Source organism: Oncorhynchus kisutch, linkage group LG6 (genome assembly GCF_002021735.2).
Source record: "Oncorhynchus kisutch isolate 150728-3 linkage group LG6, Okis_V2, whole genome shotgun sequence".
Classification (NCBI taxonomy): Eukaryota; Metazoa; Chordata; class Actinopteri; order Salmoniformes; family Salmonidae; genus Oncorhynchus; species Oncorhynchus kisutch.
In genome coordinates this window covers 44,558,622-44,702,800 of record NC_034179.2, presented here as the reverse complement: position 1 = coordinate 44,702,800, position 144,179 = coordinate 44,558,622, and the positions used below count along the sequence as shown (strand labels likewise).

Genomic DNA, 144,179 nt, shown 5'->3' with positions numbered 1-144,179 from the left:
CCAACCCCCTTGCCGGCTTCCCCATGCCCATTCCCCAACATCCCAAGACAATAATCACTCATCAGCACTCTTAAAGGTTGAGTAAGTAAGAATTATGTCCACAAATGTACTGAAATGTCTATTATATGTAAATAGTTTATGATTAGTGAATGACATAATGTTGTTATTTTGTTAGATACTTCTTATTAGCTGAAGTCGTATTTTTTCAAAGCCATTTTAGCTGTCGCTCTAGCTGTTAATTCAGAACAGATTCACAAATCATGGGAATTTGTCACGCAATGCAGAAGTTGATTCCCTCTGAGCCACGTGTTGCTAGGCAACCCCCCTGCACTTGCCAGGACAACCTTGCTCCCTCTGTGGCTAAACCCAGTGAGTGAAACTGTCACGCCCTGATCTGTTTCACCTGTCCTTGTGCTTGTCTCCACCCCCTTCCAGGTGTCGTCCATCTTCCCCATTATCCCCTGTGTATTTATACCTGTGTTCTCTGTTTGTCTTTTGCCAGCTCGTTTTGTTTCGTCAAGACTACCAGCATTTTTCCCTCTGCTCCTGTCTCTTGTTTGTTCCTTCTAGTTTTCCTGGTTTTGACGATAGACAGCTGTCCCTGATTGAGAACCATACCCAGCCAAAACATAGAAGCACAAACACCTAGAAAACAAAACATAGAATGCCCACCCAAATCACACCCTGACCAAACCAAAATAGAGACATAAAATGGCTCTCTCAGGTCAGGGCGTGACAAATAAATATTGTTAATTCGACACAGTCGGCATTTACCTGATACGTGATAGAAACATGCAAACGTCTGTACAATGAAGCTAACTAAATTCTGCACTCTGATCCACAAAACGTATTTGCTAGATTAAAGGTAGTGTTAGACAAAGCAAGGAAAGTGAAATTCAATACGTGATTGTAGTAGTAGTAGTAGTAGTTTTATTGGAATTTGCAGCTGTTGATGGTAAGTAAAGTATCTGCTACCTTCTGACATGACATACTGCATCTTTAAATGTCGCTCTGATTAAATCTGACCATCCAGATTTTTGCAATTTCTAAATGAAAGATTGTGTTGTTGTTGCATTATGAAATTGTAATGAGTCTACTGGGCTGGCATGGGCAGACAACACTGTTAACTTACAACTTGATAGTAATAACCTCAGCAGTGCAGTAATAGGCCTGTGTGTTTTGAGTGTGTTTCTTCCCCATAATCATTAGTCGAGCTGTAGGTCGAGGCAAGTAGCAGTGTCTGAGAATGTCTCCTGGTCTCCTGGTATTGCAGCTGCAAACATTTCACACACTACAGCCGCCCAGATCTGAGCTGGAACAGCTATGCAATGGAGGGCCATTATACTGTACGATGCATGTGAACCGACAGACCTTCACACTACAGAAGCTACGAAAGCACTGTGACTACACAGGATATGGAAACCCCTCAGCTCAGGCTGCAAATATTCTCACATCATAGTCCGACCACCTCAATACATAGACTGCAGATACTTTGGTAAGACTTAAGTTGACACCCAGTGTCATAACATATTATGGCATGGTCATAACCATGTCATAATATGTCATAACAGCTGACATAACTTGTTAGAAACTGTCATAATATGGTCATAAAGGGTTTTCACATTTTTATTTGGAGTGCCAGAGTGCGTTCAGAGCATACACTGGACACCCTGGCCGAGGAGTAGGGTTGATCCGAGGGTTCTGACCACAAAACGGCATTCAAGCAACCGAGCTAACTGGCTAACATTGGCTAACATTCCCTCAAATGTTTTCATCATTGAGCAAATTTCAGGTCTGCTGAGTGTAAACTTGAACAGTTGTGAAATTTCTGTCCAACTTCCAGCTCGCATTTACAGTGAACACTAAAGCTGCATCCACTTTAAGATAGTTTTAACAGTGGTCAAGTAGGCTACTGCTATTTGATTATAATGTAGGCCTAACAGAGTGGCCTACCATCAAAAACAATAGAAAAAATGCATCTCATAATATTTTAACATGGAAATTGCTGCTATATCATTCAGCCTATGTAACAGTATAACTTTAGTCTGTCCCCTCGCCCCTACCCGGGCTCGAACCAGGGACCCTCTGCACACATCAACAACAGTCACCCACGAAGCATCATTACCCATCGCTCCACAAAAGCCGTGGCCCTTGCAGAGGGGAACCACTACTTCAAGGTCTCAGAGCGAGTGACATCACCAACTGAAACGCTATTAGCGTGCACCACCGCTAACTAGCTAGCCATTTCACATCGGTTACACTCACCCCCCTTTTGACCTCCTCCTTTTCCGCAGCAACCAGTGATCCGGGTCAACAGCATCAATGTAACACTATAACTTTAGTCCGTCCCCTCACCCCTACCCGGGCTCGAACCAGGGACCCTCTGCACACATCAACAACAGTCACCCACGAAGCATCGTTACCCATCTGCAAGGAGAACCACTACTTCAAGGTCTCAGAGCGAGTGATGTCACCGATTGAAACGCTATTAGCGCGCACCACCGCTAACTAGCTAGCCATTTCACATCGGTTACACCTACAGTAGCAGCCAATGTGTGGTGTTCTATGTATGCTTACATTCCATGAGACTTGAAAAAAACATGCAGGGATTGACATAAACGTGTTTATCCACTCATCCTTCAGACTGAAAATGTTGTTCAAATCAAATCCAATTTTATTGGTCACACACATGGTTAGCAGATGTTATTGCGAGTGTAGCGAAAATGCTTGTGCTTCTAGTTCCGACAGTGCAGCAATATCTAACGTATAATCTAAACATTCCACAACAACTACCCAATAACATAACTTATACTCACAGATATGATTCGAACAGTTTTAGAAACTTCAGAGTGTTTTCTATCAAAATCTACTAATAATATGCACATCTTAGCTTCTGGGCCTGAGTAGCAGGCAGTTTACTTTGGACACGCTTTTCATCCGGACGTGAAAATACTGCCACCTATCCCAGAGAAGTTTTAACAAACTATAGTTTTGGCAAGTCGGTTAGGACATCTACTTTGTGTGACACAAGTACATTTTACAACAATTGTTTACTGACAGATTATTTCACTTATAATTCACTGTTTCACAATTCCAGTGGATCAGAAGTTTACATACACTAAGCTAGCTGCCTGTGCCTTTAAACAGCTTGGGAAACGCCAGAAAATTATGTCATGGCTTTAAAAGCTTATTCGTATACGTTTTGTCAATTGGAGGTGTACCTGTGGATGTATTTCAAGGCCTACCTTCAAACTCCGTGACTCTTTGCCTGACATCATGGGAAAATCAAAAGAAATCAGCCAAGACCTCAGAAAAAAACATTGTAGACCTCCACAAGTCTGGTTCATCCTTGGGAGCAATTTCCAAATGCCTGAAGGTTCAACGTTCATCTGTACAAACCATTGTACGCAAGTATAAACACCATAGGACCACGCAGCCGTCATACCGCTCAGGAAGGAGACGCATTCTGTCTCCTAGAGATGAACGTACTTTGGTGCGGAAAGTGCAAATCAATCCCAGAACAACAGCAAAGGACCATAAGAAAACATATTTTGGAATGCACTCGGAGAACTACCAAGTGGTAAAGAAGATATTTTTCCATCTGATCGACACTGCTGCCCTCAATGGCCACATAGTTTACGGCCATGTGACAGGTGAGATGATTACTGAAAAAGGTATTTTTTGTAATTGGATGTACAGCTCACATACAAGTCACATAAGGTTCCAGTATGTAATTATAGTGACAACATCTCACCCACCTACCCACTGCCTCATCATCCTCTCCCTTCCCTCTTCCTCCCCACTCCCTCATAGGTAAAGTAATTACCTACCAAAAGTAGAGAGAGAACCTCATGAGAGAGCTGCAGGAGAAGCACCTCACCCCTCTGCGCCCATCCACTGGGATTGTCCTGCTGCAGACAATCCCCTACGCCTCACTGCACGGCATTTTCCCGGCAAAGTCCCTCAAACTGCTGCTCAAGGTAGTCGCTGGAGGCACTGCAAAGTCTGCCTAAATGGCACCAGGAGAAGGAAGCAGAGTAGGTTGACAAAGTACATGTGTTTAGCTTATGACACACCTCTATGTGTTTCACCATGCTTTGGGGAGTATCATATGCTCCAGCGCTATTGAACTTATCTGTAGCAATTACTGACTAACTGACCTGACAGGTGACTTGACAGGTGATCTGCCATGATACTATGCCTTTAGAGGTGGGGGGTGGAAATGCAGTTGTTGTTCAATCACTGCATGAATATGAAATATGGGTTTTGCATATTACATTTTTTCCCTCTAGTAAAACAAGTTTTGTTGTTGTTGTTCAACCATCACCAATACTTCAATAAATAGATGACTATTACCTATCGGCCTATGTTTTTTATTGCTGTGTTTTCATCCAGTACAACAGTTAAGGAGTGTACGCTGCCAAACAAAAGCTGGTGTCATGACTTCCACCGAAGTCGGTCCCTTGTTCGGGCAGGGTTTGGTGGTCGACTTCACCGGCCTTCTAGCCATCGCTGATCCACTTTTCATTCTCCATTTGTTTTGTCTTTGTCTTGCACACCTTGTTTCAATTCCCCAATTAGGTCCTGTGTGCAGGTCCTGTTTTGACAGGAGATGTGCAAATTTCTGCAGACTTGATTTGCAGAAACAATTGGGAAGTGCTTGGGGAAGGAGGGCAGCGTGGATGAACTGTCCTGTTGCGTAAAAATCCCATTTTGGAACAGTGAGCGCACTCTGATATCACGTGCATAAAACATTCATGTAGGGGGACCATTAGAGATATTTGGAACACACGCATGAAAAGATTAAAACACAATAAAAGGACAGCTGGTAGCTGCTCTTTAATTCAGAATCATGCTATTGTATCGCAGATATATGTATCTAACACTATCCTAGAATAATTGATTTTAGCTGCAATTTTCTTTCTTTTTATAAAATGGGAGTAGACTAGTCGAGTCAAAAGTCTAGGAGATGAGGGAATCGACTCTTTTGCGATAGTCTTTCCATGGGACATCATGATGGTGGGAGGGTTTATTTGAATGGGGTGGACTGGGAGTAGTAAGTAACAACAACAAAAAACTGAGCAACGCTTTTGCCAGCCATGCCATGAATAGCAGGGGTCCTTCCTTGTCAGGAGTAGCCTAAGGGTTTAAAAAAGCTGGTATTCTTTTCCCTTTTCACATGGCGTCCTATACATTTACATTTTAGTCATTTAGCACACACTCTTATCTAGAGCTACTTAGAGTTAGTACATTTATCTTAAGATAGCCAGGTGGGACAACCCCATATCTCAGTCATGGTAAGTACATTTGTCTTCAATAAAGTAGCTATCAGCAAAGCCAATGCAGGCAGAAATGCAAGGGTGTTAGTTACCCCATGAACACTACTGTTTTTCCTTTTGTAGGTTTCTCTTCTAACATGTTTAGCTTATTACATGTGAATTAGTAATGCATGTTATTTACATGTCAAGTGAATGATATGAATTTGGTTCTCTTTATTACCACCTTATATCAATGCAGGCCTCTCGTGTGCGTGTGCGTGCGGCTAGTCTTTCCTATTCGCATGCAGACACTTTGAACAGCATATCTAGTTTGCTCATCGTTAGGTTTTCATCGACACAGAGTATTTGCATAAAGAACATTTTGGCAGCGTTGGAAGCAAATCATGGGGGCGGGGACATGTGTCTGTTGAGGGACGGAGGCAGGCCCATCGCTGATGATCCTAAATGCTAAATTCATCATGTTGGAAATAGACCTGCGTTCAATTAGTATTTGTTTTCTTTCCAGCAAAGAGTGTTTGATTGCGCCTATCTGGAGTGCCAGATGGGCAGGTTTTTCACTTTTGGGGCTATTCATGGGTTGCACCTCTGTCACTCGTTGTAAGGGATTTCCTCCTCTTCTTCCGAAGAGGAGAGGCGAAACGGATCAGAGGACCAATATGCGGCGTGGTAAATGTCCATGGTTCTTTTAATATGTAAATTTACTCATGAACAACTGATACAACAAAAACAAGAAACGTGTGAAACCCTCAACAGCCCTATCTGGTGCAAAACACAAAGACAGGAACAATCACCCACAAACACACAGTGACACCCAGGCTACCTAAGTATGATTCTCAATCAGAGACAACTAATGACACCTGCCTCTGATTGAGAACCATACTAGGCCGAAACATAGAAAACCCCAAATCATAGAAAATCAAACATAGACTACCCACCCAACTCACGCCCTGACCATACTAACTAAATACAAAACACAGGAAATAAAGGTCAGAACGTGACACTCGTTCACTTCATGCCATTATCATGAATGTTCTAAAGATGCCTCAGCCATAGTTTTGGCAGGAGAATTAGTGGTGCCCAGTCATTCTAAATGGTGGCTGATAACTGTTTAATCTAAATTAAACTATAGTGGTGTGGAAAAACGTTTACATTGCTACATAACTGCTATCATTATGATATTGTAAAATGTACTCTAGAGAGATGTTCATGTTGCCATTAGCTTGCAAAGTTTGTCAAAAATAGCTAGAAATGCTAACATTAGCTAGCTAAAATATGGTGCTGTCCCCTCAATCTTAGCTACTGTAGCTAGAAAAAACGTATAGTGCGTCTAAAGTCAATCACAATGATGACAAAGGTTTTCCTGCTAATGATTTGCTTTCCAAGCCACTATGATGAACTTTGGACGAAATCTTTATCAGCACCAACTGAAAATTATTTAAGTAAAATGCTGTCGGGGAGCAGTGCTCAAGAGAATCGTCATAACAATATTGTGATGCAACGTAAAACCCATGAATTCCATTGGTTCAATTGTGCCAGGAAAGCTAATTTAAGTGCAGTTTTAGTGAGTGAGGGGCACACTCACAGCCCTTTCACGCCAACGGCAGCAAGTGGGCTGATAATTGTGATAGTGAAAATATTACAAATATTTCTGACACACCCATTAACCTATAGCGAAACCGCCAGCGCATAGATTTACCATTGCGTTAGGTTTGTTAAAATAGACCCCTAGATACTATATGTATAGGGGTAAGGCATCAGAGTATATGATAATCAGAGTAGCAGCAGTGTATGTGAGTATACTCAGTATGAATGTGTTATGTGGGTGTGAGCAAATGAAGTGTGTGAGTGTGTGATGGAGTGGGAGTGTGTGAGTGTTTGTAGAGTCAGTCCAAAAATAAAATTGAAACGTCAATGCATATAGTCTGGGTAGCCATTTTGTTAGCTATTTAGCAGTGGGTCAGCGGGTCAGCGGAGGCCCTCATGCACAGCTCGGTGTTGTTTTGTTGAAGTGTGCTTAAATGATTGCGTTCGCATGTTTTCTACCCCTCCCTCCACTACCACCGTGAGCGGATATGGAGGGTGTGGGCTGGTCACGATGTTCTTGCCCTCAATCAAAACCCTTTCTCTTGTTACACAGCCGTCTCCTGCATGTTCACCATCAACAGCGGATGACCAAATTGGGCTCTTTCCCAGTTCCCGCCACCCACCCCTTGCTGGCCTCCCCATGCCCATTCCCACACATTCCTAAACAGTCGTCACTCATCAGCACTCTTAAAGACTGAGTAAGTAAGAATTTTGTCCACAAATTGTAAATTACATGTACCGAAATGTCTATTATATGTAAATAGTTTATGATTAGTGAATGTCATAATGTTGTTATTTTGTTAGATACTTCTCCTTATTAGCTGAAATCATATTTTTCCAAGCCATTTTAGCTGTCGCTCTAGCTGTTAATTCCGAACAGATTCACCAATCATGGGATTTTGTCGTGCAATGCAGAAGTTGACTCCCTCTGAGGCACGGGTTGCTACACAACCCCCTGAACTTGCCAGGGCAACCTTGCTCCCTCTGTGGCTAAACCCAGTGAGCAAAACATGCAAACGTTCGGTCTATGAAACTAAATAAATACTGCACTCTGACCCACAAAACTTATTTGCTAGGCTCATAGTAGTGTTGTCAGACAAAGCAAGGAAAGTGAAATTCAAAACGTGATGTAGGTTCATTGGAATTTGCAGCTGTTGATGCTAAGTAAAGAATCTGCTACCTTCTGACATGACTTACTGCATCTTTAAATGTCGCTCTGATTAAAGCTGACCATCCAGATTTTTGCAATGGATATACTTTCTAAATTAAAGATGTTGTTGCATTATGAAATTGGAATGAGTCTACTGGGCTGGCATGGGCAGACAACACTTAACTTACAACTTGATAGAGATAACCTCAGCAGTGCAGTAATGGGCCTGTGTTTTTTGAGTGTGTTTCTTCCCCATAATCATTAGTCGAGCTGTAGGTCGAGGCAAGTAGCAGTGTCTGATAATGTCTCTCGGTCTCCTGATATTGCAGCTGCAAACATTTCACACACTACAGCTGCCCAGATCTGATCTGGAACAGCTATGCAATGGAGGGCCGTTATATACTGTACGATGCATGTGAACCGACAGAACTTTACACTCCAGAAGCTACGAAAGCACTATGACTACACAGGATATGGAAACCTTCTCTCCTCATAGTCCGACCACCTCAACACATAGACTGCAGATACTTTGGCAACACTTTAGTCATAACCTGTCATAACCTGTCATAATATGGTCATAAAGGGTGTGTTCCTAAATTCAATCTGGAGTGCGCTCAGAGTGCGTTCTGGGCATTCATAATTTTACAGAGCGTTGTCAGATTGTCTGTTTGTAAATTTTTGAGCGTTTCGCTGTCGGGAAATGTTCAGAGCGCACATTGGAAACTTTCACCAAGGATCCGAGTGTTCTGACCACACAACGGCAGTCAATCACCCAAACTAACTGGCTAACGTTGGCTAACGGTCCCTCTCATTTGAGCACAAACTTGAATGTTGTCAAAATTCTGTTCAACTCCCGGCCCAAATCTTCTAATAATATGCATATCTTATCTTCTGGGGATGAGTAGCAGGCAGTTGAAATTGGGTATGCTTTTCATCCAAAATTCCAAATCCTATCCTATAGAAGCTAGTGCAAGGCAAACTGACCAAGGGATTTGAATAGCCAAATTTGGTTAGAAATGTTATTTTATGTAATGTTGTAGATACAGTATCAATCAATCAATCAAATGTATTTACATCAGCTGATATCACAACGTGCTGTTCAGAAACCCAGCCTAAAACCCCAAATAGCGAGCAATGCAGGTGTAGAAGCACAGTGGCTAGGAAAAACTCCCTAGAAAGGCCGGAACCTAGGAAGAAACCTAGAGAGGAACCAGGCTATGAGGGGTGGCCAGTCCTCTTCTGACTGGGCCGGGTGGAGATTATAACAGAACATGGCCAAGATGTTCAAATGTTCATAGATGACCAGCAGGGTCAGATAATAATAATCACAGTGGTTGTAGACGGTGCAACAGGTCAACACCTCAGGAGTAGATGTCAGTTGGCTTTTCACAGCCGATCATTCAGAGTATCTCTTCCACTCCTGCTGTCTCTAGAGAGTTTAAAACAGCAGGTCTGGAACAAGGTAGCACGTCCGGTGAACAGGTCAGGGTTCCATAGCCGCAGGCAGAACAGTTGAAACTGGAGCAGCAGCACGACCAGGTGGACTGGGGGCAGCAAGTAGTCATCAGGCCAGGTAGTCCTGAGCCATGGTCCTAGGGCTCAGGCCCTCAGAGAGAAAAAGAGGGAGAGAAAAAGAGAGGGAGAGAATTAGAGAAAGCATACTTAAATTCACCCCAGCCCACACCCTTCTGATTTTTGCAATGTTACATAGATGGAAAAAAGCTGTCCTTGAAACAGTCTTGATATGTTCGTCAAAAAAGAGATCAGGTTCCAGAGTAACGCCAAGGTCCTTCACAGTTTTATTTGAGATGACTGTACATGTCACGCCCTGACCTTAGAGATCCTTTTTATGTCTATTTTGGTTTGGTCAGGGCGTGAGTTGGGGTGGGCATTCTATGTTTTGTGTTTCTATTTCTATGTTTTGGCCGGGTATGGTTCTCAATCAGGGACAGCTGTCTATCGTTGTCGCTGATTGGGAACCATACTTCGGTACCCTTCTTCCCACCTGTGTTTGTGGGAAGTTGACTTTGTTTAGGGCACATAGCCTTTGAGCTTCACTGTTTGGTTTTGTAGTGTTTATTGTCTTGTCTGGCGTCATTTTGAGTTAATAATCAAAATGTGCGCTCACCACGCTTCACCTTGGTCCTCATCCTTCAACAGCTGTAACATAACCTCCCACCACAAAAGGACCAAACAGTGTGGTAAAGAGGACTCATGGACATGGGAGGAGATCCTGGATGGTAAGGGACCCTGGAGGCAGGCTGGGGAATATCGCCGTCCACGGGAGGAACTGGAGGCAGCTAAGGCGGAGCGGCAACATTATGAGGGAACACGGCTGGCAAGGAAGCCCGAGAGGCAACCCCCAGAATTTTTATTTTGGGGGAGGGCACAAGGGGAGTGTGGCGGAGTCAGGTTGGAGACCTGAGCCAACTCCCCATGCTTACCGTGGCGAACATGTGACTGGTCAGGCCACGTGCTATGGGGTGATGCTCACTGTGCCGAGGATGAGCATTCACGGGCCGGTGTGCTCAGTGCCAGCGTCCCGCATTTTCCGGGTGGAAGCGGGCATCCATCCAGAACGGGTGGTGCCAGCTCTGCGCACGAGACCGCCAGTGAGCCTCCATGGCCCAGTGTATCAGGTGCCTCGGCCAAGGAAGAGGCCTCCTGTATGTCTCCCCAGCCTGGTGAGTCCTGTGCCTGCTCCCAGAGCCAGGTCTCCTGTGTGTCTCCCCAGCCTGGTGAGTCCTGTGCCTGCGCCCAGCCCGGAGCCTCCAGAGACGGCTTCCAGCCCGGTCCCTCCAGAGTCGCCCTCCAGTCCGGAGGCGCCCTTCAGTCCGGAGCTTCCAGCGACGCTCTCCAGTCCGGAGCCTCCAGAGACGACGGTCTCCAGTCCTGGGCCCGCTATGAGGGTGCCCAGTCCGGGGCCCGCTACGAGGGTCCCCAGTCCGGGGTCGGCGGTGAGGGTCCCCGCACCAGAGGTGCCACCAAAGTGGGGTGAGCCAGCTGTGGACCGCGGATAGATGCCCACCCAGGCCCTCAGCTTCAGGTTTTGCGGCCGGAGTCCGCACCTTTTTGGGGGGGTACTGTCACGCCCTGAGATCCTTTTTATGTCCCTAGCCTTTGAGCTTCACGGTTTGGTTTTGTAGTGTTTATTGTTTTGTTTGGCATCATTTTGAGGTAACTTTATATGGCTGCAGGGGCAGTATTGAGTAGCTTGGATGAAAAGGTGCCCTTTGTAAAGGGCCAGCTCCTCAGTCTCAGTTGCTAATATATGCATATTATTATTAGTATTGGATAGAAAACACTCTAAAGTTTCCAAAACTGTCAAAATATTGTCTGTGAGTATAACAGAACTGATATTGCAGGTGAAACCCTGAGGAAAATCAAAACAGGAAGTAGCTTCTATTTTGAAAACTCCATGTTCCATAGCCTCCCTTTGCTGGATTTAAAGGGATATGAACCAGATTCCTTTCCCTATCGCTTCCTCAAGGTGTCAACAGTCTTCAGACATAGTTTCAGGCTTTTATTTTGAAAAATGATCCAGAACGATAACATCGCGTCAAGTGTTCAAATGAGTTTTGCTCGTGCAACAGAATTTGGACAGCCATTGATTTCCCCTCTCCTACTGTGAAAGACATTTGCGGTTGATATATTATTATCGATTATATATTTTAAAAACAACCTGAGGATTGATTATAAAAAACGTTTGACATGTTTCTGTGAACATTATGGAAACTATTTGGAATTTTCGTCTGCGTTGTCATGACTGCTCTTTCCTGTGGATTTCTGAACATAACGCGGCCAACAAATTGAGGTATTTTGGATATAAAAATCATCTTTATGGAACAAATGGAGCATTTGTTGTGTACCTGGGAGTCTCGTGAGTGAAAACATCCGAAGATCAAAAGTAAACGATTAATTTGATTGCTTTTCTGATTTTCGTGACAGGGCTTCCTGATGCTAAGTGTACTTAATGTTTTGTAGTGCGATCGATAAACTTACACAAACGCTTGGATTGCTTTCGCTGAAAAGCATAATTTCAAAATCTGACATGACAGGTGGATTAACAAAAGGCTAAGCTGTGTTTCTTATATTGCACTTGTGATTTCATGAATAGAAATATTTGTCGTAATATTTATTGAATGTAGCGCTATGCTGTTCAGCGGTTGTTGATGACACTTATCCCGATATCGTGATTGCATCCATAACAACTTTATAAAGAAAATGTACGCTCACAATGCTGCACCTTGGTCCTCATCCTTCAACAGCCGTGACAGTACAACCATCAAGATTAATTGTCAGATTCAACAGACGATATCTTTGTTTCTTTGGACCTAGAACAAGCATCTCTGTTTTGTCTGACTTTAAAAGTAGAACATTTTCCACCATCCACTTCCTTATGTCTGAAACACAGGCTTACAAGGAAGACAATTTTGGGGCTTCACCATGTTTCATCGAAATGTACAGCTGTGTGTCGTCCACATAGCAGTGAAAGTTAACATTATGTTTCAGATGACATCACCAAGAGGTAAAATATATAGTGAAAACAATAGTGGTCCTAAAACGGAGCCTTGAGGAACACCAACATTTACAGTTGATTTGTCAGAGGACAAACCATCTACAGAGACAAACTGATATTTTTCTGACAGATAAGATCTAAACCAGGCCAGAACTTGTCCGTGTAGACCAATTTTGGTTTCCAATCTCTCAAAGAGTGTGGTGATCAATGGTATCAAAAGCAGCACTCAGGTCTAGGAGCACGAGGACAGATGCAGAGCCATCCCTACAGTGAAGCACGGTGGTGGCAGCACCATGTGTTGGGATGTTTTTCTGGGAGACTAGTCAGGATCAAGGGAAAGATGAATGGATCAAAGTACAGAGAGATCCTTGATGAAAACCTGTTCTAGAACGATCAGGACCTCACACTGGGGCAAAGGTTCAGCTTCCAGCAAGACATCAACCCTAAGCACACAGCCAAGACAACACAGGAGTGGCTTCGGGACAGGGCTCTGAATGTCCTTGAGTGACCCAGCCACAGGCTTGAACCCGATCAAACATCTCTGGGCATCCCTGAAAATAGCTGAGGAACGACGCTCCCCAAACAACCTGACAGAGCTTGAGAGGATCTTCAGAGAAGAATGGGAGAAACTCCACAAATACAGGTGTACCAAGCTGGTAGCATATACCCAAGAAGACTCGAGGCTGTAATCGCTGCTGAAGGTGCTTCAACAAAGTACTGAGTAAAGGGTCTGAATACTTATGTAAATATGATATTTCAGTATTTTATTATTTATAAATTTGCAAACACGTCAAAAACCTGTTTTTGCTTTGTCATTATTGGGTATAGTGTGTAGATTGTTGAGGATAAAAAATAAAATAAAAATTAGAATAAGGCTGTATTGTAACAATATGTGAAAAAAGTCAAGGGGTCTGAATACTTTCCGAATGCACTGTATATCAGGAACAGTAGTGGCCCAAGTATGGACATGAGTTCCATTAATGTCACAGACAATAATAATCCCTGTTAGGAAATACCTGAACCATGTTACTGTCATCTATGTACATGTTACGTACAGTATATGCCGGGAGTAGGAAAGCAAGTGCAGGTGGTGAGTTTAATAAAAATAAAACGGAATGCAGAACAATATAACAAACATGAGTAGCGCATAGACATGAAACACATAGTCAATACTGCCTGGGGCATAGAACTAAGGGAGTGACCGATGTAGGGGAGGTAATCAGTGAAGTGATGGAGTCCAGGTGTACCTAATGATGATTAATGAATGCCAGGACCGATGGTTAGTAAACAGGCAATGTCGACTGCCGGAGGGGAGGAACGGGAGTTAATGTGACCTTTACGTCACCTCGTTGGCCCTCCGGAGAAACTTGAACAGCCCCACAAACCAGGGGCTCAGCTTCTTACAGGGCAGGCAGAGTGAGAGGTGACAGCTCCCACTCCGATGAATGCCAGGACCGTTTTTTAGTAAACCAGCGACGTCAAACGCCAAAGGAGAGGAACAGGAGTAGATGTGACAGTACACTTTAAACAATGTTTTAAAATTGTACCTTTATTTAACTAGGCAAGTCATTTAAGAACAAATTCTTATTTTCAATGACAGCCTAGGAACAGTGGGTTAACTGCCTTGTTCAGGAGCAGAACGACAGATTTTTACCTTGTCAGCTCGGGGATTCGATCTTGCAACCTTTCGGTTACTAGTCCAACGCTCTAACCATTAGGATACCTGCCGCCTTAAATGTACTATATGATTAAATCCACATTGTTATGTTTGATCAAACGTTGTGACTCAGATGTCTACTAAAGGGTGAAAAATAAAACATATCACAGAAGCTCTGACGAAGGCCGAGAGGCTTGGAATCCGTACAACTTGACCCTTTGGAGGAGGTAGCCATGTCAACTTTACAACCCATGTCAGAACAGCATGGCGCCAAGCTGCAGCTGCCAAAAATACTTCTAGCCTTTTGAAACCTGATTCTGAACACTACATAGGCATACAGTCGTGTCCAAAAGTTTTGAGAATGACACAAATATAAATTTTCAAAGTCTGCTGCCTCAGTTTGTATGATGGCAATTTGCATATACTCCAGAACGTTATGAAGAGTGATCAGATGAATTGAAATGAATTGCAAATCACTCTTTGCCATGCAAATGAACTGAATCCCCAAAAAACATTCCCACTGCATTTCAGCCCTGCCACAAAAGGACCAGCTGACATCATGTCAGTGATTCTCTCGTTAACACAGGTGTGAGTGTTGACAAGGACAAGGCTGGAGCTCACTCTGTCATGCTGATTGAGTTCGAATAACAGACTGGAAGCTTCAAAAGGATGGTGGTGCTTGGAATCATTATTCTTCCTCTGTCAACCATGGTTACCTGCAAGGAAACATGTGCCGTCATCATTGCTTTGCACAAAAAGGAAAAGCACAGGCAAGGACATTGCTGCCAGTAAGATTGCACCTAAATCAACTATTTATTGGATCATCAAGAACTTCAAGGAGAGCAGTTCAATTGTTGTGAAGAAGGCTTCAGGGAGCCCAAGAAAGTCCAGCAAGTGCCAGGACCATCTCTTAAAGTTAGTTCAGCTGCGAGATCGGGGCACCACCAGTACAGAGCTTGCTCAGGAATGGCAGCAGGCAGGTGTGAGTCCATCTGCACGCACAGTGAGGAGGATGGCCTGGTGTCAAGAAGGGCAGCAAAGAAGCCACTTATCTCCAGGAAAAACATCAGGGACAGACTGATATTCTGCAAAAGGTATAGGGATTGGACTGCTGAGGACTGGGGTAAAGTCATTTTCTCTGATGAATCCCCTTTCCGATTGTTTGGGGCATCCGGAAAAAAGCTTTCCTGGAGAAGACAAGGTGAGCCCTACCATCAGTCCTGTGTCATGCCAACAGTAAAGCATCCTGAGACCATTCATGTATGGTGTTGCTTCTCAGCCAAGGGAATGGGCTCACTCACAATTTTGCGAACACAGCCATGAATAAAGAATGGTACCAGCACATCCTCCGAGAGCATTTTCTCCCAACCATCCAGGAACAGTTTGGTGACAAACAATTCCTTTTCCAACATGATGGAGCACCTTGCCATATGGCAAAAGTGATAACTAAGTGGCTCAGGGAACATAACATTGATATTTTGGGTCCATAGCCAGGAAACTCCCCAGACCTTAATCCCATTGAGAACTTGTGGTCAATCCTCAAGAGGCAGGTGGACAAACAAATGCCAACAAATTTTAACAAACTCCAAGCATTGCTTATGCAAGAATGGGCTGCCATCATTCAGGATGTGGCCCAGAAGTTAATTGACAGCATGCCAGGGCGGATTGCAGAGGTTTTGAAAAAGAAGGGTCAACACTACAAATATTGACTCTTGGCATCAACTTCATGTAATTGTCAATAAAAGCCTTTGACACTTATGAAATGCTTGTAACTATACTTCAGTATTCCATAGTAACATCTGACAAAAATATCTAAAGACACTGAGGCAGCAGACTTTGTGAAAATTATTATTTGTGTCATTCTCAAAACTTTTGGCCACAACTGAACATAACATAAGGTGTTTCAACTTCTGGCTCAGTGCTTAAGGTGGGAGACAAAGGAGCAGGGTTGTGGGGGGGGGGGTTACTTATCCAACAAAGAGGGCTCCATTAGGATTCCCCATAACATTTCCAAGACCATAATCCTACCCTGATCCTTCCCCTTGTGGAATTACTTACATTTCTGAAGCAATAATTTAACGTGGACTTTCGGGGAACGGTCTGTGGGAAGGGGAAAACTGAAAAATAGCTGTTATTGGCAGAGAGTTTTTGAAATCACTTATTATTGATCTTTTAGCAAATGTACCACCTGGCATCACCGCCTGTTATGGCAACTACTCGGCATCTGACCATAAATCACTACAAAGGGTAGTGCGTACAGCCCAGTACATCACTGGGGCAAAGCTTCCTGCCATCCAGGACCTATATACAGTTGAAGTCGGAAGTTTACATACACTTAGGTTGGAGTCATTAAAACTAGTTTTTCAACCACTCCACAAATTTCTTGTTAACAAACTATAGTTTTGGCAAGTCAGATAGGACATCTACTTTGTGCATGACACAAGTAATTTTCCCAAAAATTGTTTACAGACAGATTATTTCAGTTATAATTCAGTGTATCACAATTCCAGTGGGTCAGAAGTTTACATACACTAAGTTGACTGTGCCTTTAAACAGCTTGGGAAATTCCAGAAAATGATGTCATGGCTTTAGAAGCTTCTGAGAGGCTAATTGACAAAGACAAGACCTAAGAAAAAAAAAATCATAATTGGGAGCAATTTCTAAATGCCTGAAGGTACCACGTTCATCTGTACAAACAATAGTACGCAAGTATAAACAGCATGGGACCACGCAGCCGTCAAACCGCTCAGGAAGGAGACTCGTTCTATCTCCTAGAGATGAAAGTACTTTGGTGGAAAAAGTGAAAATCAATCCCAGAACAACAGCAAAGGACCTTGTGAAGATGCTGGAGGAAACGGGTACAAAAGTATCTATATCCACAGTAAAGCGAGTCTTATATTGACATAACCTGAAAGGCTGCTCAGCAAGGAAGAAGCCACTGCTCCAAAACCGCCATAAAAAAGCCAGAATACGGTGTGCAACTGCACATGGGGACAAAGATCATACTTTTTGGAGAAATGTCCTCTGGTCTGCTGAAACAAAAATAGAGCTGTTTGGCCAGTTGTGGCAAAATGGCTTAAGGACAACAAAGTCAAGGTAATGGAGTGGCCATCACAAAGCCCTGACCTCAATCCCATAGAAAACATGTGGGCAGAACTGAAAACGGGTGTGCGAGCAAGGAGGCCTACAAACCTGACTCAGTTACACTAGCTCTGTCAGGAGGAATGGGCCAAAATTCACAACAACTTATTGTCGAAGGCTACCCGAAACGTTTGACCGAAGTTAAACAATTTAAAGTCAATGCTACCAAATACTAATTGAGTGTATGTAAACTTCTGACCCACTGGGAATGTGATGAAATAAATAAAAGCTGAAATAAATCATTCTCTCTACATTCTTAAAATAAAGTGGTGATCCTAACTGACCTAAAACAGGGAATTTGTACTATGATTAAATGTCAGGAATTGTGAAAAACTGAGTTTAAATGTATTTGGCTAAGGTGTATGTAAACTTTCCACTTCAACTCTATGTATGTGTGTGTGTGTGTGTGTGTGTGTGTGTGTATATATACATATACATATATATATATATATATAACAGGAAAATCACACTTTTGACTGAGCCTTTTGACTGAGCCCTGAACATCATATCAAGTTGTTTCAGCTTTTTTCACCTCACCCTGAACATCATATCAAGTTGTTTCAGCTTTTTTTTAAACCGCAATAAATACAATCTTTATGATCACAATTTTATTCACCACCATGTTAACTGCTGTATGACATTTTGGGGAAATTATGTATAAAATCCCACAAAACTTGCCCACCTGTATTTTGAAAACAGACCAATAAACCAACTACTAAGACATCTAGTGAACGCAGTTTATGTTTATTGAACTTTCTATTTAAAGATCAGTGCTATTATATGGTTGACAGTGAGGAGGGAGAGGAGTGCTTGTTTGCATGGTGGTGGGTATCGTTGGTTGGTCAACCCCCATTGAAACCAGAGCCTGCCCAGTCACGTGTACTGTGTGGTCAGGTGGAGGCTATATTTATCACAGGGGTTGGGTGTCCACCATTAAACCCAAACACTTCCCCCCACCTACCTAAACTGTCTTGTTTGTTTTCTACCCCTAATATCTAGTCCAGGCTAACCAGTCCCAGAAAGCCTATGTTCAGCAAAAATGTTATTCAATTGACCACAGTATCACCACTGTATCATATATCATGTAGGTTCTACTCGGCATAAAAATACATGCTACAAAGCCACCAGCCCAGAATGTGTTGAACATGTATGTACAGCACAGAAGGCTGCTGAGGGGAGAAAGGCTCATAATAATGGCTAGAACAGTGCTTATGGAATGGCATCGAACACATGGAAATCATGTGTTTGATTTATTTGATACCATTCCACAATTACGCTCCAGCCATTACCACAAGCCTGTCCTCCCCAATTAAGGTGCCACCAACATCCTGTGATGTACAGGACGTACTCTTGGAGGGTCGGCTGTAGCCTTTTGGGTGCCCTAAGCGAGAGTTGGTTGACCATTGATGTGTGGACAGTATATGACCAGGGATGCGGGGACAGTATGTGACCAGGGATGTGTGGACAGTATATGACCATGGATGCGGGGACAGTATGTGACCAGGGATGTGTGGACAGTATATGACCATGGATGACACGTACTGTACTTTTGTATCTTATACCACTGGGTTGGCACATTTCCAGTTCCTGTGGCAGATTATTTTCCTATCCTGTCTGAGCACCAGAAAGCCTGCATCTGTAAGTAACCCGACAAAAAACCCTGGCACCAGGGATGCAGAGGTGTGATGAATTACCTCACCTGACACGTGCCTAGGTTTTTAGCTCAATGGGCTAAGACAGCCTTGTGGTGCTCAGAAGGCCCGGGTTTGAAACCTTGGTCGAAACCCTAGTTGATCACACTAACCTTCAGCTTAAATAAGTGATTAAACTCAGAGAAGATCCCCCTTCCATGCAGGCTGTAGAGCTAATGTCTAAGTCATCACTGTCCGCTGAATAAAACTGTTTACCCAAATGTCTCTCTACTTGAGTGAAATAACTCCTGATCCCTCATGGCTCTAATGGGAGTTGGGGGTCACCCCTAACACACGCCCTGCCTATACGGTACAACCACATTCCCAACACTAAGCACAGGCTAAGCCAGTCCATAGGCCTTCACCCAGAGCAGTGGAAAACACCCTGTGCACAGCACCACTCCTTTCTGTTGAGGCCTGCCTAACAAAACATGTTGCTAAATACTGTACACATACATGAACACACAAAATACACATACACACAATTGTTTGTGTCATTGCATTGTTAGTGCTCATCCCAATATGTGGAATGCACAAATGTAATCATTGAATTAATAAATTGAACTTGTATTTCATGATTTGAAACTGAATTGAATCAATATTGCATTACACTTTAATTTAATTGACTATTCAAATGTAATATTTTTATATATTCAGTTTCAATATGCTAGAGAGTATTTTTTCTCTGCTCTGCAGAGGAGTAATAAAGGCCTAGTTCACTATTTCTGTGGATTAATTTTTTTTTTAAATAATTTTGTCTTATAATTTATTTATCAAGTAGCACTCCTACTTCCCAAGGCTATGTAGATATTGCATTATTTGTCTGTGTATCATGTTTACAAACCATCATTTACCATCAAGTTTACCAAAGTTTAATTTATTCAACTTCTCAGATGCATTCAGATTCAGTTTTCAAATTCAGATTCAAAACCAGAGACAACATCCTGGTACTTTGCCAGCAAGGAATGGTAGAAGAGAGCAGTTTGAATCAAACACTCTCTTAAACAAGTTTCTGGTGCTTTCTGAAGCCAATGTGGCATGTTGAATTTATTAGAATTTGGCTCTAGCATTTGAACAGTTTAGGCTATAAGCTTCTATGACCCCATTCCTGAAAGCTAGGACTCTCTGTTTCCTTATATGATGGGCACAGGATATGTTAGAAGGGAGTGAGAGTGACAAACAAAATGCAATTTGGCCCCGTAAGAATATAGTTGAATAGCCCTGTGCAGGGCCGGACTACTCAGGGGTCACGTGCCCTGCTTGTCAGTTTCATAGAGGGTTGTGAAATACAGTCTTGGTTCTTGGTAGCGTACAATATATATACATATGTATGTGGACACCCCTTCAAATGACTGGATTCAGCTATTTTAGCCCTACTTGTTGCTGACAGGTGTATAAAAATCGAGCAAACAGCCATGCAATCTCCGTTGACAAACATTGGCAGTAGAATGGCCTTACTGAAGAGCTCAGTGACATTCAACGAGCCACAACATTTCCAACAAGTCAGTTCGTGAAATTTCTGCCCTACTAAAGCTGCTCCGGTCAAATGTAAGTGCTGTTATTGTGAACGGGAAACGTCTAGGAGCAACAACGGCTCAGCCACAAAGTGATAGGCCACACAAGCTCACAGAACAGGACCGCAGATTGCTGATGCGCGTAGTGCATAAAAATTGCCTGCCCTCGGCTGCAACACTCACTGCTGAGTTCCAAACTGCCTCAGGAAGCAACGTCGGCACATAAACTGTTTGTCGGGAGCTTCATGAAATGGTTTTCCATGGCCAAGCACCAACTCACAAGCCTAAGATCACCATGTGCAATGGTAAGAGTCAGCTAGAGTGGTGTAAAGCTCACCGCTATTGGACTCTGAAGCAGTGGAAACGAGTTCTCTAGAGTGATGAATCACCCTTTACTATCAGGCAGTCTGACCAACAAAAAGGGTTAGGTGGATGCTAGGTGAACGCTACCTGCCCGAATGCCAGTGGTGTAAAGTACTTAAGTAAAAATACTTTAAAGTACTACTTAAGTCGTTTTTTGGGGTATCTGTACTTTATTTGACTATTTATATTTTTGCCAGCTTTTAGTTTTACTTCACTACATTCCTAAAGAAAATTCTTTAGTTTTTACTCCATACATTTTCCCTGACACCCAAAAGTACTTCTTACACTTATCAAGAGAACATCCCTGGTCATCTCTACTGTCTCTGATCTGGCAGACTCACGAAACACAAATGCTTCATTTGTAAATTATGTCTGATAGCCCCTGGCTATCCGTCAATAAAAAAAGAAAAGAAAATAGTGTCGTCTGGCTTGCTTAATATAAGGAAATTGAAATGATTTATACTTTTACTTTTGATACTTAGGTATATGTAAAACCAAATACTTTTGGACTTTTACTCAAGTAGTATTTTACTGGGGGACTTTCACTTTTACTTGAGTCAATTTCTAATAAGGTATCTTTACTTTTACTCAAGTATGACAATTGAGTACTTTTTCCACCACTGCCGATTGCATAGTACCAACTGTAGGAGGAGGAATAGCGGTCTGGGGCTGTTTTCATGGTTCATCAGTGTCCAACCTCACTAATGCTCATGGCTGAATGGAAGGAAGTCCCTGCAGCAATGTTCCAACATCTAATGGAAAGCCTTCTGAGAAGAGTGGAGGCTGTTATAGCAGTAAAGGGGGGACCAACTCCATATTAACGCCCATGACATTGGAATGCAATGTTCGACGAGCAGGTGCCCACATACTTTTAGTCACGTAGTGTATTTAAAGTGTCTTGGCGTACTGAGAGAATCCGGGTACATTTCACTGCGTCATTACTCAGTCTGATTCCAGGCCATGTCCTGCCCCCTGTCTTGTTCCCCTCTCTCTGCCAGATTTTGCCAGCCCTTATAGGGTGTGGGTGTCTCTCTATGCCAATAGCAGCTGAACCATAAATTATATTTTATAAAACTTCAGCCCCAGTTGCACACACACACACTCTTGATCATGACCAACATCCATGTCATCGGCACCCAGGGAGCAGATTTTGTTGGGGGTTAACTGCCTTGCTCAAGGGCAGAACAGCAGATTTTTCCACCTTGCCATCTCAGGGATTCAAACCAGTGAACTTTCAGATTCAAACATGAGGCTACAAGACTGTTTAGCTAGTACAGGCTGGGATATTCATCCGATAGAATACTTAGCTAGAATCTATTTAATCAAAGCACATATATCCCAAAGAAATCACAGTAAGAGTTAATCAATTGTTTGACCTTGTGGATTTTAAAGTGACCAAAATCCTGAGTGGAGCTACAGCACAAATTTTTCCACTCCAAGGCCCATTGAAATAAGTAGCTTCAGACACCATTAAAACCCACTAGGTGGAGCCATTTCCACAGTAAGCACTGTCAACAAGCCCCTCAAAGTAACCAGCTGTCACGGCTGATTTCCTCCTCTTCTGAAGAGGAGGTGTAGCAGGGATCGGACCAATACGCAGCGTAGTTCGTGCTCAACATGTTTTAATGAAAGACGAAAACGTGAACACTACACAAATACGAAAACGTGAACACTACACAAATACGAAAACGTGAACACTACACAAATACGAAAACGTGAACACTACACAAATACAAAAACGTGAACACTACACAAATACAAAAACGTGAACACTACACAAATACAAAAACGTGGCAAATCCGAAACTGTCCTATCTTGTGCAGAGAACACAAAGACAGGAAACAATCACCCACAAAGTACCAACAGAATATGGCTGCCTAAATATGGTTCCCAATCAGAGACAACGATAGACAGCTGCCTCTAATTGAGAACCAATCTAGGCAACCATAGACATACAATAAACCTAGAAGGGTGACAGCCCCATAAACATACAAAAACCGCTAGACAAGTGACATACATCACCCATGTCACACCCTGACCTAACCAAAATAATAAAGAAAACAAAAATAACCAAGGCCAGGGCGGGACATCAGCCGACATTGTCAAGTATTGTAAGAGTGAATGCATGTCTTTTCCTCTGTTTCACATATTGGCAATGTCAACTAAATCAATAAACAATCAAATAAATAAAGGAAATCAAATCATGAATGCCTCATGACATTTTGTAGGAATAGAGAGAACTGTATTAAAGATAAGCTAATGCAATTCAAATGTACTGGCCATAAATATGACAATTTCTCACAATATCTTATTCATATCACTTCTAAACTGACAAATAAACATCAATAAAACTTTTACAAATTCATGAGCACCTTTAATACATTTGTTTCAAGCAATAGAGCATAAAATATGGTTTGAATGCTGGTCTGTTGGGAAAATCTGCAGTTTTGGGCAAATTCTCATATCCCTTTGCTCAATGTCACATACAAGGCTTTTGTTTTGCTGTTTAAATGTGCAGAACATTAATCAGCTATGCCTGCCCCATATGTAAGGCCCTCTGAGTGGTTGCTGGTGCCGCTTTACTTTCTTGACCATGTCATGGGACCTGTGCCTACCCTTGGCACACTCCGTTGAAGCAGCATCAGCACTCACAACACACCTCATATCCTTCTCTCGGATTGCTTCTAGTGTCACCAAAGTGCTGTCAAACCACAATTTGTCCATCAGATTTGATATAGCAGTGGCTCCCTCAATGCGGCTTTTGCCCATGAAGACAGTTTTGGGGCATTGCGACCATCTGGGTTCCTCCTTGCAACATTATTTTGAGAAGGTTATTTAACATCCTATGATATACATGCACCACTTTCTGTGCAACCACTATTAAAAATGTATGGCCTCCGTGGTTTTTGTGACTGGGTGGATCTTCACCATTTTCTAGAGCTCGCTGGTACCAGCACCAATGCACACATCTATCCCTTAGTGGGAAGTAAATCCTCTCGTGCCAAGTGCCATCAAAAGACACATTAATGTCTTTGTACCACGTTTTAGGGAAGACCCAGTTGCAGACAGTGTAAAAGTAACATTTTATTACTAGAACAGCGGGCAGGCAAAACGACAGGTTAAGGGCAGGCAGAGGTCCATAATCCAGATCAGAGTCCAAAAGGTACAGAACGAAAAGCAGTCTCAAGGTAGGGGCAAGGTACAGGATGGCAGGCAGGCTCAGGACAGACAGAACAGTCAAAACCAGAAAACATAACCTTTTTTCTTATTTTTTTTTTTTAAGACTGGTGCAAGAGGAAAACTGCTGGTAGGCTTGACGAACAAAACAAACTGGCAACAGACACAGAAAACACAGGTATAAATACATAGAGGACAATGAGGGGAGATGGGAGCCACCTGGTGGGGGGTGGAGACAAGCACAAAGACAGGTGAAACAGATCAGGGTGTGACACTATAATGGAATTGTAAGGGAAATGTTAATGATTGTGCTATTCTTATAATATATAATTTCTGTGTTCTGTTTATGTGCTGTTCTAAATAACCAATTTCTGTGTTCATGCAAGTGGCTGACCATACAAATCCTCACTATCAGTAGCTGCAATTTCAGTACACCCAGATCTTGTTTTGAGAAAGAACGAAAGATCTCAGTTTCAAGGTCTCAGCTTAGCGAAAGAAGCCTCGTGAGGTATTGGTCTGTCACATGTTATGAACCAGCATTGGTCTGTCACATGGATGAAACAAAACGGTAATGATTCAATAATTATGCTAAATCATGCAAATATAACTTGTCTGTGTATAGTCGTATATAATACAACCTGTCACATTCATCATAACAATGAGACCAAGGTGCAGCGTGAGATGAATACATTATTTTATTAAAACGAAGACCACTTACACAAACTAACAAAATGACCATGATGCTATAAACACTGGCGCTGTCATGCAACTACACATAGACATAACAACCCACAAACAATCCAAGGAATATGGCTACCTAAATATGGTCCCCAATCAAAGACAACGATAAACAGCTGCCTCTGATTGAGAACCAATCTAGGCAACCATAGACATAAAAACACCTAGACTAGAAAAAAACCTTAAACATACAAAAAAACGTAGACGATACAAAAACTACACAAACCACCCTTGTCACACCCTGACCTAACCAAAATAATAAATAAAACAAAGATAACTAAGGTCAGGGCATGACACAACCGCTGGACTGCCCAGGCAGAGCTTCTGCCAGACATTCACTATGGCACATTAAGTTTGTTGGAACCTTTCCAGTGCACTGACAAATAAACAATTATTAATTTAAGATTGACTTTGAGTAAGTGTGTAAGAATTTCCACGATGGCATCCTCATCCTCCTTCAGCAATTCTGCTATGTCTGGGTCTATATCTGCTTATGCTCTTCTAATTAGCTTTGCAGCACTCTCCATTGAATGTAGCCCTCTCTGAATCTATGCAAGTAAAATGGAGGGGAAAAGTACTTATTATGTCTGTCGACATTATAGTCAGAACTGCAGGACTAAATATCAGCATATTACCCTATGTAAATAGTAGCATATCAGCATGTATTTACTTTATTTAAAGCTAATTTCTAAATAATCACAGTAGGCTACACCCCTATGACACTATAGGCCTATGTGAAAGTCTCATTGTATAGTTATGTTTTCCTATCACTCTGTTGATTCACTTTGATTACATTTGCTGGAGCAAGGAAAAATATTTATACACGCAAGTCACCTGACAATAATGGGCTTCCCTCCCTCTTTGTTTACCTATCACTCTCCTGACATGTCTCTGATATGAGCAGAGATGCAAGGAAGGAATCCCTAGGACTTAGCTTATTTTCTTTTGCGTTGCATAACAAAGTCCAAGTTCGTGGGCGAGAAGAACCATCCTCACATTTATATAAAATGCCACATCTCCCCTGGAGCACTCCTGCAGCCTGGAGGAAGAGTAAACACTCCTCCTAAAGGCATCACAATAACCTTCACAGTGTGCACATTCTATCATAACAGAATTACAGAATCCCTGGTTGGTGGGGTCTATGGTGATTGTCAGTCCAGTGTTCAGACACTTAGGACAAATCAGATCATGTACAAGTTGGTTAATTTGTGATATGATAAATAAAAGCCACTGATGGCTGCTTTATTTTAAGCAAACTTAACATGTATATATTTGTCAATATTTTTATGAACTTAACAAGACTCAACAACTGAGACATAACCTGAATAAGTTCCACAGACATGTGACTAACAGAAATGGAATAATGTGTCCCTGAACAAAGGGGGGTCAAAATCAAAAGTAAGTGTCAGTATCTGGTGTGGCCACCAGCTGCATTAAGTACTGCAGTGCATCTCCTCCTCATGGACTGCACCAGACTTGCCAGTTTTTGCTGTGAGACGTTACCCCACTCTTCCACCAAGGCACCTGTAAATTCCCAGACATTTCTGGGGGGAATGGCCCTAGCCCTCACCCTCCAATCCAACAGGTCCCAAATGTGCTCAATGGGATTGAGATCTGGGCTCTTCACTGGCCAAGGCAGAACACTGACATTCCTGTCTTGCAGGAAATCACGCACAGAACGAGCAGTATGGCTGGTGGCATTCTCATGCTGGAGGGTCATGTCAGGATGAGCCTGCAGGAAGGGTACCACATGAGGGAGGAGGATGTCTGCCCAGTAACGCACAGCATTGAGATTGCATGCAATGACAACAAGCCCAGTCCGATGATGCTGACATACCGCCCCAGACCATGACAGACCCTCCACCTCCAAATCGATCCTTCTCCAGAGTACAGGCCTTGGTGTAACGCTCATTCCATCGACGATAAACACGAATCCGACCATCACCCCTGGTGAGACAATACCGCGATTTGTCCTTGAAGAGCACTTTTTGCCAGTCCTGTCTGGTCCAGTGACGGTGGGTTTGTTCCCATAGGTGACGTTGTTGCCGGTGATTTCTGGTGAGGACCTGCCTTACAACAGGCCTACAAGCCCTCAGTCCAGCCTCTCTCAGCCTATTGCGGACAGTATGAGCACTGATGGAGGGATTGTGTATTCCTGGTGTAACTCAGGCAGTTGTTGTTGCCATCCTGTACCTGTCCCGCAGGTGTGATGTTCGGATGTACCGATCCTGTGCAGGTGTTGTTACATGTGGTCTGCCACTGCGAGGACAATCAGCTGTCCATCCTGTCTCCCTGTAGCACTGTCTTAGGCGTCTCACAGTACGGACATTGCAATTTCTTGCCCTGGCCACATCTGCAGTCCTCATGCCTCCTTGCAGCATGCCTAAGGCACGTTCACGCAGATGAGCAGGGACCCTGGGCATCTTTCTTTTGGTGTTTGTCAGAGTCAGTGGAGTCAGTAGATAGGCCTCTTTAGTTTTCATAACTGTGACCTTAATTGCCTACCGCCTGTAGTGTCTTAACAACCATTCCACAGGTGCATGTTCATTAATTGTTTATGGTTCATTGAGCAAGCATGGGAAACAGTGTTTAAACCCTTTACAATGAAGATCTGTGAAGTTATTTGGATTTTTACAAATTATCTTTGAAAGACAGGGTCCTGATAAAGGGACGTTTCTTTTTTTGCTGAGTTTATTTTCTTTCTTTCACTGCTTTTCTCACATTGACTTACTGAGGTAGCCTATTCTTATTCACAAACTAAGTATATTCTTTGAGATGTTCTAATTTTGTCTCTCTTTACATTGATTCTTCATGGGGAGTTATTTTCAAACAAGGAAGTGCTGCGCGGCATGTGAGGTATTTTAACCAATCAGGTTGCTGGAAAGGGCCTTTAAATGCCAGTAACCAATCAGATGTCAGGAAATTACTCATCTTTCAGCATGAAGCACTACGTCTACAAAATATATAGCCATGTATGGACTAGCTAACGATATGCTCCGGAAAACAAGCTTTTGAATGATTCAACATGGAGATTTTTAAAAATAGCAGTTGAAGTTCTACATGAAACATGCTAACAATAACAAAATGTATGCTGGTGTAAATCAAATCACCTTGAAATGCTTACTTACAAGCCCTTAATCAACAATGCAGTTCAAGAAAGATATATATTTATAAATTACTTAATAAACTAAAGTAAAAATAGTACAATTAAAATAGAAAGTAACACAATAAAAATAGCAATAACAAGGTCAATGTGCGGGGTACAGTTTAGTCAAGTTATTTTGCACATGTAGGTAGGGGTAAAGTGACTATGCATAGATAATAAACAGCGAGTAGCAGCAATGTAAAAACAAAGGAAGGGGGAGCAAGTCAATTTAAATAGTCCGGGTGGCCATTTTATTAATTGTTCAGCAGTCTTATGGCTTGGGGGTAGAAGCTTTTAAGGAGCCTTTTGGTCCTAGACTTGGCGCTCCGCTACCGCTTGCCGTGTGGTAGCAGAGAGAACAGTCCATGACTTTGGTGACTGGAATCTTTGACAATTTTTGGGGCCTTCCTCAATAGGTCCTGGATGTTAAGAAGCTTGGCCCCAGTGATGCACTATCCTCCGTAGCACCTTACGGTCAGATGCACAGCAGTTGCCATACCAGGCGGTGATGTAGTTGACGGAGTTGGGATAAATTATACAAATCAATAATTTATATACATTATTACAGATATATTTGTACATTTTATGAAAGTATAGAAGTTATAGTTGCAAAAAATCCCCAAATCTGAAAATTGACAGATGGCAAAATCTGACATTTTTTGCTAGTGGTGCCTGGCCTTAAGAAAGGTCAAGTGCGGTGTGATGACGTGGGAGTGGATAAGTGGGTCTCTAGGGTATCCTGACTCCTGAGGTTTCTTTGAGAGAGCAGGTAGAGAAAGCCCAGGCCACTGATGATGGTGAACAGGCATGTGATGATTCCTCCCCTCCAGGTCTTCCAATGTCCATCCCCTACCTAACACACACAGAACATCATGTGTGAACGAATTGCAGATCGTTATTAGGACTCTCTATGGAGGAGGACATCAAGCAACCTATGTTGAAATTACATCTGAATAATATGTTTTGCATCAATGAATGTGAAAGATGTTTTCAATGATCACACACCTGATCACACATGGGAGGGAAATTATGGAAATTTGATTTCTACATTTTTTATGGGTCAATTTTGATGGGTAGTGCAAGTGTATTGCCTAATGTGAAAACAGGACTATAGAATATTTTGTAACATGTATCTTCCATTTTTGGATTAACTGTTTTTTAAATCAACTATACTGAACAAAAATATAAACGCAACATGCAACAATTTGAAAGATTTTACTGACTTACAGTTCACATAAAGAAATCAATCAATTGAAATAAATAAATTAGGCCATAATCTACGGATTTCACATGACTGGGAATACAGATATACATCTGTTGGTCACAGATACAGTACCTTTAAAAAAAGGTAGGGTTTGCTTCTCGGTTTGCAGCTTGATCAGGCTGTTGATTGTGGCCTGTGGAATGTTGTCCCACTCCTATTCAGTGGATGTGGGAAGTTGCTGGATATTGGCTGGAACTGGAACACGCTGTTGTACATGTCGATCCATAGCATCCCAAACATGCTCAATGGGTGACATGTCTGGTGAGTATGCAGGCCATAGAAGAATGGGACATTTTCAGTTTCCTGGAATTGTGTACAGATCCTTACGGCATGGGGCCGTGCATTATCACACTGAAACATGAGGTGATGGCGGCAGATGAATGGCACGACAATGGACCTCAGGATCTCATGACGGTATCTCTGTGCATTAAAATTGCCATTGATAAAAGGGAATTGTGTTCGTTGTCCGTAGCCAGTGGTGAAAAAATTACCCAATTGTCATACTTAAGTAAAAGTAAAGGTACTTTAATAGAAAATGACTCAAGTAAGTCACCCAGTAAAATTCTACTTTAGTAAATGTCTAAAAGTATCTGGTTTTAAATACACTTAAGCATCAAAAGAAAATGTAATTGCTAAAATATACTTAAGTATCAAAAGTAAAAGTATAAATCATTTCAAATTCCTAATATTACGCAAACCAGACTGTTTGTCTCCACCCCCCTCCAGGTGTCGCCCATCTTCCCCATTATCCCCAGTGTATTTATACCTGTGTTTTATGTTTGTCTGTTGCCAGTTTCATCAAGCCTACCAGCGTATTTTCCATGCTCCTGTCTTTCTCTAGTTCCTGCTTCCTCAACCTTGCGGGTGGTATCAGCATTCGCTATGAATACTGGATTTTGTGGTTCACTTACGAGCAGACAAATATACAGGGAGATGAAACTTCCTGGCTTTACCAGTGTTTTAGCTTGTGGTTTGGATAATTGTGATATTTATGATAACAACATTTAACATAGTAATGACTATATGCTGGGGCAGAGAAAGGGTGAAATTCCCCTTTAACAAAAGGCACATCTCAATAGGTGGACCAGGTATCCTCAAGACATGGCACAAGTGGGGAGGTGGGCCTTTCCTCTTTTGTTCTCTTTCTTCTTTATTGTTTCTGCAAGCAAGGGGGGGGGGGCGATGACATCACAAGGCACCATTAGACCAATTCCTTGAGTTTGCAGTTGTGTCTATTTTCTTGTTTTTCTATATTTTTATTTTTTATTACTATTTAGCTTCTGTTTTTACCCTTAAGTGAGTGTACATGACTGTATTTATACATGTGATATTGTTTTTCAACAGGAACATTCCAAAAATAGCTGGATTGCTTCTTTAAGTAGAATTTTGTATGGCTCAATTTGTGGAAATGCTGTGATCAGTCATCCTCTTTAATGTTGTGATTCACAGACACATGATGACCACGATTTGAATGCTGCAACTGAGACGGAATGAAGTCAAGTGACACACACTGAGACTCCGAGTATGACTGGACATGCGAGAGTCGGATATTTGTGACATCAACCAAAAAGGGGTGAAGAAGCACATCAGCACCCCATTTTATGTTTATTCTATGGCCAACCATCTCTCTAGCTACCCCTTATTCCACACTATGCCTTTTATGGTCCTTTCATGGTCCCTCAACTTCCGACACTTTGGAATTCTCCATCTTACTTTTATAAACCCACCCTACATTCACCCATTTTGATTCTTCCTTCACTTGTTCTTCTCCTGATTTGAAAAATGTCTAGACTCAGTTCCACGCTTAAGTGTTGTGGTGTACTGTATTTGCTACCATTTTTTCACCTGTGAAATGCTGTCCTATTTATTCTGAGATTCAGATTGAATGCAGTGGTTAAGGTGCTTCTCACAACTGACAGCAGCAACATGGATCTGTTAAATTGACAAGGGTGTTGATATACAGTGCCTTCAGAAAGTATTCACACTCCTTGAATTTTTCCACATTTAGGTGTGTTACATAATGTCAAAGTGGAATTACGTTTTTCGATATATATTTTTTTACTAATTAATTTTTTTAAATGAAAAGCTGAATTCTTGAGTCAATAAGTATTCAACCCCTTTGTTATGGCAAGCCTAAATAAGTTCAGGAGTAAAATGTTGCTTAATAAGTTGCATGGACTCTGTGTGCAATAATTGTGTTTAACATGATTTTTGAATGACTACCTCATCTCTGTACCCCACACACATGTACGGTCCCTCAGTCGAGCAGGGAATTTCAAACACAGATTCAACCAAAAAGACCAGGGAGGTTTTCCAATGCCTCAAACAAGGGCACCTATTGGCAGATGAGTAAAAAAACAGACATTGAATATCCCTATTAATTACACTTTGTATCAATAAACCCAGTCACTGCAAAGACACAGGCGTCCGTCCTAACTCAGTTGCCAGAGCAGAAGGAAACTGCTCAGGGATTTCACCATTATGACAATAGTGACTTTAAACCAGTTATCGAGTTTAATGGCTGTGATAGGAGAACGGAGGATGGATCAACAACATTGTAGTTACTCCACAAATACTAACTTAATTGACAGAGTGAAAATAAGAAATCAGAACACAAATATTCCAAAACATGCATCATAGGTTGCAAGATCGAATCCCTGAGCTGACAAGGTAAAAATCTGCCGTTCTGCCCCTGAACAAGGAGGTTAACCCCTTAAGCCCTCGTTGAAAATAAGAATTTGTTCTTAACTGGCTTACCTAGTTATATAACTTTTTTTTTAAATGCAACAAGGCATTAAAGTAATCTGCAAAAGATGTTGCAAAGTAATTCTCTTTTTGTCCTAAATGCAAAGTGTTATGTTTGGAGCAAATCTAATCCAACACATTACTAAGTACCACTCTCAATATTTTCAAGCATAGTTGTGGCTGCATCATGTTAAGGGTAGGCTTGTAATTGTTAAGAACTTTCAGGAAATGGAGTGGAGCTAAGCACAGGCAAAATCCTAGAGGAAAACCTGGTTCGGTCTGCTTTCCACCAGGCACTGGGTGGTGAATTCACCATTCAGCAGGACAATAACCTAAAACACAAGGCCAAATATACACTGGAGTTGCTTGCCAAAAAGACAGAATCTTTCTGAGTGGCTGAGTTAAAGTTTTGACTTAAATCTACTTGAAAATCGATGGCAAGACCTTGAAAATGGTTGTGTAGCAAGGATCAACAATTTGACAGAGCTTGAAGACTTTTGAAAAAAGTAATGGGCAAAGGCTGTACAATACAGGTGTGGAACTTTCTTAGAGACTTACCCAGAAACACTCAAATCAAATAACCTTTTTTTCACATGCGCCGAACAGTTTACTTACGGCCATTAACCAACAATGCAGAGTTTTCAAAAAGTAAGTATGAAAAAATGTCTAAATAAACTAAAGGAAAAATAGTAACACAATAAAATAACATTAACAAGGCTACATACAAGGGGTACCGGTACCGAGTCAATGTGCAGGGATACGGGTTATTCGAGGTAAATGAGGTCATATGTGATTACTGTGGGTAGGGGTAAAGTGACTATGCATAGATAATAAACAGTAGCAGCAGTGTATGTGAAGAGTGTGAAGGAATGTGAATGTGTGTGTTTGTGGCGTCCATATGCATGTGTGTGTGTGTGTGTGTTTTATGTGTGTATCCGTGTGGGAGTACAGTGCATTCTGAAACTATTCACACACCTTCACTTTTTCCACATTTTGTTATGTTACAGCCTTATTCTAAAATGGATTAAATTAAACATTTTCCTCATCAATCTACACACAAAAAAACAGAAATACCTTTTAATGTGAATGTGTGTGTGGCATCCCCATATGCATGTGTGTGTGTGTGTTTTATGTGTGTATCTGTGTGGGAGTACAGTGCATTCGGAAAGTATTCACACACCTTCACTTTTTCCACATTTTATTACGTTACAGCCTTATTCTAAAATGGATTAAATAAAACATTTTCCTCATTAATCTACACACAAAACAGTATTCAGACCCCTTGCTATGACACTCACAATTGTCTCAGGTGCATCCTCTTTCAATTGATCATCCTTGAGATGTTTCTGATGTGCCCAAAGTAAACTGCCTGTAGCTCAGGCCCTGAAACCAGGATATGCATATAATTGGTAACATTGGAAAGAAAACACTCTGAAGTTTGTAGACTATAACACAATAGATGTGGTAGGAGAAAATCCAAAGAAAAACCAACCGGAAATATATATTTTTTGAGTATAGGTAAAGAATTCAATCTAGCTCCCAGTATGCTATTCCTATGGCTTCCACTGGATGTCAGTGGTCTTTGTTCAAGGTTTCAGCCTTGTTTCTTCCCAAACAAGGAAGAATAAGAGTTTTGATACAGGGACACAGACTTAGAAATCAGTGTATGCGCACGCAATGAATAGGACACGCACCTGCTAATATCGTTTTCCTATTGAACATACTTCTTTCTGTATGAAATATTATAGTTTAATTACATTTTAGGGTATATGAGGATTAAATAGAAAGGTATTTTGACTTGTTTTAACAAATTTTAGTTGTAGCTTTTTGGATTCCTTTCTCTGCACGTTGAATGAGTGGATTACTCAAATCAATGGCGCCAACTAAACAGACTTTTGGGATATAAAGAAGGATTTTACCTAACAAAACAACACTACATGTTGTAGCTGGGACCGTTTGGATGAAAAATCAGAGGAAGATTTTCGAAAAGTAAGTGAATATTTGTGAATTTATGAAACATTGGACTATTTTGATGTGGGGCGCCGTCCTCAAACAATCTTATGGCATGCTTTTGATGTAAAGCCTACTGTAAATCAGACAGTGCAGTTAGATTAACAAGAATTTAATCTTTTAACCGATATAAGACACTTGTATGTACATAAATGTTTAATATCCATAATTTTAATGATTATTTATTTGAATTGCGCGCCCTCCAGCTTCACCAGGAGTTGTCCCACTAGCGGGACGCCTAGCCAACCCTGAGATCTCGTGTTGTAATCTGAGTTTATATATTTCAACAATGATGTTAGGCCTCCTGAGTGGCGCAGTGCTAGCTGTGTTACTACAGATCCTGGTTCGATCCCGGTCTGTATCGCAGCCGGCCAGGACCAGGAGACCCATGAGGCGATGCACAATTGGCCCAGCGTCGTCCAGGTTAGGGGAGGGTTTGGCCGGGCGGGATGTCCTTGTCCCATCATCCTCTAGTGACACCTGTGGCAGGCCTTGGGCATGCTGTCGCCAGGTGTTTCCAACGACACATTAGTGCGGCTAGCTTCCGGGTTAAGCTTGCGTTGTGTCAAGAAGCAGTGCGTCTTGGTGGGGTTGTGTTTCAGAAGACGCACGGCTCTCGACCTTTGCAGCGATGGGAAAAGACTGTAACTACCAATTGGGGAGAAAAATGGGGGGGAGAAAAAAATACAAATAAAAAAATGATGTTCAGTAAATTGGTAGTTTATTGAGTAAGGCTTTATTAACAAAGACAGAATAATGAAGTGACCTACTTGTTTTTATCGAGATCGAACCAACTTTATAATAAAGAATGCAGTTATCAGGACTCCTGCTAAGACCCAGACGCAGACACAAGAGGCAGATAGTATGAGTCTCAGAGTTTATTATAGTACCAGGGGGGCAGGCAAAAAGTAAGTCAAGGCCGGTAAAAAACGGATCAGGTGTGACAGTACCCCCCCCCCCCCCCTCACTAGGGACGCCACCTGGCGCCCTACCTGGGCACATAACTGGTTGACCAGGGTACTGGCGGCGGAACTCAGCGTTGAGTGCTGGGTCTAGGAAGTTCCTAGCGGGGACCCAGCACCTCTCCTCTGGGCCATAACCCTCCCAGTCAACCAGGTACTGGAATCCCCTGCCTCGAGGTCGAACATTCAGGAGGCGCCTCACGGTATATGCCAGGTGGCCGTCAATGAGACCGGGGAGAAGGGTGGGCCTGGAAACAGGAGATAAAGAGCTGTGAGACAAGGGTTTAATTCTAGATACATGAAAAGTGGGATGTATACGGAGGGTGGTGGGCAACAGAAGATAAACAGCAGAGGGGCTAAGGATTTTAGAGATGGGGAAAGGGTCAATGAAATGGCGGGAAGGTTTACAAGACTCCACCCGGAGGGGGAGGTTCCGAGTGGACAGCCATACCTTCTGCCTGAGTCGATAGATGGGGAGCAGGGGTCTGGTGGCAGTCCGCCTGTCGCCGATACCTGGAAGTGGTCTTGAGAAGAGCAGACCAGGCTCTCTTCCAGGTATGGCGACAAAGGCGGACAAACATCTGGACTGAGGGTATGCTGACCTTAGGGAAGGGTATGCTGCTCAGGGAAGAGCGGGGCTGATATCCCATGGAACACCCGAAAGGCGAGAGACCCGTGGCTGATCCTGGAAGGGTGTTGCGGGCGTATCCCACCCACACAAGTTGCTGGCTCCAGGTAGTGGGGTTGGTGGAGACGAGGCAATGAAGAGCTGTCTCCAGGTCCTGACTGGCCGTTAGACTGTGGGTGAAAACCGGAGGACAAGCTGGCCGCCGACCCAATGAGGATGCAGAACTCCTTCCAGAACGGGAACTGAGGACCGCGATCAGAGACCATGTCCAACAGAAGTCCATGGATCCGGAAGATGTGCTACACCATGTGCTGGGCCGTCTCCTTGGCTAAGGGGAATTGGGAAGGGGAATGAAATGGGCGGCTTTGGATAATCTCTCCACCACCGTAAGGATAGTTGTGTTCTAGTGATAAGTCCTCACATTGAATGGATGTTCTGCCCCCTCTAACTAGTTCCTCCACTCCTCCAATGTCATCTTGCCCACGAGCAGTTCTCAATTTCCCACATCGTAGTTCCTCTCATCAGGGTTTAGGCAATGGGAAAGTGCAAGGATGCAACTTTTGGTCCTGGGCAGAACGCTGGGATAGTACGGCTCCCACTCCAACGTCTGAGGTGTCGACCTCCAACACGAACTGACGGGACGTGTCCAGATGGACTAAAATGGGGTTTGCTACTTTCTACCACCACTTCATCCGGGGTTACAGCACCCTGGCTTCACCCCTCTCAGCACTCACCTCTCCCAAGGATCCGTTCAAGTGGTCTTCAGCAGGAAGGAGATGGTGGAGCGATGGAATACACATTTTTCTGCTTTAACAAAAAGCTGGTTCTCCAGGAGGACCTATCGGACGTGGAGGACATGTTCTTGAGCTGACCGGGAAAAACAAGGATGTTATCAAGGTAGACAAACAACAACCAGTTCAAGATATCACAGAGCACATCGTTGACCAGGTCCTGGAACACTGCAGGAGCATTGGTCATTTCAAATGGCATTACAAGGTACTCATAGTGCCCGCTAGCCGTGTTAAAAGCTGTCTTCCATTCGTCTCCTTCCCGTATCTGAACCAGATTGTAGGCATTGCGAAGGTCCAACTTAGAGAAGATCGTTGCCCCCTGGAGAGGCTCGAAAGCAGAGGAGATGAGTGGTAGAGGGTAACGGTTTTTAACCGTGTTGTCATTTAGGCCCTGGTAGACGATACACTGGCGCAGGGTTTTGTCTTTCTTCTCCACAAAGAAAAACCCTGCGCCGGTGGGGGAGGCAGATGGACGAATACCCCCTGCAGCAAGAGAATCTTCAATGTACCTCTCCATGGTCTTCGTCTCCGGACGCGACGGGGAATAAAGCCGCCCCAACAATGCACATGGCAGAACTGTCTCCAAACCATGATCGAACCAGTAGCCCAGTTAATCAGAGGTTTGTGTCTCTGGAGCCATGAAAACCCAAAAACCACAGGTGCAGGAGGGGATTCAATGGACAGGAACTGCATAGACTCACTGTGATTATCTGACACACTCAGGTTAATGGGAAACATAGTGTCGGTGACTGTGCCAATAGAGCACCCATCCAGCGCTCTGACATCCATGGGAATGGAGATGCATATATTAACAACTGGGACTGAGTAGCAGGCAGTTTACTCTGGGCACCTCTGGGCACCTTATTCATCCAAGCTACTCAATACTGCTCCCAGCCACAAGAGGCAGCATTGGTCTATCTGTACAAAACTGTAACTTTCATCTGTACCCAGATGACTGTTGTATACGCTACTGCCCCTACGGCAGCTCAGGCTCTGAATCTTCAATCTGTTGTTAATACCTTGTAGTAAGCCTTGGTTGATCTGAAGTTGGTACCTAATGCTGGTAAAACCAACAACATGTTATTTTCCAAATCATGTAATAATGTAATGTGATTTGTGCATAAGTACGTTAGATGGTGCCCGCATTGATCTTGTTCCCGCCTATAAATATCTGGGCATCTGGATTGACAAAAAGCTATATTTTTTAAAGCATGTTGACGAGTTGGGCTTCTTCTATAGGAATAGGGCTTGCATTTCATTAAATAGTAGAAAACTGATAATTCAGTCTACATTCATTCCCGTTATAGATTATGCCAATATTATATACGTGAATTCAGCTACCAGTGTTTTTAAGCCCTTGGACACAATTTATCATAGCGCACTTCGTTTTATAAAATCTGACCGTTTTTGACACTCAACACTGCTGTCACACCCTGATCTGTTTCACCTGTCTTTGTGCTCGTCTCCACCCCCCACTAGGTGTCTCCCATCTCCCCCTTATCCCCTGTGTATTTATAACTGCGTTTTCTGTTTGTCTGTTGCCATTTAGTCTTGTTCCGTCAAGTCCTACCAGCGTGTTCCCGTGTTTCAGGTGCTCTAGTTTTTGTTCTTCTTAGTCTTCCTAGTTTTGACCTTTCTTCCTGTCCTGATCCTGCCCGCCGTCCTGTACCTGCCAGACTCTGATTTTGATTACGACTCTATGCCTGCCTTAACCTACCGATTGCCTGCCGTCCTGTACCTGCCTGACTTACCTCCTGTGTATGCAGTTGGGTCTTAGCCTGAGTCCGGATAGTACGAACTGGCCATTGAAGGCACGGACATGGCATCTGTAATCCTTCCATAAGACCTTGAAGTAACCCCCCCCTAGGAAGAAGTAAACATTTTGCGCCCCCCCAACTCTCCACCGCGACTGTAAATAGTATCATCTGTCTATAAAATTGTTATAAGTACACCTCTGCATAACATTGTATCCTTATTAACATTAAAGAACTCCTTCATTAACATTAAAGAAAACAAAAAAAGAAAAAAGAAAGAAATATAGATCAACTTACAACAAAGAATAACCTTATTAACATTTATTAACTTTATTAACACAAACAACTTTTAAACGAGGCGACATTACTCTCCCTCACCCCTATACCATCGAAGGATGGGAGGATAATGTGAAAAAGTGGCCCCGAATTACCTACGGTAGTATTTTTATGTTATTTCATTGAATCCATCGCTAGCGATGGGCAAGCCATGAACCACCTGAAAAGGCTCCGAGGCTTATCAGTACCTGCACAGTAGCATGGTGGGATGTGTGTTAATGAAGTCGGAAGGGGATTACATCTATTTAAAAGCATATGTTGAGCCTAGACAGTGTTAGGAATCATTACCATCATCCTTGGGTCGTTGTTACTGAATTATAGGAAGTACAAATGACAGGGTGTTGATCCATCGCAGGACTAGGAAGATCATATAGCCATGCAGCAGCAATACAAATGAAGGTTCTCAAAATGTCATGCCACGGAAAGCCTACATGAAACACATACCTTTTTTTAAGTGGTTTTAAAATCCCCTGTGAGAAAAATGTATGTTGAAAAACTATTGGAACCATTTCCATGTTACTTTGACTGATATATTTGATGGGCATTATAACGACAACACTGTGGTACCCTATTGTAAGATGTTTCATTCATCCACCTGTTTATTTTAACCATAGAGATAGTTAGAGGACAACATGTACCTGTCACATTAGGGAGAGGCTATACGGAATGTCATACAGCTCGAGTTGCGACGGAGGGTTTCGGTTCCGTCAGTTGTCCCGATGAGCCCTTCCCAGCTAGCTAGATTATGCTTGTGGCTAAAAACTCCAGCAAGAATTTGAAACTTGTCTGCCGAAGTTGAAACTTGTAGTGTAGTGTAGGGAGAGTGTTCAGAAGCATTCCGTTTTTATTGGAGAAAAAATAAAAATTGGTGAAAATCGCTACAATGTAGGTGCTTTAGCTGTCACCCTGGCCGTCAAGCGGGAGTGAAGGACACATGCCCCATGTTGTGTTGCTCGCTTGTAGCGCAAACTCAAACCATTGCGCAATAAGCTGTATCTCAGTGACATCCAGATGGTTACTACCAATGTTACAAGTTATTTATCGTGTAGGCTACCATACTACTCAAAATAAAATGAAGTGGGGTGGAAGAAATGTGACACGTTAATAACTACCACCACTACCACCACAGCTGCGTTGTGAAGCAACTGCTGCAAGCACCTCGATACAACACCGTTGAACATTCATTACATCAACTAATTGCATGTCATGGTGACATCCAGATGGTGACCAATACTACAAGTTTTTACTCCCTCACCCATCGAAATAGACTTCACTTTATTTTACAAGTTTTAACTAGCGTCATATTCTGTTGTTGCCAGCATAACTGATTGACTGAACCAAATCCATTCCTCTCCACTTGACTCTCAGCTGCATGACATGCGTCATCAATTTGGGCACCAGTGTCTGTATAGCCTCTCCCGTCGCATTATGGCATCTGTGAGAGCATGGGCAGCGCCATGGATGCCATATCCATTTTGGAGTAGTTCATTTTCTTCTACTACTTCTTTGAACATGTATAAAGTCACGGTTGATAATTTACTGCCATCTGCAGTTGTGGAATGTTTGTGCATGAGTATAATTCATTGGCTGATCCCTCCTGATGACCTGGATGGTATTATGTTTTCCATTAGATGCTGTAAAGAAGTCAGTGGAACGACCAAAATAATGGTAATACCATGGAAACGCGTGGGGAAAGATCCAGAATAACTACATTGCTAGCTAAATTTGCCTACATTTAGGCTATTGTTTTTATGTGTATTTCACAATATGTTATGGTAAAAATCGGAGTTAATTGCTTGTATGGATGTCAACCCCAATATACGTTCATGTCATCATCACAAATGAACTGCATTAAAGTTAAAATGACTTTGACTACCACCACCAATTTCTGTAAGCTCTCTATGCTACCAGCTCATAATAACATCAGTTAGCATTTAGCAGTCTTTTCTTCTAAACCTGAAAAGCATATGTGGGAACTCCTTCAAAACTATTGGGAAAGCATTCCAGGTGAAGCTGGTTGAGATAATGCCAAAAGTGTGCCAAGCTGTCATCAAGGCAAAGGGTGGCTATTTGAAGAATCTCAAATATGAAATATATTTTGATTTGTTTAACACTTTTTTGGTTACTACATGATTCCATATGTGTTATTTCATTATTTTGATGTCTTCACTATGATTCTACAATGTAGAAAATAGCTAAATAAAGAAAAAACATTGAATGAGTGAGTAGGTGTTTTAAAACTGTTGAACCCAAAATAGAAGCTTGTTTTACTCCAATGTTTGTAAACATTGTAAAAGTTTACAAACACTGTATAGCCTCATAACATTTTGAAAACAAAAAAAATTACGGAATGGATAGTCAGTCCTTGCATCCATAGCTCTGTCTATTAATGAGTGGTAACATTTCTCCTGGCCCATTCCTCAGCTTTTTACCAAACCATACTTGGGGCGACCGTTTAGTTATTGTTTCATTTGTGGATTTGCCCTTTAAACAGCTGCATATTATCAAGATATCAAAGTGTCACCAACAAAAAGGTAAGCAATCGGCCTATAGCAAATGCGGCACATGGCATTCATTTTTCACATGTAAATAGTATGTTTCAGTAGTGCTCAAAGCATGCCATTCCATGAGCGCAGCATTTATTTTTCAACTCAAATCAATGAGCCCAATCAGTTCTCCATGACAACAAAATCATAAACAACAGAGTAAGGCTGGCTAATAAGTCCTTAGTTTTGGGTTCATGCTCAGGTAAAACAATTTAGATCAAGGGGTATAACATGTATTGGAATGACTGGAATTCTGACAGACTTTGGTTTTCAATGTAAAGATATCATTTAATTGTATTATTATATGTTGTAGAAAGCAATGGGTTAGAAGCCTACATTACCAACCCATAAAGTAAAGTTGAACATCCATATATGGTCAGCTATGTAAACTTTAACATTTATTTATCCTGCAATAAATGTGGTTCAATTGGTAACATAAGTAATCTAAAATAATAATCTAAAAGTAATGTAATCAGATTAATTTTACCCCCTTTTTCTCCCCAATTTCATGGTATCCAATTGTTAGTAGCTACTATCTTTTGGATCAATGCTACTTAGGAAATCTGTTTAATATCTAGAGGAAAATCTGGAATGTGTGGAGGCTGGAAGGTGAGAGTCACAAGAATTGGTCTTATTTAGATTTTTGTGTGTGTCTGCAGAGCAGAAGAAGCATGTTTTAAGAATATTTAACTAGGCAAGTCAGTTAAGAACAAATTCTTATTCACAATGACAGCCTACTGTCAAACCCTGGACGACCCTGGGGCATATTGTGACCCACCCTATGGGACTCCTAATCACGGCCGGTTGTGATACAGCCTGGATTCGAACCAAGGTGTCTGTAGCGATGCCTCAACCGCTGAGACACTCGGGAGGCCCCTGGGCCTGTGTAGGATGTATTTTAGAGTGGACTGTGATTGAATAAGTGGGATGGGTTTTGTTAGTTGACCTGTTTAATTTTGTATGATGACGTTTTCCCCCTTTCCGTAATGTTTTTTTCAAAACTTTTCTTATTCAATTCCCCGTTCTGTTGGTGGCGGTAATGCACCATTAACATTGGATGCTAACCGCCGTTTAAACCCCATCGACGAAGAAGATTACGTGTGCACGCACCCGGCATCGTAGCTTGTAGGAACCAATGGTATGTTACTATTCAGGAAATCCCTCCTCCATGAAACCGAAAGAGACTCGCTCTCTGGTTGGCGGTACTTCCTTCCCTGGGTTATATGTTAAACGTGCTGTTGCCTTGTGCGAGCAGCTAGCTAGGTCAATACGGGAAAGGGGGGGAGCGTGGAAAAGGTGAGTGCCCGGCTTGTTACTATGCTAAGGAAACGAAGACAGCATAACATTAAACACAAATTATGAACTCGTAAAATGAATCACGCTTTTTTTTTTTACTAGTATTTGCAGCTGACTGAGGCCAACTGGGAAACGGTGTTCATTCACTAGCTGAACGGGGGAGGCGGGTAGCTAACGTTAGCATAGCTAGCTGCATCAAGTGAGTATGGCAGCCATTGTATATCGATCCAAGCTGCGTTTTCGGCGAACTGTCTGAAATCACATTTTGGCAAGAATCAAATGCTTAGGGTACGTTTTCAAACCAGTTTGTGTTTATCGTGATATTTCTCCCATTTGTAACGTTATAGCCTTATTTGGTGAACAAAACCGCGTGAAACCATGCAATGGTGTGCGGCCTAGTTTCTACGCGCAAAGTGCTGTATTGCCCACTGTACTGTTGCTAGCTAACTAGTTGTGTGCATTGGTCTCATCTTAGGTAACGGCTACTATAGCTAGTTAACTACTGCCACTTGTAACGTTAGCAAACAACGGTCATGTTAACTACGTTATTTGGGTAAAAGTACATTAGTCTCAAGACCGGCATGGTATTCTTTACGCGTTTGTTATCTAACGTTAACTAAGGGCATTTTTACACTTGTTCTCAGACAGTTTTTGTCAACTCGGTGCCGTTATTTTTTTGTGCAGAGTGAACACTCCAAAGGAACTCCGACCTTTCAAAAGAGCCCCCGAACCGAACTAAAACCATTTCGATATGTGGTCTGGGTTAGGTTCGCTTGAATTCCTCTGCCCGGTTGCCTTTTTTAGAGCATTGTGAACACGAAGCATCTTAGGTTTGCTTGTCATTATTCCTGCACCACACACTAGGCTATTGCAATACCGTGTCCCCTGCCATAAATCCTCACATTGATGCCACAAAGGAGAGAAGAAGTGGGGGTTTGCAGAAGAAACGGTATTTGGATATTGATTGGGATTGTCAAGGATGCACAGAAATTCCACTGTGGCGTTTTTAGTTCAGATTATTTGGTATGCAATATGTCTTCTATATGTTAAAAGAGAGCTTCAGAAACGCTTTTTTCGATTGTGGGGTTTGAATAGTGTGAGAATCACAACATGGGGGTACAAAATCATTTCTAGCTCTTAAAGGTGTAGTAGCCTACGTTGGGTGTAAATTGAATTAGTTTTATTTAATCTGCAGTTATTCTAGTATTTATTCTGTTACTATTAAAATGTACATAACTATAATTATCTTCTGATTTAATTATTGTCTCATCTTTGAACTAAATGCAATTTATTTGCTTACCCAATGTACGTAGTTATGTCTAGCTGTCTGATACCACTTTCTGATGGAATGGCTTGGCCTGCACTTTGTAAAGACCCAGAGTGTATTGAGTGAATGTTAAAAATATATATATATATATAGATTCCTTTCAAAACATAGCAATGTGAATGTAATCGGGACTCTGACAAAACAGGAGAACTGGCAAAAGTGTTGTCGTCATTCAAAGGCCATCCAACCAGCCTCATAACCGCAGACCATGTGTATGGTGTCGTGTGGGCAAACGGTTTGCTGATGTCAACGATGTGAACAGAGTGCCTCATGGTGGAGGTGAGGTTATGGGATGCGCAAGCATAAGCAAGGACAACAAACACAATTGAGTTTTCTTGATGGCAATTTGAATCCATAGATACTGTGACGAGATCCTGGGACCCATTGTCGTGTTGTGCGATTCATCCGCCGCCATCACCTGTTTCAGCATGATAATGCAAGGATCTGTACACAATTCCTGGAAGCTGAAAATATCCCAGTTATCCCTTCGCTGCATACTCACCCATTGAGCATATTTTGGTTGCTCTGGATCAACGTGTAAAAATGCACATTCTAGTTCCTGATGATATCCAGCAACTTTGCAGAACCATTGAAGAGAAGTTGGACGACATTCAACAGGCCACAATCAAAAGCCTGATCAACTTTATGCTGCATGTGGCAAATGGTGGTCACACCAGATGACTCGTTTTCTGCTCCACACCCCAACTTATTTTAAGGTACAGTGGGGCAAAAAAAGTATTTTGTCAGCCACCAATTGTGCAAGTTCTCCCACATAAAAAGATGAGAGGCCTGTAATTTTCATCATAGGTACACTTCAACTATGACGGACAAAATGAGGGGGGGGGGATCCGGAAATTCACAGTGTAGGATTTTTAATTTATTTATTTGCAAATTATGGTGGAAAATAAATATTTGGTCAATAACAAACGTTTCTCAATACTTTGTTATATACCCTTTGTTGGCAATGACAGAGGTCAAATGTTTTCTGTAAGTCTTCAAAAGTTTTTCACACACTGTTGCTGGTATTTTGGCCCATTCCTCCATGCAGATCTCCTCTAGAGCAGTGATGTTTTGGGGCTGTTGCTGGGCAACACGGACTTTCAACTCCCTTCAAAGATTTTCTATGGGGTTGAGAGACACCTGGAGACGGGCTGGGCCACTCCAGGACCTTAATGCTTCTTACGAAGCCACTCTTTCGTTGCCCGGGCGGTGTGTTTGGGGTCATTGTCATGCTGAAAGATCCAGCCACGTTTCATCTTCAATGCCCTTGCTGATGGAGGTTTTCATTCAAAATCTCACGATACATGGCCCCATTCTTTCCATTTACACGGATCAGTTGTCCTGGTTCCTTTGCAGAAAAACAGGCCCAAAGCATGATGTTTCCACCCCATGCTTCACAGTAGTAGGTATGGTGTTCTTTGGATGCAACTCGGCATTCTTTGTCCTCCAAACATGACAAGTTGAGTTTTTACCAAAAAGTTATATTTTGGTTTCATATGACATTCTCCCAAACTTTTTCTGGATCATCCAAATGCTCTCTAGCAAACTTCACAGGCCTGGATATGTACTGGCTTAAGCAGGGGGACACGTCTGGCACTGCAGGATTTGAGTCCCTGGCGGCGTAGTGTGTTACTGATGGTAGGCTTTGTTACTTTGGTCCCAGCAGGTCATTCACTAGGTCCCCCCCGTGTGGTTCTGGGATTTTTACTCACCTTTCTTGTGATCATTTTGACCCCACGGGGTGAGAACTTGTGTGGAGCCCCAGATCGAGGGAGATTATCAGTGGTCTTGTATGTCTTCCATTTCTTAATAATTGCTCCCACAGTTGATTTCTTCAAACCAAGCTGCTTACCTATTGCAGATTCAGTCTTCCCAGCCTGGTGCAGGTCTACAATTTTGTTTCTGGTGTCATTTGACAGCTCTTTGGTCTTGGCCATAGTGGAGTTTGGAGTGTGACTGTTTGAGGTTGTGGACAGGTGTCTTTTATACTGATAACAAGTTCAAACAGGTGCCCTTAATACAGATAACGAGTGGAGGACAGAGGAGCCTCTTAAAGGAGAAGTTACAGGTCTGTGAGAGACAGAAATCTTGTTTGTAGGTGACCAAATACTTATTTTCCACCATAATTTGCAAATAAATTCATTAAAAATCCTACAATGTGATTTTCTGGATTTTTTTTCTCATTTTGTCTGTCATAGTTGAAGTGTACCTATGATGAAAATTACAGGCCTCTCATCTTTAAGTGAGACTTGCACAATTTCGTGGCTGACTAAATACTTTTTTGCCCCACTGTGTATGTGACCAACATGCATATCTGCATTCCCAGTCATGTGACATCCATAGATTAGTCCCACATTTATTTGTTTCAGTTGCATTTATTTTCGTTCAGTATAGGACACTGCCGCAATACGTTTAGATGGACTTGTTGGTTACCATAGACAATTCCTCTAAACACAACATTTAAGGTCCTTGGACTAGGAGTAACGTTAGGCTCTTTAATCCATTATTGGGCTAGCTAACCTTTAGCCAGCCTCACTTGTAGCATGTGCTGAAACTATTTAATTGTTCCTGTAAAATAATGAGCAGCTGGATAAATTGCAAGTATTTTCATGAAATGATGAGTTGGTCATTATTTCCTACCCAGTGCAACAGGCCATGCTAGTCCTTAAGGTCTGTATGGTGTTACACAAGGTCTCAATGTCACTCCTTCATATCTAGTTTCAGATTTTAAGATGTCCCACTCGTCATCACGTGGCTCCTCGCGCAACACTGACTGCAAGGTCTATGTGGGTGACTTAGGCAACGGGGCTGCTAAGGGGGAGTTGGAGCGGGCGTTCAGCTACTATGGACCTCTGCGCAGCGTCTGGGTGGCCAGGAACCCTCCTGGCTTTGCCTTCGTCGAGTACGAAGATCCCAGAGATGCTGAGGATGCGACGAAGGGCATGGATGGCAAGTGAGTACATGTGAGATTGCATACAGCAGCCTGTTATTCTGTGCATTCATAGGGCTTAATCTATAACACGGTCTTCAATATTACAATTTTTGCAGACCTTACCACTTTCACAAGACCTGACACTTGCTAGCAGGCTATATATGCCATCTATTCTTAATCCACTGTCCTTTTTCAGAGTGCTCTGTGGTTCTCGCATAAGAGTGGAGTTGTCAACTGGCATGTCTCGCAAGTCACGCTACGGCCGTCCCAGCCGTCGGCACTTCGACCCCAATGACCGCTGCTACCAATGTGGCGAGAGTGGCCATTATGCATATGACTGCTCTCGCTTTAGCAAGAGGGGAGGAGGCCGTCGCCGCAGCAGGTACAGTGTAGAGGCCGCCTACTCCAGAATATTTCTTTCACCGTTAATTGGAATGTCACTTTCGTTGAATGACATTCAACAACATGGTGGCTCCAAGATGATGTCATTTGGGGCGGCAAGGTAGCCTACTGGTTAGAGCGTTGGACTAGTAACCGGAAGGTTTCAAGTTCAAACCCCCGAGCTGACAAGGTACAGATCTGTCGTTCTGCCCCTGAACAGGCAGTTAACCCTGTTCCTAGGCCGTCATTGAAAATAAGAATTTGTTAACTGATTTGCCTAGTTAAATAAAGGCAAAAAAAACAACAACAAATATTGTGTAGCAACCATACATATACTGTATGTTGATAAATGATCCTCCTCTCAGGTCCCGCTCACGATCTCGCTCAAGGTCCAGGGGAAGGCGTTACCGCTCACGCAGCCGAAGCAACGACCGTGACCGGTGAGTGATTCTGTTTCACAAAGGGACCCCTGCAAGTTGACTTGAAGAGACTTGGAGTCTCCTATGAAATGTTTTTATTTTATTATTTGTTATTCTAGCTGACCTTGGACCTGTGTCTGATATTATATGGCTGTTTTTACACAGGCAGCCCAATTCTGATATTTTTGCCAATTGGTCTTCTCTTTTGCTGGTAATTTGGCAAAAGATTAGAATTGGGCTGCCAGTGTAAATGCGGCTTAAGAGTTCTCTTAATTGCTATTATCAGCTTCATGAGTTCCCTTATCTACCTCTAACAGGCGTAATAGATCCCCATCATACTCAAAGCGCAGAAGCAGGTAAGATTTAATCTACTGCTGAAATCGGTGAATATACTATAATTTTTGACTGTTTGTTGTATATATATTTTTAGACTTGTGTAATTTGTAGCTACCATCCCAACCCTTAGTTTACATATAGCGGCTAGAGCTGCTTTGAATAGATGACATGACAGAGGGTATTGTGTTTGCACGGTAGATCTGGGTCCCCAGCACGTTCCAAGTCCAGAAGTCCAGTGTGCAGATCCAGGACCCCAGTCCGTCGGTCCAGGACTCCAGTGCGCAGATCAGTAAGGTAAATGATAGTCAGTCATGAAGTTGTCTTTAAACATGGTAGGCCTGTCGTCTAGTTCTTACTGCGACAGATGATGCTACTGAAAGTAATGATTGATCGAAAGTGCATGATTGCAGGGCCTCCTGAATGGCGCAGCGGTCTAAGGCTGTGCCCTGAGGCGTCACTACAGATCCGGGTTCGATCTCGGGCTGTATTGCAACTGGCTGTGACCGGGAGACCCATGAGGTGGCGCACAATTGGCCCAGAATCGTCCGGGTTAGGGGAGGGTTTGGCCGGCCAGGATGTCCTTGTCACATCGCACTCTAGCGACTCCTGTGGTGGGCCAGGCGTGTGCACGTTGACAAGGTCGCCAGTTCTACAGTGTTTTCTCCGACACATTGGTGCAGCTGGCTTCCAGATTAAGCAAGCTGTGTGTCAAGAAGCAGTGTGGCTTGGCAGGGTTGTGTTTCGGATGACACATGGCTCTCGACCTTCGCCTCTCCGGAGTCCGTACAGGAGTTGCAGCGATGGGACAAGACTGTAACTACGAAAAAGGGGTAAAAAAGTACAAAGTAAAGAAAATACGTGCTTTTCATTTTACTGACGACAAACTGCGGTTTTGAAAAGCCAGTGTTGCTCTTGAATTTAAACAAACGTGTCGCAACTGCCCCACTCTAAACAGGGCTTTGCCACAACCTGATGGGGGCAATAAACTAATAGAGTTTTCAATGTAAGGCAGTGAAGTGTGCAGGGCGAGGACAAGTTGGGGAAAGCCTATCTTCATGCAAGTACTATGCAATGGCTGCTGATACTTAGCACTACCAAGCCTGCTTGTTAGCACTCACGAGGGTGACACTTGCTTGGCTATCCAAATTATCGTGTTATGTAAATTTCCTGTAAGGTGGTTTTAATCAATGTTGTAAACCAACCAATATGGCACTCAAGAATGGACTACTGTATCATGGCAGATCTCCCTTGTTGTGAAATCTATTCCTTGGGAGAATAATACAGAACTTTTGCACAGGGTAAAGTAAACTCAATCTACATTCTGACTAGAAATGAGACAGGTTCTTAAATGGCAGTAACCAGGTTTCCATCAAACTATTTGAGTCGAGTACCTGTCAAACTGAAGACAGACCTGGTGGAAACGTTAAATTGTTTAAAAATGTTGATGAAACAAAATATGCTGGACAAGGGTGGATAGTTTTTTTTGTAGGCGATTAGATTCTGCGACTGTTGATAGAACAACCGGTCACGCTATGCGGTGTGGTCCTCCCACGATGACTTTATTAAGCATGCACAGTTTATTAGGCTACAGATTAAATACATTTAACTTCAGTGTGGTGAAAGTGCACTGTGATGAGCTTGATGCTCCTTTGCAATAGATGGAGGATCATCGGTGCTTGGCTGCCAATTGACAAATGTAGATTCTCTTATCTGTAATCTCATCATGTAGCCTACCCTCTGCACTGTATCTGCAAGTTGTTGGCTAGAGCGCATGCCAATACCAGAATGGGCACATTTGCTGTTTAAAACAGACTTTGTGCCAAAACCAATTTAAAAATGGGATGGAAATGCACAGCATTTGCTTTTTATTCGGGTAATGAAAGTTATGCTTTTTGTGTGCACTTCATTACGCACAGTCTTTTATTCGCAAGAAGTTGGTTTGATGTTATAACACCACTGCTAGTAAAATGCCAATATAAAAAATAGCAAATCTGCCACATTTATGGAAACCTAGCTAGTGCTTGAAGTGGATTAAGTGCTAGTACAAAAAAAATAACCAAACCAGTCACGGCTGAACGATTAATCAAATTTGACTCGAAATTGCGATATTGATGTGCGATATCCATATGGCAAGAGGCTGCAATATTTTAAGTACCACGTAAGTGAAAAACTCATCAGGAGGTGAAGCAAGCTGGGTGGAAAGGACCGGTGGAGTAGTGACTGCTAGCAGGATATTATTATCTCCAATCTTTACAGATGGCAATCGTTTCCATAAATTGATGAATAGGTCTAGCTTAGCATGTATGGTAAGGCCTCGACTATCTTCCTATTCAAATGAGCTAAAAAAAAATAATGGTAACATTCGTATTGTTTTGTGTGGCTTCAGCGTAAGCGATAAAAAGTGGAAATAGAGACCCGTTCTAGTTGAGATGCGCGTCAAAGCTGTCAGCCTGCTAGGCATCATTTATAATTCAAAACCATGCATTCTAAAATCGCGCGCTCATGTGTGAGTTTAGGCTGTCTAACATTATTTTAATGTATTTTTTACTTTCGTTTTTTTTTGCTAGAGTTGGGAGTTCTCTCCTCTTTTGGCCGCTTCCCAATCCCACACACCACTCCCCGCCCCCTGTCAATCCAGTTCCTCATGCTCGAGATTCACTCAGCATGCATTGACCAAAACGCATGCAGTCAACAGATTATCCCAAACAAAATCGATGCAGCTTTCCACTTTTCTTAATATAAATTCAAGTGTTCTATTATACTATTTGTTTGTATAACTAGTGTTTTGCAGAGAGCAAGTGATGTGGTCTTAGCATGCTCCAAATGTGCCTAAAAACAATGGCCCCTAATGCTAATTGCTAGTGACCAGATGGCTAGCAAAATTTATTGAGGGCGAATCTTGCTAGGAAACTTTTGCTCCAATACAGGCTGGGACCAGTGGTGGAGTATATCAGCATTGTTCTTAATCTGAGGAAAGGGTGAATAATATTCTAAAATCTGTCTGCATGTACATTTATCTAATTAAGGTCCCATGGGAAACAGTGACCAACACTTTGATTCCTACTGTCACAAACATTTCCGCCCTTCATTTGTTATCATGCCAAACTAAACTGCTTTCCAACCTTTAAAATTAGAATGATCATTCTATTTCTGTGATTCCAACAGTACCTGTTTTGATCTATAATTGCAAGTAAAATCGCAATATTTGGTACATGCCATATTGTGCAGACCTACAACCAGTATTGAATTTAGGGGCCCCTCATTGCCCACTGACGCTAATGCTGTTTCTTCTGCAGTCGCTCCCGTTCTCGCTCCCATTCCCGGTCAGTGTCCCGCCCCAGGGCGCGGAGCGTCTCCAGATCTCGCTCCAGGTCCCGCTCGGCCACCACCAAGAAGAAGAGGTATTAAACTTGAGAATCTCCTCATACCCCTACACCAGGGTTTTCCAATCCCGGTCTTTGGGACCCCAAGGTGTGCATGTTTTAGTTTTTGCTCAATCACAACACAGGTGATTTAAAAAAATCATCATAGCTTTGATCATTTGAATCAGCTGTGTAGTGTTAGGGCAAAAAAGAAAACGTGCACCCCTTGGGGTCCCAAGGACTGAATTTGGGAAATGCTGCCCTACATATGTTTTCTTTCATGTGGCACGGAAGTAAGACTTTTATTCATGCATTTGGTACTGGAGACACTTAAATTCAACAAAAAATGGGTTGCCTCTGTCTATACTAGTTTTCCCACTTTTGCACCACAGATGTCTTTCTCCAGGTCTCATCCCAGATTACTAGCTATTTTAGTTATGGTGATTTCCAGATGCTTGTACAACTATCAGGTTCTACCTTTTTTTGTTTTTTTTTGTCCCCAGTATCTAAACACAATGATTATTTGAATTAGGAGTAGTGCCTGGTGCAGTCAGCTGATGAAATAGCTACGCCAATGTTCATGCTTTGTTTTAAAGGTCGTGCTCCACTGAAAATGCTAATTGTCTTCCTGCCTTGTTACAGCCGATCCAGGTCTCCCAGCCAGAGGAAAAGCCCCATACCTGATGCTGACTGACCATGGGGGTGAAACCGCTCCATGCCCTGCTGTTCCCCTATCCCCATTTGCCTCAGGGCTTGAAGCCATTTAACCCCTTTGTCCATGTATTTTGATTTCTTTCTCCTGTCATTTAGTTTATTTATCCCTTGGTGTTCATCCTCTGGCTTTGGCATTATTATTTCATCTGTATGTACAACAAATTCCCGAACTGTACATTTCAATGGCTCTTTTTACAGTGGTGATGTTTTTAGCTTTCTGTGCATTTTGAATTTGTTAGCCTTTGGCCAGTGTTAATGGCAAAAAAAATCATTTTCTGACATATTTGGCAATATATCAGCTCCAGTCGAGTGCATTGAAGTGTACTCATAGCTGTACTAAAAGCAGAATGGTTTTATTTCATTTTCAATGTAAATGGCGGTATCTTTTTAATAAAATGATTCTTTACACTAGTAATCTGATTCATGATTGTCTGATGTGGATTTAGTCTAAGTCGATTGCTCACCTGTGTCCATTTTAATTAACATAATAAATTCCCCATTTAAAAATCAGTCTGTTTAAGCTAGAAGTGGTTTTTGTATGGGCTGTGTCTCAAGCCATTGCATCAGCCTTCCACATTTGTGGTGGAAAATTAGGTCTGAGGTCAGTACTTCTGGGCTGTAGTGTCCAGAACCATTTGGGATACAAACTAGACTGAACTAAATTATGCAACATGTAAAGTGTTGGTCCTATGTTTCATGAGCTGGAATAAAATATCCCAGAAATGTTTAATTGACTAAAAGCTGAACTGAAATGTTCACATTTTGTTTATATCCCTGTTAGTATTTCTTCTTTGCCAAGAAAATCATCCACCTGGCAGGTGTGGCATATCAAGAAGCTGATTAAACAGCATAGACATTACACAGGTGCACCTTGTGCTGGGAACAAAAGCCCCCTCAATGTGCAGCTTTGACACAACACAATGCCACAGATGTCTCAAGGTTTGAGGGAATGTGCAATTGGCATGCTGACTGCAGGAATATCCACGAGAGCTGTTGCCAGAGAAGTGAATGTTAATTTCTCTACCATAAACTGCCTCCAATGTTGTTTTAGAGAATTTAGCAGGAAATCCAACCAGCCTCAACTGCAGACCATGTGTAACCATGCCAGCCCAGGTCCTCCACTTGGCTTCTTCACCTGTGGGATCGTCTGAGACTGGACAGCTGATGAAACTGGAGTATTTCTATCTAATAAAGCCGTTTTGTGGGGAAAAACTCATTCTGAGTGGGCTGGCATATGCCCACCATGCACACTCTTTATACAAACTAAATCAGTCAAATGGATATTTTTGCATGTGTTCATATTTGTAAGTATATGACCCTATTATGGAAAAGGGAGACTCATAACCAACCCATAAAGTAAAATGTATCATCCAGCTATGTAAACTTTAACATGGATTTATCCTGCAATAGATGTGGTTCAATTGGTAACATGTCTTCTAATGCCTCTTAAATGTCAAAAAATGAAAATGCAGCGCTAATTTGACCGCTTCACGTCAAAGGACATGAACCTACGGTGTCAGGAAAAAAGAACCAGCCATTTATCTATCGCAATTTAAGAGAAATTGTACAATGTACAATTGGTGATGTTCATAAAAATGTTTTTTTTTCTTCAAAAAAGTTAGAGATCCAGTTGCAGCATGTTCAGACAAATCTTTAAGTGTGTATCGGAGCTCTGCGAGATTTCTGTGTTTTTCTGAAATAACACACACTCATTCAACCCTCTGTAAATAAGTCAGTTCTTAACATAGACTTAAAACTCTAAATTCTATAAGTGCCTACCCCAAGGAGGATATGTGTTCACTTTCAGCTTCCTGTGTCAACCGGAAGTGCCTACAAATGGTGTCATAGGTGCTGTTTCGAAGGCTTAAAAGGGTCTGATCTTTTCAAAACTTCCTATGTGTGATTAGGCAACCCTCATGAACTGTCAATCAGTCATTTCTTCCAACAGATGTCAAAGAAAAGCTCTCTCTCTCTCTCTCTCTCTCTCTCTCTCTCTCTCTCTCTCTCTCTCTCTCTCTCTCTCTCTCTCTCTCTCTCTCTCTCTCTCTCTCTCTCTCTCTCTCTCTCTCTCTCTCACACACACACACACAGAGCAAGGATGGAGTGACAAAGTGCAGTGCTTAAAGACACTCAGAGCCTGCAATGGCATTACCATCATCTCTAGGCTGTGCCAAATTCAACGAGATGCCCCGCTAGACCGTAGCTTGCTCGGTCTGAGCTCACCGACCATGAAAAAAGTAGGTCCATAATGAAGCCTGGCCCTAAATTGCAGGTGCTTTTGGGTGACAACGGGAGAACAGTTAGGGTTAGAAGCACAATTCAGAAACAATCCTGAGGTCCTCCCGATCTGTGCAAGCCTAATCTTGACCATGCGGCATTAATCCTTAACAGTTGAAAGGTGTTTACATCAAACAGTTTTCAATGACTTCTCTCCCCATATGAATACATTGCCTGCATCCCTAAATTCCACCTGAATCCTAGGACGGAGGGACACAGTGTGGTACGTAGAGACAGACAGAGCCTGCAATAGTTACCTTTGTTCGAACTATTAAAGAACCGTCAGACCTAGAGTTCTGAAACTTTAGAAACCTGCTCAGGTCGATAGTGCGTGGTGAGTTATGTGGCTCTAGAAGGTTCTCGGGCCGAGAAACAGCCTTGTACATTTGCAATAACTTCAATTCATTTTGACCAACACGGCAATGACGACATTTAGAAATGTCCCAGAGTCGCAGGACTAGGTGCATTGAAACCACCTCGGCCCATAGAGACAGACCCTAACGTTTCTGTCCGATAGCTCATTCAAGGATCCCATAGCAATGCCCGGAAAATGTGGATTTTCAACACAAATTAAGATTGCTACTTGGGCTCCAAATGACCTATCGAGCTGAAACTAGTCTATCCTAAGCTGTCAATTATATGCATATTCTAGCATCTGGTCCTGAGAAATAGGCCGTTTACTTTGGGAACGTTATTTTTCCAAAAATGAAAATAGTGCCCCCTAGCTTTAAGAGGTTATTAAGGGGGTTAAGTTTTCTTCAAATTTTCTTCTTTTGACTTTTGACTTCCTATGAAATCACATATGCCAGGTCGCAATTGTAAATGAGAACTTGTTCTCAACTTGCCTACCTGGTTAAATAAAGGTAAAATAAAAAAATTAATAAAAAAATAAAAAATATTGCAAATGGACAAAACATATGCCTTTTGGACAAGTAAAATAAAAAGAATTACAAATATGATAATACATTTGACAAAAGTATGTTCATACAGTTCTTATACATGTGTAATTGACAAAAAAATCGAAAGAATTTCGAAAAACGGTCCAGAAAGCATGATAAGGTGATAAGGTGATAAGGTTTTGAAAAATTTTCAAATGTTGACTTGTGTTACATTTGCAATATGAAAAATTACGGTGGAGCGCACTCGCCATCTATTGGATTTTTGCAGTGTTAGACTTGGCATTTGCAATCAACTTTGAATGAAACTACGTCCAATTGAGTGGTATTGTCCATTGTGTATATGTTTCGTACGGTGCCAATATGATCCCATTCATTTTTGTCCATTTCAGGGGGGTGTTCTATTACATACATACCCCAACCAGAAGCCATGGATTACAGGCGACATCCGCACTGAGCTAACCTGCCACTTTCAAGGAGCTTATAAGAAATCCTTCTATGCCCTCCGACGAACCATCAAACAGGCAAAGCATCAATACAGGACTAAGACTGAATCGTACTACACTGGCTCTGATGCTCGTCGGATATGGCAGGGTTTGTAAACTATTACAGACTACAAAGGGAGTACTACACAGCCGCGAGCTGCCCAGTGACACGAGCCTACCAGACGAGCTAAATTACGTCTATGCTCGCTTCGAGGCAAGTAACTCTGAAACATGCATGAGAGCATCAGCTGTTCCGGACGATTGTGTGATCACACTCTCCGTAGCCGATGTGAGTAAAAATAAAATGCATTATTATTCCCATACCATTATTACAGAGACTCAGATAAATGATGCTACCCTCTGCCTATTTGCTACTTAGCTTAATCAAGCCTTTCTCAAAATACAACACTGCCCCTTTAAGACAAAAATAAGCTCTGTACCTGACTTGCTTTTCAAAGATGTCTAGAAACATACAAGTTTTGTGCTCTTGTAGGAAGGAATCACTCCCCTATTGCTGACTACAAATGATCTATAACTGGGCTATTAACACACTGATGCACTAACTAGCAAACATTATTTATTTTTATTTATTTTATTTTATTTAACCTTTATTTAACCAGGTAGGCTAGTTGAGAACAAGTTCTCATTTGCAACTGCGACCTGGCCAAGATAAAGCATAGCAGTGTGAGCATACAACAAAGAGTTACACATGGAGTAAACAATTAACAAGTCAATAACACAGTAGAAAACAAAGGGGGGTCTATATACAATGTGTGCAAAAGGCATGAGGAGGTAGGCAAATAATTACAATTTTGCAGATTAACACTGGAGTGATAAAAGATCAGATGGTCATGTACAGGTAGAGATATTGGTGTGCAGAAGAGCAGAAAAGTAAATAAATAAAAACAGTACGGGGATGAGGTAGGTGAAAAGGGTGGGCTATTTACCAATAGACTATGTACAGCTGCAGCGATCGGTTAGCTGCTCAGATAGCTGATGTTTGAAGTTGGTGAGGGAGATGAAAGTCTCCAACTTCAGCGATTTTTGCAATTCGTTCCAGTCACAGGCAGCAGAGTACTGGAACGAAAGGCGGCCAAATGAGGTGTTGGCTTTAGGGATGATCAGTGAGATACACCTGCTGGAGCGCGTGCTACGGATGGGTGTTGCCATCGTGACCAGTGAGCTGAGATAAGGCGGAGCTTTACCTAGCATAGACTTGTAGATGACCTGGAGCCAGTGGGTCTGGCGACGAATATGTAGCGAGGGCCAGCCGACTAGAGCATACAAGTCGCAGTGGTGGGTAGTATAAGGTGCTTTAGTGACAAAACGGATGGCACTGTGATAGACTGCATCCAGTTTGCTGAGTAGAGTGTTGGAAGCCATTTTGTAGATGACATCGCCGAAGTCGAGGATCGGTAGGATAGTCAGTTTTACTAGGGTAAGCTTGGCGGCTTGAGTGAAGGAGGCTTTGTTGCGGAATAGAAAGCCGACTCTTGATTTGATTTTCGATTGGAGATGTTTGATATGAGTCTGGAAGGAGAGTTTGCAGTCTAGCCAGACACCTAGGTACTTATAGACGTCCACATATTCTAGGTCGGAACCATCCAGGGTGGTGATGCTAGTCGGGCATGCAGGTGCAGGCAGCGACCGGTTGAAAAGCATGCATTTGGTTTTACTAGCGTTTAAGAGCAGTTGGAGGCCACGGAAGGAGTGTTGTATGGCATTGAAGCTTGTTTGGAGGTTAGATAGCACAGTGTCCAAAGACGGGCCGAAAGTATATAGAATGGTGTCGTCTGCGTAGAGTTGGATCAGGGAATCGCCCGCAGCAAGAGCAACATCATTGATATACACAGAGAAAATGAACAGAATGTGGCTACATGCAGCTCTTATTTTGATCTTAAAACAAGCTTAACTACTCACTACCACAGCAGTAAACAGTCCAGCTCATAGTAAATGGCACAGATCTATATTGTATAGTCTATATGCATAGTCTATTTGCATATAGGCCTACTACAGCTCTGATTGGTTACACTGCACTTGTCTGTGTCTGTGTAGAGTATGGGCTGTGTCGTGCACATAGAATCCTAGTCCAGTGCGTTCTGCCTACAACAAAATCTCTTGCGTAGTTAATTTTGTTTCTGTATGTTACATTGAAAGTGGTTAATATCGCGTTGATTTGATCACAATTGCCACAGTAAAGGGAAATGTTGATAGTGTTAACGTAGTTCAATCTCGTGCTTCTCCATGGTCGGATATTTCTTCTGAGCTTTGTGTACCAGTGCTGCAAGCTGCAACGCTCACATGCTGAATTGAACGGGCACACGCCTGCATGTTGATTTTGTCCATCCACACCAGATGCACGCAACTCTGAACCACCTATATTATTTTGTGAAAGGTCGAAATGCATGAAATTCATTAATGGCCCTTTATCTAGCTAGCTTGCTGCTAGCTTCTAATTTGTCCTGGGATATAAACATTGGGTTGTTATTTTACCTGAAATGCACAAGCTCGTCCGATTTACAATAGGATTTACAGTGAAAGCATGCCATGCGATTGTTTGAGGACGGCGACCCACATCAAAATATTTTTCAACCAGCACAGGTTTCATAAATACACAAATAGCGATTAAATATTCACTTACTTTTTGAAAATCTTCCTCTGATTTGTCATCCAAAGGGTCCCAGCAACAACATGTAGTGTCGTTTTGTTAGATAAAATCCTTCTTTATATCCCAAAAAGTCTGTTTAGTTGGCACCATTGAAAGGAAGGAATCCAAAAAGCTACCGCTAAACTTTGTTATAACAAGTCAAAATACATTTCTACTTAACCCTTAGGTACCCTAAAATTTAATTAAACTATAATATTTAATACGGAAAGAAGTAACTTATGTTCAATAGGAAAACGATATTAGCAGGTGCGCGTCTTTTTCGTCGCGCGTGCACAGACTGATTACTAAAACTCATAATTATTCCTCGTTTGGGAAGAAACAAGCCTGAAACCTTGAACAAATACTACTGACATCCAGTGGAAGCCATAGGAATTGCATATGGGGAGCTGGATTACATTTCTTCCCGAAACGTTCTAGAGCATAGCCGCTCTTTAAAAATAATTATGGTTGGTTTTTCTTTGGATTTTCTCCTACCATATCTATTTTGTTATAGTCTCCTACACTATTTTAACATTTCTACAAATGTCAGAGTGTTTTCTTTCCAATGGTACCAATTATATGCATATCCTGGACTTCAGGGCCTGAGCAAAAGGCAGTTTACTTTGGGCATGTCAGTCAGGTGGAAATTGAGAAAAATAGACCCTTGCCTCAAAAAGTCAATATAACTGATCATCTGTGGTGTCAGCAGTGAGTGTGTACATGTAAATGTAACGTGTGAGCATGGGTGCATGTGTATGTGTGTATGCATGAATGTGAAGTGTCAGTGTAGGTGGGTGTGGCTGAATGATAGAGACCTGAGGATGGGCAAAGTCCTTTCAGTAAGTCAGTGTGGATAGTCTGTGGGAGAGAGGGAGGGCGGGGGTAGTTAGCTAATCAACAGTTGTATGCTATTCAACAGTCTTATGGCCTGTACCGCCTGCCGGATGGGAGCAGAGAGAACATGGCTCGGTTGGCTGGAATCCTCAGGTTGCTGGAGTTTTTCAGGCCTTTCTCAGACCCCACCTGGCATGAATGTCTTCGGTGGCTGGGAGCTTTTAAGATGTATTAGCTGTTGTTTAAAGAAAGTTTTTAACAAACAGGGAAACCTTTGCCCATCCCCTTTAGCCCAGACAAAAAATTGTGCATTATAGCAATTGTTACGATCAACTAGGACTGGTGGTGGGTGGAATCAGGCGCAGAGAGCAGGGTTCAGTCTTTCTTTCAGTTTTATTCCCCAGCGCAACAAAACAGTCACGCCAACACACAGGGCGTATAATAAGTTGCCGGTCCAAACAACAGGACAAAATAGTCCGGAGAATAAATATACGAATAACTCACACCATCAAACACAGAGTAACACAAACAAGCCCGCACAAATACCCAGCGGGCCTAGTGCCCTTAAATACCCTACAAACAAACCCTAATACAAAACAGGTGTACCCAATTACCCAATAACCAAAAACAAACGGAAAGGGAATCGATGGCAGCTAATAGGCCAGCGACGACGACCGCCGAGCACCGCCCGAACAGGAAGAGGCACCGTCTTCGGCAAGGTTCGTGACAGCAATAATCTTTTAGCAATTGATTAGTATTTTAAATCTGTGATTATTATACTATTATTTTGGTGAGGAAAAACATTTTGGTACTGGTGGCTGGGGATTCTACAACAAGCACACATATTGCATAGAAATTGGTAAATAGAACAGATGTATTCATTATATTATGTGATATAACATTAGCTAGCTACATTGAATCAAACAAATATTTAATTCAAAGAGACAGGCAACATTCCAATGCCCACCCCTTTTCTAACAATGTTTCTACCGTCCAATCACCACAAACACTTGTAGGGGAGGGAAAATCTATCACTCTTGCATGATTGGTCTGTTGTGATAGATTGACGGATCACTCCCACCACTGTACGTGTGCTCCAGCTCCTGTCATATTTTTTTTACATTATAATTTCTATTGCAATAATAATATCACAATACTACATATCAATACAGGGACAATACAGTGTGCACAATGAAAATGGGTGAAGAGAAATCGAACAAAATATAACAAGAATATTTCAGGACACATTTAGATGTGACAAGGCAATGAGATAGCAACATATATTCAGAGACATAACTTCATGACTTTAGACATTTTAAGTTTTACAAGTTTGAGGGATTTATAACATTTTTGCAGTTCAATATATAAAAAATGAATAAACATTATCCCACCTCAAGGGAGTAGCCCTCCTATCCTTTAGGAAAAGGGCAGTATCATCTGCAAATTGACTGATATTTCTATCTTTACCAAAAATATGAATCCCGTTTAAATTATCAGATTTGTTAAGAAATAAGGCTAAGAAATATGTGGCTAAAATAAGTTAAAGAGGGGAGCTTTGACAACCCTGTTTAATTCCTCTAGCAATAGAGAAATTAGCGGATTGTCACGCCCTGGTCTTAGTATTTTGTGTTTTCTATATTTATTTGGTCAGGCCAGGGTGTGACATGGGTTTATTTTGTGTTGTGTTTATGTATGGGGGTTTTTCATAGGTTTTGGGATTGTGGCTTAGTGGGGTTTTCTAGCAGAGTCTATGGCTGCCTGAGGAGGTTCTCAATCAGAGTCAGGTGATTCTCGTTGTCTCTGATTGGGAACCATATTTAGGTAGCCCGGGTTTCACTGTGTGTTTGTGGGTGATTGTTCCTGTCTCTGTGTTATTATTCACCAGACAGGCTGTATAGGTTTTCACATTTTCCGTTTGTTGTTTTTGTATTGTTCGTATTCGTTTTCATTAAACAAGTATCGAACTAACCATGCTGCATTTTGGTCCGACTCTCCTTCGACGGAAGAAAGCCGTAACACGGATGTTCTTTTGCTCATAGCCACCGAACTGCTAGTATCATTATACATCAACCTTTTCACTTTACAGAAATTCTCCCCGAACCCGAAGTAGGTTCTAAATAAAAAGTTGTTCTCTAAAGTGTAAAAAGCCTTGAAAAAAGCGAGACTATTTAAAGCCATATTCTTTTATGAACTCTGTAATGAGTTCTGCTGTAATGTAGGTTATCTAATACATTCTATGAACTCTGTAATGAGTTCTGCTGTAATGTAGGTTATCTAACACATTCTATGAACTCTGTAATGAGTTCTACTGTAATGTAGGTTATCTAATACCAATTATATATGGTTATGAATACTCCTTCCTTTAATGAAGGCTGATTGAGTTTCAGTCAGATCTGACAGAACAACTGGTCAGGGTGGTGTATGCGCTACATTCATAAATGCATATCGTAATATATCTGTTCCACCTGAATATGGATGTGTGATGGTTGACATCCCCAGTAAAGGTAATAATATTAAGCTGGTCAATTTCAACAATCCTTGTCGAAAACTTTGTATAGCAATGTTTGATGAAATGTCAGGATACTTGGGATCTAGAGAGATATGGTGTGGTGTCTTTAATACACATACTACTTTATAGGGAAGCCCACATACTGATGCTAATGGTGTGATTGTCGAAGATATGATGGAACAAAAGGCATTAGTATGTCTTAACGATGGATGGCGATACAAGAATAGATGTTGTCAGAGAGGTTACATCCTGCCTGGACCTCACAATGGTTTCTAACGCTATTGCAGCCATGTGTGAATGGAAGGTATTGGATGATTCTACTATTGGGCGTGATCATTTCCCGATTATGTACCATGAACTTTGATGTCACTATTCCAGATAGTTCAGAAGATGAGGCTTTCCTAAAGCAGACTGGGAAATGTTTGGAGAACATTGTTTAAACTCTGTTGGAGAGTTGTTTTTAGAGAGGTATGTTGTTTGTGCTGCCTCTGTCACTTCTCTGATTTTGAGTGCAGCGAACTTACATATACCAGTGAGTGAAGTGGATGAGAAAAGAAAGGTAGTTCCTTGGTGGCCTGAAAATTGTACTTTGGCTATTCGAGAAAAATATAGGGTCTACAGAGTATGACTTTGACGCCTGAAAATCTAATTGATTTCCAAAGGAAGAGAGCTTTGGTGCATAGGGTCGTTAAATCTGCCAAGAGAAATGCATGGAGACAGTTCGTTCTACAATAGGCAGGGGTACTGAGTTGAGAGATGTTTGGTCCAAGTTGAAGAAAATAACTGGAAGAAGTAAAAACACTCGAATTCCAGTTTTGGTGACGGTGATAATCTGGCTGTATCAGATAAAGAAAACTATGACATGTTGGGGAGAGCATTTGTTAATGTACATAGTGGGGTTACTTTGAACGAAGTGTACAAGCAACGCAAGCGTCAGATTTCAAATGCTCATACTAATGTGTTTAAGAAGAGGAATATTGTTGACTCATCGTTGGATGCTGATTTCACATGGCATGAGATGTGATTAGCCCTAATAGGCTCTGGATGTACAGCCCAGGTTATGATAAATTATGTTATGCAATGTTTAAGCATCATCCTGATGAGGTCATAAATATTCTCCTGAGATTATTTAATAGAATCTGGAGTGAAGAGGTTCTACCTTCTAGATAGAAATGTGTAGTTATATTGCCTTTTGTAACGCCTGGGAAGGATCCTTCATGTGCGGGAAGTATGGTGGCAAGATTATGTTATAATACTTTTATTGCATCAAATGGTTGTTTTATTCAACAGAATAGAGTATTCTTAACTATTGTGTGTGTGTTCTACTGAGGATGGGCCTTTGGGAGATAACACTGACAGGAGATTTACGATGTATTTTGGGTGATAAAACCCAAAGAGCATTCCAGAGCATGAGTTAATGTTTCTGTTCTCTACCGTACCAGGGAGAGATGGTTCCAGTTTGGAGTCGGAGGGACAGACACTGGTCTATACAATGAAAACTGTTACCAGAGCAGATACTGTCTGCTATGTATTATAGGTATCTTTCATACAAATCTTAACCTTGTGACCCATTCTATATATCTGCTGTTTGTCATGTAGGTTGAAAGGGGTGTATCTTGGCTGTAAAATACCTTTGTACTTTTGTCTCGGCGCTTTCAACGGATCATCAGAGACGGTGATTCGTCGACCAGCCATCGCTATTGCAAAGCTTTCACTAATAAAGTTTCAGTTTAAGTATAAGTCTGAATTGTGTGATAAGTTTGTCTCTCCTCATTTGATAGTAAAGAAATGAACCACCACATTTGGTGAGGAGAATGGGATGTGAATCTTCACTTGGTGATCGCTCCTGACGACCTGGGTAAATCGTCCATGAGGGATCCCTCAAACTTGGGATCTCAGGGAGACCACACTTCGGGAACAGAGCAGATGGACCCACCTTTGATAGAGGCAGCGAGCCGAGTGGATACCACATCTCAAACGTAGTTTTTTTTTAAACAGGTGAGCGAACCACACAGTCGAGTTTTAAAAAAAGCCTCTGTTACGTAGGCTCTGAGTGTGTATTCCTGTGTGAGTGGGGCACCTTTGAGGCGTAAGCAGGGCCGAGTCAGAGGAGAGTAATCTGAGCGTTTGTGGACTCAAAGATACTCTGCCACTGGTCGGTTGCTTGCGACCTAGAGCCGTCCTAGAGCCGTCCTGACACTGAATTGATCACAGTGGGGATTGGTGCGGTTTGTAGGAGTGAAGGGCCAGGTTGACTGTGGGTTCTGTGTGAAGCACGGTACCTGGTGAAACCCTATTGGAAGAAGGACCTCATTCTGAAACGTGATCCTCAGAAGTGGTGAATTCCAATAATTTTAAATGTGCTAGCCAGGTATGCCCTGGGTTTGGTAATATCTAGAATCTGTGTGAACTAGTTTTGGCCATTTATAATATTGTATAAGATAGTAAGGTGAACCTGTACTTGTTTTAAACCTGTAATTGTTTTAAACCTGTACCCCATTTTAGAAGTATTGAAATATGTAAATGTATGAGTTGCATTATCCCAGGAACTAATCATGAGATAGAAATTAGAAAATATTCCTGCAGGTTAAAATATTGTTGAAAAACAACTAATTGATAAGGTATGTTTGAGAATATCATTGTGTGACTGTGATATGAGAGTTGTGTGAATACGGAAATGAGTCTTAATCTGAGTTTGGAAAGTAACATATAGAAATATGCTTAATCTGATTATTGACATTTGGATAATAAGCTTTGATATACCATTATCTTTGGGTTCTGTTCCTTCACTGCCCATCACAGAATATCACGGGGTGGTAATTGAGAGCGGGATGATATTTTAGAAAGCAGCGGAAGGTCTATAGTTCCTGAGAAGCTTGATTTTTGACATGGTCTCTGGGAGGTTAGAGAACCGTTGAGGATCCCAAAACAGCATGGTCATTGTCTGGGAAACATACGTTTTTTTTCTTTTTCTGTTGGGAGTATGTTTGGAGAGCTGCTTCGTAGCTATGGAGAGTCCTTGAAAGAGCAAATGGAATGGTTGTCGTGAGTACCTCAGAATTTCATACGTTTTATATTGATTCTGTGAATATATGAAAATATGATAAATTGTATGTGTGTATAATCGATTACTAGAGATTTGATAATCTAATACTGGGAATATAAGTAGATACAATTTAAACCACCCATTCTACCACCCATTCTATTATTTGCGGGGTTTCTTCGTCATTTCAATAACATTGGGTATATGGTATTGACTAAAATCTGTGTTTCTGATTGTAATTCAACTATTGGTATGTTTTGCCTGGAAAGATACGGCCGCTAGTGTTTGTTTAAGATATAAACTGAACGTTTTAATAGCTTGCTTAGTTCAAATTGAAAGACAAACTCATTCAACATAAAAAGCGAGGCGATTTCGAGGTAATACGTTGTCTGTTGCCTAAATGGTCTGTTGGACTAACATATTGAGAATGGAGTCATATTTAAATAATTGAATCAAAGAAGAGACAGTTACCTAAATCTAATGAATTCTAATAATAGCGGATAGGTAATTGCGATAGAGTTGTGCCCACCGAAATGTGTTTTTTTATTCTTAAGGATTGACTAATTTGGCACATTACATGTTATTTTTAAAGTCTTGGACATTTCATAAATGTGAAGCCGAAAGAGAAGAGAAGGTTGTAAAGTTTGTTATTACGATAGAGGTAAGCCAGAACGTTGTTTGAGTATGGGTTATATTTTTTCCTACTGGTAAGAATAGGAGAGTTGTTTGTGCTCGCTGGACTGTATTGGGCTGTAAATGATTCAGGTCTGAATAGTTGAATCAGAAACGTTTTGTGATAGATTCTTATTATTGTTGCTTGGTTTTATTGTTTAGGTAACACCAGGGAATTTGAGCAGGAAGTTAAAATGTATTCTAACATTATAATCTGTTTCCATTACTTGGAACAATGTCAGGTCATTAAAGTGGACTGCAGTTTGAGTTTGATTTTATTTATATTTTTGCAGGGACAGTGCACATTAATCACAGTTGCGCGTGTCTAATGGCAGGCTATTCCGGACATGGGAAGCTATCACAGAGAAAGCAGATTGACTAAAGGTGCTTTTCCTTAAGGAAACTATACAGTCACCTCTCATGGCGGACCTTGTGGATCTGCTGCCATATGTTTGGGTTTTCTGTTTAACAAAAATACTGAGTGGAGGGGGAGCCTGGCCATTTAGAATATTGAATACAAGACAGGCGTCAGTGTATTGCACAAGATTTTTCCAACTCAGGAGCTCATGCTTTCTGAGAATGTAACAGTGATGATATCTATTTGGCTTCCTATCAAGCACTTTGAGAGCCTGTTTGCAGACAGAATGGGTTTTAATGTTGTGCAGCAAGCTTGGGCCCAACTAGTCAAGTAGTATGTTAAGTGGGGGAGTATCATAGGTTTGAAGTACAGTTTTGTTACCTCTGTAGTCAAACATTTCATATGTATTGGAAATTAGCTAGGTTGAATTTGGTTATTTGAGTTACCTTTTTCATTAGCTTTTTAAAAGAGGTTGGAATTATGTATGATGCCAAGGTACTTAAAATCAGATACACCCTGGAGCTTTTCCTCTGACACATAGACATCTGACTCAGTGCCATCAGTTGTCCTCTTTGTGAGGAACATGCAGACTGTGTTTTTTTTTACATTGAGATGCAAATATGAGTCCCTGAGCAACTTTGTCATCTGGGCCATTACAGTAGTGAGTTCTTGTGTAGCTTGTTGTTTGTTATTTGCATGCATTTATCACTGTATCATCTGCATACATTTGAACTTCTGACCCAGTACAGACAGAAGGAAAGAAGATCATTAATGTACAAGCTGAACAGTATTGACTTTGGGACATGCCAACATTGTAGCTAAGATTGGGAAAAAGTTAGTTTAGACTATTACTGAAAGATTAGTGGAATCTGTGTGGGTAGCTGGACAGGTAGGATGACTGACAGTGAAGGTGAACAGGTGGTCACGTGTCAGGTGACAGAGGAATGGATGAGACTGAGTCAGGAATTCCTTTAACCATAAAGTGGTATATTTACTGAGTAGTGTGGATTCATGGATGCACAGAACTTCTGGATCAGATGGAATTAAGGAAGAGAAAGCAGCGAGATCAGGCGATGGCAATTTCCTCCTTTTATGGAGTTGAGATCTGAGCTGAGTAAATGGCAATGAATTAAAGGATTATTCCACCAACTCCATGGGCCTTTTCTACAATTACACTGATGAGACAGCACCAACTTTTTAAAGGTTTTAGATTTGTTAAACAGGTTTGTTTTTACTGACTTTATGCAACAGGTTGAAATGATTAGATTACTGGAAAGGGGTTATGGGTTTGGTTATTGTTTATTGTTTATTTTCTGTGTGTTTTTGACTTAATTAAACACTGTATTATCTGATGTGTTTTGAGAAGGTTTCTTTCTTCCGGGACTGATGGAACTCACCTAAAGTATGTATGTTAAAGGAGACATAGGAGAAGACATCTCAAACACATTTTTAATAAATGCCTGGGATTAAATATCACTGATTCCTTACTCTGAGAAATGTACTACATTTGCGACGTAATTTTTTTTTAAACATTTAGAAGGGTAACAGGAACAATCTAAGGAGAAACAGCTATCACATATTTGTTGGACATTGGTCTAGTAACGATACCAGGATAAATGTATCTAAGGGTAGCGCATGCTAAATTAAGCATACATAAACATTGAGGTAGATTAAAACTAATGATTAATGATTTGAGGGAGTACGGTGGATTTATCATTATTATCAGGTTTTGTTTGTAGTTAAAATTTTTGGCTTGCTGAATCGGTGTAGTATAATGAATGCTGAAGAAGTGTTTTGTGTTTTTTCTGGGAAAAGGGGGGTTTCATTGTCTCTCTGTGAAATGTTTCCTGGGGCTAAAATCTTGGGGAGAGTGAGTGAGATTAAGGCTGTAAACTACCAAATCAAATAAGGCCTGGCAATTTTTGTTTGTTTTTACCTTAAGGTTTGCAAATACCCACACACAACACATTTGTTATGACTATTTGTTGGTGTTTAAAATATTACGTTTGATATGTGTGTTCTATTTCCTTTGGGTTTAGTGATTTTTCCATTTGTCTTAGTGCCAAGGTATCGTAAAGGGGCAGACACACACATGGAATTTTCTGAAGTTTTTATTTCCTGAGTTTTAATTAAACACGTGAATTCTTTTGATAAAGGAATGTACTGGAAACCTGGGATACAACATGTATGAAATGTTTGACTGTTTTTAATTAATTAGTCAAATATAGTACAAAACACTTTTTTGAAGGGTTTGTATGACCTCTGACCTCTGTCATGACTTTCCATTGTGGTTTGATCACCCTCATTGGAAAGCCATTTGGATAATCTATTTAAGGTCATTTGTAATACTGATTTCAAGGTCATCTGTAATATTGATAATTATGATGAAGTCTATAGTTCGTAGCCATATTTGTGATTTGAACCAATGTGAAGGAGAGGGCGTTGCCTTTGACTAAGGGTAGGTTGCCTTAAGTCTATTTTCCTATGACCATATGGGTACAATAATTTTTCTTTACGGAGTTCTTAAGAGTAGTGATTTTAATTGGATTTTGTTATTTGAAAAGTTTTTTTTTTTTTTTTGACCATTAGTAGTGTTCTTTTCTTTTTTCACATTACTCTCATTGAGAGTTATGTGTCAAAATGGGGGAGGGAACAAACCTTTGAGGTTTTGGATTGAAGTTTACACACCTTGAGTGATGTGTAAGAGTGTATGGAGTGATATGTGAAGGAGTGTATTGTTGTGTTGTTTGTTCTGTTCTATTCCCAATGGGTTATAGGTCTAACTTCCTGATGCTTTGGCTCTACGATGAAGCTAACAGTGTGATGGGGAGTATAAGCCAATTTGAAAGAATAGTTTCAATAGAATGTGTTGTTATTCTCTTTGACAGATGTTTAGACATTTGTATTAAGAATAATTGGTAAAAGTATTAATTTATCATATAGTTAATGAACTGAACTAAACTGTTGTTCTGATCTGTCCTCTTGAGGTTATCATGAAAAGTGACATCAGACGATATCTTAATGCATGGAAGAGATAATTGGACCGAACAGTGTGTGTACATCAAACACCCCTCTAACTGGCTGAAGAAGAGTGACAAAGGCGTTCAATACGGCCCTGTCCACACCACTTCTACCGAGAGAAATGAGTCCGAGCCAGCAACCGGTGTACAGCATCCAATCTAAGCTATCAACTGCTTTTATCTCATGTCTTTTTCAGGAGTGTGAGAGGAGTCCACGTGGAGTGAGCATGGGGAGAGATCTGTTCTAAACTTCTCTTATGTTGCTGGTATACTGGTTGACGAATGGACAAGACATAATGGGTGGTAAAGGTGATGGCAGCTCAGGTGAGACATTGAAATTGGGACATTATCATGGCCATCCACTTTGAACTGTAAAGCTATCTGAAGAAAACTTGCTTGTTTGTAGTTGACTCGTGTTTGGAGGACAAAGAATGCTGAGTTGCATCCAAAGAACACCATACCTGTAATGGTTTTCTTCCGTCGAAGGAGAGTCGGACCAAAATGCAGCGTGGTAATTTTCATACATGTTTAATGACGAAGAAAAACGAACAATACAAAAACAACAAACGTAACGCGAAAACCTATACAGCCTATTTTTTTTTAAATAAAAAATAATTTATTATCTTCAATACCATTCATTCTTTACAACTCATAATTTTCATACATACTCAAATAATGGTATTTTAATTTAACTAAACAAAAACCCCAAAAAAACCTCAGGGGAGCATTTTCCCTGCCCGTCACCCTACAAACTACCTTTCCCTATCTCCCCGTCCCTAATCTATCCCCTTACAAATCTAAATGACACCCAGCCCTAAACCCCCCTTCCACCTCTCCCGAGCAGCATGCTGCCCCCACTTCCTCTCCTCCCTCTTCATCCTCCCCCTCAAATCTCCTTCCACCCTCCTCACTATCCCTTCCACCCCCCAATCTCTCCCTGTCTTCACCATGTTCTGCCTGGCTTCCCACAGCCCCCGTTTAAAGAGACTCATGAGAAGCCAGAGCAGAAACCTGTCCCTATCCGTCCCTCTCGCTCTCCCTACACCTCTCTCTAACCTGGCCCACGTCAATACAAAATCCCCCCTTACCAAACCTAACAACACCCGTGCCCTAGCCCATACTACTCCGGCAAAGGCACAGTCCCAAAAGACATGGCGCACAGTCTCCTCCCTGCCACAAGAGGATCTTGGACAGGTGGGGGATTGCACTAAACTATACCGGTACATGATGGAACGTACCGGCAAGCACTTATGGAGGCTCAACCAATTCAGGTCCTTGAGCCTGTTGTCCAGACCCCGCGCCTGCACTCCCTCCCAGACCACTTCCGAGATGCCCACTACAGGCGCCGGACTCCCTGCCTTTCTGACCTCCTCGTACAGGTGCCTGTGATCTAAACCTACTCGGGCAACTTCAACCTCAGGGTGCGCACGCAGCCACTTGGCCGCATGACCAAAGTGCCACGGCAGCTGTTCCGCCCGAGGACCTGTGTTAGACCACACCATTACGCTTCTCGCCTGATACGAGAAAAACACCCGCAGGAGGTAACCGGACGGGTGTATCACTGGATGAGCAAGCTCCGTTAACAAGAAAGAAACAAAAATTGTGTCCAGCTTGAGGGGGAAATGTGGTACCCCCCTACCTCCCACCCCGATGGGACAGATCATGCGTGCCCTGGCGACCCACTCGCACCTGCCACTCCACATGAACTGAAACACAAGCCTCACTAGAGGCCTCCTCAGACAAGCCGGCAATGGGTAGATGTACGCCAAATACAAAAGAGACGGCAACACATCCACCTTTAGGACCAGGACTTAAAAGACAAATACCTAGCCTTCCACATTGCTAGCTTCCTCTGTACCACTGCGATACGCATGTTCCAGTTAAGCGTCGCTGAGCCGGAGGTCTCAAAATGGACCCAGAGAATCCTCAGGGCCCCCTCACAGAGAGATAACCTCCCAGGCACATCCGTTCTACCGCGCCATCTTCCGAAAAACTTGACGGAAGACTTTGCATGGTTCAGAACCGCTCCCGACGCTCGGGTGAAATCCCCAAAGATGGCAAGGGACCTTGTCAGGCATGAGTCCTTGCACAGCAGCAAGGAAGTGTCGTCGGCGTACTGCGTCATCTTAACACGCAGCCCACCACTTCCAGGGATCAACAAGCCTTCCACCCCTGTGTCTGCCCTAATGGCAGCCCCCAGAGGCTCCATGTACAGAACGAAGAGGAGAGCCGAGAGTGGGCACCCCTGCCTGACCCCGGACGAGAGGTCAAAAACGTCACCCAAGTGACTATTTACACTAACTCGGCACCCCGCTCCGACATATAATGTACGAATCCATCCTATGAACTTCTCCCCAAATCCTAATCGACCTAACACTCTGAATAAAAAGGATCTATTCACGTGATCAAAGGCTTTCGCCTGATCTAGCGCTGCTACCATTAAAGGCAGTCCTCTGATTAACTGTAGGTTCCATCTAATAGAGCGTCCCTCTACCCCGCACGTCTGATCCTCATGGACGACGTAGGGAAGGGCTGTGCGCAACCGGTCTGCTAAAACCTTTGCAAGTAGCTTGTAATCTACACACAGCATGGTCAACGGCCACCAATTTCCAAGGTCTGTTACTTCCCCCTTCTTATATAAAAGTGACAGCACACCAACAGCCATTGATCCCTCCGGGACCCCCGTCTCAAGGATGGCCTTCAAGACTTCGAGGACCACTGGTCCAAGTATACCCCAAAACTTGAGATAAAACTCAGCCGGCAGCCCATCCATCCCAGGCACCTTCCCTTTTCCCATCCTCCTAAGAGCGCTCTCAACCTCTTCTAGTGAAATCTGGGCCTCCATCACTTCTCTAATGTCCTCCGGCAACCGCCTGGACAAGTGTTCTAAAAACACATTTCCCTGCTCTACATCTATTTCCCTTTCCTTAAATAAACCTTGGAAATGATCAGTTGTCACCCTGACCATATCCTCTGGTTCTCTAACTATACTACCATTTTCTTCCCTAACGCCATGCATTACCTTCCTACTCTGTCTGGCCCTAACCGACTTAAAGAACATAGCAGAACAAGTCTCATTATGTTCTAGAAAGCCACTATGCGCACGTTCCAGGAAAGCTCGAGCCTTCCGCTCCTGCAACTCCCTGAGCTGCGCCTTTAGGGTTGCGGATCTCTCCCAGTCAAACGACCCGCCGAGGTTGCCTGCCTAGTATTCGAGTTCAATTAACCTTTGGATACGATCCACCTCCCTCCTCTCCTCCCTTTTTTCCCTCTTGCAATACCCTATTATAAAAGCCCTAATCCTCACCTTAACTAATTCCCACCACTCTAACACCCCCTCGCACATGGACCGGAGGCCTTCAAGCCTCCAAAAGAAACCATAAAACCCGTCAACAAAAGCCTGCTCCTCCAGCACATCCCGATCTAACTTCCAGTACCCCCTACCAAAGAGGCAGACTGGCGACCCCACCTGCAGGAGCACCCCGTCGTGATCCGAAAAGAAAACAGGCAACAGCCGCCCAGACAACTTACCCAAAGACCTGGGTACAAAAATATAGTCGAGCCTCCGCTCAACCCCCCTGGAGTTGCGCCATGTAGGACCGGCCATTTTCGGAGTAGTGTGCAGACCACCATCTACCAGACAATGGCAAGCCATTAGCCCGGCAATGGCGCCTGCACTGCTATCCCCCCCTATTCCTAAATCTGTATTAAAATCCCCCCCTATCACTAATTTCCTATTTGTGACACACAGGGGCGTCAGACAGTCCACCATCTCCCTCCTGTCTGCCACCACCTGTGGCCCATACACTACCACTAATCTAAATTTACAATCCCTTATCGTGACATCCACCCCTATAACCCTCCCCTGCATTACCACAAAAGAATCCTCCACTTTTACCTCCCTGTGCCCACACAAAATCCCTACCCCTGATGAGTGCACCCCCCCAATACCCCAAACCGACTCCCTCTTGTCCCAAAGTCAAATTAGACCCCATGAAAGAATCAAATAAAAACATGTAATACACTCAAATTCTAAACCCAGACAGAAAGAAAAAAAAACAGGAGACTCACCCGATGCTCCCCTGCTCCATATCTACCGGTGAGAACACCATCCGTACCCCCGACATCCCCCCCTCTTCCTCCATCTCACCAACCCAGGATGCAGGAATAGTGTTTGGCTCCGGAGTCCCCTGCACCCTGGGTCTACCCCCACAATCCTCCCCCTCCCCAGTGCTGCAGCTGGATTGGAAATAAATCGGGGAGGCTGAGTCCCCAAACAAAAAACTCCCCACCTCCTCCTATACCCAGTCCTGAGTCTTGTTAGGTGTGTCCCCACCCAGAAGTTGAGGGCCTGGGGAAACCAGCAGCAACCCAGAGGTTTCTCCCACCCCCATCACTCTCTTGGCCATCCCCTCCCTCTCACTGTCGGCCAATCGCACCCTCCTCTTCATTCTCTTCTTTGGTGATGGCGGCAGTGGAGAGATACCACCCCCCCCCCCCGCCAGCTCCTCCACCATACCCCTCATCTCTTCCACCAGGGCACTTTCCCCCCAGTCCACTTGCTCTTCCACCGTCTCCTTCTCCAACACTCCTCCCTCGCTTTCTTCTCTCTCATGCTCCTCCACTTGGTTGCCTTCTTCCGCCGCTTTTCCTGGTTCTCCTACTCCCGTGCCTTCCGTTTCCTTCTCTCTTCCATCCGCCGCTTCTTGCTCCTCCTCCTTCCTTGCGGCCTTCCCCTCTGGACCTGTACTCTGGTCATGAGGCTTGCTTCCTTCCCCTCCTCTTCTTCCCCCATCCCCCGCTCCTGCTCCCCCCCCAGCCGCAGACGCATATGACCTCTGACGAGCCGGGCACCCCCGCCACAGGTGTGCTGACGAGCCACACCCGTGGCACGCCTTAGGCTTCTCACAATCCCTCGCCTCGTGTTCCTCAGATCCACAAAATCTGCATTTTCTTGTGCTGCACGAGGCGAATATGTGGCCGTAGGCCATACAGCGCCTGCAAAATGGGGGCTGACAAAACAGTTGTTTTGTATGAACAGCCTATGGGTAGGGTTTCTACATTCAAATATGTGTGTTTATGGTTCAAATATATATATATATATATATATATATATATATATACCATTTACCATTTTAAAAATCAACAATATAAGAGTTATATATTGGAAAGACAAGAGACAACAAAAATACTATTTACACACTATTTATACATATTCATATTCTTAAATACAGTTAAATTAGATCTTTAGAAAGAGATGATGTGATATAATGTATTTTTTAAAGCTTGCTTTTTGCCTGAGTAACCTCTGGTGGCAAATCATTCCACAATGCATGGCTCTATACATAACTGAGTGATGCATTAAATCCGTTTTTGGTTTGGGTACAGTGAAGGAACCCACAGTGGTGTGTTTGGTGGGGTATGTAAGTCTGTTTGAAGTGTATGCAAATAGATTATACAAGTGGTTATGCATTTTCAACAAACAAATGTTTATTAAAAAGACAAGAAGAGAACAAGTCAAATTCTCTTCAACCCTCAACTCTCCAACCATGTGATGGCAGGTTATGTAAATTCATAACAAGTGAGTTTTTTCAATAACAAATTATGATCAATAACTTTAAAGGCTGCACTGAAATCTAACAATACAGTTCAAACTATTATCTTATTATCCATTTATTTTAGACAATCGTCAGTCATCTGAGTCGGTGCAATACACGTAGTACACGATTAGATATTAGGGTTTAGTTTCTCTAGTGTTTGGTTCTTAAAACATTTAAACCGGGTGTACACAACATGGCCATTAAAATCCTAACGTCACTGAGCCTCTCACAATAAACGACCGTATTTCCTGTATGTTTTTGTTGTCTTGCCAACACTAAAAGATGTGGCACAGACGGGGATGACACACTACAACGTTCTTCGCTTGGTCGTGAGGATTGTCGATTGCACGTTGTCTCGCTAAAACAATGATGTGATACGATTTAACGTAGCTACAACGAGCTGTGGATCAAAGCAGCCTCATTAACGTTTTCAGTCAGACATTTACATTTGCCACACAGAGTTGAAATGTCTAGTCAACATTTTGAATTGAATAACATTGCTTGTGCACTTCAGAGCTGTAACGAGTTGATGCTTTGGTTATTTTATTTTTTATTTAACTATGCAAGTCAGTTAAGCGCAAATTCTTATTTACAATGACGGCCTACCCCTACCAAACCGGGACGATGCTGAGTTAATTGTGCGCCGCCCTATGGAACTCCCAATCACGGCCGGATATGATACAGGCTGGATTCGAACCAGGGACCGTAGTGATGACTCATGCACTGAGTGCTTTAGACCGCTGCACTGGCCTCTTCTCTGGCAAGCTCTCTTTGGCTTTTTCTGATCACCGTTTTCAAAACTTGTCGTTGTACATCTCACTCCACAAGAGCATTGCAGATTTTTGTCCGATAAAATCAAACATGTTTGAAACTACGGGACATCTGGGCCTGCTCTAGTTTAGCTAGAAAAAAAAACGAGATCGGAAGCCCTCTGATTGCGTCTTTGACCCGCTCACATTTAACGAGAGACGGTGACGGCCGCCCGTCCCGAGTAGGCAACAACATGGTGATTTTGTCTCCGATCTTATAAACTTGTCTGGGACAGCTAAATCGGGGCAAGATCGTGTAGTGTACTCCCGGTGACAACACACTCCAGTACAGTAGGTGGCGGCATGCACCTATAATGTTTGCCATAATATTCTAGAAGAAGAAGACAACATGGCTGCTGCAGCAGGTCGCTATTACAACGAGGGTGGCAGAGCAACGAAAAGACAGAAAACCGAAGACGGGATGACGACGGTAAGTATTGACTGGCGACTTCGTTGGGGATGAAAAGTGCATGCATCAGTAAAACATTTCTTACCCCCAGCGTTTTGGAACTTCGAGTGTGCAACAACATGAATGCTGAACAGTAGCTTGCCTGAGCCAGACGGAACTAGCTAACGTTAGCTGAAGGTAACTAGCTAGCCGCACAACCAGTATTTTTTTTCTAGCTAAACTAGTTCGCTATGTATTTCTCCAGTTTTGTAAACTTTATTTAACGTAGCCAACATTGCTATCTTGCGTAATTTTATCGTCGAAGATGTACGGCTAATGAAGATAGTAGGCGTTAGCTAACTAGGTTCTGAACGTTAGTTAGCGTTGTATGATGGAGGTTAGTTTAGTCACCATATCCAAGCGGGAATACTTGGTGAAAATTTAATTCATTTAGTTGGGTGGGTATAATTTGTGGAACGTTCCAACAGGAATCTGTTCCAAAAACTTCGCAAATAACAAGGTTGCCAACAAGCAACACATACAAAGTTGTATAGCGGCCGAATAAGATACCGGGTAGGGAGTGTGCTATTTCAAAGTTTTTCACTCACCACGTTTATTCCGAAAAATGTCTGTCCTCACTCTGGTAACCTATGGACAAACATGAAGCATAAGCTACGTAGTGAGTTATGCCTATTCGGCAGCGAGTTAGCAAGGTGAATTGATCGTGCTACTTTGTATGCGTTGTTTGTTGAATAAACGTTGAGTGGAAAACTCAACACAATTGCCCACTCCTTACCTGGTATCTTATTCTGCCGATATACAACTTTATATGCATTGCTTGTTGGCAACTTTATTTACAAAGTTTTTGGGACACATTCCTGTTGGAACGTTCCACAAATTATACGCACACCGTTTTGCGCACTTGTTTCCGAGTATTTTCTACCTAACTTTAAGTTAGTTAGCCAGCTAACAATCCCCAGGCTGACATCCATCCTACTCACTTATACACGGGATTGGCTTTTCAAGAAGATCAGGCACGTTATACAAAGCCCACCACCCTTTAAATTATGTTTATGATTTGGTGTTCTATTTAGTACACACTTTGCTTGCCAACCCCATCATTGTTTACTTTAGCTAGCTTGGATTTGTGTTGTACTCTTGGGTGGTTCCTGTGTCGCTCTGTCATCAATACAGGTTGGTTTTAATTGGTAACATACACCCTGGGGATGTCTTTATTGCATTGGTAATCTGTACTGGTTTTCTCTAATCAACTTTTTGGTCTTGTTTGTAAGGAGGGCTATGATGACCCCCATAAAACACTCCCTTCCCCAGTGGTCCACATCAGGGGCCTTGTTGATGGCATCATGGAGGCAGATCTAGTGGAAGCCCTGCAGGAGTTTGGGACCATAAGGTAATTATCCTTTTCTTTGACCAGATTTTTATTTTGCACCATTCCAAATTCATTGGTGACGTCTTTTGTTCCTGTAGGTTTATCATGCAGTGCATAGAAACCAAATTATTCCATCTTCCATTCTCTTCACAGTTATGTGGTCATGATGCCCAAGAAGCGCCAGGCCCTGGTGGAGTACGAGGACATGAATGGATCCTGCAATGCTGTGACCTATGCAGCCGAGAACCAGGTCTACATTGCCGGGCACCCCTCCTTCATCAACTACTCCACCAGCCAGAAGATCTCCCGGCCCGGAGACCCAGACGACTCGCGCAGCGTCAATAACGTGCTGCTGCTCACCATCATGAACCCCATCTACCCCATCACCTCGGTAACACACTCACTATTATACAAGGCAGCTGTTTCGTTGCCGTGACAAGGCACAATTGTTTGGCTCCCTGCATTGCGTTGTTAGTCATACCATTTGGCTCTTTGCTCTGCAGGATGTGCTGTACACAGTCTGTAACAACTGTGGGCCCGTCCAAAGGATTGTCATCTTCAGGAAGAATGGCGTTCAGGCCATGGTGGAATATCCTTTGCTCAAAATCTTATATTGTTGAAAATGTCGCATCGTGCCGGGGATCTCGTCACCACACACAGGTTCACATTCTCCACTGTGCATGCCACACAACCTTACTTCACGCCACAGTTAAAGCTCCTGTCAGCACCACTGACTGTTGTCATTTGCAAGTGGTGGCTAGTAAATACTTGTGCTTGACATAGATCTAATTGTGTATCAAGTGCTCATTGTTTTGTAAATACAGCTTTGAATTACAAGAGAAACATATAATGTGGAAAGTAGGCATAGTATGCATTTATTACCCATAGTTTCCATGACTTCCCATACATTTGATGCTGTACAAAGTGCCCAGAGGGCAAAAGCCTCTCTAAATGGGGCCGACATCTACTCTGGCTGCTGCACACTGAAGATTGAGTATGCCAAGGTGAGTGGTTACATGCTTATCTTCAATTATCCATCTAAACACTAAGGTAATTTCACTGAAGGAACACTGCAATGGGCAAAATAATCAAATGCTCAAATGTCTCTCTTTGCAGCCAACCCGCCTCAACGTGTTCAAAAATGACCAGGACACCTGGGACTACACAAACCCCAACCCGAGTGGCCACGGTAAAATAAACACAGCCCTGCATCCCTCCCCATCCCCTTCTCTCTTCCCCTCCTGCTCTTATGGCATTATGGGATGGGTAGGGTCCCAGGCCTCCGGGCGTAGTGCCTTTGAACGCCCTGCTCCATGGTGACTTTGGCCACGACGAGCAGTGATGCGGGTGAGGCACTACTTCTGTGACGCATCACGCTCTCACAACACGACAGACAGTAAGGGCACAAGGAGTGACCTCGGGGGGTAGCCATTTTGCAGCACATGCTCCTGCACTGTGAATCGTCTGCATCTCAGACCACTGCATGCATTCTTGGCTAAACTGATGAATGCCCCGTTATGTCACAATTGAAGCACCTAGGTTCTCGTCACACAGGTTCACATTCCCCGCAGTGTGTGTCACATCTCACTCCCTCACGTCAAGCTCCTGTCTGCACCCAAGCACCGTGTTACACCCTAGGTGTCTTGCTTGGAATGCCCCTGCACCCATTCATCTCAAAACCATATTGGAGATTTTTTTGTTGTTGTTGAAAAATAACTCTTATGGTTCTTTTTTTTAGTTTGACTAATCATGGCTAAAGTCAGGTTTGGCATTAAAATCTGTTCCTTGAGGCTAAAGTATCTGTAGGTTTTTGTTCCAGCCAGTGTGTGTTAGCAACCTCTGACCCTGTAGCTCACATGGACCAGCTTTCCCTGCCTTTGGGGTGGCCTTTAATTAAAATGTTTTATTTCATTAGGAATCTCTATGGTAACATTGCAGAGGCAGGTGTTAAAGGAATCCATGGTATTCCTGGAACTTTCAAGAAGTCCAGTTTACAACCTGTCAATCAGTTGTTCATTCTGACTATTTGTGGATGGCAGTTTTGAATCCGGGCAGGGTTTCTTGTGGCCTTCTCTCCATTTGTATATGGTGTGCTGCCATGAGTGCCAAAATAGAATCATGGTGTTCCAGTAATGTATGAAGCTTGGTAGATACATTAATCTAACATTGCTCTCTTAGTTCAACCTCTTACAGCAGATAATATTTGCTGGGACTCAGTGAAATTGCAGTATGCCATTTGCCTTGCTTCTAGCTGTATGCCCTGATCCCTTTATGCAAAAGGGAACACATTTCTATTTGAGGTGGTAGTCCATTTGACTATCAGATTCTCATATTTTAGCCACGATGCGTTTTGGTCTTAGTAGTTTCATCCACACATCTTCATTTGACACTCAGGAGGTGTAAGAGAAAAAATACCGGCAGTGTTTAGACAGCCCCTGTTAATGTGCAGGTGTTAAGTGCGGCCGGTGCTGCTCCTCGTGTCCTCACTGTGCACATACTCACCTAAAGCCCTAAGCAGACACATGCTGTAGCTTATGACACATCAGCTACAACAGCACCCACCCACAGGCATTCCAAACCAACCAGTTCCTCGGTTAACATCGGACACAATGGGGGCAGCAGACACTGGAATTCACACAACCTGATTTTCTTCCTAATCCAAATTTCCACCACTACTCTCTCCACTTCTGCAAGGAAAACCATGTTCCTCTTTTTATCCCACTTTTGGTTTGGGGAAAATAGCCATCCTGTTTTGATCATGGTGAGGGCCTGAGACTCCCAAGAGTCTTTGTGCAGACAGCCAGCATTATCCACCACCACAGACTGATCTGATAGATTGATATCCATCCATCCTCCTCTTACAAGTTACAGCATATCCCATCTCCAGAACGCTGAAGATCTCACCTATTGACACAACACATTTTGTTTGATGGGGGCAGGAGTCTGGTGTGTGGCCGATAAGGCCACTCCTCCCAGCCCTCGGGATCCGACTGTCAGACACCAACCACTAAGCGAGCAACAGAGGAGTTTTCAAAACACACTTAACAGCCCGAGAAGGGAACAGATGACACTACATACTAAGACAATATACAGAGGCAGCGGGAACACTTTTTCTCAAACTACCCCAATGCCGTCCCGTCTCTTGACTTGGGTGTGTGGGCTTCCTTTTGATATCACTCTCCCCTCTTGTGCTGAACAAAACACCACCGAGCTGAATACTCATGGCAACAACACACCAAGTTGAATCGCCATGACAACACACCACCACGCAGACAAAGCCATTCCAGATGATTTTACTGCCAAGCACTAGATGCCTCACTTCGCCATTGGGGGGACCACATCCATTGTACAAAAAAAACAAGCAGCACACTGTGCGGCCCCTTACATGAGAAGACGCACTGCACAAACCCAAACGGGGACCACGAAGACACAAGCATCAAACACCCGCCAAGCATACAAGCACAGAGGCAAACTGATAGAAACCTCAGCATTTCCCAAACTTCTCTCTGCATTGATGGACTTGGGTGCTCTGTTTTTTTCCCTTGTACCCTCCCCCTCTTCTCTCTGTGCTGTTCTTGTGTTGATTCTACTACGTTGTTTTTTCCTTTCTGAACTGGCCTGTAGTGATGCCTCTTAACGCCTCCCGTGTGATGCAGGTTTGGCTCTGTGTCTGACGACAAGACACGCCTCAAACGGTGCAAATGTCCTCTGGCTTTGCGGTCAAAGCACGGTAAGCTGGAAATGTGCCTCAAATGGCAACACTTAAAAACAAAGCAACCAACTTGGAGCGAAGCGTGGAAGATTGGTGTATACTCTTTCTCTGGTGGGAAAATGTGGAAACAGTGAGTTGAAGCTGGAGTCACAGGTTTGGTGGGTGGGATCCTCACTGACCAGTGCCCCCTACCAGCCTTCTGCATCCTGTGTTCTCCGTGTCTGGTGCTGTAAGTACATGTAAAGAGACGTGACTGACCAGGTGATAGAGAATGGTTGAAATGTAAATGTCTGCTTGTTGTGATTGACTTTGTCAACCCCATATGTAAATCGTTGACTTATCAAATTAGTTCTGGAATCTCCTCACTGAGATTGCTGCTAGTGCTCTTTAGGCTATCCTCTGTAATATTGCTTTAGAAATGTGTTGTCTCACAGCAACTTCTATGAAAAGGGGAAGAAGGAATTGAATTTCTAGTCTCATATTTTGATGCAGACCACTGTTAGATGTATAACTTAAAGTAGTTTCTAAAATCACAATTCACTGGACATTTGAGGAAATGTCTCTGGTTGTTGCTCCATATTATAGCTAGCCAATGTAATATATTCACTCACACGTATACAATTCTAGGCCATGTTTTTGTCAAATGCTTTTCAGACTGTTGTCCATGGGTGGGGTGCTATGCACTTGTCAGGCTATGAAACTCAAGTCATGCTAGAATCAAATAAACATTAAGCTTAGCTACTAAGTGATAATCAATGTATTATTAGTGCTATATCACATTACTACTAACTGGGGAAAAGGGCTGCTCCTTTTAACCAATGTAATGACTACATTTTAATAGAATTGTTCTGATTTTATAAAAAATTAAACAAATATTAATACATGTAGCCCGTTAATGTTTGAATTAGTTTATTTGTCAGGGGGTTCTAGTTTTTCCTAGATGTCATTTTATGTTTTGCAACATGTTACTGATTAAATGTTAATTTGATATTCTTGCTTTTGGTTAAACTATAAACAAATATTCAAGTTTGTACATGATTTGTTTTGGTTTTGACATGTGTATGTATGTACCTGCACAGATGCTGACGCTGAAGGCAATTGGAACAATTCACAAGGTGTGTGTGAGTTCGTATGATAATGATTGAGCAATAATGGAATACATTAGTGTGACTCTGTTCCATTCGCTATGCTGCTGTTAAATCCTCATACAAATCTCCAGTATGTTACATTTTGTTTTAGTTATGGTAACAAATAGTATGAGGGCCTGCATAAGCTTGTAACGTATGGTTTTAAGACAGTAAATATCTTAACCCAGCTTCTCGTCCATGTTAATCACAACACTGCCCCATAGCTTGTAGCTGTGCCTCTTTTGATACACTGTCAAATCAGCATTCAGTGGCTAACTTTATTGCTATTTCTTGCTCTCAGATCCCAATGCCAACCCCAACAAGCGTGCGAGGCCGCCAGCTCTACTAGGAGACCACCCTCCAGAGTATGGTAAGTATAGGAGTTTGGATGTCTAGAAGGACTCCAGTGACTATTTGAATCAGTTTGCCCAGTAACCACCACTCTGTCTATCCATTCCTCTCACAAGGTGGGCCGACTGGTGCTTATCACGGCTACCATGATGAAAGTGGCTATGGGCCCCCTCCTCCTCATTATGAGGGCGGGCGCCGCATGGGGCCTCCGATGGGAGGGCGTGGCCGCGGACGTGGTGGAAGCTACGGGGGACCTGGGTATGGACATGGCCCACCTCCCCCCGGTGACTACACCGCCCACGCGGACTCCCCTGTTGTCATGGTGTACGGCCTGGAGCCCGCGAAGATCAACGCCGACAAGGTCTTCAACGTCTTCTGTCTCTACGGCAATGTGGAGCGGGTGAGTCCAGACAGGGGAGCAGTGTATTATTGAGGCAGAGGTTATAGACTGTTCTTGTTGGGGGTATAGACTGGTGAAAAATCTGTTCTGTGGCCATGTTGGAGGTGGGTAGTAGGATAGTGTTTCTGAACCCTGTCCCCCTCCGTCCTCAGGTGAAGTTCATGAAGAGTAAGCCGGGGGCAGCCATGGTGGAGATGGGCGACTGCTACGCTGTGGACCGTGCCATCAGCCACCTCAACAACAACTTCCTGTTTGGACAGAAGCTCAACGTCTGGTCAGTGCTGCTTTCAAACTCTGCATACACATTGACATCCAAAGAAACTGACTAGTAACAGACGCCTCACAAGTTTGTGGTGTTAATGTACACTCATACTAGTGTTGTCCATCCACAGTGTGTCCAAGCAGCAGGCCATCATGCCTGGTCAGTCCTATGAACTGGAGGACGGCTCCAGCAGCTTCAAGGACTTCCACGGCTCCCGCAACAACCGCTTCACCTCCCCGGAGCAGGCGGCAAAGAACCGCATCCAGCATCCCAGCAACGTCCTGCACTTCTTCAACGGGCAGCCCGACATCTCCGTGGAGGTCTTCAATGGGGTAAGACAACTGGACAGGATTCGGGGGCTGTGAGCTTTGGATTGAGTTGTTGGTTTTCTTGGAGATTTGAATGTTACAAGTTTACTTACCTAGATTGTGTGTGTGGGGGGGGGGGTGATCCTTTCAGGTCTGTGAGGAACTTGGTGTGAAGAACCCATCCAGCATCAAACTCTTCACTGGAAAGAGTGAGTGATATGAACTTTATTTGCATGATTTTCTGGTCTTTAAATTAGAGTGAATTCCCATGGGTCAGGTGTTGCAGTGTCAATAAATTAGAATGTGTGTCTCGCCTCGGGTGGCGCGACAGGTGAGAGGAGCTCATCCGGGCTGCTGGAGTGGGAGTCTATAAACGATTCCATGGAGGCTCTGGCCATGATGAACCACTACCAGATGAAGAACCCCAGTAAGTACTCCGACTGCGATAACAACACCACCGCTAATGATACCAACGGTGAGCAAATACACTAGTCTGTCCTTCAGGAGTGACTTTCCCAAAAACATGATCATCTTCAGCGCTAAGATTACCTTAAGGCCAGGATTCATTCAAAGCCACGGTACTACCCTACCGTCTATGTTCGCCGAGATCAAATTCATGGTAAACGCTGCAGATATTGGCTCAAGTGTAAATGTAGGAACTATGATCTTAATGCTAAAGATTCTTTGTTTTTGGGAATCCACCCCAGACTAGTTAATGTATTATTCCAGACTGACACAATCTTTCCAGTTGGCTAACCTCCCCCTCCCCTTTCTTCCAGGTGGTCCGTACCCTTACACACTGAAGCTGTGTTTCTCAACTGCGCAGCATGCCAACTAGAAAGAACTCTGACCCCCCCACGCCCCACACACATCTGTAATGCTCTGTGTCCATGCATAGTGTATTTTGCATTCACATCTTCACTACAAGTCCCCTGTATGAATCAGAAACAAAATGTATGAGACGACAAGTGTTTTCCTTTAACTTAAGTGCTAATATTGTGGACAAGATTTTGTACCAGTGAGTGTATTGTTTGATGTAGATTTGTTTGTTTTTTGACTTATTGTTGAATTTGATTTGTTCTGTACATTAGACCTTGGAAAAAAGAACCGCTCCTATTCTGAAATAAAAATTCCATGTTAATACGGCCTGTCTGTTTTAATAAAGTGAATGGTGAACTATAGGGCTGTGATCTTTTCAGTTAGATATAAGGCCTTAAACAGGTTCTTCGAGCCTGGACCACAGCAGGTATACACAATGAAGCAGAAGAGGATTCCTACTACGGTGGCCAGGGTCATCTGGAGGAGGGAAACAACAGTACTGAAAGGGAAGATATCTCATGATTTGTGGTTATATTCTATTTGAGTCCAAGGATGCATCCCAAATGGCACCTTATTTAGTGCACTACTTTTGACTAGAGCAAGTTGCGCACTGAATAGGGTACTGTTTAATTTATCAATTTAACCATTTGAAAAATGAGCACACAACTTGTAAAAGATATGCAAATAAGAAAAATCAGGATAGCAAACACTATGGATGTTAAAGAAATAACTATTTGGAACAACCCAGGGACCAGACTTACCAGCACGTAGAACAGGCCTCTAGTGTGGTCCAACGGGAATCCATGCATGTGGAGTATAAACCACAATGCATAGTCACAGTATGTACTCTAATTCTTACCCCTAAAGAATGTAAGGCCATGTCCAATTAACATACAATCAGATTTTGAGTGCACACTTTCTGACAAAGTAGAACCTATACACATGTAACACTTCACCCTTACTTGTTTGAGACTTTGACAAAGTAAGTCTGGTGCTTCCAGGATCTGTGCCGCCATGTTGACACAGGGAGCGTTTCCCCTGACACATCCAACTGCACCACACCAGCCAGTGATCAGTATGTAGCCTGTTAGTGCTGTATAGCCAACTCAAGGTTTGGTATTGACAAAGACAACATGAGTTCAGGCTATACAGCACAAACAGGACCAGGGTAGAAACTATGCCAAGACTAAAGATGCACCTTAGTACAGTCAGGAATTCACAGCATTACACAGACGAGAGTGAAAGACTGGGAAGAGTATACTGATTATATGGAGTGTTCCCAAATCTTGTTTGTAGTGCCATGCATGACCACAAATCCTTCCTCAGTGACGTTGACATTTGTCCATGTCTTCAAACATCCAAACCAGTGTCCTCTGGGATAGACCGAGAAACCAGGGGGAGTCCAACAAATATGCATCTCTATTGGTAGCATATATCACACCAACCTTGTTCTAATATACTAAAAGTATACATTTGGGTCCTCCTGTGTGTTTTCCAGTGCAACTCCGTCACCTGTAGTTGAGGCTGTTGTACATCAGCAGCACCTCTTGAGTGTAGAGGCAGATGTGATCTTTCAAGTAAGCTCCTCCACCTAGCTGTAGTGTAACAAATAGACACTGTATTATATCAAGCCATGGGCCGCAATTCATTCATGTATACATTTATTTTTTCAGTAAACAAAAGCAGGACAAGAGGAGATGAGATTGATGTCCTCGAGAAAAGATGGAACACTGCAGACAGATACAAAACAGAGGACACGTAGAGGGCCACAGTGGTAGTAGATCAGTTCAGATTTAGGTTAATGGTCGAAACTTGTCTTTGCAAAATGTAACCATTTCAAAACAGGCTTTGTTCAAGGTCATAGTTTCACAGTCTTTGTAGTAGAAGCATGATGGGGTTGGGGTAGTTAAAATAGCCCTTGTTTGCGGGCACACTGCTCCAGGGGGGTGGTGATGTCAAATGCTAGGCAGTTGCCAGGAAGGCAGCCGATGTAGATGGGTACCCTGTGCAGCCCTTGAGTGCTGGTGCAAAGCAAGGGGAATATTTGTGTCCTTTAAAAAAGCTAAAATTATCCCATTATCCCAATGGGACTCAAAGGGAATACCCTGAAATCTCAGACTTCAGTACGCTCAAAACAACTGGGAACTCGGAAGGAAATGAGCACAGAATTCCAATTTGAGAACTCAGGCCTCTTAGCTCTGACTTTTTGACCTAAAGATCACTGACATCATGATTTCACTTTGTATTTATCAGTTCCCAGTTGTCGTGAATGCACCATAAAAATCATGGTAGGCTACTCTTCGCCATCTCATATCTGTGTGAAGCTGGATTCAGTGCTCTCGTTTGCAATAAAACCAAATATCGATCTAAGTTGGATGTGACAGCAGAGATGAGTTGCGCACTGTCAACCACGCCCCATGACTTTGAGAAGCTCCGACACGACATGCATCAAGTACACAAATATCATTAGTGGTGGTGAGACAGGAGAGATTATGTCAGACTAATTTTCAATTGACTGCCTCACATTTTAACTGGTCTAAGATCTTAAATAAAACGGCAATCACCCGAGGATTTCCGGACGGCAAGGAGGGGGGTGTTACAGGGAGTGTCTGGACAAGGCACAATATCGCTTTCTACCAATAAAGCATGAACAGGGGTAATTCCCCCGCAATGTCTCCTAACTCAGAGGATACTGGGCTCGGCCGTGTCTGTGTGCTCTCAGGTGTGACACGTAAGCGGTTCCACCCTCCTCATTTGCCCAATGTCAAACTTATCTTTAGCCCACAGACAGAGAGACCAGCCAACAAGGGTGATTCAGTCTCAAAATAAACCACCTGTTTAGTTGGTTTCACATCAAGGCCATGGACACCTCGTTGAGCAGGTGCATTCCAAAATAATGGCACACATAATGTACCTTCAGAAAGTATTCAGACCCTGTGACTTTTTCCACATTTTGTTACGTTACAGCCTTATTGTATAATTGATGAAATCAAATAAAACAACTCAGCAATCTACAGACAATATCCCATATTGACAAAATACCTTATTTACATGAGTATTCAGACCCTTTGCTTTGAGATTCGAAATTGAGCTCAGGTGCATCCTGTTTCCATTGATCATCCTTGAAATGTTGCTACAACTTGATTGGAGTCCACCTGTGGTGAATTCAATTGGTTGGACACGATTTGGAAAGGCACACACGTCTATATACGGTTTTACAGTTGACAGTGCATGTCAGAGGAAAAAAATCAAGCCATGAGTTTGAAGAAATTGTCTGTAGAGCTCTGAGACAAGATTGTGTCGATGCACAGATCTGGGGAAGTGTACCAAAAAATGCCTGCAGCATTAAAGGTCCCCAAGAACACAGCGGCCTCCTTCATTTTTAAATGGAAGAAGTTTGGAACCTCCAAGACTCTTCCTAGAGCTGACCGCCTGGCCAAACAGCAATCAGGGGAGAAGGGGCTTGGTCAGGGAGGTGACCAAGAACCAGATGGTCACTCTGAAAAGCTTCAGAGTTCCTATGTGGAGATGGGAGAACCTTCCAGAAGGACAACCTTCTCTGCAGCACTCCACCAATCAGGCCTTTATGGTAGAGTGGCCAGAAGGAAGCCACTTCTCAGTAAAAGGCACATGACAGCCCGCTTGGAGTTTGCCAAAAGGCACCAAAAGAAACAATATTCTCTGTTCTGATGAAACCAAGATTTAACTCTTTTTGCCTGAATTCCAAAGTCACATCTGGAGAAACCCTGGCACCATCCCTACGGCGAAGCATGGTGGTGGCAGCAACATGCTGTGGAGATGTTTTTCCAGTGGCAGGGACTGGGAGACTAGTCAGGATCGAGGAAAAGATTAACGGAGCAAAGTAGTGAGATCCTTGATGAAAACCTGCTCCAGAGCACTCAGGACCTCCGACTGGGGCAAATGTTCACCTTCCAACAGGACAACGACCCTAAGCACACAGCCAAGACAACGCAGGAGTCGCTTCGTGACAAGTCTCTTACCGTTTTTCCCAATTGTTTACACACTAAAACTGGCTCATGAGGCACAATGACCCAGATCTGCAATACTACTGGCACGTTTTGCTTTCACTCAGATGGCATTTCTATAACAAACATTTGGCAAAACAAATAATTATCTTTGGCACAACCTTCACAACTAAAATATATTGTGTTTAGATGAAAAGCTCAATTACCAATTGATCACTTTCTCTCTACACATGTGCAACACTAATGGCAGAAATGTTCACTTTGCAATCAGACCTTTGGTATGGATCAATTGGCCACATGTGAATACTCTTGTGTTTGGAGAACAATGGAAGCAAACTTGGCAGAGACAGGTGGAGGTAGAACAAGGAGAGTAATCTCTGATGAAATTTGGGCAACAATGGTGGACCATGTGGTCAACCATGGTTTGACCTTGAGAGGCTGGGCAGAGAGTGCTGCCCAATCTGAGCCGCTTCACCGTAGCACCCATTATCTGGACATTCCAAAATCAAAATAGGTATTATAGCAGGCTCAAGGGTGTGGGGTTTCCACATCTCCAAGTTCAATAACAAAACATGCAGTAGCACAACTAGAACGCAAATGGGTAGTTTATTAGGGATTTTTGTACACATGGGGAAAAAGGGAGAATTCACCAATTACATCACAGTCCACAAGCCGTTCTTATTGTCCGTTCCTTCCTCCAGGGGTAATCCTAAAACTCAGGTCTTCCGCCAATCTGGTTGGGGGGTAATCCAACAGTCCAGGTCACAACAGGTAATCTCACATATATTATTCTTTCTTCCACTCTTCATAACACACATTGCTTTCTCCTTACTCTGCCCCTTTGTGGAGGCTGCTTCCTCCTTTAACTTCAAGCATTCCCTGGCTTAACGACCACAGCCTCGCCTCGTCGGGTCAGGAAGTCCATATAAGGCTCAGGGGTGGAGCCAGCGGACTGCAAGTTATCTCCCCTCAATAACCACTCCCCTCACCTCTCCCTGCCGTCTGCCACATTATGTACTGCAGACATTGGACCTATCTACTACTTTTACTACTTTACAGTAGTACAACATAAAGCACAGTAAAACTGTAGATTCCAATACATACAGTAAGGCGAAAAAAAGTAAATGTTTTAAGTATTACTGTATGTATGAAATTGGGAGCTATACTACTTTGTAACATGTTTATTTTGTATACTTTATTACTGTAGTGTTTACTCTACTGCATGCTATTTAGTTTTTGTAGAACTGAAAGACGTCCACCATGTACGTGGTGTTAGAAAGCGTCTATTTACTGACGAACAGGAGGCTGCCATTGTGAAAATGGTAGTCGAAAATAATGCCATAAGACTGTGGGAAATCCAACAACAGATTATTGAAAACTCTGCCATAACATCAGAGCGAGCTTATCAACCATAGCCAGCATCCTTAAGAAACACCAACTCCGGATGAAGCAAATCTACAGAGTGCCATTTGAATGGAGTTCCCAAAGAGTGAAAGATAAATGGTAAGAATATGTGCAAGTAAGCAATGTAGTAGTATTACATTTTTGAAAGATTAGAGACTCATTGATGTTGCCAGTGAACCTAACTATATAGCAATTACAGTATTTACAGTTATTTCAGAGAATCATGGAGTTGGATGCAAGTCCTATCCCTCAGGAACTCATATTCATAGATGAGGCTGGATTCAACTTAGGAAAGACAAGGAGAAGAGGAAGGAACATCATTGGTCAATGCACCATCAATGATGTACCTGGCCAGCGTGGGGGAAATGTCACCATATGCGCAGTTATGAGCCACGATGGGGTCCTCCACTGCCATGCCACCCTTGGACCATACAACACTGCCCATCTCCTTAATTTCCTGAACACCTTACATGACAATCTTTTTCAGCCAGAGCAGAGAGGGCCAGGCGATCCTGAGCAGCAAATGTATGTTCTAATTTGGGACAACGTGAGTTTCCATTGGGCTGCTCAGGTCCACAACTGCTTCCATGACCAAACAACAGATATGACAGATTTTCTTTTCACAATTTAGTATTTGTTTCTTGACTTATGATTTAGATTTTACTGTATTTTGATAGTTTCTTTATCTATTCTGTACAATCTAACATACAGTACAGTAGTACAAATAGGCCTATTTTCTTTCCTTTGCATATGTAAAATATATTTACTGTATGTTTGCATTTTTACTGTATGTGTGCTTACAGTATGCTGTTTGACATGTATTGAGTCATGTTGAAATATAAAACTTATTTTTTTGTAAGTGTTAGTGTGTATTTCTCCTTTGTCAAGATAATCCATCCACCTGACAGGTGTGGCATATCAAGTAGCTGATTAAACGGCATCATCATTACACAGGTGCACCTTGTGCTGTGGAAAATAAAAGGCCACTCTAAAATTTGCAGTTTTGTCACACAATACAGTGCCATGGATGTCTCAAGTTTTGAGGGAATGTGCAATGGGCCTGCTGACAGCAGGTATGTCCACCAGAGCTGTTACCAGATAATTCAAGTCTAATTTCTCTACCATAAGCCGCTTTCAACATAGTTTTAGAGAGTTTGGCAGTACGTCCAACCGGCCTCACAACTGCAGAGCACGTGTATTGTGTCATGTGGGCGAGAGGTTTGCTGATATCAATGTTGTGAATAGAGTGTCCCATGGTGGTGGGGTTATGTTATGGGCAGGCATAAGCTATGGACAACGAACACAATTGTATTTTATTGATGGCAATTTGAATGCAGAGATACCATGACCGGGACCTGAAGCCCATTGTTGTGCCATTAATCCGCATGTTTCAGCATGATAATTCTCGGCCCCATGTCGCAAAGATTGGTACACAATTCCTGGAAGCTTGAAAATGTCCCAGTTCTTCCGTGGCCTGCATACAAACCAGACTTGTCACCCATTGAGCATATTTGGGATGCTCTCAATCAACGTGTATGACAGTGTTCCAGTTCCCATCAATATCCAGTAACTTCGCACAGCCATTGAAGAGGCCATAATCAACAGCCTGATCAACTCTATGTAAAGGAGACGTGTCACGCAAATGGTGGTCACACCAGATACTGACTGGTTTTCTGATCCACGCCCATGCCTTTTTTATAGAGGTATCTGTGACCAACAGATGCATATCTGTATTCCCAGTCATGCGAAATCCATAGATTAGGGTGTAATGAATTCATTTCCATTGACTGATTTCCTTATATGAACTGTAACTCAGTAAAATCTTAGAAATTGTTATACAGTGGGGAGAACAAGTATTTGATACACAGCCGATTTTGCAGGTTTTCCTACTTACAAAGCATATAGAGGTCTGTAATTTGCCATATACTATTTTTTAATAGTTTCACAAATGAATTTTAATTAACTTAATCATTATGACACACCCCTCACTAATGTCATTGGTTATGCTAATTGCACTGTGGTTCTACATAACCTGTTTCAAGTATTCATGACATTACCCTGAAGAAGGCACAGTGATGCCGAAACGTTGTTAAATACCCATTAAATTGCTGGGAGATTACACATGGAGTGTGCGACGTTCTTTATTTTGATAGTTTATTGCAAACGGATATGTGAAACATATTAATGCCAAAATAACACGCCAAACAGGCAACCCCTCCCCCAAATGTGTTGCTAAAAAGGTGGGGCTCAAAACATTGTGGGACTCTGGTTGGTTGAGAAGTGGCTATAGGAAAGGATCTTTGCCAAAAGTCAGCTTCCTCTTCACCACAGAACCCTTTTCCCCAGTCCACTGTGTGCACCACCTAACCACAGAGAGAGCGAGGGAGGGTTTACATTCAACCTCTCACAGGAACACCTACTGTGTATTCTCATGAAAACAAATAGGCCTAGTACGCACTCAGGTTATACAACTGCTTTACAACTCATTTGATATAGCAATTGTGTGTGATATATTGTTTGAGCTTCGACTGGAAGCCAGTAGAGTTTGCGGAGGAGAGGGGTGACATGGAAAAACTTGAGAAGGTTGAACACCAAGTGGGCTAAGTTATAGATAGATAAGTTGCAGGGGTTTGATGGCACAAGCGGGGAGCCCAGCCAACAGCGAGTTGCAGTAGTCCAGACGGAAGATGGCAAATGCCTGGATTAGGACCTGTGCCACTTCCTGTGTGACGTAGGGTTGTCCTCTACGGATGTTGTAGAGCATGAACGAGTCACTGCTTTGATGTTTTCAGAGAACGAGAGTGTTGTCCAGGGTCATGCCAAGGTTCTTTGCACTCTGTAAGGAGGACACCATGGAGTTGTCAACCGTGATGGAGAGGTCTTGGTGTGGGCAGGCCTTTCCTGGGAGGAAGAGCAGCTCCGTCTTGTCAATGTTAAGCTTGAGGTGGTGGGCCGACATCCAAGCGGAGATATCTGCCAGGCATGCAGAGATGAGTGTCACCATCTGGGTGTCAGAAGGGGGGATGGAGAAAAGTAGTTGAGTGTCACCTGCATAGCAATGATAGGAGAGACCATGTGAGGATATGACAGAGCCTAGTGACTTGGTGTATCGAGACAGAAGAGGAGATGACCTAGAACCAAGCCCTGGGGGACACCAGTAGTGAGAATATGTGGTGTAGACACAGATCTTCTCCACGTCACCGGGTAGGAGCAGCCTGCCAGGTAGGATGCAATCCAATAGTGTGCAGAGTCCTGAGAGGGTGAAGAGGAGGATCTGATGGTTCACGGTGTCGAAGGCAGTGGATAGATCTAGGAGGATGAGAACAGAGAACAGAGAGAGTCAGCTTTGACAGTGTGGAGAGCATCTGTGACACAGAGAAGAGCAATCTCGGTTGAGTGACCAGTTGTGAAGACTGACTGGTTAGGGCCAAGAAGATTGTTCTGAGTAAGATAGCGAGAGAGTTGGTCAGAGACAGCACAGTCAAGTGTTTTGGAAATAAAAGAAAGGGATACCAGTCTGTAGTTTTTGAGTGGTTGAGTGTTGGTTTCTTGAGTATGGAGCTACTCTTGCAATTTGAAGTCAGAATGGATGCAGCCATTGGTCAGAGATGAGTTGATGAGGGGAGTGAGAAATTGGAGAAGGTCTCCAGAGGTGGTCTGGAGAAAATAGGAAGGGATGGGTTTGAGCGGGAAGGTTGTCGGGCGCCCAGATCTCACCAGTTGCAGGATTTCATCTGAAGAGAGAGGGGAGAAAGAGGTCAAGGCGTAGGGTAGTTCTGTGTGAGTGGGACCAGTGGACTCAATTAGGCTGAGTGGATGTCGTCAACCTTCTTTTCAAAGTGGTTGACAAAGTAATCTGCAGAGAGTGAGGAGGTAGGTGGAAAAGAGTTTCCTATGGTTAGAGGCAGAAGCTTGAAATGTAGAGTGATAGAAAGTGGCTTTAGCAGCGGATACAGAGGAAGAAAAGATAGAGAGGAGGGAGTGAAAGGATGATAGGTCCTCTGGAAGTTTAGTTTTTCTCCATGTTTGCTCAGCTGCCCGCAGCCCTGTTCTGTAAGCTCGCAATGAGTCATTCAGCCACGGAGCAGGAGGAGAGGGGACAGTGCGAGTCATAGGATGTGGGAAAGGAGAAGAGTAGAGTCGAAGAGGCAGAATCAGGAGACAGTAGGGAGAAGGATTTAGCAGAAGGGAGAGATGATAGGATAGAAGAGGAGAGAGTAGTAGTAGAGAGAGCGCTAAGATTGTGATTGCGCATGACCATCTGGGTAGGGGCCGAGTGGCTAGGGTTGGAGGAGATGGAGATAGAAAAATAAACAAAGTAGTGATCAGAGACCTGGAATGGAGTTGCAGTGAGATTAGTAGGTGAACAGCCTCTACTAAAGATGAGGTCAAGCGTATTGCCTGCCTTGTGAGTGAGGGTTGCAGTCAAGGGGTGGGTAGTGTCTGTAAAGCCTACAGGGAGAGAAGCAAACAGGTATAGAAAACACCCAGTTGCCAAAGCTATAAAAGAGCAAAATTAGATTATCTGAAATAACTGGGTAAGATATTAAGAGTTGTGTGGTGCCTTCTTCTCTTTCCTTCCTCGAATAACTCAGCAAAACAACTCGGGCAGAACTGTCATTGTTTAGTCGACGGCCTCAGTTTTGCAGGACCCAGCGGCTTTAGAAGTGGAGGGGACATAATCTGGCGGGGGTCTTGGGGTCCTCCCTCAGACTTCTTTGGGGCATCTAAAGCTCAATTCCTGCATTTCTACACAATCTAATATGACCCTTTTGTGGTATTTTTTGAGTCACTTATTGTAAATAAGAATATAATATGTTTCTAAACACTTCTACCTGAATGTGGATGCTACCATGATTATGGATAATCCTGAATGAATTGTGAATAATGATGAGTGAGAAAGTTAGACGCACAAATATCATACCCCCCAAAAAATACAAACCTCCACTGTTATTATAATAGTGAGAGGTTAGCATGTCTTGGGGGTATGATATTTATGCGTCCAACTTTCTCACTCATCATTATTCACAATTCATTCAGGATTATCAGTAGAAACATATGATATTTTTTATTTATAATAAAAGTGACTCCAAAAGTGACACAATACATTATATACCATTCATTTCTATTGGGCACAAAATAATCTGAAACAGCCTCCCGAGTGGCGCTGCGGTCTAAGGCACTGCATCGCAGTGCTTGAGGCGTCACTACAGACCCGGGTTTGATCCCGGAGACCCATGAGCGGCGCACAATTGGCCCAGCATCGTCCAGGTTAGGGGAGGGTTTGGCCGGCCGGGATATCCTTGTCCCATCACACACTAGAGACTCCTGTGGCGGGCCAGACGCATGTACGCTGACATGGTTGCCATTTGCATGGTGTTTCCTCCTACACATTGGTGCGGCTGTCTTCCGGGTTAAGCAAGAAGTGTGTCACGAAACCGTGCTGCTTGGCAGGGTCGTGTTTCGGAGGACGCATGGCTCTCGACCTTCGCCTCTCCCGAGTCCGTACGGGAGTTGCAGCGATGGGACATGACTATACCAATTGGGGAGAAAAAGGGGTAAAAAGTAATAAATAAGTAAAACAATAATAATAATAATCTGAAACACAACCAAAACAAACAGCAAATGCATCCAAGAAATTTGTAGAGTCACAATGTAGTAATTGCGTTCTATGAATGTGGGACCAAACACTTAACTTTTTACTACTGTGTTTTAAACATACAAGTGAATTTGCCCCAATACTTTTGCTCCCCTAAAATGGGTGGACTATTTACTCTAACTTCGAAACAGTTCACCAGATATGGATGAAAATACCCTCAAATTAAAGCTGACAGTCTGCACTTTAACTTCATAGTCCTTGTTTGATTTAAAATACAAACTTTTGGAGTATAGAGCCAAAAGAAGAACACATTTTTTGCTGTCCCAATAATTACGGAGGACACTATAATTCATATCGTAGGCATAATAGTACTGTAGAGCTCTTTTAACTTGCACACAATATAGCTGGATCGACCTGTCCTGCCCTATAGGGTCTACAACTCAACACACCCCACTCAGCTTTAAGATCTTCGAGAAACATTCATTATTGGTTTCAGGTGTGTTAGGCCAATGGCCAAGGCCAGAGTGACAACCAACAGCAAAGCCGACACCCAGGGCTAGGACTGAGCAGACCAGCAGCTAAGATTGCCTAAATACAGTAGGTACAGTATCTCCCCTGAAGTGAGCATGTTCTCAATATAGACTCCTTTTTCCGTACAGTATTCCATATAAGGCATCCAGACCTTATGAAAGTTACATAGTAAACCTTTAATCTTGTAATAAATCAAAGCTAGTGATACATAACTTGACAGTTCTGACATCCATTGTGGCATTGTGGGAGGATAACCAACCTTCCAATTGAAGGCAATGCATTTCTTAGCCACTATAAATGCTAGGTTACACAGTTTCTTCTGATAACAGTCTCCAGTATCAACATTTCCAAGCAAACAAAAACAGGGAGAATCTGTAGACATGCTGAGATAAAATAACCTACTCTTTGCCAGAATTCAGCCAGCCTTCACAAGAGCATAACATATGCAAATATGTCCTCTTTTGTGTTTTACACCTCCAGCAGAGGAATTACATTTCTGAGTGCATGATATTCCGTTTCATTGGCAAATAGTATGTTCTATTGATGGTCTTAAACTACAGTAGTTCATGTCTCAGATTATATGAACATGACTGGGCATTCAAACATATTATCATCAATAGTCTCGCAGGTCTTCCACACATTTTTTATTTACATGTTGTGTGTCATCTGTCAGCCTCTATAATCATTGATACAGTTTGGAAATAAACTTTAAGGTTTGTCAGACTGCCTTAAAATAGTTTCAATCTTTGAAGCTTCTGGCTTGTCCAGTGTTTGCTGCACAGAGAGTAAAGTGTTGCATCTCCAAAGGTTCACCTTAGTGCCATCACAAGCTGGTCTTCCCTGGTTGGCTGACCCTGCTGAGACCCCTGTCACCATCTGATCCTGCTCAGATGAGGCATGGTGTACATACATTATATTGTCCAAGAATACAATAATTGAAATGACCATTATTCCCAGATCCCAGACTGTAGCCTACCCATCAACTCAAGATGGAACTTTGTATCCATTCACTGGTTGTTATAATATACTGCAAAATTCACCTGAGCTTTGTAGACTGGTCTTCCCTGGCTGTCTGATCCTGCTGAGACACCTGTCACCATCTTATCCTGCTATGAGACAGTGGTGTAAAGTACTTAAGTAAAAATACTTTAAAGTACTACTTATGTAGTTATTTTGGGCATTTCTACTTTATTTTTCTATTCATATTTTTGACTACTTTTACTTTTACTTCACTACATTCCTAAAGAAAATATTATACTTTTTACTCCATACATTTTCCCTGACAACCAAACATACTCGTTACATTTTGAATGCTTAGCAGGATAGGAAAACAGTTAAATTCACGCACTTATCAAGAGAACATGTGGTCATCCCTACTGCCTCTAGCTTGGTGGACTCACTAAGCACAAATGTATAATTTGTAAATCATCTCTCAGTGTTGGAGTGTGGCCATGGCTATACGTAAATTTAACCAAACCAGATGGCACCATTTTCTTGTTTTTTAATATAAGGAATTTTAAGGGATTTATACTTTTACTTTTGATACTTAAGTATATTTGAGCAATTACATTTACTTTTGATACTTAAGTATATCTAAAACCAAACACCTCTATTTGGTTTTACTGGCTGACTTTCACTTTTACTTAAGTAACTTTCTATTAAGGTATCTATACTTTTACTAAAGTATGACAATTGGGTACTTTTTCAAGCACTGCTAAAAGACATGATGAGCATAGTGTTGTGGACTGACTGTGCACCATGAGAGTGAAGCCTATAGAGATGTGTACACCGTGTAAGTGTAAAAAGTAGGGAATTAGTTAGGGAAACTGACGGATCAATAACATTACATTGGCTATACTGACTCTAACAAAAACACACATTCCTCTGTCAAAAGATGTCTGAATATTGTTAGCTGGTTTCATCATTAAATTCAGATCTAGTGTGATTGAGGCAAAAATAATAGCTAAAGTTTGTGAGCTAGCTTGCTAACATTAGCCAACTTTTGGCTAGCTCTAAGATACATCAACTGGTGAAAACTAGCCAAGTTAATTTACTTCTGTTGAAACGGGTCAAAACAAAGGCTAAAAAATATGTACATACAGCTGTTAGATACTGCTACCTGACAGATAGCTAGAGGCTAGAGCTGAACTGACTGTGGTAGCTACTAGCTAGATTTAATTCCCTTCAGTCGAGAGGGGATGAAACATGTAATGCATTAGCTAAAGTTACATGTCAGTTACACTACTAATTCAGCACCGGGAGCAAATATTTTTTTCTGTTAAGTGGAACAGCAGTTACCTTGCCAATTACATCAGTCAAATAAAGAGTGGCCAGTTTCTGCTCTGCTTGCTTTTTTATTTTACACAAATCACAACACACACAGACAACAGCTGCTTCTGTTCGCATACTCTGTGGTGCCCGTGTAGCCCTAAATCCAGCTGGCTGATACAGCCAAACAGCCGACCAGACCCAACCGCTCCGAGGCGTCCGCATGGTCCTAAAGCTCACAATTCTGCTTTTTGTATCACAGTGCAATGATAAAACTGGGTGGGGACAAAAATGCAATTTGAGAATATGAGGCGTCCCCAGGGAAAGTTGCACCGCTAGTGAGACTGGCACTGAGAAAACAGGGGAGACTGATGTACCAACACTAATTGCTGATTGCCTAGGAGAGGAGAAACCACTCCCCCTCCAATAGAGCCATATATTACGAAGACAACAACAGTTGAAAATTGCCCTGCCCCTTAATCGTGGTTGATGTGTCAACAATCATCTGCAAGTTAATAGCAGTCAGCAGTTCACACACCTTGTAGGCTACTGGGAAGACAGGCAAAACTTAAAGTAGATGGCTCTAGCTAGCAAAAAGACAGTAATATAATAGAATAGAATAGAATGAAGCCCTCAGCTGCAGAGTCACAGTGGTGTTCTCGTGAGTTTTGGTCACCGCCGTGAACGAGTCTCCACTGCCTGCACACACAAACAGGCAAACACAAACACAGTTACTATCCTCATTAAAAATAAGTTAATATTTCACAAAATATAATAAATTATTCTAATGTGTTAACTGTGTCACACTGTCGCTCAACAGTTTAGCTTCCTCATTCAGTCCGCACTGGTACTTGATCTTGCAAACACACGTGACCATTCCCTTGAAACCCCTTAGCCAGCTGCACCACTGAAAAGATAGCATTACAATGGTGTAGGTGGGGGTACTTCAACTTGAGTGAGTTTAAAGCTACTCAACTCGGTCACAAATGCAACACACATGCAAGAGGGGCTAAAAATACCTTTTGGAATATACTTGGGGAAGATGTTGCCAATGTGGAAATTCTCATCTGCAAAGATCAGAAACAGCCTTACTATTACATGCCTTACATCTCACACTTCTTTGTTACATTGAAAGTATAGGGCGCATCCAAAATGGCATCCTATTCCCTACATAGTGCACTATACTGCCCTACCAAGCAAAAAGGCAGTAACAGCTCATTTGGTCAAAAATTAGTTAGTAATCTTTGCTACATTAAATACATGCTTAATCATGTGAACAAGTATCCTGCCTCTATTGTATTGTGTTTTGAAGAAAATTGGGGTCATGTTAGCAGTAATTGCATAAAGTTACTGTGAAACCAAGGTAAATAAAATACACTTTTATCAGTTCACGTTATGAGCTGTTACTGCCTTTTTGCTTGGTAGGACAGTATATTAGGGAATATGGTGCCATTTTGAATGCAGATATAGAGATTTTCAGGCTTTAAAGTTTCTTTAAATAATCTGAAATAACATGTTACATACTGTACCTAATATGAGGAGATGGTAGGAGTGGGACTGACTGGCTGACTGGTTGATTGATTGTTTGACAAATTGACAGACTGCCTGCCTGCTTGACTAACTAACTGACTGACTGTAGACCTGGGCCCTGCAGAGGGTGCTCTTCTGCCAGCCTCCTCCCAGGATGTAGAAGTACTCGCAGCCTCGGTAAGGGATGAACACAGGCACGATGCGGGACACGCACACTGAGTGCAGCACTTGCTGCCACGCCTCTGACACTGGGTAGAGAGAGCGGTATAAAGAGAGAGTTTAAATGGAGCTCTGTATGGTTTTGCGTATGGATTGTATGGTTACGGCCACACAGAGATTCTGTGTCAGAAAATTGAGCCAATGTTTTTTCAACGGGAGTCATCCATTGACATATGATGGACAACAGAGCACTAATTGTCAATATTTTAAAGTATGCAGCTTGTCCGGAAATAGTTGAATTGAGCTGAACTTTTGAAGGTACACAATTTAATCTGTGTTCATGCATCTCTGTGTGGCCATAGTCTCAGTATGTCCATCAACTGTTTGTGCAGTTCCTCCCATGGCCACAGGGGACCTAAATATTTCAGATTTCACTTTCCAGGTAAGCGTGGTGAATGGGAGTAAGTGGTGGTGGTGGGGGGTGGGGGGGGGGGGGGGGCACAAAGCGATGCAGCAGCTGGTTCTGGCCAATGATAAGGGTGCTCTCGGTGGAAATGGCCTCCAGGTTCATGGTGGAGAACGCCACCTAGGGGCAGTTCAGGGAGCCTGCCCAGCAGCTCTCAATGCCCAACTAAGTGTACACAGAACGGACATACACATACATACCAGGGTGGGGGTCAAATCCATGTAAATTCAGGTAGTAAACTGAAATTTCAATGTTTTTCTTATGGAGAAGCGTTTAGGAAATGTTCTATTGGAATTTCAGTTTACCCCCTGAATTGGGGGAATTTAAACTAAGCATTTCCTTGAGCATGCCTGGAGAGCCAAATAGGCAGGGTTTGCACTTTTTGACTATTCCATTCGTTCCTTGCACTAGGCAATCCCAATAAAGCACCACTTAAGTATTGTTTTATATTTCAAATACTATTTGAACCCATGTCTGCTGGGTACACAGTAGTACACACTCGCACAAACAATTAATGCGAAAGCCTGTGCCTTAACTATACGTGTTTGGTTTAACCTTCATGAGGGAGTTGTGCTGGAATTTGGGGGTGGTCATCAGGACAGCCTTGAAACCAGGGATGCCTTGGAGGATGAGGTTGGGAAAGCTTTCCACCACCGCCCACAGAGGGCGAGAGGAACTGCCCAAAACAATCATGTCCTCCAGTGCAGGCATCTATAGGCATACAGATTGAGAGAGAGAGCGAAAGCATTGACTTGAGAAAGTATTCAGATCCCTTGACTCATTCCACATTTTGTTGTGTTACAGCCTGAATTCAAAATGTGTTGTATTAGATTTGCCCCAAACATAACACCTAGTTTTCAGGACAACATTTTTTATGGCTTTGCCACATTTTTTTGCGGTATTACTTTAGTGCCTTGTTGCAAACAGGATGCATGTTTTGGAATATTTGTACTCTGTACAAGCTTGCTTCTTTTCACTCTGTCAATAAGGTTAATATTGTGGAGTAACTATGTACAATGTTGTTGATCCATCCTCAGTTTTTGCCTCACAGCCATCCAACTCTGTAACTGTTTTAAAGTCACCATTGGTGAAATCCCTGAGCGGTTTCCTTCCTCTCCAGCAACTGAGGTAGGAAGTACACCTGTGTATTTGTAGTGACTAGGTGTATTCATACACCGTTCAAAGTGTAATGAATTACTTCACCATGGTCAAAGGGATATTCAATGTCTGCTTTCAGATTATTATTTTCTACCCATCTACCAAAAGGTGCCCTTCTTTGCGAGGCATTGGAAAACCTCCCTGGTCTTTGTGGTTGAATCTGTGTTTGAAATTCACTGCTCAACTGAGGGACCTTACAGATAATTGTACGTGTGGGGTACAGAGATGAGGTGGTCATTCAAAATTCATGGTAAATACTATTATTGCACAGAGTGAGTCCATGCAACTTATTATGTGACTTGTTAAGCACATTTTTACTCCTGAACTTATTTAGGCTTGCCATAACAAAGGGATTGAATAGTTATTTGTCAACATTTTGACCAACATAATTCCACTTTGACATTATGTGGTATTGTGTGTGGGCCAGTGACAAAAAAAAATCAGGCTGTAACAACAAAATGTAGAAAAAGTCAAGGGCTGTGAATACCTCCTGAATTTTTGCAAATGTATAAAAAAAAACGGAAATATCATAGTTACATAAGTATTCAGACCCTTTACTCAGTACTTTGTTGAACATCCCCACAGTATGATGCTGCCACCACCATGCTTCATCGTAAGGATGGTGCCAGGTTTCCTCCAGACGTGACGCTTGGCATTCAGGCCAAAGAGTTCAATCTTGGTTTCATCAGACCAGGGAATCTTGTTTCTCATGGTCTGAGAGTCTTTAGGTGCCTTTTGGCAAACTCCAAGCGGGCTGTCATGTAACTTTTACTGAGGAGTGGATTCCTTCTGACCACTCTACCATATAGGCCTGATTGGTGGATTGTTGCAGAGATGGTTGTCCTTCTGGAAGGTTCTCCCATCTCCACAGAGGAACTCTAGAGCTCTGTCACAGTGACCATCAGGTTCTTGGTCACCTCCCTGACCAAGGCCCTTCTCCCCCGATTGCTCAGTTTGGCCAGGCGGCCAGCTCTAGGAAGTCTTGGTGGGTCCAAACTTCTTCCATTTAAAAATGATGGACTCCACTGTGTTCTTGGGGACCTTCAATGCTGCAGAATTGTTTTGGTACCCTTCTCCAGATCTTTGACTCTACACAATCCTGTCTCTCTCTCTCTACGCACAATTAATTCGACCTCATGGCTTGGTTTTTGCTCTGACATGCACTGTCAACTGTAAAACCTTATATAGAGGGACTTGTGCCTTTCCAAAGCATGTCCAACTAATTGAATTTACCACAGGTGGACTCCAATCAAGCTGTAGAACCTTCTGAAGGATGATCAATGGAAATAGGATGCACCTGAGCTCAATTTCAAGTCTCAAAGCTAAGGGTATGAATACTTAAAATGTCAATAAGGTTATTTCTGTTTTGTATTTTTAATAAATCTGCAAACATTTCTAAAAACCTGTTTTTCGCTTGGTCATTATGGGGTATTGTGTGTAGATTGCTGAGGATTTAATTTGTAAAAAAAAAAATCTATTTTAGAATAAGGCTGTAAAGTAACAAAAAAAAGTAAAGGGGTCTGAATACTTTCCGAATGCACTGTATGAGTGTACAAAATATTAAGGGGACCTGATCTTTCCATGACATAGACTGACCAGTTGAATTCAAGTGAATGCTATGCTTCCTTATAGATGTCACTCAATCAGTGTAGCTGAAGGGGAGGAGACAGGCTAAAGAAGGATTTTTAACCCTTGAGACAATTGAGACGTGGATTGTGTATGTGTGCCATTCAGAGGGTGAATGGGCAAGACAAAATATTTAAGTGTCTTTGAACGGGGCATGGTACTAGATGCCAGGTAAAAAAAAAATAATTAACACAGAAATGCTACCAAACAGAATTTACTGAAACCTGTTACAACTCACGGAGTCACCCATGATTCACCTATCTAACTATATGTTGAAAGAGGAAGCAAAGTTCTTTAAGCATATGTTTTTGTTTCAGTCTCCTACATCTCCACTAACCAAAGTTAATTGTAAGTATTTTTTTCCTATTAATAATGTAAAATTAAAAGATTGATGTACTCAGAGGACAGTTATTAGCATGTTTTAACCTCTCCTTTAAAAATAGTAGATTATCACATACTCAGCAGAAGGTCTGATTGAATTATTCCCAAGTGGTAAATATAAAGATCCAGTCTATTAAAAAAACTGGAGGCCCCTTACACTTCAGTGAAGTGATGCAAAAATTCCAGCAAACTGCATAGAATTAAAAAGGTATTGTCGGATATTATTCATCCTAATCAGACAGGTTTTTTACATTGACAAATCATTGGAGATAATGCCCAAGAAGCTGGTGTTTGGAGGATATATTGGCATGGGTGTTGCAAACCATGCCAATATATCCTCCAAACACCGGCTTCGAGGCCATTATCACTTTTATACAACGGGTTACCAACATATCCAAATAATGATTGACATATTTTCATGAAAAACTATATTTTTATGAATTTATTCATACTATTTCATCCTTCCAGAAGATATAGTTCCGACCCAAAAGTAGGATTGCTACCCAAGCCGGCTGGTCATTCATTCTAACTGTTCGGTTGCTAGAGACGTGACCCAAAGTTTTAGTCTTTTTGTTCTGTATCTGTGGATGCGACCCAGTCGCTCATTCCAAAAGTTCCATTGTCATACTGGCTGGCAATGTTCTTATCCTTTACTTGCTAGCTAGCCAACTACAGCTAACTTATAGTCACGTCAAAAAGAGCAGCCAGAATAACGGCAAAGTAGCTGCATTTGCATTTGTTTAAGCTGTTTTCTGGTGACATTTATTTGGATACATCCATTACAATGAGCTAATGAGGCACGGCGTAGAACATGTGCTCACTCGTCAGGACACTGTTGTTAAGAGGAGCTAGCCAACAACACAGCTAACCCAAACACTTCAAACTGAAGCTGGAAAGACTGCAAACTAGTTGCACTTTGTTTTGTTTGACCTTTTTTCAATTTACATTTCTTTGTACATATCCATAAAAATGATGCCAGCTGATTCGGGATTTTGACTGGCTGAGAAACGTTGCCTGCCTTTCTGTCTCGTCCTGACTTCCGACATGTTCATTACTATGAGACAGCTGGAGATCGAATTTGAATATTGAAACAATGTTGTAAATGTCAGAGAGACAGACAGCAAGGTTTATACAAATCTCTGCTGTTGTAAACTAAATGTTAGTCTAAAAGAAATGTGAGATAATATCTAGATGCTTTTTATAGTGGAGATCAAGTTTATGAAGGGTAACTTGTGGAATAGACACAGGCTGGAATGCAGTTTTAACCAATCAGCATTAAGGATTAGACCCACCCGTTGTATAATATAAGACAAGTGCTGGAAACAACAGAACACTATGAAAAATCTGGGAAACCAGGCCTGGTACTCATAGCTGACTTTGAAAAGGCTTTTGATAAAGTACAACTGGAATTTATATATAAATGCCTGGAATATTTCAATTTTGGAGAATCTCTTATACAATGGGTTAAAGTTATATATACAGTGGGGCAAAAAAGTATTTAGTCAGTCACCTATTGTGCAAGTTCTCCCACTTAAAAAGATGAGAGAGGCCTGTAATTTTCATCATAGGTCCACTTCAACTATGACAGACAAAATGACAAAAAAAATCCTGAAAATCATATTGTAGGATTTTTAATGAATTGATTTGCAAATTATGGTGGAAAATAAGTATATAAGGCAAGTGGAAGGGGGAGAAAGTAAGGGACCTGTCTGTTAGTCCTGCATTAAAGACCAAAATTGGCTAAAGAAATTTGTGATAAAGAAAATAGTCTACTAGTTTAATTTAAGGACCAAAAAATTTAATTGAGAGCTGTGCCATATAGATTGCAAAATAGTTGGTGTACCGATTCCATGGCACATGATTTATGAACTGATACACAAAACAACGCTAGATTCAAAACTTTAACTTTTTCAATTGAAATGATTATACAAAATTCTTGCAACCAATGTAATGTTATATAGATATATAGATATATATATCTATATATCTATCTATCTATATATATATATATATATATATATATATGGGGGATACAAGCATCCCAGCTCTACAGATTTAGCTGCGAAGAGACAGAATCATTAGATAATTTGTTTTGGTACTGTCCATATGTAGCTTGTTTTTGTTCGCAGGTTCAGAAATGGCTGAAGAATTGCAACATTTACCTGGAGCTAACTCTGCAAATAGCACTGCTGGGTGATTTAAAAAGTCATATTCAATCCATCAATAATAAAATATACTAATACTCTTAAAACAACAATGTGTGCTGTTGAGCGTCTGGAGGACTGGAGTTGGGAAACACTGATGTAGAGTAAGATGATGGAAAGGTTTTGCAAATCAGCCTCAACCACCTGAAGATTGATATTCATTACAGTTTTCTTGAATGTGGAGTAATTTGTAGAACGTCACATGAACATATTCAAACCCCCGGTATTTGGGAAACATAGATCAGGGGTGGCCAACCCTCTTGGAGAGTTAATTTTTGGCAGGATTTTCTATGGCCCAAATGAATTACATGTTTACTTGTTTGTTTGCTATGGACAAGGAGAGACTGAAATCCATAATAACCTTAGCAACTGCCACCAACCAATAATATTAGCATTTTCTATCCTCCCAAAAAGTTATTCAATGTTCCCCAGTTAGCTTACTCTAAATGTCATGCCCAAATAATCTCAAAGGTACTTCAAACCAAGTCGTCGAATATTGAGTGTGTATTCAACTTTTTTTATTTTTTATTCAGCCCTGGTCAAGGGCCTAAGCCATGTGAAAATATGGAGAAATTGCTGGAAATTAGCTTTAAAACATGTTTTTTTTCTGGGGTGGATCAGCCATGCACAATGCAGGTGATGGCTGCAGGATGAAGTTGGTGAAGAGCAACTGCAGAAACTTACAGACAGTCGACTGCAGTCAAAATGTACGAACTTTGAGCACCTGATTTTTGTCAAGTTCATGCATTTGCTCAATGCAATATACTTTGAAGGCGGCAACCAACGATGGTCAAGGACATGACAAAGTGATCTGCTCGAACGCATCCTTTTACTTCTCTCTCATTGGCTACCACACGAGCACTCAATCGGTCACACGTTCAAGCTAGCCAATAATGAGCTAGTTCCCTCTTTTGTTGGGTTGGTATCATGCGTAAAAGCACTGGGCACAGAACATTGCATGAATCACGTAGTTAGTTAGCTAAGTAATTTTTCTTAAAACCGTTGAATGAGTGTGAGCTGGCCAGCTATCGAGGAGATGTTCCGACTTAAACTACAGCTTCCAGAATGCAACCGCAATGCAGCGTAGGTGCGTATATCCGGTGTCTTAAACACATTATACTTCCGCCCAGACAGACCGACACAGGCAGCCCGAAAAGGAAAACGTAGCTAACTTTTAAAAGCACCAATCAACAAGAGCGTTTTGAGCATAGTTTCATATTTTACCACAAAATCAGGACATGTTTCTCGACTTGACTGAATATTGACGAAGCCGCTAAAAGCAAAGACAAACGCGTTGGCCGCTCAAGAAAGTTTGTGTGAGGGCCTGTAAACAACATGTCCTCCGCCTCGCAGGCATCCTCTAGACGGCAATGGTGCTACCTCTGCGATCTGCCCAAGATGCCCTGGGCCATGCTCTGGGAATTCAGCGAAGCTGTTTGCCGGGGATGCGTGAACTACGACGGGGCGGACAGAATCGAACTCCTAATTGAGACGGCCAGGCAGTTGAAGAGTAGCCACGGTGTTTTGGATGGAAGGTCCCCGGGCCCTCAGCAAGGCAAACCCAGCTCAGGTGGACCGATGGAAGGAGGGAGGCAGCATGCAGAACGTTTAGACAGGGGGAGGGGAGAGTATGGCGTTTCACCCCGCCTCCCCAATGGTCTGCACAGAGCTGAAGATGTGAGCATGTCAGAGGGGAGCAGACAGAGCCCCAACACTAGAAGGGCTATGGCTGGGGCCGCACCTGCTCTACATGGGACCATACCTCATGCTTTGATAGCCCAGGGGTTAGTGGGGGCCCCTCACGGCTTGTTGGCCCCCGTTTCAGGCACCAGAGCTGGGGGCCAGCAGATGGCTGGTTCCTCTGGCCATATAATGGGTGGTGATGGAAGGCGCCAGGTAATGTCAGCCATGTCGCTGGGGGCTGGTGCCTCCACTCTTGTGGGTCTGGAGGCAGGCTGGAGGAATGGTGAGGTCATGGCTGAGCTGGCAGAGAGTGCCAGGAGCCGGGCAGAGGGCTGGCCCAACCGCCCCAGAGCAGTACGAGACGTCCTGGTGACCCTCTGCGGCTGTGCCCCCTTCAGTGTGCGCTTCAGGAAAGACCACAACCTGGTGGGGCGCATTCTCGCTTTCGAAGCCGGGACCGGGCCTGAGTTTGAGCTGAAGGTGTTTGTGGAATACCCCAGCGGCTCTGGAATAGTCTTCTCGGGCATCCCAGAGCTTGTCAGGCAGATGTTTCGTGACTCAAACAAAGACGCGGGCAAAGCGGTGAACTCAGGGCTGCGTTACGTGGAATATGAGAGGCGACAGGGCGCTGGGGACTGGCGTGCGCTCACGGAGCTCCTTAGTGACGGTGTACGCTCGTTTAAGGAGCCGCCGATGCCCGAGATCCTCCCACAGCCGTACACAGATGCCGGCATGCCCATGGCGCCCGCCGGCCGCTCTGCACCTACCAAGGGTGCTGCACGGCGACGCAAAGCATCACCAAGCTCTGAAAACGGAGAAAGTGATGGAAGGCCCATGGGGGATCATCCAGCCAGAGAGCCCTGGTCTCGAGGTGCATATCCAGGCATGGAGCCCCTAGGCTCAGGTATGACCAACCCCCAGGACGGCCTGCCCCGCTCACACAGCCAGCCCTCGCCCATCTCAGCGCTCATGGGAGTGGCCGACAGCCTAAGCTCAAGCCAGATGTCCCGAGACGGCCCCGGCTTGTCCTCAGCCCATTCCTCTGCAGCTGGCCGCCCAACCAGCGGGAGTCCCTCCTCTGCCTCCACCGCAGTCTCCCAGGCAGATATGGGCCAGGGTGCCCAAGGGGGGCCGAGCACTACCAGCGCTGGGGATTCCGGGAGCGGCGCCCTGCTTTGCTGCACCCTCTGCCGAGAGCGCCTGGAAGACACTCACTTTGTCCAGTGTCCGTCTGTCCCGCACCACAAGTTCTGCTTCCCATGCACGCGTGGCTCCATCCGCAGTCAGGGCCCTGGAGGGGAGGTGTATTGCCCCAGCGGCGAGCGTTGTCCCCTGGCCGGATCCACCGTACCCTGGGCTTTCATGCAGGGAGAGATCTCCACCATCCTGGCCGGAGATGGCGATGTGACGGTGAAGAAGGAGAACGACCCCTGACCCCAATCAAGGTGAAAGGCCCATGACATCCATCTTTATTTTTTTCATAGATCTATTAGAGCAGTAGTTTGTTTCTAATAAATGTTGTAATTGTATTTCTCAACAGCGGCTCAAACACTTTGAAAGCGCTTCCCTGATCTATTTCTCACCCGGAAGTTCAGATTGGCTGCAGTTCATCACGTGCACCGCAGAGGTGCAGCAAGATAGAACTGAATCACCACGCAACCCAGGAGGGAATAGAACCACCTTATTAAACACGTTAGGAGGGCACCAGAACCATCAGTCCAAAAGTGGGCCACATGACGGTCCGAGCTAGGCTCATCTGTTAGTAATAATTAAACTAGAGAAAATCACAAGTCATTCTCCATGTCCAATGAAGCAGCAGAGGCTATTCACGAGGCCTTGTTTTAAAAGCCCAGGATTGAAAGCACAGGTCTGTTCTTTAAAATGACAATCTCTCAGCGTTTCATGTGTTTCTATATAAAACAATTTAGTTGCATACTGTGTCATATGTGAACGATACCAATATTGAAAGCCCATGGGTAGCCAGAAGCCGGCAATTATTTGGAAAGGACAAATAGATTTTTAAAACAATGGCAAAACCAGTAGGTCCTTAAAACCAAGGTTTAAACATTTTAATCACACGTCTCTTCAATGTATGCTCCTTTATTACATATTGTATGTCAGAAATGTGAATTTACTTTAAATGACTAATTTCTATTTTTGATACAATAAATTTATGTATGCGTTTATAGTAAGTGATAAGACCAAAGATGGCTTTGTGCTCTAATTTTACTGTAGCTTTGTATGCTGTACTCACTGATAACTTTGTCAGTCACTCTGTTTCTTAATCTACCACAGAAGTAAGCTGGTTGTTTGTCTCTTAACTTGTTTTGAATTCCCTGTGTGTGTGTATATACACACACACGCTTCAATGGTGAAACATACTCAAATGTGATCTTAATATGGGGTCAACTAATAAATTCCAGAATAGTCATTCCTCGTGTATTTTTTGTCTTGCTCCCTTTTTGCTAGTGCAATTCCTACCCTTTTGTAAAAATGTTTCTGTATGGCACACACAAATACCAGAAGTGAAGCATTTTTCAAACATTTAATTAATCTTAGAAAAGGTATATAGTTGTACTTTCCAAAGGAGGAAAGTTCAAAACTGTTTCAAATTTTACCCTGTTGAGAAATACCGTTAACCTGATTCCAACCAAATGAATTAGAATTTTGTATAATTTAGTCCAAGCCATTTGACGTTGAAAAATCAATTCCAAATCAAACGAACACCAAGTCCTAAATTACAATTTATTTAAGAAGAAAGTGAATTGTGAAAGGGTGCCAATATATTACAGCACAACTGTACATAGACATTTGAAGACAGGCACATATTTAATATTACTTTTTCCATGATTCAGCATTTTAAAACTTAATGAAATTCCAATGATACCACAGTAAACCACCTCTAACTGTAAACAATGTATTTGAGCAGCGAGATAGGGTATAAAAAGGTGACAGACATTCAATAAATGTCAAACGAGCTCACATTTCACATGCCTTGTATGCATAGACTGGTACCAAGCGTCACAACCAATTTCCAGGATTAGAATTGGGCGGTATCTAGATTTTCATACCGTTTCTGTACCATACCGAGGTATACAGTATCGCTAAATGTTCACACAAGTGGCATCCAAAAGATTAATACTTTTTTTTGACACAAAACAATTTAGGCACTAGGGATCTTGATCCATGAGGGGATTGAATGTCTCTGCTGTAACCAAGAAGCTTGATCATGAGATCTAGCCACTTCACTAGCAAACCAAATGCATAGCTGGAGCCCTACGCTGGATATAATTTGACATCTTAGATTTCTTATAGCTAGCTATAAGTAGTAGCACGGTATTGAAAATCATACCGTCGGTATTCGGCAATACCCCAGTATAACGCCCAAGCCTAATTAGAAAATATAAAAAATATTGTAAACAAAACACTTACCCATAGATTATGTATATTGTAATAACATTTTCACAAATGACAAATATCAATTGATCATGAGCAACTTGATGGTCAGCCATCAATGCTTTACATTGGAGTCACCCAGTGAAACCTCGCAAGGAGCTTCTTGATCCAACAACGTGACCCCTCAAAAAGGGCTTCCTGTGTCCCGGAGGGCCTCTTGGGCCCCTTTCAGTGTCTCCCTCTTCACACACTTCCAATAATCTATGATGCCACGCTGGGGCTGCACCTGGGGAAATACAAACATCACATAATAATTAGAGGTTGACCGATTAATTGGCATATTTAGTTAAAATAAATTCATGTCACCTCTCTTGTGTTCAGTGCAAGCAGAGTCGGTATATGCAACAGTTTTGGCCGCCTGGCTCGTTGCGAACTGTGAACTAATTTGTCAGAATTGTACATAATATTGAAGGTTGTGCAATGTAACAGCAATATTTAGACTTGGGGTTGCCACCCGTTCGATAAAATACGGAACGGTTCTGTATTTCACTGAAAGAATAAACGTTTTGTTTTTGAAATGATAGTTTCCGGATTTGACTATATTAATGACCAAAGGCTCGTATTTCTGTGTTTATTATATAATAATTCAGTCTATGATTTGATAGAGCAGTCTGACTGAGCCGTGGTAGTTAGCAGCATGCTCATAAGCATTCATTCATACAACACTTTACTCCAAGTATCTCTACTTGCACATCATCATCTGCACATTTATCACTCCAGTGTTAATCTGCTAAATTGTAATTATTCGCTCCTATGGCCTATTTATTGCCTACCTCCTCATGCCTTTTGCACACACTGTATATAGACTTTCTTTTTTTTTCCTACTGTGTCATTGACTTGTTTATTGTTTACTCCATGTGTAACTCTGTGTTGTTGTCTGTGTCACACTGCTTTGCTATATCTTTGCCAGGTCGCAGTTGTAAATGAGAACTTGTTCTCAACTAGCCTACCTGGTTAAATAAAGGTGAAATCAAAAAAGAAAACTGCCAGCAGCTCTTAGCAATGCTTGAAGCAAAGCGCTGTTTATGACTTCAAGCCCATCCGGGGCGGCAGGGTAGCCTAGTGGTTAGAGCGTTGGACTAGTAACTGGAAGGTTGCAAGTTCAAACCCCCGAGCTGACAAGGTTCAAATCTGTCGTTCTGCCCCTGAACAGGCAGTTAACCCACTGTTCCTAGGCCGTCATTGAAAATAAGAATTTGTTCTTAACTGACTTGCCTAGTTAAATAAAGGTAAAATAAATCAAAACTCCTGAGATTAGGCTGGCAATACTAAAGTGCCTATATGAACATCCAGGTATATGAAATATAAAATGGGAGAGAGAAATAGTCGACGCATCAAAATTCCTATAATAACAACTACAACCTAAAACTTCTAAACTGGGAATATTGAACCACCATATGTTCTCACAAGGAACTTAAAGGTTAGCTTTTTTTACACGGCACATATTGCACTTTTACTTTCTTCTCCAACACTGTGTTTTGGCATTATTTAAACCAAATTGAACACGTTTCATTATTTATTTGAGACTAAATTGATTTTATTTATGTATTATATTAAGTTAAAATAAAAGTGTTCATTGAGTATTGTTGTAATTGTCAATATTACAAATATATATATTTTAAAAAGCGTCCGATTAATCGGTATCAGCTTTTTTTTGGTCCTCCAATAAATCAGTATCGGCATTGAAAAATCATAAATCGGTCGACCTCTAATAATAATAATAATGTTAATAAACTTTACAGAGTGGCTGCTTGAATTGATCACCAGGACACCTTTTTATATGGACTAAACAACCCCCCCAAAAAATCTCAGCTGCGTCCTCCCTTTCCTAATCCTCACTTCTGAGATTAACATTCTGGAAAATTTGGACAACATGATCAGCGTGAGGTTTTCTCCCCTCCAAAAAGTGTGTAAAGTAACAAATCGCAGAACGTTTAAAAGGTCATTTAGTACACTGGAAAAGGTGGGGGCGGGGCGGTTCGATTAGATTGTGTAGCCTCGGCTGAAACTTAACTTGTGTAGCACAATTCATACAGAGACCGCACCTCACAACACAATGATTATTAACAAGTAAATTAGAGACTTGCATGAAAGTTTGAGTTAAGCACAGATCTCAAGATCAAATAACACCCTGACATACTTTTTAATGTGATTGCCAACTGGCAAATACCCCCTTTACCTTCAAGCCACGTAGTACTCGGTCCTCCATCACGCCGATAAACTCCTTGTGGCTCAGGCAGTTATCGCCGTCCAGGTCAAAGATCTTGAACACAGTGTCCAGCACGTTCTCCGAGAGGTCGTGCCCTGTGGCGATCTTCACAGCTCGCTTAAATTGGACTGTGGAGTATCAAAAGAAAGTCAAATTATCAGGATAATGTCTTTGGTTGAAGTGATTTGACTGTGTCGAATCAGAAACTTTCATACAAAATGCCCTTCCTACTTAAAACAAGGTAGAAATTAAAATTACCCATTCCAATAGGTCGGTTGGCTTCACTTATCATTTTCACAGAGAAGGCAAAGTCCTCCAGGTTGTTGGTGAATAGGCAAAACGCTTTGAACTCATCAAATGTGATGCTCTACAAAAGAAGAGGGACAAATGTCCAAGTTGTACACTGAGAAGTCAACCCTTGAGACCCCCTCCCCCCAAGAAAAATGGGTTTATTTCACAACTTCTTAAACCTGAAGGTACATTGACCTGACTTCCTATTATCCCTGGCCCTGTTTGAATAGAAAATGCATCCTTTCTACATTAAAGTAACCCCACATCAGAATTGGTTGGATTGGGGAAAATAATTGGGTGGCAATTCTCAACCTTGCTTTCACAACCCCTAATAATCTGTGGTGACCAAGGAAGGAAGGGTGGATTTTTCAAAGCATTGGAACAGGGCCACATTCCTTTTTACCTGGCCAGCGGGGATCCTCTTTCTCATGTTCTCCCAGTAGGCCTCATTGGCTTCCTCGTTGGTGTAGTGCAGCAGCCACTCTGCAAAGTCCTCCCGCCGCATGGTGTCCATGCCCTTGGAAAACTGCAGGAACTCCATCTCCTGCACCTCTGCCTGCAGGTCCTCCATGAACCTAGAAGAGAAATCCAGAGTAAAGACACTGAATGTGACTAGGTCGGTTCCGGGCCCGTACTCAGTGTCTCAGAGTAGGAATGCTGATCTAGGATCAGGTCTCCCTGTCCTGGTAACTATAATATGATATAACAGGCAACACTGATCCTTGAGCAACAATAAGTATTCAGTGCATATGAGAAAATCCTAGTAAAATCATGTTAGGTACACCTATATATGCAAAAGTATGTGGACACCCCTTCAAATGAGTGGATTCTGCTATTTCAAACACACCCATTGCTTAAATCAAGCACACAGCAATGCAATCTCCATAGACAAACATTGGCCGTAGAATGGCCTTACTGAAGAGCTCATTGACTTTCAACTTGGCACAGTCATAGGATTCTACCTTCCAAACAAGTCAGCCCTGCTAGAGCTGCCCCAGTCAACTGTAAGTGCTGTTATTGTGAAGTTGCAATGTCTAGGAGCAACAACTGCTCAGCCGCAAAGTGGTGAGCCACACAAGCTCACAGACCGCCTAGTGCTGAAGTGCATAAAACAATTGTCTGTCCTCGATTGCAACCATCACTATGGAGTTTAACTTCCTCTGGAAGCAACGTTTACACAATATCTGTTAAATCGGGAGCTGAATGAAATAGGTTTCCATGGCCGAGCAGCTGCACACAAACCTAAGATCCCCATGCGCAATGCCAAGCGTCGGCTGGAGTGTTGTAAAGCTTGCCATTCTACTCTGGAGCAGTGGAAACATTGCGATGAATGATGATGAATCACACTTCACCAATGAGGGCTGTGATGAATCACGCTTCACCAATTACGGCTGTGATGAATCACGCTTCACCAATTACGGCTGTGATGAATCACGCTTCACCAATGGGGCGGTTTTTCATGGTTCAGGCTAGGCCCCTTAGCGTTAAGATTTCCCTTCACTGGAACTACAGCATACATTTACATTACAGATGATTATGTACTTCCAACTTTGGCAACCGTTTTGGGAAGGCCTTTTCCTGTTTCAGCATGACAATGCCCCCTGTGCACAAAGCGAGGTCATACAGAAATGGTTTGTCAAGATTGGTGTGGAAGAACTTGACTGGCCTGTACAGAGCCCTAACCTCAACCCCATCAAAGACCTTTGGGATGGATTGGAACACCGACTGCGAGCCAGGCCTAATCGTCCAACCTCACTAATGCTTGTGGCTGAATGGAAGTCCCCGCAGCAATATTCCAACATCTAGTGAAAAGCCTTCCCAGAAGAGTTGAGGCTGTTAAAGCTGCAAAGGGGAGACCAACTCCATATTAAATGCCTATGATTTTGGAATGAAATGTTCGATGAACATGTGTCCACATACTTTTGGTCATGTAGTGTATTTTACCTGCAGAATACATTGTACTGAAGCTTGTTTTTGCCATTCCTGCCAAAGAAGAATGCCTGCAGTGTAGTGTTCACACCATCCCCCTCTACGACTGGTTTCTGTGAAGATGACATCAAGTTTCAACACTTCCTGCCTTTGTTATTACTGCAAGCCCCATCACGCTTGAAATATGAGTAAACACAATCAGTTTTCCAGCCAGTACGCAATGGTTTATGTCACCGTACAATGGCAGTTGGCAAGGCATAGTGCTTTCAATGTGCATTTCCACATGTCATTTAAAATAAATAAAGGTTATTTTTTAAACATTTAACTAGGCAAGTCAGTTAAGAACAAATTCTTATTTACAATGACGGTCTACCGGGGAACAGTGGGGTAACTGCCTTGTACAGGGGCAGAACGACAGATTTTTACCTTGTCAGCCCAGGGATTCGATCCAGCAACCTTTGTTACTGGCCCAACGCTCTAACCCCTAGGCTACCTGCTGCCCATATCAAGTATTTTGAAAACTTTTCAACAATTCACATAAATGACTAAGGAGTTCAGTCTTAAAAAGGTTTAGAGTGTTGACTCACCACGTCTGTGGCACCTTCCATGGGCCCTTTCGCTTTTCTTTTCCCAATGATTTTCTTGAGCTTCATCATAAAACAAAGCAGCAACAATTATTCCTTGTATTATAATAAATGCAGATACTAAACTACAAAAGATTAAGCTAAAAACATTTACTACTAGTGAGAGCATTTCTTAGCTAGCTTAGTCTAAAAATTCAGGAAACTACTAATTCAGTTATAAACCCACTAATAACACATACATACCTCTTACTCATCTGGATTATCCAATAAATGTCAGCAATAAGATCATTTTTCATTAGTCAAAAGGGTTTACTACCCACAATGCCTCACTAATATTAAAACTGGAGCCAGTTTGAAACAGCAAACAGTGTGTGTTTGAGTTTGACTGAACAGCAGATGGACAACATAGAACTACTGATCTACAAATCATCTTGCAACCCAAATACTACTCATGATGTGACCAAAGCGATCACTTGCCTTGCTCACACTGATCCTCTCAAACACGCTGAATGATTATCCATGCTGCTCCTCGCTCTACTTTGTCAGGTGCATAACATGCTTACATGTAAGATGTTTTGGACCCCATATTCCCAGTAGGAACACACAACAGAGGTCTCTTAATGCTATCTAAACCCTGTGGTTCCCAGTGATGCTGAATGTCTACACCAGGCTCTATTCAAAATGAGGGAATCAACTTTTCATTGGTTTGGTGCAAAACTGTGTCAGTCACATGTATTTTTGTAGCAATGTATGCATACTGCATTGTGCTAAAGCCAACTGGCAAATACAGTATGTTTACAAGCTAGATTCTGTAACATACAATTCATTCGGAAAGTATTCAGACCTCTTGACTTTTTCCACATTTTGTCACGTTACAGCCTTATTCTAAAATTGATTGAATTGATTTTCCCCCTCATCAATCTACACAGAGAGTCCGAGTCCTTTAGGTGCCTTTTGGAAGAAACTGGTGCAGACTGGCCATACAACATGTGACTGAGTTAGTATCAAGAGTATAGTACTCACTTGTTGGAGCATTTATTTTAAAACCTCCAACTGGGCAACGTCCATGTAAGGGCTGGTAATATTTTGGAATTTAACAGTGTGGATACTTGATATAGATATACATGACTGTATACTTTGATATACAATCAGACAATACAAATTACTATATGAAACATGAAAATACAAATCCATCAACTCCTTGAGAAGCATATCATCGCTGTCTGATGAAAACCTCATCCTCAAACCACAAATGTTTCAGTAAATAAATAAAAAAATACCACATTCTCCGCATTAACAAACATGCAATTATGAATACATTTTCTTGGTCCTAGAGTCACGAAATGTTCAGAGTACATTGAGGGGAATTACTGCTTTCAATCAAAAAATATATATATTTTTAAATTAGCCACAAATGCAGTTACAAGGTTTTCATCAGAGCGACGATATAAAAAACAAAAATGTGAGGAACATTATATAATACACATTATAAAGCATACCTTGAGAAACTCCTTTCTGTCCACATGCTCATTGCCATCAATATCAAGCATTTTGAAAGCTATATGAAATCCTGTGTGTGGCTCTGAAATTACACAATGCATTTTCTATTAGAAAATAACATCACAGGCTTATCTGCAGTTGAAGTCGGAAGTTAACATACACTTAGGTTGAGTCATTAAAACTTGTTTTTCAACCACTCCACAAATGTCTTGTTAACAAACTATAGTTTTGGCAAGTCGGTTAGGATATCTACTTTGTGCATGACACAAGTAATTTTTCCAACAATTGTTTACAGAGATTATTTCACTTATAATTCACTGTATCATAATTCCAGTGGGTCACAAGTTTACATACACTAAATTTACTTTGCCTTTAAATTCCAGAAAATGATGTAATGCTTTAGAAGCTTCAGATAGGCTAATTCACATCATTTGAGTTAAATGGAGATGTACCTGTGGATGTATTTCAAGGCCTACCTTCAAACTCAGTGCCTCTTTGCTTGACATCATGGGAAAATCAAAAGAAAAAAAAAGGTACCACGTTCATCTGTACAAACAATAGTGCGCAAGTATAAACACCATGGGACCACGCAGCCGTCATACCGCTCAGGAAGGAGAAGCGTTCTGTCTCCTAGAGATGAACGTATTTTGGTGAGAAAAGTGCAAATCAATCCCAGAACAGCAGCAAAGGACCTTGTGAAGATGCTGGAGGAAACAGGTACAAAAGTATCTATATTCACAGTAAAACGAGTCCTATATCGACATTACTTGAAAGGCTGCTCAGCAAGGAAGAAGACACTGCTCCAAAACCACCATAAGCCAGACTACAGTTTGCAACTGCACATGGGGACAAAGATCATACTTTCTGGAGAAATATCCACTGGTCTTATGAAACAAAAATAGAACTGTTTGGCCATAATGACCATCGTAATGTTTGGAGGAAAAAGGGGGAGGCTTGCAAGCCAAAGAACACCATTCCAACCGTGAAGCACGATGGTGGAAGCATCATGTTGTGGGGGTGCTTTGCTGCAGGAGGAACTGGTGCACTTCAGAAAATAGATGGCATCATGAGGTAGGAAAATTATGGGGATATATTGAAGCAACATCTCAAGACATCAGTCAGCAGGAAGTTAAAGCTTGGTCGCAAATGGGTCTTCCAAATGGACAATGACTCCAAGCATACTTCCAAAGTTGTGGCAAAATGGCTTAGGGATAACAAAGTAAAAGTATTGGAGTGGCAATCACAAAGCCCTGTCCTCAATCCTATAGAAAATTTGTGGGCAGAACTGAAAAAGTGTGTGCGAGCAAGGAGGCCTAATAACCTGACACTGTTACACCAGCTCTGTCAGGAGGAATGGGCCAAATTTCACCCAACTTATTGTGGGAAGCTTGTGGAAGGCTACCTGAAACGTTTGACCCAAGTTAAACCATTTAAAGTTAATGCTTCCAAATACTAATTGAGTGTATGTAAACTTCTGACCCACTGGGAATGTGATGAAATAAATAAAAGCTGAAATCATTCTCTCTACTATTATTCTGACATTTCACATTCTTAAAATAAAATGGTGATTCTAACTGACATAAGACAGGGAATTTTGACTAAATGTCAGGAATTGTGAAAAACTGAGTTTAAATGTGTTTGGCTACGGTGTATGTAAACTTCCAACTTCAACTGTACGTACTGCTTGGACCCAACAAAGCAGCGACAAAATGAGCGCTTAACAGCAGGGTCTTCTGAAATAATGATTCTAGCACAACATTGTTAGTGACTGGGCAACATTTTGAATGAGAAAGTTAATTCGACAAAACACTACCACATGAGCTGTGTGTTCAGTATCTAAGTATGAGAAAAAAATACTATAAATAGAAAAATAAAATGTGCGTTCTATTGGACTGTTTGAATATGTAATTTTTATTTTTGTGCCTACTGAAAACCACCACCCAGGTTGTCAGTCCAGCCACATAAGTTTTAGCCAGCTTTTCAGTCACTGCACTAACCTTGAGGGCATAGAAAATCCCACAAAATCAAGTAATGCATACATAATCTTATTATTTTCACAATGTTACAGTAACAGGCTACACAATGTACTATCCTAAACATGATAGTACATTAGATTAGGCTTCGTCAAATTAAGTTAACCTATTGTGCAGACAATAAGATGAGGGGCCTGAAAATATCATGAGCAACGGAAACTCGGCAATTCATAAATGAGCCAGCTACTGTACAAAGGTGTTGCCACACATTCATCATGTTTGCACGTCTATATGCTACATCTGTGCTAAACCAGAGCCGTGTTCATTAGGCACCCGGTAGAAAACGTTCTGAAACGGGAAGGTATCATCTGTCCTTGTGTAACACTGTTGTTTCCGTTCTTCTCCCTGCCCCAACCTGGACTCAAACCAGGGTCCCTCTGAACACATCAACATCTGTCGCCCATGAAGAAGCCGCGACCCTTGAGCAGGTGATGTCACCGATTGAATGATACTAGGCTACACTCAAACCCTTTGACCTCCTCCACAGCAACCCCAGCAGTCGGGCAGAGCTCAACTGAGTAGATACCACTAACTAGCTAGCCAATTGATATCGACTAAACTTGTCCAATAAAGACACATTTTTGTTTCAGTTGCAAACCATTTTGCTAATGGACACGACCCAGATGAAGTAAGATGTGCTGTGTAAGCATGAGAGGATGCAGGTTCCAATGCATGTCATTGAAAGGGAGGGCTGTTTCTACTGTATGTCATGCTGAGTCTATAACTTACTGGTCAGAATAGTCAACAGGAACAGGTACTCTGTGTAGGATATCAGACCTGCAAGACACAAAACATGCCATCTGTATCACACAAACATTTCAGTGAGTCTTAATTTAACCCGTTTAGATTGACTCCAACAGCAAATACATATTTCCTGCCTGAAGTATAACTAGCCAGCATCTTCTAACTTTGATAACGCACGTAGCACCAGTGAGGTTGCTTGACCATGGCATGAAAACGTACCATTGTCTCCAAAGTTTCTGAACAGACTGTTGCCTGCCTTGGCCCATGAGGCAGCATCCAGCATCTTATCCACCTCCTGCAAGTATCATCAATTATGCAACGAGAAACAACAAAAAGTAATCTCGTGCTGTAATGCTTATGTTGGTAAGACTATAGTAAATCCAAAACAAGTTCTGACAATGTGTTAACCCGATCCCAACACTCACCTTTTTGGTTAGAGCTTTATTTTGTAATTTACCTACAAGCAGAAGGAAAAGTAAAGAGCAGTTGTTGCTTGGAACAAAATGTAATACACTTACACAGATGGAGCTTGTATCTAGCCAATGAAGCCATATGCCAAACAATTACATTCATTACATAATGCAGTATTCCTTTTCAACCACGTAGGCCATTTTACAACATGGACACTATCATTTGATACTACTGTACTTACGGTCAACATTCTCCAGCATGATTGAGAAAAGGAAATCCCTTGGTGTCATGTAGAGCTCCTCATCGTACATCATTGAGGCAAACTGGTTGAAGCGCATCCGTCTGGCAGACATCTGGGATACTGGAAGCACCTATAATACAGAATGAAGAATTAGCATTAAAAGGAGGACAAAGTCTAAACTAAGGGGCAGTACAAAGTTGAACATTTGATAAAATAATGGAAATAGAATGGTCAGTACTCCTGACCAACTATTTTGGCACATAGACATTCATGCAAACAGCAATTAGCTAATGGATACATTTGATTTGCTTGCTTATTCTATCAATGTATCAACTGATGGCACAATTTCCCTATACATAGAAAATATTATCCCATAGGCCTGTCCCTCTCGGTCACCACAATCACACCGTTATTCAACTGGTCGTTCAGATCGGCACCATTTCCTTTTTATTTAACGTTGCACACCGTTTTCTTCATACTGAAAGCAGCCCTAATCAATATGGTGTGACCATCAAATAGCAAAACTTGTGGAGCAGACATAGATCATAGCTGTGTTCAAATACCCATACTAACATACTTAATGAGTATAAAATACATACTATTAGTTCATTTTAGTATACTGTCTACTGGAAGTTGATGCTGTTGCTATGCAACCTCTTGCTAGCATAACAAATTACTAAACTAGACATTTTACTACTTTGGGTGTGTTCTTAAATTCAATCTGGAGTGCCAGAGTGTGCTCTGGGCGTTGGTAAATTCAGAGCGTCGTCAGATTGTCCGTTTGTAAATTCATAGCGTTTCGCTCTGGGAGCGTTCAGAGTGCACACTGGACGCTCTAGCCGAGGAGTAGGGTTGATTTGAGCATTCTGACCTTACAACTGGCTAGCTACTTCCAGACACAAATGAGAGAACACCTCACTCTGACCATTTCACTCACCCTAGCAGAGCTGGTTAGGCAGTTTTCATGTTATCTAGACAGTTGGTGACAAACTGCTGCTGGCAACAATTTAATTAAGCTATTTTACCAACACCGGCAATATTCAACAGGTGTTGAGCGTTCGTAAATTCAGTTATTCTGCGCTACTCTTGTACACTCAAACGAGAGTGCTCTCGGACTAACTCGGATAGCCAGAGCAAATTTACGAAAGCACCTGAATTGAGAACGCACAGCTAATGACTGGAATAATCAAGTCAATAAACGTTAGGTAGGTATTTACATTGCCCAACATTTGTCATAATTAGTAAAGCAATGCATTTGTATCCGCTCTCGTTAGACTTCGGCTGCATAAGTCACACCCATTTCCAGAAGAATTGCATTATGGACCCTAAAATCAAGGCAAATGTCCACTCTTTGAATACTTCGTATTTTGGCGAATGTAGTACGAGATCCGGAAACTTTTGGCATACTAACTATATCCATACTATGACCAATAAGCATACTATACATTTACGTCACAGATAGCATGGTTAGTATGAGTATTCGAACACAGCTCATATTGTAACTACAGTCAAAGTCGATAGCGCGCCGGACCTCGAGCTAAAAGGCCGAGGGTTCGAGACCTGCTCCCTGCTGTTTTCATTACATTGGTGTCAGAAGAGACCGGACCTCGCATCCACGACAGTGCGTGTGCTTGGCCGGTGAGCGCGTTCCTGTAAGACGTAGAGTCGCAAGCTAGCGCGAGGACGCGCTCTTTGAAAGGAGGGAGTACTGTACAAGAGTAGCGCGCCGAACCTCGGACTCGAAGGTCGAGGGTTCGAGACCTGCTCACTGCTGGTCATTACAATATATAAAGAACACACAAAACAATATAGCCCTCTGAGCCACCGTAATCATCATGCACAGTTTCCTTCTAATTAAACGTTTAACACCGTTCTGAATACACCACAACTCTCAAAATGTTGATTGGATAAAAAAAAAACATTGCGATAACTAGCTACCTAACGTTACCATATTATTTGTATGCAGAGCCTTAGCTAAATAGGCTACTTGTTGTTTACTAATAGGCCTACTGTAATATATATGGCTGTTTACTTGAGCATTGTACTAACATTCAGTTGTGATAATGCCTGGTAGAAAAGTTTAGCATACAAATACTGACTCACCAGGCACTTAACTAGATATCCGAACTTGCCAGGAATCTTGCTAACTCAAACTTCGTTGCTAACTTTACAGACAGCTAGCTAGCTAGCTGCGCCACTTCACCAGAGACTCGAATGTTACCTTTTCCTCCTCGGCATGGACGGTGAAGGGCAAAAACCTCTTGCTCGACTCAAAGTGAAAATATACCAGCCCGCTTCCAACGGCAAACCCCAAAATGCCAGGTCTCAGGGCACTATGCAGCGTTCTGTATGACCAAGGTCTCCTCCAAAAGTTTCTCAAAACTCCAGCAACCCTGCCAAAGCTGGCCATTTTCTGTAAACTTCTTCTTAGGTACCGTCTTCTTCGATGACGTGTATTGGCGGTTGGAATCCAATACATGTTGCATTACTGCCACCAACTAGACTGGAGTATAACACCTTTATACTTTGCTTGAATAAAAATAAATAAACAAATACCATATAAAAACAAAGAATACCCCCCCTCCACTATTTAAATCATACATCACTTGTTGGACTATCCCTCTGCACTGGTACAACTCTACAACTCACAAGACTCCTCAGGACCCCCCCTTGACCCATCTTCCTTTACTTTCTTCACTGCCTCAGCATAGACAGCTTCTGCAATACTCTAACCCTGGAAACCTCAACCTGCCTCTCTCGTGGACATTTCTGATTTCCAGCCCCATGGGTATCCCTACAATTAACTCATACCACTACTTTCTCCAATGCTACACATGCCTTTGTCTCATGCCCTTGCACACACTTTTCACACCTAGGAAGCTCCCTCCTACACATGTGTGGCAGCCGCCACATGCACATAAGGTTGACACCTGTAACCACGTAATGTATTCGGCACAAAAGCTCATACGGGATAACTTACATATCGTAACATCACTTCATTGGGCAAAGAATGAATATCAAAACTAAAAAGGACAGACAACTCTTCTGTTCCACCACTCACGCCACCCTGTCTGGGTCGCATCAAACTACAAGCATCGCAAACCCCCGGAATCTTCACCTTCAGTTGGTCATTTTTCCCATTTACCTCTACCCCAGTAATCACTCCTTGCAATGGCACCCTTTCCTTGAGAGCAAAACAATTCACCTCTCTTGTCCCCAATCGTTTAATGTGGAGTGCCTGCTCCCTCTGACCAGCAGAAACACGCAATTATCAAAAGACCACTTCTGATTACCTTCACGGATTCCACAGCACCCAAATCTGTTTTCACCCAGCCTGAATCCACAAATGGATCAGCCAAAAGGCAAGGGTTCAATTTTTCTATTTTTTTTTTACTCCTACTGTCACAGACACATCTTGATCCTGACCCTTGGTGCAAACCTCGGGCTCCGAAAACTTAACCACATCTCCTTATGATAATACTGCACTTCTCCTGACATACATCTTGTTCTTGCCCTCTCAAGGTACGCCAGTTAACCGGCAGTTACAATCCAACAGCAAATGCAACCTTCCTGTCTGCTTGTCCAAATCTCTTCTTCGGTATCATGGCATTCACACATTTTGTTTGTGCATGCCGCCACCTACTGTGCGGAAATGTGTGGTCGATCACATTACATTATGTGATACAAACATAAAAACGATGGGCGAAAGGAAAAAAATTGCACCACCAACTAACCCCACACTTACATACCGCTATTTAATTTACCCTAAATTATCTTAGCCAGGCCGATGGCCTGGGAGAACGGGACTCTCGTTCAACACACCCTGTAACTCTTCTGCAGTAAAACCTTCTACACCAGTAATTCTCTGCAGCTGCCACCATAACATCTATATTCTGGGATTTACATTCCATTTTTTAAATACAGTTATTAACCATGGCAACGAATGCTAAGAAGCCAAACTTACTGAAGCACAAATTTGTATTACTCTGTAGTAGAGGTCGACCGATTGCCGATTAATTAGGGCCGATTTCAAGTTCTCATAACAATCAGTAATCTGCATTTTTGGACGTCGATTATGGCCGATTACATTGCACTCCATGTGGAGACTGTGTGGCAGGCTGACCACCTGTTATGTGAGTGCAGCAAGGAGCCAAGGTAAGTTGCTAGCTAGCATTAAACTTGTCTTATAAAAAACAATCAATCTTAACATAATCACTAGTTAACTACACATGGTTGATGATATTACTAGTTTAACTAGCTTCTCCTGCGTTGCAAATAATCAATGCGGTGCCTGGTAATTTATCATAGAATCGCCAAACGGGTGATGATCTAACAAGCGCATTAGCGAAAAAAGCACTGTCGTTGCACCAACGTACCTAACCATAAACATCAATGCTTTTCTTAAAATCAAAACACAAGTATATATTTTTAATCCTGCATATTTAGTTAAAAGAAATTAATGTTAGTAGGCAATATTAACTAGGAAAATTGTGTCACTTCTCTTGCATTCTGTGCAAGCAGAGTAAGAGTATATGCAGCAGTTTGGGCCGCCTGGCTCGTTGCGAACTGTGTGAAGACCATTTCTTCCTAACAAAGACCGTAATTAATTTGCCAGAACTTTACAAAATTATAACATAACATTTAAGGTTGTGCATTTTAACAGCAATATTTAGTCTTATGGACGCCACCTGTTCGATAAAATACGTAACAGTTCCGTATTTCACTGAAAGAATAAACGTTTTGTTTTCGAAATTATAGTTTATGGATTTGACCATATTATTCAACGAAGGCTTGTATTTCTGTGTGTTGATTATATTATAATTAAAGTCTATGATTTGATATTTGATAGAGCAGTCTGACTGAGCAGTGGTAGGCAGCAGCAGGCTCGTAAGCATTCATTCAAACAGCACTTTCCTACATTTGCCAGCAGCTCTTCGCAATGCTTGAAGCACAGCGCTGTTTATGACTTCAAGCCTGTCAACACCCGAGATTAAGCTGGCAATACTATAGTGCCTATAAGAACATCCAATAGTCAAATGTACTGTATATGAAATACAAATGGTATAGCGAGAAATAGTCCTATATTTTCCTATAACTACAACCTAAAACTTCTTAACTGGGAATATTGAAGACTGGTGTTTAAAGGAACCACCAGCTTTCATATGTTCTCATGTTCTGAGCAAGGAACTTAAACATGAGCCTTTATTACATGGCACATATTGCTCTTTTACTTTTTTCTCCAACACTGTGTTTTTGCATTATTTAAACCTAATTGAACATGTTTCATTATTTATTTGAGACTAAATAGATTTTTATTTATGTATTATATTAAGTTAAAATAAGTGTTCATTCAGTATTGTTGTAATTGTCATTATTATAAATATATGTATAAAAATTGGCCGATTAATCAGTTTCGGCTTCTTTTGGTCCTCCAGTAATCGGTATTGCAGTCGAAAAATCCTAATAGGTCGACCTCTACTCTGTAGTGGCCTTGGCCTACTGCTCACCCTTGACCCATCATCCTCTGCTCTCTTCACTGCCTCGGTATACAGCACCTTCTGTTATATTCTAACCCTGGCAACCTCAACTTGTCTCTCTTGCACTGGGCACTTCTGATCCCCAGCAACATGGGCACCCCCTACAATTGACACACAGTTTTTTACACTGATCCTACACATTCCTTTGTCCCATACCCTCCTGCATACATCTCACATCTCGGAATCACTGCTGCAACATGACCATAAGTTTGGCATCTGAAACACCTTAATGTGTTAGGCGCAAAAGCTCTCACGGGATAACTGACATATTTTAACATGACTTTGTCAGGTGAAGACTCTGCTTCAAAACTCAAAAGGACAGAGAGTGTCTTCTCAGTTTCATCACGCTAGCCACCGGGTCTGCGTCGCACCAAACAGCGAGCGTCACAGACACAGTGTCACGTTCTGACCTTAGTTCTTTTGTTATGTCTTTGTTTTGGTATGGTCAGGGCGTGAGTTGGGTGGGTTGTCTATGTTCCTTTTTCTATGATGTGGGATTTCTGTGTTTGGCCTGGTATGGTTCTCAATCAGAGGCAGCTGTCATTCGTTGTCCCTGATTGAGAACCATACTTAGGTAGCCTAGTTTCACTTTTGAGTTGTGGGTGATTATTTTCTGTGTCAGTGTTTGTTCCACACGGGACTGTTTCATTTGTTCCATTTATTCACGTTGTTATTTTGTACTTTTCAGGGTTCTATTAATAGTAAGCAATATGAACACGTACCACGCTGCGCATTGGTCCTCCGATCCTTCCTACTACTACTCCTCGTCTGCCCAAATGTATTTCTGCAGGCATGGATGTGCCTCAGGGCCAAAAGGGCACAGCATGGAGGCGTCGCTGTGTTCTTTGCAAAATGAAGTCCCCCATCACCTGCACCACATGCTTGGTGACCCTCTGCTTTACAGCAGAAAGAGACTGCTATGGCACCTGGCATCAGCAGCACAATATTGTGTAGAGGACTGAGGGTCTTCCAAATATCGAAAGTGTTATTTTGTAAATGTATATATATCTTTTCATGTTTTTTTCTAAATTTTTGGGGTGTGTGTGTTAGAATACCATTTTGGTATTTTGTATATACAGTGGGGGGCAAAAAAGTATTTAGTCAGCCACCAATTGTGCAAGTTCTCCCACTTAAAAAGATGAGAGAGGCCTGTAATTCTCATCATAGGTACACTTCAACTATGACAGACAAAATTAGAAAAAAAATCCAGAAAATCACATTGTAGGATTTTTAATGAATTTATTTGCAAATTATGATGGAAAATAAGTATTTGGCCAATAACAAAAGTTTATCTCAATACTTTGTTATATACCCTTTGTTGGCAATGACAGAGGTCAAATGTTTTCTGTAAGTCTTCACAAGGTTTTCACACACTGTTGCTGATATTTTGGCCCATTCCTCCATGCAGATCTCCTCTAGAGCAGTGATGTTTTGGGGCTGTTGCTTGGCAACACGGACTTTCAACTCCCTCCAAAGATTTTCTATGGGGTTGAGATCTGGAGACTGGCTAGGCCACTCCAGGACCTTGAAATGCTTCTTAGGAAGCCAATCCTTCATTACCCGGGCAGTGTGTTTGGGATCATTGTCATGCTGAAAGACCCAGCCACGTTTCATCTTCAATGCCCTTGCTGATGGAAGGAGGTTTTCACTCAAAATCTCAAGATACATGGCCCCATTTATTCTTTCCTTTACATGGATCAGTCGTCCTGGTCCCTTTGCAGAAAAACAGCCCCAAAGCATGATGTTTCCACCCCCATGCTTCACAGTAGGTATGGTGTTCTTTGGATGCAACTCAGCATTCTTTGTCCTCCAAACACGACGAGTTGAGTTTTTACCAAAAAATTCTATTTTGGTTTCATCTGACCATATGACATTCTACCAATCTTCTTCTGGATCATCCAAATGCTCTCTAGCAAACTTCAGATGGGCCTGGACATGATCTGGCTTAAGCAGGGGGAAACATCTGGCACTGCAGGATTTGAGTCCCTGGCGGCGTAGTGTGTAGGCTTTGTTACATTTGTCCCAGCTCCCTGCAAGTCATTCACTAGGTCCCCCCGTGTTGTTCTGGGATTTTTGCTCACCTTTCTTGTGATCATATTGACCCCACGGGGTGAGATCTTGCGTGGAGCCCCAGATTGAGGGAGATTATCAGTGGTCTTGTATGTCTTCCATTTCCTAATAATTGCACCCACAGTTGATTTCTTCAAACCAAGCTGCTTACCTATTGTAGATTCAGTCTTCCCAGCCTGGTGCAGGTCTACCATTTTGTTTCTGGTGTCCTTTGACAGCTCTTTGGTCTTGGCCATAGTGGAGTTTGGAGTGTGACTGTTCGAGGTTGTGGACAGGTGTCTTTTATACTGATAACAAGTTCAAACAGGTGCCATTAATACAGGTAACGAGTGGAGGACAGAGGAGCCTCTTAACATGTTATCAGAATTCTAATGTTAAAGTGCATCAATACATATGGCTTTCTGGGTGATTCAGTACAATTGACTTGAGCATGTTTTAGTATGTTTATAGCTATATAAGTGGAAAAGCAGTAGTGACTAATGTGTTATTGATTAGATGGAATGATTTATGTGCAAATGTAAACTCTGCAAAAAAAGAAATGTAAATTTTTCAGTACCCTGTCTTTCAAAGATAATTTGTGAAGATCCAAACAACTTCACAGATCTTCATTGTAAAGTTGACAAATGCTTGTTCAATTAGCCATAAGCAACTAATGAACATGCACCTGTGGAACGGTCGTTAAGACACTAACAGCTTACAGACGGTAGGCAATTAAGGTCACAGTTATGAAAACTTAGGACACTAAAGAGGCCTTTGTACTTTCTCTGAAAAACACAAAAAAAAGATGCCCAGGGTCCCTGATCATCTGCATGAACCTGCTTTAAGCATGCTGCAAGAAGGCAGCAATAAATTGCAATGGCCGTACTGCGAGACGCCTAAGTCAGTGCTACAGGGAGACAGGATGGACAGCTGAACACCTGCACAGGATCCGAACATCACACCTGCGGGACAGGTACAGGATGGCAACAACAACTGCCCGAGTTACACCAGGAACGCACATTCCCAGTCCTCATTCTCAGTGCTCAGACTGTCCACAATCAGCTGAGAGAGGCTGCACTGAGGACTTGTAGGCCTGTTGTAAGGCAGGTCCTCACCAGACATCACCGGCAACAAAGTTGCCTATGGGCACAAACCCCCCGTCGCTGGCCCCCCGTCGCTGGACCAGACAGGACTGGCAAAAAGTGCTCTTCACTGACGAGTCGCGGTTTTGTCTCAACAGGGGTGATGGTCAGATTCACATTTATCATAGAAGGAATGAGCGTTACACCGGGGCCTGTACTCTGGAGAGGTGGAGGGTCCATCATGGTCTGGGACGGTGTGTCACAGCATCATCGGACTGAGCTTGTTGTCATTGCAGGCAATCTCAATGCTGTGCGTTACAGGGAAGACGACATCCTCCCTCATGCGGTACCCTTCCTGAAGGCTCATCCTCAAATGACCCTCCAGCATGACAATGCCACCAAACATACTGCTCGTTCTGTGCATGATTTCCTGCAAGACAGGAATGTCAGTGTTCTGCCATGGCCAGCAAAGAGCCCGGATCTCAATCCCATTGAACATGTCTGGGACCCGTTGGATCGGAGGGTGAGGGCTAGGGCCATTCCCCCCAGAAATGTCTGGGAACTTGCAGGTGCCTTGGTGGAAGAGTGGGGTAACATCTCACAGCAAGAACGGGCAATTCTGGTGCAGTCCATGAGGAGGAGATGCACTGCAGTACTTAATGCAGCTCGTGGCCACACCAGATACTGACTGTTACTTTTGTTTTTGACCCCCCTCCCCTTTGTTCAGGGACACATTATTCCATTTCTGTTAGTCACATGTCTGTGGAACTTGTTCAGTTTATGTCTCAGTTGTTGAATCTTGATATGTTCATACAAATATTTACACATGTTATGTTTAATGAAAATAAACGCAGTTGACAGTAAGAGGACGTTTCTTTTTTTGCTGAGTTTATTTGTAACCGGAGGCTAAGTACATACAGGGCATCTATTTGAGACAGAATGTCTGCATAAGGGTGTTAGTTGCAGATTCTAACAGAGGCAGTCTTGTCATTTCAGACAATATTGTCAATGAGACAATATTTCAGTGAGTAGTCTGTTATTAAAGAAGGTACAATTCTTGAAAGAATAACCACAGATCCCTGTATACAGGAGGTCACCTCACCGGAAAGGAAGTTTGCTGTAGTAGTAGCACCACATCTCCTGCAGAGGGTGCCAAATGATAAGTGACCATTGCTTTATATTCAGACCCCAGTGTGAAGGTAACTAGACTATTGTAGTGGGAGCTATAATATTTCATTGGTTGATTTTTCTTAGTTATCTTTTTTGCAATATTACTTATTATAACTTGTGTTAAGAACTTGTGAAGCAAAACCATTGACACTATTCCATGCCATTACTGACCCCTGAAGGAGACGCCCCAGAACAGATTTATTTCCTATGCGTTATTACATGTCTGATGTAGACGATGGTAATCCATAACACCAAGGTAAAAACACTGAGTTAATGTTGCAGCATGTCCATAGGCCATGTCCACAATGCAGGTCATGTAAATGGTACTCCCATGGCAATGTAGACAGTGTCAACGGAGTGTTTGCCTTGTGTGTGGTGATGAAGCAGGTACTGATGTTTAATTCATATTTTCCTTTCCCCCTTCAGAGAATGAATTGCACTATATAAAGGTTTGAAACTCAATGACAACAGAGGTCATTTACAATTGTAATGTGCTAAGTGAAAGAAAGTATTTTCTTTTCCCTCTTTCCAAATAATGCTAATGCTTATTTGATGAAAATGCTTGTAAGTAATTTTCCATTAGGTCAAGACTTAGTCTCAAAAGGGAGGAAATGTTGTGGAAAATTACACAATTAGATATACTATGCTGTACAGGTAAGAGCCGCGTGTGACCACAGTATGTGACATCCCGTTCGTACTATATGTAGGAACTCCTATGTGTGGAAACTTGCATGAAGGAACATACAATGGTGGCAACGTCAGCTATCTTAATATACACAGACAAGCTAAACACCTTTTATACACTATGTTCCCCATCCATGTTTGCACACATCTGCTAACAGCCACATAGACAAAGAGGTTGGACTTTTCTATAAAAGCTGAGAGCCAACTCTGTTAGTTGGGCCTTAACTATGCACTGTTGAAGTGCATAATTAACTGCTCCATTTTTGCAAATCTTATAATAAATTTGTTGTTTGAAGATTCTGCAGTCTCTCTTCCCTTCGAACAGATAAAATCCCCTACAGACGTACTGCCAGATACTCTAAAATGACATTGGAGGTGGCTTATGGTAGAGAAATTAGCATAACATTTTCTGGCAACAGCTCTGGTGGACATTCCTGCAGTTAGCACACTAATTGCACACTCCGTAAAAACTTGTGTTATCCCCAGCACAAGGTGCATCTGTGTAATGATCATGCTGTTTAATCAGCTTCTTGATATGCCACACCTGTCAGGTGAATGGATTATCTTGGCAAAGGAGAAATGTTCATCAAAAGGGATATAAACAAATTTGTGCACATGGAACATTGCTGGGATTTTTAATTTCAGCTCACAAAACATGGTACCAACACTTTACATGTTGCATTTATATTTTTGTTCAGTATACAGTATATATGAATAAGTGTTTTCTTAGTTATTCAAGTCTAAATTACCATAGAAAGCCATATATTCATTACCAAAATTACAGAAGATTCCGGTAACTTTTGTAAATGTACGTTTCTGTTGGTGGCCCACTCCTTTGATAGTATGCATGTACTTCTTACATAGCGTGGCATTACTATATTTTTGACTATGCCTTGGGGAATATCTATTTCAGCCTCAACCAGGCGCCTTGGAAGTTCCTTCCACACATTCCTTTTTTCCCTGGATTCTTCCTGAGAGAATTTTTATGTATGGCTATCCAAGTGAAACCTTCGTAACACTACCAATGAGTAAATACAGTCATATCATACTATGGTACTTTGGCTATGACACCTGCATTTGTCTATGTGCTTCTATCTGTTGCTATGGTACTGTATCATGGAAGTGGAGTGATTAGGTGAATTGTAAATGGATTCATTGTTTCAGAAAAGGAAATTCCCTGAAAAGAATGTCTGTACTTGCTTGTCTTGGTAGCATTTATGGTATTGAAATATGTTGTTTTTTTGGGGGGGGCGGGCTTTCAGCAAGCATGCTAATTATTTCTGAGATGCAAATGAAATGGGATGTTGATAATGTTGTAATGCCTACGCAGGGGCGGACTTAGTGATTTGGAGGCCACAGGCAGAGATTCCCCCCACACACCATTTAATATGGGTTTTATAAGAAGTAATTTAAGTATAAAAATGTAGTACCTTTTTAATGTCAGTCTGAGCTCCCCTCCACCTGAGCTCTTCGGAGTCTGAAAATGCAGACTGAAAAGACTTGAAATTCCCTTTACTCTTTGCAACACCACATAGAAGATAAGGAAGCAGGAAAATAGATAAGAAGAGAGAGAGTATTACTCTTTTAAATTCATTTGATTTATTTGATATGATTAATAATAGTAATACATATGATATTTATTGTCTGTTTCCTTTTTGGATCCTCTTAAGTGCTTGTTGGAAGGAATGTGTGTGTGTGTGTGTTTATTTATGTGTTTGTGAGTATGTGTGTGCCTTGTGATTAAGGCTGCTGAGCTTTGCTGCCTGAATGGTGATCTTCATCAGGTCTGTGTCCTGTAACCAATCAAGATAGACCTGGAGAGAGGGAGCGGGCAGAAGGTACTTGTTAGAAACTGAGATTACTCCCTCCACTTCTGATATTTACCCCTTAGACTTCCCTTGTATTTTTTTGTTGTATAATAATTACTTTACTCTAAAGTTGAGAGATACACAGAAAGAGCTACAGAATGAGCTACAGAGATACAGCGAGAAATATAGCAAGAGATACAGCGAGATAGATAAAGGGAGGCAGGTAGTATAGAGGTTAAGAGTGTTGGGCTAGTAAGCGAAAGGTCCCTGGTTCAATCCCCAGAACTGCCTAGGTGAAAGAAATCTGACATTGTGCCCTTGAGTAAGGAACATAACTCAACTTTTTCCTGTATGTCCTCTGAATAAGAGCATCTGTTAAGTGACTCAAATGTAAAACACAGAAAGAGAGATAGCACTCCTGCCATCAAATACTGTAGAAGATTGACCAGACAGTCCACAACATCTTCCACTTAAAAAAATAAAATAGTTATTTTACCTTTCTCCTAAAGTTTAGAGAAGAGAAGGGTAGTGGAAGAGGGATACAACAATTCAAAGACATGATGAGGTGGGATGATTGAGTACTCACCCTGGTCTGTCATGGTTCCACCTGTCGCCAGAGGGCGGCAGAGACCGTCCTAGAGACATCAACTACACTCAGGTGTGTCCAATTTACTCAATATGATTTCCCTGTTAAAAGAGGTGTGTTTTCTGTTATCTTTGGCAGAAGCTTGAATTATGTGCTGTGTGTGTGTGGTGGTTGATGATGATGATGATGATGATGATGATGATGATGATGATGATGATGATGATGATGATGATGCTGCTGCCGCTGCCGCCGCCGCCGCCGCCTGAGAGAGGTTGAGTGTTTAGTGTTTGTTGGTTTTTTCAAGTGTGCTGTGATCCTGTGGCTACCGTTCTCAATCAAGTATTATGTATCCGTTAACTGCTAATTCCTCATCCTTCCTCAATAAAGTATTATTTATCCTTAACTGCTGATTCCTCATCTGATCTCTTCTCTGCACCTTGGTCCAACCTCATCATGTCACATGGCCAGTGAGCAGAGGCAGCAGGTCAGTGGAGTAGTTCTAGGAAGGCAGTTTGAGGGACACCTTCAGAAGCTTAAGTGTCATGGAGAGGTGCTGAACAAACTCGGCCGTCAGGCTCTCCTCCACCGTGGAGGAGATGGCAGTGACCTCATCAGGGAGAAACACAAACATACTGACATAATCCTGCATCTGAACAATCAGCAGAGAGAGAGAGAGAGTAAGGAGAAATAGGCAGGAAGAAAATGGGGAGAGATCAGATCAATAGGAAAATATGTTTATGAACAAGAAGTATTTAAAACTTTTTATACCAGACTGTGAGAACAAATTAACTGTACTTACTGTTCAGCCCAGGTCTGAGTTGATATCCCAATTTCACTTGGTAATGGTCATGGGTCATCATGGCAATGCAGGTGAGTGTCTTCCCATCTAGCTGGAATTCCTCCATCCCTCTACTTTGACTTATCAAATAAAATTGTATTTGTCACATGCGCAGAAAACAACCGGTGTAGACCTTACAGTGAAATGCTTACTTACAAGACCTTAAGAAGCCTTTTGACCCTAGACTTGGCACTCCGGTACTGCTTGCTGTGCGCTAGCAGAGAGAACAGTCTATGACTAGGGTGGCTGGAGTCTTAATAATGGCTGGAGTCTTGATCATTTTAAGGGCCTTCCTCTAACAATGTCAGGTATAGAGATCCTGGATGGCACAAAGCCTGACCCCGGTGATGTACTGGGCCGTACACACTACCCTCTGTAGTGCCTTGGGGTCAGATACCGAGCAGTTGCCATACCAGGCAGTAATGCAACCAATGCTCTCGATGGTGCAGCTGTAGAACTTTTTGAGGATCTGGAGACCCATGCCAAATCTTTTCAGTCTCCTGGGGGGGAATAGGCATTGTTGTGCCCTCTTCACGACTGTCTTGGCGTGTTTGGACCATGATCGTTTGTTGGTGATGTGGACACCAAGGAACTTTAAGCTCTCAACCTGCTCTACTACAGCCCCGTCAATGAGAATCGGGGAGTGCTCGGTCCTCCATTTCCTGTAGTCAACAATCATCTCCTTTGTCTTGATCACATTGAGGGAGAGGTTGTTGTCCTGGCACCACACGGCCAGGTCTCTGACCTCCTCCCTATAGGCTGTCTCATCGTTGTCGGTAATCAGGTCTACCACTGTTGTGTCGTCGGCAAACTTAATGATGGTGTTGGAGTTGTTCCTGGTGATGAAGTCATGGGTGAACAGGGAGTACAGGAGGGGACTGAGCACGCATCCCTGAGGGGCCCCCATGTTGAGGATCAGCATGGCAGATGTGTTGTTACCTACCCTTACCGCCTGGGGGGTGGCCCGTCAGGAAGTCCAGGATCTAGTTGCAGAGGGAGGTGTTTAGTCCCAGGGTCCTTAGCTTAGTGATAATCTTTGAGGGCACTATGGTGTTGAACGCTGAGCTGTAGCCAATGAATAGCATTCTCACAAAGGTGTTCCTTTTGTCCAGGTGGAAAAGGGCAGTGGGGCGTGGAATAGAGATTGCATCATCTGTGGATCTGTTGGGGTGGTATGCAAATTGGAGTGGGTCTAGGGTTTCTGGGATGATGGTTTTGATATGAGCCATGACCAGCCTTTCAAAGCACTTCATGGCTACAAACGTGAGAGCTACTGGTTGGTAGTTATTTAGGCAGGTTACCTTAGTGTTCTTCGGCACAGGGACTATGGTGGTCTGCTTCAAACATGTTGGTATTACAGACTCAGTCAGGGATAGGTTGCAAATGTCAGTGAATGCACTTGCAAACTGGTCAGCTCTTGCTCACAGTACACATCCTGGTAATCCTTATGGCCCAGCGGCCTTGTGAATGTTGACCTGTTTAAAGGTCTTACTCACATCGGCTATGGAAAGCATGATCACAGTCGTCCGGAACAGCTGATGCTCTCATGCATGCTTCAGTGTTACTTGCCTCGAAATGAGCATAGAAGTTATTTAGTTATGCTCGTCACTGGAAAACTCGCGGCTGTGCTTCCCTTTTGTAGTCTGTAATAGTTTGCAAGCCCTGCCATATCTGACGAGCGTCGGAGCCGGTGTAGTACGATTCAATATTAGTCCTGTATTGACGCTTTGCCTGTTTGATGGTTCGTCGGAGGGCATAGCAGGAGGGCATAGCATAGCAGGATTTCTTGTAATCTTCCGGGTTAGAGTATCGCACCTTGAAAGTGGCAGCTCTACCCTTTAGCTCAGTGCGGATGTTGTCTGTAATCCATGGCTTCTGGTTGCGGTATGTACGTACGGTCACTGTGGAAACGACGTCATCGATGAACTTATTGATGAAGCCAGTGTCTGATGTTGTGTACTCCTCAATGCCATCGGAAGAATCCTGGAACATATTCCAGTATGTCCTTGCAAAACAGTCCTGTAGCTTAGCATTTGCTTCATCTGACCACTTCTTTATGGTGCGAGTCACTGGTGCTTCCTGCTTTAGTTTTTGCTTGAAGCAGGAATCAGGAGGATAGAATTATGGTCAGATATGCCAAATGCAGAGCGAGAGCTTTGTACATGTCTCTGTGTGTGTTTGGAGTAAAAGGGGTCTAGATGTATTTTTTATTTTTTTACATTAATACATGCTAATGACAAGTCTTAGTTTCACAAAGTTGTTTACTTAGTCTCTATCTTTTAGTTACCTTTATTTGTTTCTTCATCATCATCATGCAGCTCATTGTGTTTGAGGAGCAGGATGCTGACTGTAAGATGTTTGAAGAGACTCCTGATCTGGGCATGGCTGTGGACAATCAGTGACTGCATTCCAAAGCTACTGTACTTTTGATAGACAGTAATAATGAGTGGATCACATTTTCACATTGGTTTTTCTCTGGGCCCCAAAGTGCTGAACATTTTATGGGGGTAACTCACCTCATCCATCTTGAGTAGAATATTTATTTCCATTTTATTGACATGAAATGTCATGCAAACGGGTTTATTTATTGAAACAAGGAACTAGAACTATATATCCCAGCCTAACAAAACATATTTTCAACTAGAATTATTGTAATCATCACTTTCTGTGTGTGTCATGATGTAAATGAAAGCATTCTGGAGTGGTGCAGCGGTCCAGCGCATTGCTTCGCAGTGCTAGAGGCATCACTACAAACACTCTGGTTCAATTCCAGGCTGTATCACAACCGGCCGTGATTGGGAGTCCCATAGGGTGGTACACTATTTTTTGTTTAACCTTTATTTAACTAGGCAAGTCAGTTAAGAACAATTTCTTATTTCCAATGACTGTCTAAACCTGCCAAATCCAGACAACACGAGGCCAATTGGGTGCTGCCTTATGGGACTATCAATCACAGATGGTTGGGAAACAGCCTGGAATCAAACCAGGGTGTCTGTGGTGACACCTCGAGTCCTGAGATGCAGTGCATTAGACCGCTGCGCCACTCAGGAGCCTCAGTGTTGTCCGGCTTTGGCCGGTATAGGCGTCATTGTAAATAATAGTTTGTTCTTAAACCTCTACAGGATTGTTGGGTCCCCCACGGGACGGTTGAGCTAACGTAGGCTAATGCAAATATCTGATATTGGCAGAAAACTTAAATTCTTGTTAATCTAACTGCACTGTCCAATTTACAGTAGTTATTAGTGAAATAATGCCATGCTATTATTTGAGGAGAGTGCACAGTTATGAACTTGAAAAGTGATTAATAAACCAATTAGGCACATTTGAACAGAAATGCAATGGTTAATTGGATGAGTATAAAACTTTGCACAAACACTGCTGTCATCTACTGCCCAAAATCTAAACTGCGCCTGAGCTGGAATAATACATTATGGCCTTTCTTAGATGATAGTACAAAAGAACACGTTTTTTTCTTTGTATTGTATATATCTTTTACCAAATCTAATACGTTATATTCTCCTATATTCATTTCACATTTCCACAAACTTCCAAATGTTTCCTTTCTAATGGTATAAAGAATATGCATATCCTTGCTTCAGGTCCTGAGCTATAGGCAGTTAGATTTAGGTATGTCATTTTAGGCAAAAAAAAAAATTTTTTAAGGGGCGGATCCTAAAGAGGACTTGCCTAGTTAAATACATTTTAAAAAATTAACTTCCAAATGAAACATTACACCTGTATCATCAGACCACTGATTGACAGGCTTAGTCAGTTTTAGTTGTGATATTTATCATGTAACATATTGGCAAATATGAGTTACTGTGCTGTATGTTTGCACTTCAATATTTGGTCTTCCCTGAGACCAGGACTGTATAGGATTTACTTTATAAAAAGGGAAACCAATGCTATGTTTGAACAAAAATGTAAATATCAGCCATTAGTCACAATAAACCATGTCAAACAAGGAAACCAAAAGAGACATTGACATGTGGGGTAAATTTGTGTAATTGCAGTGGTTGTTTACAAAGCAGACATTCCCTCCGTTTACTTTTGAATATCAGATCAAAGATCATTAAGTGCCATTTGGGGTCCAGACTGGTTAGAAAATGGCATATCAAGGGAAGGCATTTATCCTGTGACTGATTTAGTATGTGTTGTGAAATAATCATATTTAATTGACTAGCTCTAGTTTCATTGGCAAATGTCCTTACCTATTGTCTGTTGGAGAGGTGAAAAAATGTGATGCGTATTTCACTCCAAAATGTGTTTTTCTCAATCGCATACAAGGAATTTTTGAATCGGTGTTGAAACAAACTATAGCAGAAAATCAATGATCAAATGCTCAAATACATTTACAGAACTTCAGATAATTTTTTTGCTGGTGTACCTGACTTGCATATCTTACAGGCTGACCACACCGCTCGGGTCGCATGAGACAGCGTTGCAAAATAAAAACTGCTCACATGCGCCTATGAGCGTCTTTGTTGCCAAGGACTAAAATAGAAATCAGTTCTATTTCTGACGCAGATCGCGCTGCAAGTCCTGCCTCTCCCATCTCCTCATTGGTTTATAGAAGCAGGTACCCACGTGCCATCTCCTCATTGGTTATGCCCACGTGGGTGACTGAAAGACGAACGAGGTCAGTGGCGGTAATGCACCTAATTTATGAAAGTTGCCAATCGCAATATAAAGAGAAGCAAAAGCCTGGAAGGAAGAGAGATGACTAGAAACGATTCGGTTGACCATTTTATGTGTGGATTAATTGGCGGAGTAGAGGACCTTGTGCATTTCAGGTAAAATAACAACTCAATGTTTATATCCCAGGACAAATTAGCTAGCAACAGCAAGCTAGCTAAATAGGACAGATTAGCTAGCAAGTGCAAGCTAACTAACTAAATTTCAATACATTTTTTATGCTTTTCAACCTGTCCCCAAATGAATATAATTGGTTCAGATATTTTAACCTGCGTGTCGTGATTGCGTTTGGTGTGGGGGGACAAAATAAATGTATGCACGATGGCGCACGATGGCGCACGATGATGCACGCGCGCAGCCGGTTTGGGTTTCGTGTTAGATTTTACAGGAGATACTGACCCTATTGTTATAGAGGTTTTGCTTTGAGGCCTCCCTATACATTCATACCAGTTGTATTCTTCCATTGTATTCACCTTTCCTTATTTCTATTTTGGAATGTGTTTCTGTGCACCAATGTAGTCTACAAAACCTGGTTTGCTCATAGTTATGTATTGATTATGGAATGGAATTGGATTGTGATGATATCGATGAATCCTGCACACAATGTGCTAATTTTGTTTCTTATCGGGAATATATTTAATTTAATGTGTATGAAATTGTTTGGTGAAATATGCATAAAAGGAGAGTAATTGCACATAATTCTGCACTTTGGATAGTTGGACAATTTTGATCATCATGATTTAGTAACTGCAAGGAAAATCTATTGATCTACTGAGATTTTTTTCTCGAGTCTACTTGGACTACTGGTCTACTTGGATAAGTATATTTGTGTTCATCTTTTTGCAGGCAGTCGTGTTGTTTTTTATTAGCAATTTATTAGCAATTTTGAATGTACAATTTTAGTTTTGATTTAATGTATTTATAATTTGAGAAGGCAAATACATTTTGGTAAGGCAACCATTTACTGTTTTGCGAAAAGCCACAGAGTTCTGTCTTGTGAACTCTGTTTTGAAAGACGATTGTTAAAAAAAATGCTTGTACGTGATTGAGAAACTGTAACAGACAACAGACCCTGATCTGAAAGTGCTGATATAGTGTTATATGATCAGTAAAAGATGCAACAGCAAATAAAAGCTGGCATTACAGTACGGGGATTATGCTAAATCATTGTTCCTACACTGATTACTCTGTGCGTGTATGCGTGCGGATGTTTGTGTACAGACGTGTATGTGTGTGAGACGTGTTCTAATTAGTGATAGGTTTGAGGGAGCAGAGCTGTCTGAATAGCTCAGTGTTTTACAATGGGCCGTGGGAAGGGTTCATGTCCTTTCCAGATCAGTCTGTCAGTCAATGCTGACTCCAGTCAGACAAGAACTACTTTATCCAGCTCTGTTCTGCACCCCAAGTACAGTCCGCTCTAATCACCAACAGACAAAAGCCATTCGGGGCCCCTGATTGATTCAGTTTGGTCCAGTGCCTGGTTACGATCATGTTGGTTTGTGTCAGCTGGGTTAAGGCCGCTTCCTGTTGACCACTGTGTGAAGCCATCCTGTTGTTTGAACCGCCGACAGTCTTTTGTTTAAGTTGCACTCTGGCGACTGGCAAGCTCCTTGTGGGCATCTTCCATTGATGCATCAGTAAAGCGCTTAGCTAGATACAGTATCACCATCCTCCATGAATCTGTGCTTTGATATTCTATGCCTGTATTGATACGTAGCTGTGTACTGCTTGTAGTAGACAATAAGGCTGTCTTACTCCCTTTACAGTCGTATTACAGTAAATATATATTTCACCCTGATCCTGCTTGCCTGGAGCTTGTCTTCTGCCAGTCCATTTGGAATCCCAGCCATATATAACCTGCAATAACACAATGGTATATGGGCTTAGGAGATGTGTAAAGAAAATATGTAATCAACAATTATTCCATCATTACTACCAACCACGGAGAGAATAGTTTAGGCAAATGAGAAGAAACTAAAGACAAACCGCATGAATAAAACTTTCTATCTTTTGTAGGGATCTTCTGTCAAGTCATGATATGAAATCATAACATCCCTGTTATACAAATTCAGACAGATTCGGCAAAGCTTTATACTATGAATAATAATACAATATTAAAACCTTTGGTGGAATTAATAAGCTCACAAGGGGTTCAGATAGCCAGGTTGGCACTCAGACATAGGGTTGCAAAATTCCGTTAACATCTGCAAAACCTGGGAACTTTGGGAAAGGTACCGGAATTTTGCAAACTTAATTAATCCCAGACCCAATAACTTTCAAATTACCTGTGATCCAAAATAAGTTTCATATCTCCACGTTGGAGTCCGTAAATCCTTTCTTTCCCTCGTTCACCAGGACAGGCTTCTCTGTCCTCGTGTGCCACACAAGTACCTGTTTGGGGCGGTGGGTTCAAGTAAAAATGGTGGAAAAGTTAGTTGAAAGTAGTTGAAAGTATTTTTATACCGCTTTAATGTTAGCTAGGCTAGGGGTTAGGCTTAGGGGTTAAGGCTATGAGTTAAGGTTGGGGTTAGCTAACATGCTAAGTAGTTGCAAAGAAGCAAAACCTGTAAGTAGTTGCCCGTGAGGAGTTTCGAACACGCAACCTTTGGGTTGCCAGACATTTGCATTATACGGCTATTATCCACAGCGACCAACCACCTTTCTTTAATTTTTGCCTGAAGTTACATTCTGTCTTATGCAACCATATTAAACGAATCATACTAATTTGACTGTCCTGGATTTTCATTTCCTATGTTACATCTATGAGACCAGCCTGACCCAGTGGGAATCAAACCCACAACCCTAGCATTGCAAGCAACATACTCTATTAGTTGAGCCACACAGGGCAACTGTTAGTTCCTTACCTTAGTGCAATTAGCAGCCTTGGGCTCCAGGTCACTGAGGGTGACCAGCTCCCGCAGTAAGCTGCTCTCCTGGTACCCTCCCTTGACTCCCCGCAGCTTGAAGTAGGCCTGAGGCTTAAAGAGAATGAGGCGGAGGTTCACCGCAAACCCAGCCATGTCTATGGCAAAGGGTCGGTTGGGGTCAAACACAGTCTTCCAGCCGTAAACCTTGCCCAGGGTATTGACTTTAGGGGACTCGTACCGCAGGCCGCCCACAAAGGCTACAGGCCACACAGACACCTTCCTTGTTGAACGCATCTAGACGAGGAAGGAGAGAGAGGGTAGAGCCCATGGAGATCCTATGATATTAGTGCTCTATGTAATTCTACGGGTGGAGAAGGATCAATAAGTATTCTTTTTCCGATATATGATTTTATGTGAGGAAATAGCTATTTTAATTTGTATCATATGCAAATATCAGAATTCATGTTTATAAACTCTGTTTATGGCAGGTGTCAAGTGATGCCTATGTGTTGAGGCTGTGCATTTATCTAGTGGCATATTGTAAGGAGCCATGCTCTTTATTTAATTATACTACTGCGTGTCTGAAACCAAACATTTTGCCTGTTTTGGTAGCTAAAGAGGAAACAATTCTGTACTGCACAACATCTCTCCTTGTTCCACTCACCTCCTCAAACAGATCCAGACTATAGGTGTTATCATCGTCTGCAAAGTAGACGATACCAGGCTGGCTGTTGCTGTTGTTGGGGCTGAAGGTCTCTCTAAGCCAGCGCAGAGCCAGGTTCCTCTGCATGGTTCCCCGGGGTATCCTGGGGTCCCTCATGTCCCCACGCAGCTTATAGTTCCTGGGTGTCTCCACATTAAGGTGGGTGTAGTTCAGGCCTGTTTCCTGAAGGAGCCTGGTGACTAGCAGGGTTTGTCGCTGAGAGTCCTCAACCAGGATCCAGTGCAGGTTGGGCACGTGGAGGAAGGTGTTGGCCAGACGGGTCAGCTCTGCCTTCTGGACCGGCCGGCTGTAGGTTGGGGTTATGACGTGGAGGGTGGGGAGGACATCAGACCAGGGCGGCTGGCGGCTGTAGACGTACTCGGTGCGCACAACCTCCACAATGTCCTTGTTGTTCTCTGAGGTGCAGGGCTCCTTGAGGGTGAAGGTGTTCCGGGAGTCTCGCCGACTCTCATGTCTGTCATCTGAGAAGGGGAAAGAAGTTTTTGGTATAATAAATGCTTATAGACTGTATAGGAACTGTACGTTTCCATAGAGATGGCCTTCGTAGAGAGGGAGGATGCATCTAATCGTGCAAATAGTCTTCTTAGTCTGTTGTAGAGTTAGATTTCAGTCAAAAGTTTTAATGAACGTGTCGTTCTGAAATCTAACTCCATACTCTTTTGTTAGACATGTAATCTCCTTGTGATAAACATAATATACTCAACACTAACTTAAAAAGTAATGAATTAGATGTCAGACTAATATGAGTCAGTTAAAAGGTGTGAATCCGATTAGAGAAATCAATATTGTGGACAATCAATTTTCTACTAATAGTGCTCAAATTGATAGCGGCCTCATGCCACGGTCTCACAAAATGACAATATTTTCTTTCATACACTGCTGAAGTGTTTAGCTCATTATGAACAAAAACCTTTTGCCATTGTGTTAAAAGTCTTGTAATAGATAATGCAGCATATTCAGATAAAAAGTTAAGTGGTGGGAAAATGTAAAAAATGAAGCTGGGAAATCATGTGTAGACGTTCTTTTTAAGTCTATATTAAATGGAGCATCCCAGAATAAGCATAGATATAAGTAAACCAAACGTGCTCCTCTGCTCAAGAGACTAACCATAAAACCCCCTACATGGGGAATTTGAGGAATGACCTTTACACTTTCGAGCAGCTAGCAGAGGGGTGATGGCACTCTGATGCCAAACAGTGATAAGTAGCGTCCAAGGCAACACGATCAACACGATGGCCAGAATGTCTCGTCTCTTCGGCATCTCCGGGGTCAAACCTGAGCCACGTCATTACCTGCAACACACATTTTTGGTTAAGAAAGGGTAACACAATTATATTAAGCTCATGTAGCATTTATTAGTTATATTCTTCAAGAATCAATGGGTGACCATTTTATCATTAATTGAGAACCTTAACAGCAGAATATTTTAGACATTGTGCCTTTAAGGTAAATACCAGGTGTTATTTCTGGATGTATTTCTGAACAATGGCTTCAGTATAAAGCGTTGAACTTAAAGAATGGGGGAAAGCGATCCTCCACTTTTCAAACAGACTACAGTGCCTTCGGAAACTATTCAGACCCCTAGACTTTTTCCACATTTTGTTACATTACAGCCTTATTCTAAAATTTATGAGAGTTTTTTTATTTTTATCAATCTACACACAATACCTCATAATGACTAAGCAAAAACAGGTTTTTATTCATTTTTGCTAATAAAAATGAGATGACATTTTACATAAGTACTCAGACCCTTTACTCAGTACTTTGGGCAGCACCTTTGGCAGCGATTACAGCATCAAGTCTTGGGTATGACGCTACAAGCTTGGCACACCTGTATTTGGAGAGTTTCTCTCATTCTTCTCTGCAGATCTTCTCAAGCTCTGTCAGATTGGATGCTGTACAGCTATTTTCAAGTCTCTCCAGAGATGTTCGATCAGGTTCAAGTCCGGACTTTGTCTGGGCCACTCAAGGACATTTAGAGACTTGTCCCGAGGCCACTCCTTCGTTGTCTTGGCTGTGTGCTTAAGGTCATTGTCCTGTTGGAAGGTGAACCTTCAACCCAGTCTGAGGTCCTGAGC

General features: G+C 42.3%; 5 protein-coding genes across 14 annotated transcripts; 3 read left to right on the top strand and 2 right to left on the bottom strand.

Annotated features, from left to right (window-relative positions):
• The first annotated feature begins 42,159 nt into the window (after positions 1-42,159).
• Positions 42,160-52,176, top strand: LOC109892887 (serine/arginine-rich splicing factor 7). Of its 3 annotated transcripts, none has more exons than XM_020485753.2 (9): positions 42,160-42,290; positions 42,393-42,489; positions 46,336-46,570; positions 46,746-46,931; positions 47,296-47,370; positions 47,667-47,705; positions 47,884-47,979; positions 50,982-51,086; positions 51,690-52,176. In XM_020485753.2, the coding sequence occupies exons 3-9, from the start codon at positions 46,350-46,352 to the stop codon at positions 51,739-51,741; spliced, it is 774 nt and encodes a 257-aa protein (XP_020341342.1). In that variant the 5' UTR covers positions 42,160-42,290; positions 42,393-42,489; positions 46,336-46,349; the 3' UTR covers positions 51,742-52,176. The 3 variants fall into 3 exon arrangements, with proteins under 3 accessions (XP_020341342.1, XP_031682648.1, XP_020341341.1); XM_031826788.1 differs by having other exon boundaries at positions 42,393-42,578; XM_020485752.2 differs by lacking the exon at positions 42,393-42,489 and having other exon boundaries at positions 42,162-42,290.
• A 22,961-nt stretch (positions 52,177-75,137) lies between these two features.
• On the top strand, positions 75,138-83,995 carry LOC109892886 (heterogeneous nuclear ribonucleoprotein L). 5 transcript variants are annotated; one of them, XM_020485750.2, is made up of 15 exons: positions 75,286-75,341; positions 75,412-75,497; positions 76,592-76,710; positions 76,843-77,080; positions 77,193-77,278; positions 77,597-77,693; positions 77,806-77,878; positions 81,481-81,516; positions 81,830-81,898; positions 81,996-82,279; positions 82,432-82,553; positions 82,672-82,873; positions 83,001-83,058; positions 83,169-83,324; positions 83,629-83,995. In XM_020485750.2, exons 3-15 carry the CDS (start codon positions 76,664-76,666, stop codon positions 83,685-83,687), a joined length of 1,527 nt encoding a protein of 508 aa, XP_020341339.1. In that variant the 5' UTR covers positions 75,286-75,341; positions 75,412-75,497; positions 76,592-76,663; the 3' UTR covers positions 83,688-83,995. The 5 variants fall into 5 exon arrangements, with proteins under 5 accessions (XP_020341336.1, XP_020341335.1, XP_020341338.1 ...); XM_020485747.2 differs by lacking the exon at positions 75,412-75,497 and having other exon boundaries at positions 75,138-75,341; positions 83,181-83,324; XM_020485746.2 differs by lacking the exon at positions 75,412-75,497 and having other exon boundaries at positions 75,140-75,341.
• A 21,891-nt stretch (positions 83,996-105,886) lies between these two features.
• On the top strand, positions 105,887-109,094 carry LOC109892883 (interferon regulatory factor 2-binding protein 1). The gene is made up of 2 exons (XM_020485743.2): positions 105,887-108,108; positions 108,204-109,094. Exon 1 carries the CDS (start codon positions 106,316-106,318, stop codon positions 108,095-108,097), a length of 1,782 nt encoding a protein of 593 aa, XP_020341332.1. The 5' UTR covers positions 105,887-106,315; the 3' UTR covers positions 108,098-108,108; positions 108,204-109,094.
• Positions 109,095-109,194: 100 nt separating this feature from the next.
• On the bottom strand, positions 109,195-123,637 carry LOC109892884 (calcium uptake protein 2, mitochondrial). 2 transcript variants are annotated; one of them, XM_020485744.2, is made up of 12 exons: positions 122,283-123,637; positions 120,062-120,191; positions 119,835-119,866; positions 119,629-119,704; positions 119,395-119,442; positions 116,632-116,714; positions 115,136-115,195; positions 114,564-114,661; positions 113,023-113,194; positions 112,587-112,695; positions 112,299-112,456; positions 109,195-110,345 (listed from the first exon to the last, which is right to left on the bottom strand). In XM_020485744.2, the coding sequence occupies exons 1-12, from the start codon at positions 122,538-122,540 to the stop codon at positions 110,244-110,246; spliced, it is 1,326 nt and encodes a 441-aa protein (XP_020341333.2). In that variant the 5' UTR covers positions 122,541-123,637; the 3' UTR covers positions 109,195-110,243. The 2 variants fall into 2 exon arrangements, with proteins under 2 accessions (XP_020341333.2, XP_031682647.1); XM_031826787.1 differs by lacking the exon at positions 122,283-123,637 and adding an exon at positions 120,999-121,348 and having other exon boundaries at positions 109,392-110,345.
• Positions 123,638-137,074: 13,437 nt separating this feature from the next.
• On the bottom strand, positions 137,075-143,617 carry LOC109892154 (galactosylgalactosylxylosylprotein 3-beta-glucuronosyltransferase 1-like). Of its 3 annotated transcripts, none has more exons than XM_031826786.1 (5): positions 143,209-143,617; positions 142,042-142,562; positions 141,375-141,671; positions 140,796-140,901; positions 137,075-140,367 (listed from the first exon to the last, which is right to left on the bottom strand). In XM_031826786.1, the coding sequence occupies exons 1-4, from the start codon at positions 143,360-143,362 to the stop codon at positions 140,815-140,817; spliced, it is 1,059 nt and encodes a 352-aa protein (XP_031682646.1). In that variant the 5' UTR covers positions 143,363-143,617; the 3' UTR covers positions 137,075-140,367; positions 140,796-140,814. The 3 variants fall into 3 exon arrangements, with proteins under 3 accessions (XP_031682646.1, XP_020340175.1, XP_020340176.1); XM_020484586.2 differs by having other exon boundaries at positions 143,245-143,617; XM_020484587.2 differs by having other exon boundaries at positions 143,251-143,617.
• Between the last annotated feature and the right edge of the window lie 562 nt (positions 143,618-144,179).

Bases quoted from the DNA above. Each gene is read 5' to 3' on its own strand.
- LOC109892887 (XM_020485753.2), top strand. From the start codon at position 46,350: ATGTCCCACTCGTCATCACGTGGCTCCTCGCGCAACACTGACTGCAAG. The intron at 46,932-47,295 runs GTACAGTGTAGA...TCCTCCTCTCAG, and splicing joins GGAGGCCGTCGCCGCAGCAG to GTCCCGCTCACGATCTCGCT. The intron at 47,371-47,666 runs GTGAGTGATTCT...TACCTCTAACAG, and splicing joins CGAAGCAACGACCGTGACCG to GCGTAATAGATCCCCATCAT.
- LOC109892883 (XM_020485743.2), top strand. From the start codon at position 106,316: ATGTCCTCCGCCTCGCAGGCATCCTCTAGACGGCAATGGTGCTACCTC.
- LOC109892154 (XM_031826786.1), bottom strand. From the start codon at position 143,362: ATGCCGAAGAGACGAGACATTCTGGCCATCGTGTTGATCGTGTTGCCT. The intron at 142,563-143,208 runs GTTAGTCTCTTG...TCCCCTTCTCAG, and splicing joins CCCATGTAGGGGGTTTTATG to ATGACAGACATGAGAGTCGG. The intron at 140,902-141,374 runs GTAAGGAACTAA...CGCCCCAAACAG, and splicing joins AGGCTGCTAATTGCACTAAG to GTACTTGTGTGGCACACGAG.
- LOC109892886 (XM_020485746.2), top strand. From the start codon at position 75,261: ATGGCTGCTGCAGCAGGTCGCTATTACAACGAGGGTGGCAGAGCAACG. The intron at 77,879-81,480 runs GTAAAATAAACA...GTACCTGCACAG, and splicing joins CCCCAACCCGAGTGGCCACG to ATGCTGACGCTGAAGGCAAT. The intron at 82,554-82,671 runs GTCAGTGCTGCT...GTCCATCCACAG, and splicing joins GGACAGAAGCTCAACGTCTG to TGTGTCCAAGCAGCAGGCCA.
- LOC109892884 (XM_020485744.2), bottom strand. From the start codon at position 122,540: ATGTATTGGATTCCAACCGCCAATACACGTCATCGAAGAAGACGGTAC. The intron at 119,705-119,834 runs GTGAGTGTTGGG...TGATACTTGCAG, and splicing joins ATAAAGCTCTAACCAAAAAG to GAGGTGGATAAGATGCTGGA. The intron at 115,196-116,631 runs GTATGCTTTATA...TTTATGATGAAG, and splicing joins ACAGAAAGGAGTTTCTCAAG to CTCAAGAAAATCATTGGGAA.